Here is a 135,738-nt window from a genome sequence, read left to right as displayed (position 1 = left end):
AACAGGGTTGCCATTTCCTTTTGTCCTTGCCCGGAACATGAGAGAACAGCACGGTCCTACGGACACAAGGGCATGCTGCAGCTGGAGCTCGGATTGAAAGCCAGAAATAACTATTCGTTAAGAGAGAAATCTAATGGGGATGATACAACACTAATCTGGGTATCAGTGCTTTATTACTGGGTCTTGAGAGTAACTGGATTATTTGTTTCAATTTTCTAACTGTAATTTCACTTCACTTGAAACTAATCCTGCTCATCATGCCCACACCAGTTATTTCCAGAGGGCTTCCAGTCTGCATGCCCCCATACCAGTCCAGCAGCTTCCCCTACCCTCTAGCCCCAGAGTTGGGCACTTCCAGAGCCCCACTTCCCTGGAGCCTGCAGGGACCAGCCTCCTGCATTAGGAGGAAAGCAGCAGAACTAAGAAAGCAGCCACATTCTCCTGCGGGGGCAGGACAAAACAGCAACCGCAACACAGCCCACCTCCAGCCACCACCCCTGGCTGCTGCACGGGGAGCTCCATCTTCCCCACCTCAGAGAGCCCTTCACCCCCCCCAGAAATTAAGGACAGACTGCAACTGCCCCTCTGCTCCAGGCTCAGGGCACAGACGGCTCGGGCACCTCGACTGTGGGTTCAGAGCATGAACGCCCCAACCCTGGGCAGGGGAACCAGCTGCGCCAGGACACAACAGCTACCATCACCTCAGAAAAGCAATGAGGAAATATACCCAGGGCTGGGGTACAATTCCTGACGTGTCTCAGGAAACCCACATGTGCCAGAGCAGGGTGCCAAGCTCCAGCCCCCTCCCCCACGCTCCCTTTACTCCAGTACCTACTACTATGTACTGCTCTGCTTTTGTGCTGTGCCTCACATGGCTGCCAGGGCAGGGTGAGAAGCAGCAAGAGAATTCCTGCCTGGCACCTTCTCCAGGGGAGCAGCGCTGCACTTTGCCAAGGTGAGGTTTTTTGGCTCTGCATGATTTCAAATGTGAGGGGTCTGTTTTCTCACCACAGAAAGCAGGGAGCAGAACTTTTGTGCTGTACCTCACATGGCTGCCAGGGCACGGTGAGAAACAGCAAAACAATTCCTTCCTAGCATCTTCTCCAGGGGAGCAGCGCTGCGCTTTCCCAAGGTGATTTTTTTGTTCTGTGAATGATTCCAAGTATGAGAGGTCAAATTTCTCAGAACAGAATGCATGGAGCAGAACTTTTGTGCTGTTCCTCTCATGGCTGCCAGGGCACGGTGGGAAACAGCAAGAGAATTCCTACCTGGGATCTTCTCACCATGTCCTTGCAGCCACGTCAGGCACAGCAGAAAAGTTCGGCACCCTTCTCTCTGTGGTGAGAAACTGGACGCCTTTACATTGGCAATCATGCAGAGCCCCAAAGAGTCACCTTGGCAAAGTGCTGCACTGTCCCCCTGGAGAAGGTGCCAGGCAGGAATTCTCTTGCTGCTTCTCACCCTGCCCTGGCAGCCATGTGAGGCACAGCACTAAAGTTCTGCTCCCTGCTTTGCGTGGTGATAAAATTGACCCCAAAATTTTGCACTCATGCAGAACCAGAGCTGACCTTGACATAAGTGCAGCACTGTTCCCCCCTGGAGAAGGTGCCGGGAAGGAATTCTTTTGCTGCTTCTCACCCTGCCCTGGCAGCCATGTGAGGCACAGCACAAAAGTTCTGCTCCCTGCTTCCTGTGGTGAGCAAAACTGACCCTTCAAAGCTGCAACCGTTAAGAGCCCAAAAAAGGCACCTTGGGAAAGTGCAGCACTCCTCCCATAAAGAAGGTACCAGGACAAAATTTTCTTGCTGTTCTCACCCTGCCCTGGCAGCCATGCGAGGCACAGCACAAAAGTTCTGCTCCCTGCTTTCTGTGGTGAGAAAATGGAACCAAAGTTTTTGCACTCCTGTAGAGCCAAAAGAAAAAAATATATCTTGGGAAAGTGCAGCACAGCTCCCCTGGAGAAGGTGCCAGGCAGGAATTCTCTTGCTGCTTCTCACCCTGCCCTGGCAGCCATGTGAGGCACAGCACAAAAGTTCTGCTCCCTGCTTCCTGTGGTGAGAAAACTGACCTCTTTTCATTGGCAATCATGCACAGAAAAAAAATAATCACCTTAAAGCGCAGCGCTGCTTACCTGGAGAAGATGCCAGGCAGGAATTCTCTTGCTGCTTCTCACCCTGCCCTGGCAGCCATGTGAGGCACAGCACAAAAGTTCTGATCTCTGCTTTCTGTGGTGATAAAATTGATCCTTCAGAGTTGCAATGGTTAAAAGCCAAAAAAATCACCTTGGGAAAGTACAGCACTCCTCCCATAAAGAAGGTACCAGGAAAAAATGCTCTTGCTGTTCTCTACCCTGCACTTGCAGCCATGTGAGGAACAGCACAAAAGTTCTTCTCCCTGCTTTCTGTGATGAGAAAATGGACCCAAAGTTTTTGCACTCATGCAGAGCCAAAAGAAAAAATATATCTTGGGAAAGTGCAGCACAGCTCCCCTGGAGAAGGTGCCAGGCAGGAATTCTCTTGCTGCTTCTCACCCTGCCCGGGCAGCCATGTGAGGCACAGCACAAAAGTTCTGCTCCCCGCTTTCAGTGGTAAGAAATTTGACCCAAGCATTTTGCACTCATGCAGAACCAGAGCTCACCTCAGCAAAGTTCAGCGCTGCTCCCCTGGAGAAGGTGTCAGGCAGGAATTCTCTTGCTGCTTCTCACCCTGCCCGGGCAGCCATGTGAGGCACAAAAGAAAAGTGCTGCTCCCTGCTTTCTGTGGTGAGAACATTGACCCTTCAGAGTTGCAGTCGTTAAGAGCCAATAAAAATCATCTTGGGAAAGTGCAGCCCTGCCCCCCTGGAGAACATGCCAGAAAGGAATTCTCTTGCTGCTTCTCACCCTGCCCGGGCAGCCATGTGAGTCAGCACTAAAGTTCTGCTCCCTGCTTTCTGTGGTGAGAAAATTGACCAAAACCTTCTGCACTCATGCAGAACCAGGGCTCACCTCAGCAAAGTGCAGCACTGCTCCCCTGGAGAAGGTGCCAGGCAGGAATTCTCTTGCTGCTTCTCACCCTGCCCTGGCAGCCATGTGAGGCACAGCACAAAAGTGCTGCTCCCTGCTTTCTAAAGTTAGCAAAATTGACCGTTCACAGTTGTACTCGTGTTGAGACAAGACTTTCTTACTCAAAAGCAAAACCCAAGAAACCACGTACCCCTGGGAACCCCCTTGTCCTTCCGTGTGGCTGGTGACTTCCCATGGCTCTTCCACAAGGCAGGACAGATAACCACGAATTTGGAAGCCCTCTTTAGTTCAAGTACACTTAGTCCTCTGACAGTCACTACTTAGGGGCCAGCGGTGCTCTCACCCCTCCACAGATCTGCCTGTTAGTCCTCTAGCAGTCATTCTCCATGGAGGGACCACAAGTCCTCCACACCTACCCACCAGCTCACCAGAAATGAGTCAGACCACGCCAGAAGTGACACTGCCTGACCTGCAGGAGATCTATTAGACCACTAACGATGGTTTCAAGACAGAAAAAACACCACCATCCACCAGCACAGCAGAAAAACCACCAGAAGAAACATCATACACAAACCAAAGGCACCCATCCAAACCCCACAAAGGCAAAATAGCTGAAAAAAGGCACTCTCCACAAAAAAAAACCACCACACAGATCACAAAATAAGATAAAAATGCCATAACCCCAGGAACACAGGGCCAACAAACACAGATTCTGTCCATAACAGTAACACACTTTGACACTAACTCGCTTGACCTCTGGCATACCATAACCTTGTTGCCACCAAACCCCAGCACACTGTAGCCCTAAGGCAACACAAAATGGAACACAAAGTCCCTGGAGATCTCCGCCAGGGCCTTCAGGTGGTCCCTGACCTCAGGCATCACAACCTTAAAGTGAGATCAAGATGGAGGCACCAGGACAACACCGCCATGCGTCTTCACACCCTGGAAAAGGGCCTGAGATAAACGCTCCTGGGCAGAGAGGCTGAGGCACTCGGAGGCTTTGAGCCAGCCCTCCACCACCACAGGGCTTCAGCTCATCATTTCTGTGTCAGAGCCACCAGGCAGGGGGCCCCATCCTCCCTGAGAGACCGCTCAGGGCACCTGTACCCAGCTCCAGGGGGCTGGACACACAGCCTCGGATCCATGGGGGGAGGGGTGCTTTAATCCTGGGAGCAGGATTTCTGACAGTGCCCCTGAGGAGGAAAGCCTCCTCAGGCCTGGAAGCCTGAGAGACATCCCTGCGCTGCTCCACACGTCACCAAAAGCAGGGGCTGAGGAAGGCTGCTTTGGGGCCCGTCGAGGGAACCAGCTCCCCTGGGCTGCTCTGCGGCCACCGGCTGCCGTTGCTGTCGCGCGGGTCTCAGTGCTGCTCTGCAGTCGGCCGTCACCTCCCCGCGGGACACTCCCCAGCGCAGCACACGTCTGCACTGGCTCTCCCTGGGGACAAAGATCACAAGCGAGGGATGGGCTTGGCTTTGCCCCCAGTCCCAGGCTGCCACCAGAGAGACCTGCCACCCCCGCCCCAGCTGTGCGATGTGGGCACCACGTACAGCTGCAGCTGTGGGTCAGGGCAGCTGTGGGCAGGGGGCAAGCCCCGTGGCGGTGCCCCCGGCGCTGGCAGCAGGCAGAGCTGGGGGAGCGAGGGGCAGCCCAGGGCAGCCGGCAGCCGGCGGCGGGGCCCGGCAGGGTGCAGCACCCTCAGCAATGCCCGGCTCCTTGCGCCTCGGCCCCAGGGCTGCAGCGCAGGGCTGGCCCCAGCCGGGGCTGGGCTGGCAACAGCCAGGCAGGGCCCCTGGCACCCCGGCACGCACCTGCTCCCTGCGTGGGGCGGCCTGGTCCTTTGCAATCGACCCCGTGGCATCCAGAGAAGAGCCCTGCCCTGGGCCTGAGCCATCGCTGCAGGGATGAGGCCTTCCTCGGCGTCCGTCCCTCAAATCCCTCCCTCCGGCCCCCACGGTCCGTCCCTAAAACACTTCCCCTCGCCCCCGGTCCCTGCTGGCCCTGAAGGCTGGCCACAGCACTTGGTTTCAAGCCTGAGCTGGTCATGTCGTGGCTGTTCTGGAATGTGGTACAGTGAAAGGAGAGACTGAAATGGCAAATTTTCCCCCTCGGGGCGGTCAAATGCTGGCAGAGGTTGCCCAAGGAGGTTGTGCAGTCTCTGTCCTTGGGGATCTTCAAAGGCCAAGGGCACACAGTTCTCAGCAACCTGCTCGAGGCGAGCGTGCTGGAGCAGAGGGCTTGGCCCAGAGGACCTCCACGGGTCCCTTCCAACCCCCCCTCCTGTGTGGCTCTGTGCTTTGCTTTTCCTCCTAAAGCCCCTCAGCTCAGCCCCGATGCCCGCTGGAAAGGGTGCTGGGGCAAGGGACCATCCCAATCTCCTCCCCGAGGGTCCACCCCAGCACAAGCGCTCCCCACTCCACAAGACCCTATGGCAGACACAGTCAGGAGAGGGAAAAGATTCTTTTATTGTCAACAGCAGCTGCAGGGGCCCAGGAGTCACAGCTGTTCAGCCGGTGAAAATCAGTCGGCACCTGCAACGACAGAGTCAGAAAGCTCTGATAAGCCCCCAGAGGCAGGAAGAGGCAGGATTTGGTTCCCCCCTCTTTGGGGGACGCTGTTTCCGAGGAATTCCTCATGGCCCAGAAGGGACAGCTCTTGCTGGCCTCCACTCGAGGCCGGCTCCGGTGCCTTCTCCCCAGGGGTGATGTCCCTAGGGAGCTGTGCGTGCGCAGGGATGCTGACAGTGCCCCTGTGCCGCGCAGCAGGGCTCGACGGGGAGCCCCCGGGGAGCTGCCGTGGGGCTCATCCCAAACCCTGCTCAGCACCAGCCCTCGCCGGCCCTTGCCAGCCAGCTGGGCTGACTTAGGGCCGTGTTCAGGGCTGGGAAAGATGGGCAGCAGCGCGTGGTACGCACCTGGCCTTCCTGACGTGCTGCAGCTTCCTGCATTTTCTCAGGTTTGGGTCCACAAAATCACTTCCTCTCTTCTCCTTTTTATTTGTGCTTGGCTGTCCCTCTCCTCTGCCCAGGCTTCTTTTCTCTTCCTTTTCCTTGACTTTTCCTTCTCCTGCTGGGAGCCTGCAAACCTTTCCATCCCACAGCGTGATGAGATGGGGAAAGCCCCAAGCCCCTGCAGCGAGCTCTCAGGTCAGGCAAGGGGAGCTCTTCCTACCTGGTTTCCTGGGGCAGGCTGGTCAGTTGTGGCAGGCGTGCCAGGGACTCTGCCGTGCCCTCGGGGGTGCCTGGAGGCAAATCTGGAGGTGCCTAAACCAGAAACTTGGGAGGTAACGGGTGGCAAGTGACAGCCTGGGGTAGTGAGGGCCTGACTGCCAAATTGCTGTATGAGCTCTACAGAGGAGATGCTGGTTTGCATCGTGCACATTTTGCACAGTCCAGCCAACGCAGCCTAGACTTGATGAAGCTGCGACGGAGTAGGATTTGAGCAAAAGCCCTCTCAAGGTGGCAGCTACTCCTTTCTGTCCTTTTGTGGGTATTTTGTAGGTATGTTTTGTTTGATGAAGCAGATCACACTTAATGAAGTGCATTCCAGAAACAGCCTTTCCAGTTTTCCTTAGCACGCACCACTCTGGGGGAAGAGGAGGAACCCCAAAGGCACAAGAGAGCGGCTGCCAGGAGGAGGCCCAGCGGCTGCTTGGCCTCCTGGGAAATTACTGTCCCACCTGAGACATGTTGCCCCAGCGTCTGTGGAGCTGCCGTACCTCTGCCGCTTTGGGCCCTGCCCCTGTGTCTCCCCCATCTCCGCTGTCGATGCCCAGCAGAGAGGCGGCTGCATCCAGAAAGGCTTTTGCTGGACGCTGGGTCTCTGCTGTGCCTGCAGGGCCACTTTGCTCTTCGCACCGCAGCTCTGGAAAGCAAAAGCACGTGCAGCAGCGCGACTTCTTGGAAGTCAAGAACACCTAAGCAAAGCCCAGCCGAGCCCTACACCACTTGTCTCGTCAGCGTTGAGGTTTCTGGCATCCCAAGCCCCAGTGTCTGTGACAAGCCTCAGTCCCGCCTCCTACCTGTGCCCCGGTCCATGGGTGCTGGCACCTCCTCGGCTGATGGAGGGGAGAGGCCGGCCACCTCCTCCCCAAAGATGTCCCTGCAGTTTTCAATGAGGAACTCCACCAGCACGTTCACCTGCAGACATCAAAGCCTTGGTCTCAAGCCAGGTGCCTGCAGACGTGTCAAGCAGCCTTTCCCACTGCTGACCCTTCGCCTGCGCAGGCGGCTGCGGCTGGGGGTTGCTCTTCCAGGCACCCAGCCCACCAGCACTGGCCCAAGGGAGGAGGCAGCCAGGGACCTCGCAACAGCCAAGCTCCGATGGGCCGGGAAGGCAGCACTGGCTGCTGGGTAGGGCGTACCTTCTCGGTCACCGCCAGCATGGCCTGCAGCGGGAGCAGGTCCTCGTTGGGTGGGCTCAGCAGGTTGGGCCCGACGCAGATGGCCAGGTTGCTGCAGCTCATTCTGCTGGTGGCTGCGTTGTGGCCGATGTGCTGCAGCAGGGCCATCAGCCGCTTCAGGAGGAGGAGGTTGGCCGCAGGCAACTTGTTGGCCACCCTGAGGGAAGAGGAAGACAAGGCTGATGAAGCAGAGGGTGCCCACAGCCGTCCCTGCAGCTGGCCCCAGGCGGGTGGGAGCCAGCGGCCGTGTTGCACAGCTTTGCAGCTGCCCGAAAAGACAGCTTTCTGAGGAGCCCGTGCCTTTGCAGGCAGGTCCCAGAACTCTCCCGGTCCCTGCTCACCAGGCAGGCTGCTGCCCACACTTACGCTTTCAGCTCCTCCACCTTGGCCTGCTTGCTGGCCCTCTCCATGGCTGCCATCCAGTCCTCGTAGAGGTCGACGACGAGGAGCTTGGTGGGGATGCTTCGCAGGAAGTCCTGCAATGCCAAGGGCTGCAGGTGAGCCTTTGAACGCTGCAGGCCAGCCAGGAGCTCCTCCAGCTGCACGTCAGAAGTGCTCACCTTCAAGATGACGGCCAGCAGCAGCGCAGGCTGGCTTCCTACGTCGATGTCCTTACCGCGGTCCAGGGCCTCGCGCAGCTGCCGAAGTTCTGTCCCACCGGCAGCTCTGCGGAATATCCCCTCCGTTGCTGGTCCTTGCTGGCGCAGGACAGCCAGCAGCTCCTGCAGGAGAGGCAGGAGGCCACTTGCTTGGCTGAAGAACCAAGCGGTGGCAAGGACCAGAGCTCTGCCCCAGACGTGGTTGCCTAAGCGCCACAAAGGGTCTGGGACCAGAAGCAGGTTCTGGGGGTGCAGAGCCCAGTGCCCTGTCCCCGCAGCTGCTGGGGACACGCAGGCCCTCTCCAGAGCAGCCGGAGGGAGGGCTGGGGACCCCGTCTGTCCAGGCTGGCTTACCTGGATGGGCCGGGGCAGCGTGTTGTCCTCCCCACAGAGGGCTGCCAGGGGCTGCCCAAAGAGCACCCTGCTGCAGCTGGAGCCCGCCTGCCCTGGCGCCTGGGCAGCGGCCGGGGTGCGCCGCAGGGCGAAGGGCCAGGGCAGCCCCATCCTCCTCCTGCTGGTGCTGCTCCCGCTGCTGCTCCCTCCTGCTGCAGAGGAAAACAGAGTAAGACACCACCAATGGAGACCCCAGGCCAGCGGTCCCAGCGCCTGCCCTGCCCTGCGCTGCCCTGCCGGCAGCACGGTGCTGTGTGGTGCGGCAGGATGGGCAGGGAGGCAGCAGCTGGAACCGCGGCTGTGGCTCGGCGGTGTTGACTTAGAGGCTCTTGAGAGCCATCGTGCCACGGGGTCAGCCTGTGCCAGCCTTCGCCCTGCCCTCCTGCAAGCTGCGGGCAGCAGCAGAGGCTCCGTGTCCCCGCAGAAGCATATCCAGCAGGCACTGCCCAGCAGTTGTCCTTGTCCGTCCAGGTGACATCCTTCTGTGGGCTGCCCAACCTGCATGGCGACACTCGGGACAAGTGAGCACAGCATTGCAGGAGGTTGCCTTGCTTTCCCAAACTCACCTGGTGCGGGGCAAAGTCCCCCTGCGTTTGCAGATGGGGCCGTCGCAGGCCCTTGCTTGGGATGAGCCTGCAAGAACCAAGAATCGGGCTGTGCTTGGAGAGCAGCCCCGCAGCAGAAAGGGCCACCAGCAGCCTGAGCGCGGCAGAGCTGGGACCCTCTGCCCTCCCGGGCTCTCTTCCCCATGTGGCAGGGTTCCTCCCAGTGTCACCAGTCAGAACGTGCCGGCGTGCTGCTGGCTTCCCAAAACTCTCTGCTCCCTGAGTGGCACCATCAGACCCTCTGTCCCTCCCGCACAAGCTCACCCCAGTCCCTGCGCATCCCGGCGCAGCCAGAGGCAGGTGCAAGGCAGCCATTCTCACCTCTGCCTGTGCCTCCATCAGCCTCTCCAGGCTCCTGGCGCGCAGTGTCCTCCACTGGGCAGGAGAGAAGGAGGGGAAGAAGGTGAGCAGCCATGGCTCTGCTGCTCGGCTGCAGGAGCAGTGCTTGGGGACAGGGCCCAGAGCAGAGAGACACTCACGGCGTGGCGGCGGCTCAGCTCCCTCTCCAGGAGCTTGATGGATGTCAGATGGGTGACGCGGGCTCCCTTGCGTCCTTCTGGTGTCCTGTGCACCGGGAAGGGAGAGGGAGAGAGCTGGGTGAGCCCCAAGCCGTCTCTTGTCTCTTGTCAGGCAGCTGTGCCCGAGAGCTGCTCCCAGCCACGGGGGCACCTTCCCCAGCTGGGGGCTGTGTTCCCCCGTCCATCCAGCTTCTCCTGGAGCATCCCCCCGGCTTACCCCAGCAGCGTGGCCACCCACAGCTCCTTCAGTGCCTGGGATCTGCAGATAGAGAGGAGAGAGAGCGTCAGGCCCTGCTGCCCCCAGCCCTGGGCAAAGGTGGGTGCCTGCACAGCCCTGTGCTGTGGGGCAGGACAGAGGTGCTGTCCAAGCCCTGGGTCGCTCTGTCCTGCCTGAGCGGCTGCATTTGCCCTTCCCTTCTGGGGACCAAAAGGTGACCAGGGGATGCAGGATGGGGAAACGTCCCACATCCCTCCCTCCCTGCCACCGGGCTGCCTGCTCCCTGCCCAGCTCTGCACGCAAGGCAGAGGCCTGTGTTCATGGGATGGCGTGGGCACGGCTGGGAACCTCTGCTGCCCGACCACGACTCACCCAAAAGTGGCGATGCAGGAGCCGGTGGGCCAGGCGAGGATGACAGAGGTGCTGTCCTCATCGGTGCCTTCCTCCTCCTCCTGTCCATCCTGCCCCGCAGCCTCCTTCCCGCTGCTGAGCACCCACAGCTGGTCCAGCACCAGGCGGAGCTGTGGGCGCAGGCTGGTGCCATGTCTGCAGAGAGCAGAGGCGGGCACCGAGCTGGAGGGGGGCTCCTTGGGCTGGGTCCCCACGCGCAGAGCCCTGTCCCCCACCTGCCCTTGGGACGGACATTGGTGCCTCCAGCACCGAGGGGCCGGGGCCTGGGGCTGGTGCCAGGGTGTCCCTGGGCCGGGGCTGGGGGCAAGGATCTGGGCTCTGAGGGTCTTACCGCAACTTGGCGACCACCAGTTCCTCGTGGAGGAGCAGAAGGCGCCTCTCGCTCCTCTTGCGGCCCCGCGTCAGCCGCACGTCCGCGCTCAGCACCGGCTCGGCGTCGCTGAGAGCCTCCCTGCAGAGCAGAGAGCGGCGGGCGTGAGCAACGCCAGTGCTGCGTGGCCCAGCTGTGCCCGCGTGTCCCCGAGCCCGGGGGGAGCCCACCTGGAGCCGCAGCAGCAGCTGGCCTGGCCCATCCTGCCCGGGAGAGGAGGGCCCTGGCCGTGCAGCGAGGAGGGGGCCCAGCCGGCGACGGCGAGGCTGGGAAGCGGGGTGCTGGTGCTGTGGCAGCGCTGCTGGGCCAGAGGCTGCCTCCTGCCAGCGCCGCTGCGTGCCAGCACGGCTCTGCCCTGCTGCCTGTGGTGGCCGTGGGCTCCCCGTGACCAACGGTCTGAGCCCAACGGAAAGTGGGCGGGGCCTGCGGGGCGGGGCTGGGGCCCTCTCCAGTATGGCCGGGCCTGCCTCGCCCCGGGGAGCCCCGCGCAGGACAGGGCAGGGGGCAAGGGCCACCTCCCTGCGCCTGCGGCCAGCGCTTTGCCCTGGGGTTTGGACAGGGTCCTGCTCGATAAAAGAAGCCGTTTTTCCTAGAGATGACCGTTGTGGCCTGAGGCAGACTCCTCTTGGTGGAGGCCGGCCTAGCGGTCGGAAGGCCTCTGGCACACAGGCCGTGCCAGGCCTCAGGCCCCAAGGCGCTGGAACTGGAGCAGGCCCAGCAGGAGGAAAAAATTCCATTTTTACCAAAAGACGGGGGGACTAGCAGCAGTCAAGAGCCGCTCGTGTCCTGCCAGGCGCCACAGGGAAATGAAATGTGTGGTGAGCTTCGGCAGGAATTGTGGTGCCCCTGGAGCACCACCCTTGCTTGGGAAGGCTTTATTCCACCTGGGTGCTAAGGCTTCACCCTTGGCAATCAGGGCTGGATGAGCACCACCCAGGAGCCCCTGCCCTGTTAGCCATGACCTTCACCCAGCCGGTGGCCGACAGGGCCAGGGGCGAGTCTGTGGGGTAGGCCGTGACCATGGCAAAGAAGGGGAAAAGTAGTCAGCTTTTGATGGCCCGTGTCTCGTTTCACTGTTGACCCTAAGCAATGCCTTGCTTCAAACAGAAGTGATTCAGAGAGTTACACACCCGCCCTGTTCAGGAAAAATGCAGGAAATCAGAGACATCTAGCAAATTCTCTTGTGGCTGTTGTACACTGCAGCAAGAAGCAGCGTGGGTCCAGTGGCTAATGCTGGAAGGGGAATTCAGCACTTCTGGGAAAGGGAGATAAAGGCACTCTTGTGGGCCAGGCTGGGATTGGAGAGCCTGGGTGGGTGTCTGGGGTCCCAGCTTTCCCGCAGTGCTGACTGTGGTGCCTGCTGCTTGTTCTTCCCTGCAACGCCGGTTGCATCCACCTGCTGGGGCTGTGCTTGGGAAGGGCTCCGGGGGTGAGCAAGCCCATGGGAGAGGCCTGGGGAGAAGCTCTTCTCCAGAGATCTACCAGAAACTGTCCAGAGCATCCGAGAGGATGCTCTGTATGACAAGGGAAGGTGCCCGTTGGTCCAATGTATGAGAGCCTGCAGGGCTCCCATCAGGGTCCTTTGACCTACCCATCCTCCAGCCAGCAATCCAGGTGCTGGGGGGTCCCATGTAGGTCTCCTGAGGTACCCTTTAGCCCCGGGCAAGGTGTCGTGCCTCAGTGTGTGCTTGCAGGGCATGTTTCCTTCCTGCTGACAAGGGCGGAATTGCAGTTAAATGCCCCTGGGCGATCCCGAGCCAAGCAAACTTTTTTCTATGGGTCACACTGCTTTGCAGTCCATGTGTGTGGTTCAGCTCCTGCATGGGAGCTGAGGACACGAGGTGACCTAGCTCGGAAGCTGGCCACTCTTGCTCCAGGCAACTCCAGTTGCTTGCGTTTTCCTTCAGCTTCCCCAGCCTGATCATCTCCACTGTCACCTCCTCCCTGTCCTACAAGAAGTATCCCTATCCCAGCCATTAGGACAGTGGCACAGCACTCAGAATCCAGATCACTGGTAGAGAAGAAGGACAGAGGAAAAGAGAAGTTCTCCTTTGAAAGAAATCCTTCTTTGTCCTCCTTTAGCTACTAGTGGATGAAAAAAAGGGGGACAGAATTTCAGGCCAGCCACAGCACTGGCTTTCAAGCCTGAGCTTGTCATCTCATGGCTGTTCTGGAATGCGGTACAGTGAAAGGAGAGATAGAAATGGCAAATTTTCCCCCTCGGGGCGATCAAATGCTGGCAGAGGTTGCCCAAGGAGGTTGTGCAGTCTCTGTCCTTGGGGATCTTCAAAGGCCAAGGGCACACAGTTCTCAGCAACCTGCTCGAGGCGAGCGTGCTGGAGCAGAGGGCTTGGCCCAGAGACCTCCACGGGTCCCTTCCAACCCCACCCTCCTGTGTGGCTCTGTGCTTTGCTTTTGCCCTGGCAGAGATCTTCAGGGACTTTGTGCTCCGTTTTGTGTTGCCTTAGGGCTACGATGTGCTGTGGTTTGGGGGCAACAAGGTCAAGTATGTCAGAGGTCAAGCGAGTTAGTGTCAAAGTGTGTTACTGTTATGGACAGAATCTGTGTTTGTTGGCCCTGTGTTCCTGGGGTTATGGCATTTTTATCTTATCTTGTGATCTGTGTGGTGGGTTTTTTTTGTGGAGAGTGTCTTTTTTCAGCTATTTTGCCTTTGTGGGGTACGGATGGGTGCCTTTGGTTTGTGTATGATGTTTCTTCTCGTTGTTTTTCTGCTGTGCTGGTGGATGGTGGTGGGCTTTTCTGTCTTGAAACCATCGATACTGGTCTAATAGATCTCCTGCAGGTCAGGCAGTGTCACTTCTGGCGTGGTCTGACTCATTTCTGGTGAGCTGGTAGGTAGGTGTGGAGGACTTGTGGTCCCTCCATGGAGAATGACTGCTAGAGGACTAACAGGCAGATCTGTGGAGGGGTGAGAGGACCGCTGGCCCATAAGTAGTGACTGTCAGAGGACTAAGTGTACTTGAACTAACGTGGGCTTCCAAATTCGTGGTTATCTGTCCTGCCTTGCGGAAGAGCCATGGGAAGTCACCAGCCACACGGAAGGACAAGGGGGTTCCCAGGGGTACGTGGTTTCTTGGGTTTTGCTTTTGAGTAAGAAAGTCTTGTCTCAACATGAGTACAACTGTGAACGGTCAATTTTGCTAACTTTAGAAAGCAGGGAGCAGCACTTTTGTGCTGTGCCTCACATGGCTGCCAGGGCAGGGTGAGAAACAGCAAGAGAATTCCTGCCTGGCACCTTCTCCAGGGGAGCCGTGCTGCACTTGTCAAGGTGAGGGTTTTTTGGCTCTATATGATTGAAAATGTGAGGGGTTAATTTTCAGATCACAGAAATTAGGGAGCAGAACATTTGTGCTGTGCCTCACATGGCTGCAAGGACAGAGTGAGAAGCAGCAAGAGAATTCCTTCCTGGCACCTTCTCCAGGGGAGCCGTGCTGCACTTTACCCACAGTGAGGGTTTTTTCGGCTCTGCATGATTGCAAATGTGAGAGGTCAGTTTTCTCACCACGCAAAGCAGGGAGCAGAACTTTTGTGCTGTGCCTCACATGGCTGCCAGGGCAGGGTGAGAAGCAGCAAGAGAATTCCTGCCTGGAACCCTCTCCAGGGGAGCAGCACTGCACTTTCCCAAGCCATGTTTTTTGCTTCTGTATGAGTTCTAAAGTGCTGTGTCAATTTTCTCACCACAGAAAGCAGGGAGCAGAACCCTTGCGCTGTGCCTCACATGGCTACCATGCACGGTGGGAAGCAGCAAGAGAATTCCTTCCTGGCACCTTCTCCAGGGGAATTTCCCAGTTCCCGAGAGACTCCTGGCACCAGCTGCAAGGGGGCTCCCAGCCGAAGGGAATTGGGGTGGGAATTGGTGATGTCTCCTTTCCTTAGGCATGTTAACACTTTGGAATAACAATTGGATGTTTCGCTTCTGTTGCTCTTTTCTCATATTGCTCACAGTAACTGCTACTGGTTCCTTTTATCATATTGCATGCTATTTTCTTTTATTGTAATATAAGAAACTGCGTTTGATATATTCCATCATTTGATATATTTGATAGATTTGATTATATTTGATGTAGAGTTCAGCTTTGCTGTGTATCCAGTCAGTCAGCAAAACATAATTTGGCGTAGTCGGCATCGTATGAAGTAAAACTCTCTCTATTTAAGAAGAAAAAATGTTCCTCGACTTGCTATTTGCAGGTGGGAACCATTGCCTTATGGTGTTTGGGCCAGAGTGGTCTGGTGGTGCTGGGCAGTTGGGCCGTGCCAGGGACAGAGGGACGGGGGCAGGGGAGGGGGCGGGGGGAAGGGGTTTAGGGACGGACGGGTGGGAATGGATGAAGGTGTTTAGGGATGGAGCGGGGTGTGTGGGGGTGGGGCAAGGATGTGTGTTTGTGGGAGTGGGGGTGGGGGGGGGTGGGGGGTGGGGGGAGGTGTGTGTGTGTGTATTGATAAACCGGGGGTGGGGGCGTGGGGGGGGTTGAGGGTGTGTGTTATTTAGAGAACAGATTGGGGGGCCTGGGGGAAGGGTTTTAGGGACGGACGGGGGGTTGATGGAGGCCTTTAGGGAAGAACCGGGGGGTTGGGGGAAGGATTTTAGGGACGGGCCGAGGGTGGGGGAGGGCTGGACCAGGGTCTGGGGGAAAAGGTTTTAGGGACAGGGCGGGGAGGTGGAGGTGGGGGATGACTTCAGGAACAGCCAGGGTGGAGGAGGGGGTCAAGGGAAGTCTTTCAGGGTTGTTTGGGGGGAAGGATTTTAGGGACGGATGTGGTGTCTGGGCGGACGTTTGATGCCACCGTATAGATTCCACTGTATATACGTTTATGTCCAGGGATTCTGTTAAGGGAAGGCTGCTGGCTCGGCAAAGGGACAAGATGTCTGAGCTCCCCAGTTACCACACTGATTTGGTGTTTAGCTCTACGTTAAACACACCTGCGCACAAAGGTTAGGCCAAGCTGACTCTCTAAAGCTGTTAGAAGTGACAAATTAAGGGACCTCTCATCCAGGGAGTCAGCCTTGGGAATGATGGGGAACAAAGAATGGATGGGGAAAAGAACTCCGTTCTCTTCAGTGATGCAGAAAGAGCCTCTGGGTGAGGACGTTGTGGCCACAGGAGGAGACAAGCCGATAGAGTGCTGCGATCCGCAGAATGTTGGTTGGAAGTCGGGCAGAGGTAATTGTTGTGGGGGGAGATCGCGACCTCTGACTCAGATAGCCCCCCGAGAGAGGGCAAGGCCCCGCTTGGGGAGCATGGGGAGCTAGTAAAAAACCTCAGCAGTGCTGTCTGAGGGTGTGTGCTCATTTGTATTAAAGCAAGAAACTTGTAACCCATCCTGTGCCTGACTGAAAATGCATGTGTAATGCGCTATGAGTGTGCAAGTGCTCTGCTGTCCATAGTGCGTGCCCTCGAGTAACTGGGTGAGCACGCTCAGAGGAAACATTCCCCCGTGCTCCCAGCACTGCCATAAAGAATGCCTGCCTTCTGAAACTTGCAAGCAAGGCTTAGAGGGTTTCTCTCCATGACCGACTTTATGGCATCATTCCCACCATACTGGAGAAAGCAAATCTTTTATTGTTTGGTGGTGAAAGCAGCTTGGGCAGTGTCACTGATGTGCAGCACTTTTTAACCTCAGGTCTAAAGTGCCACCGGTCCCACCGTGGGGTACATCCTTCCTCAGGCTTTCACCAAACGGAAAGGATGCATCAAACCCACCCCACAAACACGTCCTGCACTGTTGCTAGGTAGGGCCTGGCGACCGGAAGATCTCGCGCTGTACGGAAACACAGGGCCCCCCTCCATGTAGCCAACAGCTTTAGTTTATGATGTAAGCAAACGGAAGTGACAGTGTAAAACTAGGCTATATAGTGTCACGCCGTTCAGCAATAAACGCCATTTGCCATCCACCACATTGGTGTCTGTGAGCTAATGGACCGCGCGGCCAGGGGTCGGCCGCCGTGCCGTTCCTGACCCAGGTCACCGTGTGCCTGTGAAGGCAACACTGCACTTTTTTTATCTTTCCTGGAACGTGGGGACATGACCCTGCTGGGCCATCAGTGCCACCTGCCTGGGAGCCAAGATGGTGCCTTTGCATTCCAGGCTAGGAACTTACCTTCTTTTTTTCCTTTTCAGTGACTTTAGAGCCATCCTTAGGGAGGCTGGTTAAGCTGGTTTACTGCACAGCTGGTCGCCAGTGGAGGGAAATGGTAAGCTCCGCTGTTGCCTTTGGTGTTTACTTGTTACTGTGTCGCTCATTTGAGGGATCTTCTCATGCCCCGGCAAGCAGAAGCTATCACTCCACTTTAGGCCTTGGTCTAATAGTCATGCAAAGCAACATTGAAAGTCATTCTGAGGTCTGGAACAGGCCCCAATATGCATTTTATAAAAGTGCTTCTTGGCTGCTGTTTCTCTTTGTATGGGGTTTTTTTCCCATTTCTCCAGACTGTTGAAGCTCTGAAAGGCACCGATGAGCTGCTCTCCCTCAGTTTGCTCCTTTGCCTTTGGGGAGTGCGGTTCATGTTTTCTTCATGGCTTTGCAGAGGAGAAAATCCATGAATACACCACCTTGCTTGACATGATCTTGCTGGAAAGTGGTCGAAAGCTTATTGCTGCCCCATCTTGCAAATGGCATACATTCTGGTTCTCATTTGATGGGCAGCGTGTCGGCTTGTCAGTTGACTGTAGAACAATTCAATTGCTCAAAGCAGCAATGCTGATAGGGAGAGTTTACGTACTTCCTTGCACAAAGCGGTTCTGGGCTTTTTTCCCTCTGTGTGTGTTTCTGTGCAGACATGTGCATGAAACACAGGTGTCTCTCTGTGCCACAGGTGGGACTGATGACAGCTCTTTATTTCATTTCAACTAGAATTTAAACAAAGATTGTGCCTGCAAAAGAATTAGAGCAGCTGTCCTTGTTTCCCAGAGCAAGCATCCAGGCGCTGGGGAGCAGTTGGCAGGATCAGAACCTGAGCCTGCTCTGGGTGGTAAATCCTCAGGAGAGGAAAGAGAAACCCCACTTTTTTCAATACAGGTCTAGTTCCCTTAATATTTCGAGCAGCAGAGGGGGGTGAGATGGGGCGGTGTGGTGGCAGGAGAGGGACAGGAGAGGGACAGAGGAATGAAGAGAACAGGGGTGGAGCTGGGCAGGGAGTGGAGGAAGGAAACCCCTGCTGAAGAGCCAGCAAACCATGAAGTATTCCTATGTGCTAAATTTCATCACACCAGCCTGTTTCCACAGCAAAGGCTCCAAAGTTGCCCAAAGAAGCAAGGAACAGAGCAACTGGTAGCAGTGATGGCAAACACGATGGAGTTCTTGGCCGCATGAGGAAGTAGATAACCACTGTAGGAAGTTCTGCGCCCTACCCTGATGGAAACAAATCTCTGAACCATTTACGGCAGCTATTGCGTAATTTTTCTGTCCGTCTGACTATCTATCTATCGATCAATCTTGCAGAAGACTAAGTTGCAAGAACTTGAGAAATACACCTCTGTTCCCGGTAATAATAGTAACCCTAAGACTTAACCCTAAGACTCAACCTTAAGACTTAACCCTAAGTCTTAACCCTAAGACTTAAATTTAGGACTTAACCCTAAGACTCAACACCGAGACTTCACCCTAAGACTTAACCTTAAAACATAACCCTAAGACTTACCACTAAGTATTAACCTATGACTTAACCCTGAGACTTAACCTTAAGACTTAAATTTAAAACTTAATGTTAAGACTTTACCCTAAGACTTAACACTAAGACTTAACCCTAGGACGTAACCTTAAGACTTTAATTTAAGACTTAACCTTAAGACTGAGACCTAAGACTATATGCCTAAGACTTAACCCTAAGACTCAACCTTTAAGACTTAAACCTAAGATTTAACCCTAAGACCTAACCTTAAGGCTCAAACTTAAAGATATAACGTTTAGACTTAACCCTGGGAATTAACCCTAAGACTTATCTTTAAGATTTAACCTTAAGACTCAACCTTAAGGCTCTATCCTAAGATTTAACCCTAAGATCTAACCTTAAAACTTAACCCTAAGACTTAACCCTGAGATATAACCTTTAAGACTACTTAACCCTAAGACTTAACCATAAAACTTAACCAAGACTTAACATTAAGTTTTAACCCTAGGACTCAACCTTAAGACTTAACTTTAAGACTTAACCCTAAGACTTATCCCCAAGACTTAACTCTAAGAGTTAACCCTAACACTTAAACTTAAGAATTAAACTTTTGACTTAACCCTAAGACTCATCCATAAGACTTAAACTTAAGACTTAACCTAAAGACTTAACCCTGAGTCTCAATCCATAAGATATACACTAAAGACTTAACCCTATAGACTTAACCTTAAGACTTAACCCTATGATTTATACTTATGGCTCAACCTTAAGACTTAACTTTAAGACTTAAGCCTGAGAATTAACCCTAAGACTTAACCCTAAAACTTAACCTTAAGATTTAACCTTAAGAATTAAGGTGAAGGGTTAACCTTAAAGGATGAAACTTAAGACTCAACCCTACGTCTGAACCCTATGACTTAACCCAAGACTTAACCTTAAGACATAAACTTAAGACTTAAGCCTAGGACTTAATCTTAAGACTTAACCCTGAGACTTAACCCTAAGACATAACCCTGGAACTTATCCTTGAGACTTAACTCTGAGACTTAACCCTAAGACTTATCCCTAAGACTTAATCCTAAAACTTAACCTTAAGAGTTAACCATGAGACTTAACCGTGAGACTTTACCATAAGATGTAATCCTATGACTTAACCGCAAAACTTAACCCTGAGATTTAACCTTTAAGATTTTGCCTTCAGACTTAACCCTAAGACTGAACCATAAGAGTGAACCCTAAGACTTAACCTTCAGACTTAATCTTAATACTGAACCCTAAGACTTAACCCTAAGGCTCACCGTTCAGACTTAGCCCTAAGACTTATTCATAAAGCTCAAACTTAAGACTTAATGTTAAGTCTTAACTCTGAGAGTTAACCCTAAGATTTAACCCTAAAACTTGTCCTTAAGATTTTACCTTAAGATTTAACCGTAAGTATTAACCTGAATAGTTAACCTTAAAGATTTAACCTTAAGACTTAACCTTAAGAGTTAAATTTAAAACTTAACCTTAAGACTTAACCCTTAGACTTAACACTAACACTTACATTTAAGACTTCACCTTAATATTTAACCCTAAAACTTAAACCTAAGACTTAACACTGAGACTTAAACCTGACTTAACCTTGAGACTTAACCCTTAGACTTATCCCCAGACTTAACTACAAGAATTAACCCTAAGACTTAACCTTATAAGTTAACCTTGAGAATTAACCGTGAGATTTAAAGTATAAGACTTAACCCTATGACTTAACCGTAAAACTTAAACCAAAGACTTAACCTTAAGATTTAACCTTATGACTTAACCTTAAGACTCAACCCTGAGACTTTACACTAAGACTTAAATTAAGATTTAACCTTAAGACTTAACCCTGAGACTTAAAGGTAAGATTTAACCCTAAGACTTAACACTAAGATATAACCATGGGACTTAACCCTGTGTCTTAACCCTAACAGTTAACCCTAAGACTTAGCCCTAAGACTTAACCCTAACAGTTATCCCTAAGACTTAACCCTAAACTTAACCCTAAGATTTAACCTTAAGTTTTAACCTTAATACTTAACCCTAAGACTTAACCATAAGATTTAACCTTAAGAATTAACCTTGAGACTTAACCGTGAGATTTAACCTTTAAGACTTAACCCTAAATCTTAACCCTGAGACTTAACCCTAAGAATTAACCTTAAGGCTTAACAATAAGATTTAACCCTAAGGCTTAACACTAAAACTTAACCCTACAAATTAACCCTAAGTCTTATCCATAAGACTTAACACTGAGACTTAACTCTAAGACGTAACCCTGAGACTTATCCCCAAGACTTGACCCTAAGGCTTAACCCTTAGACCTAAACTTAAGACTTAAACTTAAGACTTAACCCTAGGACTCAATCCGTAAGGCTTAAACTTAAGAATTAACCCTGAGACTTAAACTTAGGACTTAACCCTAAGACTCTAACATTAAGACTTAGCTCCAAGACTTATGCCTAGGTCTCAACAATGAGACTTCAACCTAAGACTTAACCTTATGGTGGCCAGGTTTTCCAAAACGAAAGCAAATGTACTATGGTGGAGGTGGATCCCAGGGGTCTTTCATGTAACTAGAAGTTTTTTGAAAAAGAAAAAAAAAAAAAGGAAAAGGTATGCATGCATCTCTCTTCTTAAAACAAACATCTCTACAATGTTCCCATAACCTTCAAGGAACATACCTGACACTTCCTTGACTGGGTTGTATTCACAGCAAGACTGTACCATCATAGCCTGTACCTTATCCTCTTTGGTAGCATTGTCTTCAGCCAGGTTGTCAGTCTGTTTAACAGGTACTGATTATTTGACACTCATGTTAGGCTACAAATAGGCTCTCTTTGTACCTTACATAAAGACTTGTTTAACCAATCCAGTTTTCTTCCAAGCGGACTGAAGCTATGTGTAGAAAAAAGCACACCACCAGCATTTTGAAGCTGGCCTTTAAGCTCCAGACTGGTTGAAGAAGCTAGCCACGGTACATTTAACTGGGATGCATGCAAGTAGCATTAGTTATGTTTTGCGGCATTAAAAGGACACACAAGAGTTGTGGCAGATGCTTTTGCTTGCTGAAATTCAGCTTCAGACCCAGAAGCACTAAAAGGAATCAAGCTTTTGATAATCCCTTAGCAAGGGATTTAAGAATTTTCTGTTGGTACTGGATTTTCTGTTGGTTTTTGTCTGCCCACAAGCTCTGCTCCTGGCCAGGAAAAGGAGTCCTTAACAGCAGCTATTGCCAAGTGCAGTGGAACTGCAGGTCCAACACGTACTCAGAAGCTGCTCTTTGTTGATCTTAAATGATTCCAAAACCATCCTCAGCACTCCTTTTCAAAACAATCGCCCTTTGACACCCAAAAGGAAACCTTTGGGATCAACGTGTCCCCAGGGAGGGCTCGACACAAAACCTCTGCGCAGACCTGCTGTCCTGTGATGCCTGCCAGCAGAGCTGGTGACGCAAGTGCTCCTTCCCCGTCTCCGTTGAGGATACTAAGGTTAGCAAAGCCCTCCTGTTTGTCTTGTTGACAGGCGTGCTCAGCCTGAAAGGCGGTGAGGGAGCGCTAACCGGCAGCCCTGCCAGCCAGCCTGAAGGGCAGGGGGGATGTGAAAAGCAGCTTGGGGCCGCCTGAGAACTAGCACAGGCATTTACGGAGGGAACGCGCGGGAGCAGGGTGTTCTCTCGCTTTCACTCGCTGGGAATGTGCAATCCATTCCTTCCCCTGGAATCTCTCACCTCTAAGTGAGAGACAGTCAACGTTTTAACTAATGTTTTACAAAATGCCTCTTTGTAAATACCTACACATACATACACATACACGTTCTGTTAAAGTCGCAAAGAGTATGTTTCCCAGAAAAGAAGTACCTGAATTTTGAGAAATTTTGAAGACTCTTTGATGGCCATCTGAATTGTGGACCGCATCATCTGATTTGTGGACCCCATTTTAAACTCTATTTAAGGAAAAGGAGGTATGGGAATGATACCACTACGGAAACAGACAGTTAGGCATTTCACAGGAGTCAGAAAATGGTGCGTCAGCCACAGCTGGTGACTACCAGCTCCAATATTTTGAAGATTAGGAAACTATTTCAAAAACTTGTTGACAAGTCTTTCCTAGAATTGTAATGCTCTTTCTAAGAAATCGTTCACGCAGTGCATTGCAAGCGTTGAAAAGCCCCTCATTCTTCTTCCTTGCAAAAAAAGAGAAAAAAACTGTTTACATTTCTCTTCCTCTTCATTGTACTCCTCATTGTCATCTTCACCACTGTAGATGACAGTGGTGAAGACGTATATCAGTGCAGAGCGTGTTGGTCTTAAAATATTCTCTGGAATTCTGCGTGATTATTTATGATGGGCTGGATGCAGAATCCCTTCCTGAAGACCCCGTTGCAATGGGGCATCTACAGCAAAGAACATTCTATTTATTTGGTTAGGAGGGAACTAGAACATGAAATCCAGGTTCAGACCAGCAGGCACAGTTTTTAAATCATTATCAGGCTGAAGGAACACTTAAATGGACAGATTATGCCTTTTAGGAAAACTTGTCTGTGGTGGCTGGCAAAAACACTTCTTCCAGCTACAGAAAATCTGAAAAAAGATGGACATGACCTCCTCTGCATGGACAGGGGAGGCACTGCTGATTAAAGCCTTTAGATAGCATAAAAAGCATGACTAACCCCTGATTTCTCATTTTTATAAAAAAAGGAGTAGTCTAAGGAGTTCTATAAAGGAATTGCATTTTAAAGACTGATCTTCAGTTTTTGAAAATCACAGGCCGTCTTTACACTGCAGCACAGTGAAAATGTCACAGAGGTACCTTGGTGCCAAGAACCCAGCTCATCAGAGTGGTGGGCTTCTCCTCTGCCTCATTTAACCTGCTACCTCACAGACCTTGTGCTGGCCAAGTTCCGTGGTTCCCAGTGATGATCCCAGATTGACCGGAGCCAGATCAGGAGCTTCTACCCATTAGGTCTTAGGGTTGAGTCTTAGGGTTAAGTCTTAAGGTTAGGTCTTTAGGTTAAGACTTATGGTTATGTCTCAAGGTTAAGTCTTAGAGATTAGACACATGCTGAAACTCGCCGGTATACTTTATTTATTGAGAACTAACATTAGAAAGACACGGCATAACCACAAGTCAATAATATCTACTAATGGTGGAGGAGAGGTCTGTCTTGAAGAAGGCTGGAAAACATGACCATTCAAACCATGCTGACGCAGCTGATACAGAACTGGACTGGACGAATACATCGATGACAGCAACAATGCTGTAGTCAGGCTTACATTTGAATACCTGCAATTGTAATCAGATTCTCTGTCCTCCATAAATCTGAGGAATACAGCAGTAATACCTGGAGCACAGAGAGCAGCTTAGGGTGAAATCAAACTTAGAAAGGTAACTACCAACATTTGGGAATGTGCCCAACTGCTTTCTGAGCTTCAGGTTTGGAAAAGATCAACTGCTCCTTCACCGTCCTGGCACAAAAGGCAATACGCTCTAGGACGTTGCTCTTTTTCTCTTGCCCGACACAGGCATTGTCTTTAGGAAACTAATAGGAATCACTTAAGAATGAAACTTCTTGTTCGCACGGTTTGCCAGCTGGCCACTCTCAGTCTTTCCTCTGGAGACAGCATGCAGCCCCGCCACCCCCACCCCTCTGGGGTGTAAGAATACCCTGCTCCCCCGCCCCCAAACAAAGGAAGCAGTCAAACACTGGGACTCGGACTGCTGGCAGATGGGAACCAATTACCAGTTCACACTGCAATGTGTCTCTCCGTTTACTCTAAAAGCAATACAAGCAAAAGCATAAAATAAGGAATCTCTCTGCATAGAGGAAACAGGATGGAGAACTTGACTCTCAGAAAAACCAACCCCAAGAACAAACCCAATTCAAACGTCTGAACAGCTACCACTGTTGGACTTTGAATGCCACGTCCCAGCGGGCTGAAAAATCTAAGTCTGCTTTGGGACAGATACATTCAAATCTGCCCTGTCACAACACAATTTAACAGCAGCTTTAACAAGAAAGAGACAACCGGAATGCCTCCGTAAACCAACAGCCACAAAGAAGGTGAACACACTGAAACCCCTCCCAAAGAACACAACGCGTTATGGCTACTTACCCAAGGTCTGTCTTGCCGGTAGCTTTAACTCCTCTAACAGGGACTCTCCTAACAGTTACCGATGAGTGCCTTGGAATCAGGGCATTGTCATCTGTGTATTCTGAAAACAACATCAATACAGAGAAAGCATCAGTCAGTTCGTAAGAGTGATATTAATATGTCGTGACATAGCACTTCAGGGAACCCTTTACGGATAGAAAAGCAACATTTTACACACAGCGTCATGCTTTTATCATGTCCACACACTCATGGTACCTTTCCAGAAATCTTCAGGTCTGATAGTCAAACACAAGCAGCAAAATCTTTTCCATTTGTTTTGAATCGTTTCAATGCCAACAGCAAAATGGTCTCTAAAGTCACTAAAGCAGAGTCTGCTAAAACATGAGGCTCTTTCCTGATCTAACTTTCATTGCTTTTGCTCCTGTTAGCTTACAAAACCCTAGAACATGTCTCTATAATAGCGAGCACGGAAGAGGACACCCCCACCCCGCCTCCCACCTTTTAAAACACATCCCAACCATCCATTTTGCCTTCCCACCATCTTCAAAAAGAGTCCACCATCTCTTTTTTTTCCCCCCAGTGATGTGTAAAATCCTGTTTACTTTTAGCTTCTATTAGCATTGCTTCTATTACGAGATTTCCGTGATCACGCGGCTCGGAAAACTCTGAACAAGTTGGCCATCTTCACTCAAGGTTCACTGAAGGGTCTTTCCAAGATCATGCCAACATTTAGTCAGGACTCCTGCACAAAGTTATAAAACCCACTACCATATCTCCACAGGGAGGATCTCCAAGAACCCCCTTTAGGCAGGACATCCAGGCCTAGTTCTTTCCTTCATCTTCTGAAGGTGACTTTAAGCACGTAGATGCTGTCCAATAAAAACGGAAAGTCACGGTTATGTATAAAACCCCAAAATCTGGCATACACATAAATGACACCGAAATGTATTCCTTAGCTTTGCTCTGACAACCGCTGGGGAATTTTTTGCATTTTCACGGGGAAAACACCCTTACAAAAGTTCCAGTAAGCATCTGTGTCACAACCTGTACGTCTGCCTCTACCTGCATGTCTGTCTCTACTGCTGTATATGACACGCGATCCCGTAACACCCCCAAGACCCCTAACACCGTGCTGTTAAGTCTGCTCACAGATACTCTCCTGAACCTACTTTACCTATCTGTAGGTAAACAGTGTCTTTAGGTCCAACCACTTGAAAGGCTGGAGCCAAAGTTACAGTTACCGCAGCAGGCATGTTATTCTGTTTAAGTTTTAATACATCAAAGAGGAAGAGGAAAAAATCCTATGAGTACACATTGTAAAGACAAGACTGTTGTGGGAATGTCACAGAACCACAGGAAAAAAGAAAAAAAACCCCAACCGATAAAATTTGAATGTTTAAGGAATGGAGACGGTTTCCAAGTCTTTGTATTTCTGACAAGTCATATTCCAAAGTCTTTAATCACATGCAAGCTTTGCCAGACGGTAGATTACCAAACTGAAACAGCACACTCAGTAATACAAAACCATTACCGTCTCTGAGAATCAAGCACCATTTCTCAGATTCAAAAGAACTTAGGGTTTCTCTAAGAACATTTCTAGGTATATTCACCATAACTGATCTGCCATAAAACTTCAGTACTGCCCTGACACCGTTTAACACGCAGTACCACGACAAAAATGCACCGTTTGAAAGAAATGAAGACATGATGCTCAATAGCATCTGAATGAATGTGTAGCATGGTGCAGCAAAGAAGCTGTATTAGCAAGAAATGCCAAGTATACTTTAGACAGAACACTCGTCTACAAGATGGCTTTCCAGGGTCTGCATAGATTCTCACTCACAGATACACTCTTGATCCAAAACGTTGCTACTGAGCAGTTTCTGCAGCAGCCAAGCACCGCTTTTCCAACGCGGTGGAGTAAAAGTAGCTGAAGACAAATTTCAGTCACCAAACCCACTTTTTTTTCCCCTTTAAATTAGCCACCCACTCCTTTTCTATCACGTTCAGCCTTCTCTGCCGGCTTTCAAAGAAATCTGGCAGGTCTGTGATGACAAGGCATTGTCCCACATTCCCTTATCGTTTTAGCTAGAAGGGTTCCCAGAAACCCAACCTCTTCCACGCGCGGTGTCGCACACGGACCCCGTACGCTGCTGTGCCTGGCTGCGCACACAGCCCTGACGGCAGCTGCCAGCGCACAACCACGGAAGAGCAGCTCTGAGGCCCCAGCACAAGTCACCGCTGCCGGCCGTGGCCCAACCGCCTCACTGGCCGCCTGCGCCATCGCCAGCCGGCCGGTCCCCGGTCCCCGCGCCCGCCGCCCCCACGCACCTTCCATGGTCTGGGCGTTGGTGACCTGCAGGTCGCAGTGGGTCGCCTTCAGCCTCTCGCGGCCCATGATCTGGCGCCTGAGGTCGCGCAGGGAGATGTGGGGGCCGTGAAAGGTGACCACATCGGAGTTCAGCCTGGAGGAGAACTTGTAGTGGACACACGACATGGCCGGGGCCAGGCGGTGCCCGCTCCGCGATGGCACCTCACGCAGCAGCTGGCCTCGCGGCCCCCACAGCAGGTCAGGGCCCACCGAGGGGCTGGGGCCAGCAGCGCGGGCTGAGCCCGCCGGCTCCTCCTCGCAGCCCCGGTGGGAGGACGATGGGGACAGGCCCTGGCTCGGCCTCCGCTCCCTCCTCGCACCAGCGCTGCCAGGCCAAGCTGCTCGCTATGGCAACCCAGGCGGCTCCGCATTGTGACAGAGGGGCTCAGGGGGCCACTCAGCGCCCCTGGGGGAGGGGCCTTCATCAGCCCCGCCTGGGCCGCCGGTGTCCCTGCTGTCCCCCAGCCTGTCACCGCCCCGTGCCCTGTCACCCCCCAGGGCTCCGGTGTCCCTGCTGTCCCCTCCTGTCACCTCCCAGGCTGTCATGGCCTGCTGTCCCCTCCTGTCACCCTCGATGCTGCCACTGCCTGCTGTCCCCTCCTGTCACCACGCAGGCTGTCATGGCCTGCTGTCCCCTCCTGTCACCCCCATGCTGTCCCAATCTGCTGTCCCCTCCTGTCATCCCCAGGTTTTCACGGCCTGCTGTCCCCTCCTGTCACCTCCCAGGCTGTCATGGCCTGCTGTCCCCTCCTGTCACCACCCAGGCTGTCACTGCCTGCTGTCCCCTCCGGTAACCCCCAGGCCTGTCCCTGCCTACTGTCCCCTCTGGTCACACTCCACACTGCCACTGCCTGCTGTCCCCTCCTGTCATCCCCAGGCTGTCACTACCTGGTGACATAAGCTACATAAGATAAAAAAGAAAAAAGAAAAAAACCAAAACGAAAACCTGCTTAGGTGAACACCAAAACACCCATGACTTTCTCAGACTCTTCACTACCCCACATGTGAGTCAAGGGACAGGATCTCCCAAAGGCTCTTTTGCAGGCACTTCCTGAAGACACCCCCACCCCCCACCCCACCCTGCTTTTCTACAAGTGCACAAAGAGGTGAAGAAGAGTTTCATGTTTAAGTTAAAGGAGGCAGTTTCTGAAATTAGCTTAGGTGAAAAAACCAAGGTGGTGTACTCATGGATTTTCTCCTCTGCAAAGCCATGAAGAAAACATGAACCGCACTCCCCAAAGGCAAAGGAGCAAACTGAGGGAGAGCAGCTCATCGGCGCCTTTCAGAGCTTCAGCAGTCTGGGGAAATGGGAAAAAAACCCATACAAAGAGAAACAGCAGCCAAGAAGCACTTTTATAAAATGCATATTGGGGCCTGTTCCAGACCTCAGAATGACTTTCAATATTGCTTTGCATGACTATTAGACCAAGGCCTAAAGTGGAGTGATAGCTTCTGCTTGCCGGGGCATGAGAAGATCCCTCAAATGAGCGACACAGTAACAAGTAAACACCAAAGGCAACAGCGGAGCTTACCATTTCCCTCCACTGGCGACCAGCTGTGCAGTAAACCAGCTTAACCAGCCTCCCTAAGGATGGCTCTAAAGTCACTGAAAAGGAAAAAAAGAAGGTAAGTTCCTAGCCTGGAATGCAAAGGCACCATCTTGGCTCCCAGGCAGGTGGCACTGATGGCCCAGCAGGGTCATGTCCCCACGTTCCAGGAAAGATAAAAAAAGTGCAGGACGTGTTTGTGGGGTGCGTTTGATGCATCCTTTCCGTTTGGTGAAAGCCTGAGGAAGGATGTACCCCACGGTGGGACCGGTGGCACTTTAGACCTGAGGTTAAAAAAGTGCTGCACATCAGTGACACTGCCCAAGCTGCTTTCACCACCAAACAATAAAAGATTTGCTTTCTCCAGTATGGTGGGAATGATGCCATAAAGTCGGTCATGGAGAGAAACCCTCTAAGCCTTGCTTGCAAGTTTCAGAAGGCAGGCATTCTTTATGGCAGTGCTGGGAGCACGGGGGAATGTTTCCTCTGAGCGTGCTCACCCAGTTACTCGAGGGCACGCGCTATGGACAGCAGAGCACTTGCACACTCATAGCGCATTACACATGCATTTTCAGTCAGGCACAGGATGGGTTACAAGTTTCTTGCTTTAATACAAACGAGCACACACCCTCAGACAGCACTGCTGAGGTTTTTTACTAGCTCCCCATGCTCCCCAAGCGGGGCCTTGCCCTCTCTCGGGGGGCTATCTGAGTCAGAGGTCGCGATCTCCCCCCACAACAATTACCTCTGCCCGACTTCCAACCAACATTCTGCGGATCGCAGCACTCTATCGGCTTGTCTCCTCCTGTGGCCACAACGTCCTCACCCAGAGGCTCTTTCTGCATCACTGAAGAGAACGGAGATCTTTTCCCCATCCATTCTTTATTCCCCATCCTTCCCAAGGCTGACTCCCTGGATGAGAGGTCCCTTAATTTGTCACTTCTAACAGCTTTAGAGAGTCAGCTTGGCCTAACCTTTGTGCGCAGGTGTGTTTAACGTAGAGCTAAACACCAAATCAGTGTGGTAACTGGGGAGCTCAGACATCTTGTCCCTTTGCCGAGCCAGCAGCCTTCCCTTAACAGAATCCCTGGACATAAACGTATATACAGTGGAATCTATACGGTGGCATCAAACGTCCGCCCAGACACCACATCCGTCCCTAAAATCCTTCCCCCCAAACAACCCTGAAAGACTTCCCTTGACCCCCTCCTCCACCCTGGCTGTTCCTGAAGTCATCCCCCACCTCCACCTCCCCGCCCTGTCCCTAAAACCTTTTCCCCCAGACCCTGGTCCAGCCCTCCCCCACCCTCGGCCCGTCCCTAAAATCCTTCCCCCAACCCCCCGGTTCTTCCCTAAAGGCCTCCATTAACCCCCCATCCGTCCCTAAAACCCTTCCCCCAGGCCCCCCAATCTGGTCTCTAAATAACGCACACACCCTCAACCCCCCCCACGCCCCCACCCCCGGTTTATCAATACACACACACCCACCTCCCCCCACCCCCCACCCCCCCCACACCCACTCCCACAAACACACATCCTTGCCCCACCCCCACACACCCCGCTCCATCCCTAAACACCTTCATCCATTCCCACCCGTCCGTCCCTAAACCCCTTCCCCCCACCCCCTCCCCTGCCCCCGTCCCTCTGCCCTGGCACGGCCCAACTGCCCAGCACCACCAGACCACTCTGGCCCAAACACCGTAAGGCAATGGTTCCCACCTGCCAATAGCAAGTCGAGGAACATTTTTTCTTCTTAAATAGAGAGAGTTTTACTTCATACGATGCCGACTACGCCAAATTATGTTTTGCTGACTGACTGGATACACAGCAAAGCTGAACTCTACATCAAATATAATCAAATCTATCAAATATATCAAATGATGGAATATATCAAACGCAGTTTCTTATATTACAATAAAAGAAAATAGCATGCAATATGATAAAAGGAACCAGTAGCAGTTACTGTGAGCAATATGAGAAAAGAGCAACAGAAGCGAAGCATCCAATTGTTATTCCAAAGTGTTAACATGCCTAAGGAAAGGAGACATCACCAATTCCCACCCCAATTCCCTTCGGCTGGGAGCCCCCTTGCAGCTGGTGCCAGGAGTCTCTCGGGAACTGGGAAATTCCCCTGGAGAAGGTGCCAGGAAGGAATTCTCTTGCTGCTTCCCACCGTGCATGGTAGCCATGTGAGGCACAGCGCAAGGGTACTGCTCCCTGCTTTCTGTGGTGAGAAAATTGACACAGCACTTTAGAACTCATACAGAAGCAAAAAACATGGCTTGGGAAAGTGCAGGGCTGCTCCCCTGGAGAGGGTTCCAGGCAGGAATTCTCTTGCTGCTTCTCACCCTGCCCTGGCAGCCATGTGAGGCACAGCACAAATGTGCTGCTCCCTGCTTTCTGTGCTGAGAAAACTGACCTCTTTTCAGTGGCAATAATGCACAGCCCAAAAAACTCACCTTGACAAAGTGCAGCAGTGCTCCCTGGAGAAGGTGCCAGGCAGGAATTCTCTTGCTGCTTCTCACCGTGCCCGGGCAGCCATGTGAGGCACAGCACAAGAGTTCTGCTCCCTGCTTTCTGTGGTCAGAAAACAGAACCATCACTTTTGAAATGGTGCAGAACCAAAAAAAAGTCACCTTGTCCAAGTGCAGCACAGCTCCCCTGGAGAAGGTGTGAGGAAGGAATTCTCTTGCTGCTTCTCACCCTGCCCTGGCAGCCATGTGAGGCACAGCACAAGAGTTCTGCTCCCTGCTTCCTGTGGTGAGAAAATCGACCAAAACCTTGTGCACTCATGCAGAACCAGAGCTCACCCTGTCAAAGTGCAGCACTGCTCCCCTGGAGAAGGTGCCATGAAGGAATTCTCTTGCTGTTTCTCACCGTGCCCGGGCAGCCATGTGAGGCAAAACACAAAAGTTTTGCTCCCTGCGTTCTGTGGTGAGAAAATGGACCTCTCACATTTGCAATCATGAAGAGCCAAAAAAACCCTCACTATGGGTAAGTGCAGCACGGCTCCCCTGGAGAAGGTGCCAGGAAGGAATTCTCTTGCTGCTTCTCGCCCTGCCCTGGCAGCCATGTGAGGCACAGCACAAATGTTCTGCTCCCTAATTTCTGTGATCTGAAAATTAACCCCTCACCTTTTCAATCATATAGAGCCAAAAAACCCTCACCTTGACAAGTGCAGCGCTGCTCCCCTGGAGAAGTGACAGGAAGGAATACTCTTGCTGTTTCTCACCGTGCCCTGGCAGCCATGTGAGGCACAGCACAAAAGTGCTGCTCCCTAATTTCTAAAGTTAGCAAAATTGACCGTTCACAGTTGTACTCATGTTGAGACAAGACTTCCTTACTCAAAAGCAAAACCCAAGAAACCACGTACCCCTGGGAACCCCCTTGTCCTTCTGTGTGGCTGGTGACTTCCCATGGCTCTTCCACAAGGCAGGAGAAATAACCATGAATTTGGAAGCCCACGTAAATTCAAGTACACTTAGTCCTCTGACAGTCACTACTTATGGGCCAGCGGTCCTCTCACCCCTCCACAGATCTGCCTGTTAGTCCTCTAGCAGTCATTCTCCATGGAGGGACCACAAGTCCTCCACACCTACCTACCAGCTCACCAGAAATGAGTCAGACCACGCCAGAAGTGACACTGCCTGACCTGCAGGAGATCTATTAGACCAGTATCGATGGTTTCAAGACAGAAAAGCTCACCACCATCCACCAGCACAGCAGAAAAACGAGAAGAAACATCATACACAGACCAAAGGCACCCATCCGTACCCCACAAAGGCAAAATAGCTGAAAAAAGACACTCTCCACAAAAAAAAACCCACCACACAGATCACAAGATAAGATAAAAATGCCATAACCCCAGGAACACAGGGCCAACAAACACAGATTCTGTCCATAACAGTAACACACTTTGACACTAACTCGCTTGACCTCTGACATACTTGACCTTGTTGCCCCCAAACCACAGCACATCGTAGCCCTAAGGCAAGACAAAACGGAGCACAAAGTCCCTGAAGATCTCCGCCAGGGCAAAAGCAAAGCACAGAGCCACACAGGAGGGTGGGGTTGGAAGGGACCCGTGGAGGTCCTCTGGGCCAAGCCCTCTGCTCCAGCACGCTCGCCTCGAGCAGGTTGCTGAGAACTGTGTGCCCTTGGCCTTTGAAGATCCCCAAGGACAGAGACTGCACAACCTCCTTGGGCAACCTCTGCCAGCATTTGATCGCCCCGAGGGGGAAAATTTGCCATTTCTATCTCTCCTTTCACTGTACCGCATTCCAGAACAGCCATGAGATGACAAGCTCAGGCTTGAAAGCCAGTGCTGTGGCTGGCCTGAAATTCTGTCCCCCTTTTTTTCATCCACTAGTAGCTAAAGGAGGACAAAGAAGGATTTCTTTCAAAGGAGAACGTCTCTTTTCCTCTGTCCTTCTTCTCTACCAGTGATCTGGATTCTGAGTGCTGTGCCACTGTCCTAATGGCTGGGATAGGGATACTTCTTGTAGGACAGGGAGGAGGTGACAGTGGAGATGATCAGGCTGGGGAAGCTGAAGGAAAACGCAAGCAACTGGAGTTGCCTGGAGCAAGAGTGGCCAGCTTCTGAGCTAGGTCACCTCGTGTCCTCAGCTCCCATGCAGGAGCTGAACCACACACATGGACTGCAAAGCAGTGTGACCCATAGAAAAAAGTTTGCTTGGCTCGGGATCGCCCAGGGGCATTTAACTGCAATTCCGCCCTTGTCAGCAGGAAGGAAACATGCCCTGCAAGCACACACTGAGGCACGACACCTTGCCCGGGGCTAAAGGGTACCTCAGGAGACCTACATGGGACCCCCCAGCACCTGGATTGCTGGCTGGAGGATGGGTAGGTCAAAGGACCCTGATGGGAGCCCTGCAGGCTCTCATACATTGGACCAACGGGCACCTTCCCTTGTCATACAGAGCATCCTCTCGGATGCTCTGGACAGTTTCTGGTAGATCTCTGGAGAAGAGCTTCTCCCCAGGCCTCTCCCATGGGCTTGCTCACCCCCGGAGCCCTTCCCAAGCACAGCCCCAGCAGGTGGATGCAACCGGCGTTGCAGGGAAGAACAAGCAGCAGGCACCACAGTCAGCACTGCGGGAAAGCTGGGACCCCAGACACCCACCCAGGCTCTCCAATCCCAGCCTGGCCCACAAGAGTGCCTTTATCTCCCTTTCCCAGAAGTGCTGAATTCCCCTTCCAGCATTAGCCACTGGACCCACGCTGCTTCTTGCTGCAGTGTACAACAGCCACAAGAGAATTTGCTAGATGTCTCTGATTTCCTGCATTTTTCCTGAACAGGGCGGGTGTGTAACTCTCTGAATCACTTCTGTTTGAAGCAAGGCATTGCTTAGGGTCAACAGTGAAACGAGACACGGGCCATCAAAAGCTGACTACTTTTCCCCTTCTTTGCCATGGTCACGGCCTACCCCACAGACTCGCCCCTGGCCGTGTCGGCCACCGGCTGGGTGAAGGTCATGGCTAACCGGGCAGGGGCTCCTGTGTGGCGCTCATCCAGCCCTGATTGCCAAGGGTGAAGCCTTAGCACCCAGGTGGAATAAAGCCTTCCCAAGCAAGGGTGGTGCTCCAGGGGCACCACAATTCCTGCCGAAGCTCACCACACATTTCATTTCCCTGTGGCGCCTGGCAGGACACGAGCGGCTCTTGACGGCTGCTAGTCCCCCCGTCTTTTGGTAAAAATGGAAGTTTTTCCTCCTGCTGGGCCTGCTCCAGTTCCAGCGCCTTGGGGCCTGAGGCCTGGCACGGCCTGTGTGCCAGAGGCCTTCCGACCGCTAGGCCGGCCTCCACCAAGAGGAGTCTGCCTCAGGCCACAACGGTCACCTCTAGGAAAAACGGCTTCTTTTATCGAGCAGGACCCTGTCCAAACCCCAGGGCAAAGCGCTGGCCGCAGGCGCAGGGAGGTGGCCCTTGCCCCCTGCCCTGTCCTGCGCGGGGCTCCCCGGGGCGAGGCAGGCCCGGCCATACTGGAGAGGGCCCCAGCCCCGCCCCGCAGGCCCCGCCCACTTTCCGTTGGGCTCAGACCGTTGGTCACGGGGAGCCCACGGCCACCACAGGCAGCAGGGCAGAGCCGTGCTGGCACGCAGCGGCGCTGGCAGGAGGCAGCCTCTGGCCCAGCAGCGCTGCCACAGCACCAGCACCCCGCTTCCCAGCCTCGCCGTCGCCGGCTGGGCCCCCTCCTCGCTGCACGGCCAGGGCCCTCCTCTCCCGGGCAGGATGGGCCAGGCCAGCTGCTGCTGCGGCTCCAGGTGGGCTCCCCCCGGGCTCGGGGACACGCGGGCACAGCTGGGCCACGCAGCACTGGCGTTGCTCACGCCCGCCGCTCTCTGCTCTGCAGGGAGGCTCTCAGCGACGCCGAGCCGGTGCTGAGCGCGGACGTGCGGCTGACGCGGGGCCGCAAGAGGAGCGAGAGGCGCCTTCTGCTCCTCCACGAGGAACTGGTGGTCGCCAAGTTGCGGTAAGACCCTCAGAGCCCAGATCCTTGCCCCCAGCCCCGGCCCAGGGACACCCTGGCACCAGCCCCAGGCCCCGGCCCCTCGGTGCTGGAGGCACCAATGTCCGTCCCAAGGGCAGGTGGGGGACAGGGCTCTGCGCGTGGGGACCCAGCCCAAGGAGCCCCCCTCCAGCTCAGTGCCCGCCTCTGCTCTCTGCAGACACGGCACCAGCCTGCGCCCACAGCTCCGCCTGGCGCTGGACCAGCTGTGGGTGCTCAGCAGCGGGAAGGAGGCTGCGGGGCAGGATGGACAGGAGGAGGAGGAAGGCACCGATGAGGACAGCACCTCTGTCATCCTCGCCTGGCCCACCGGCTCCTGCATCGCCACTTTTGGGTGAGTCGTGGTCGGGCAGCAGAGGTTCCCAGCCGTGCCCACGCCATCCCATGAACACAGGCCTCTGCCTTGCGTGCAGAGCTGGGCAGGGAGCAGGCAGCCCGGTGGCAGGGAGGGAGGGATGGGGGATGTTTCCCCATTCTGCATCCCCTGGTCACCTTTTGGTCCCCAGAAGGGAAAGGCAAATGCAGCCGCTCAGGCAGGACAGAGCGACCCAGGGCTTGGACAGCACCTCTGTCCTGCCCCACAGCACAGGGCTGTGCAGGCACCCACCTTTGCCCAGGGCTGGGGGCAGCAGGGCCTGACGCTCTCTCTCCTCTCTATCTGCAGATCCCAGGCACTGAAGGAGCTGTGGGTGGCCACGCTGCTGGGGTAAGCCGGGGGGATGCTCCAGGAGAAGCTGGATGGACGGGGGAACACAGCCCCCAGCTGGGGAAGGTGCCCCCGTGGCTGCGAGCAGCTCTCGGGCACAGCTGCCTGACAAGAGACAAGAGACGGCTTGGGGCTCACCCAGCTCTCTCCCTCTCCCTTCCCGGTGCACAGGACACCAGAAGGACGCAAGGGAGCCCGCGTCACCCATCTGACATCCATCAAGCTCCTGGAGAGGGAGCTGAGCCGCCGCCACGCCGTGAGTGTCTCTCTGCTCTGGGCCCTGTCCCCAAGCACTGCTCCTGCAGCCGAGCAGCAGAGCCATGGCTGCTCACCTTCTTCCCCTCCTTCTCTCCTGCCCAGTGGAGGACACTGCGCGCCAGGAGCCTGGAGAGGCTGATGGAGGCACAGGCAGAGGTGAGAATGGCTGCCTTGCACCTGCCTCTGGCTGCGCCGGGATGCGCAGGGACTGGGGTGAGCTTGTGCGGGAGGGACAGAGGGTCTGATGGTGCCACTCAGGGAGCAGAGAGTTTTGGGAAGCCAGCAGCACGCCAGCACGTTCTGACTGGTGACACTGGGAGGAACCCTGCCACATGGGGAAGAGAGCCCGGGAGGGCAGAAGGTCCCAGCTCTGCCGCGCTCAGGCTGCTGGTGGCCCTTTCTGCTGCGGGGCTGCTCTCCAAGCACAGCCCGATTCTTGGTTCTTGCAGGCTCATCCCAAGCAAGGGCCTGCGACGGCCCCATCTGCAAACGCAGGGGGACTTTGCCCCGCACCAGGTGAGTTTGGGAAAGCAAGGCAACCTCCTGCAATGCTGTGCTCACTTGTCCCGAGTGTCGCCATGCAGGTTGGGCAGCCCACGGAAGGATGTCACCTGGACGGACAAGGACAACTGCTGGGCAGTGCCTGCTGGATATGCTTCTGCGGGGACACGGAGCCTCTGCTGCTGCCCGCAGCTTGCAGGAGGGCAGGGCGAAGGCTGGCACAGGCTGACCCCGTGGCACGATGGCTCTCAAGAGCCTCTAAGTCAACACCGCCGAGCCACAGCCGCGGTTCCAGCTGCTGCCTCCCTGCCCATCCTGCCGCACCACACAGCACCGTGCTGCCGGCAGGGCAGCGCAGGGCAGGGCAGGCGCTGGGACCGCTGGCCTGGGGTCTCCATTGGTGGTGTCTTACTCTGTTTTCCTCTGCAGCAGGAGGGAGCAGCAGCGGGAGCAGCACCAGCAGGAGGAGGATGGGGCTGCCCTGGCCCTTCGCCCTGCGGCGCACCCCGGCCGCTGCCCAGGCGCCAGGGCAGGCGGGCTCCAGCTGCAGCAGGGTGCTCTTTGGGCAGCCCCTGGCAGCCCTCTGTGGGGAGGACAACACGCTGCCCCGGCCCATCCAGGTAAGCCAGCCTGGACAGACGGGGTCCCCAGCCCTCCCTCCGGCTGCTCTGGAGAGGGCCTGCGTGTCCCCAGCAGCTGCGGGGACAGGGCACTGGGCTCTGCACCCCCAGAACCTGCTTCTGGTCCCAGACCCTTTGTGGTGCTTAGGCAACCACGTCTGGGGCAGAGCTCTGGTCCTTGCCACCGCTTGGTTCTTCAGCCAAGCAAGTGGCCTCCTGCCTCTCCTGCAGGAGCTGCTGGCTGTCCTGCGCCAGCAAGGACCAGCAACGGAGGGGATATTCCGCAGAGCTGCCGGTGGGACAGAACTTCGGCAGCTGCGCGAGGCCCTGGACCGCGGCAAGGACATCGACGTAGGAAGCCAGCCTGCGCTGCTGCTGGCCGTCATCTTGAAGGTGAGCACTTCTGACGTGCAGCTGGAGGAGCTCCTGGCTGGCCTGCAGCGTTCAAAGGCTCACCTGCAGCCCTTGGCATTGCAGGACTTCCTGCGAAGCATCCCCACCAAGCTCCTCGTCGTCGACCTCTACGAGGACTGGATGGCAGCCATGGAGAGGGCCAGCAAGCAGGCCAAGGTGGAGGAGCTGAAAGCGTAAGTGTGGGCAGCAGCCTGCCTGGTGAGCAGGGACCGGGAGAGTTCTGGGACCTGCCTGCAAAGGCACGGGCTCCTCAGAAAGCTGTCTTTTCGGGCAGCTGCAAAGCTGTGCAACACGGCCGCTGGCTCCCACCTGCCTGGGGCCAGCTGCGGGGACGGCTGTGGGCACCCTCTGCTTCATCAGCCTTGTCTTCCTCTTCCCTCAGGGTGGCCGACAAGTTGCCTGCGGCCAACCTCCTCCTCCTGAAGCGGCTGATGGCCCTGCTGCAGCACATCGGCCACAACGCAGCCACCAGCAGAATGAGCTGCAGCAACCTGGCCATCTGCGTCGGGCCCAACCTGCTGAGCCCACCCAACGAGGACCTGCTCCCGCTGCAGGCCATGCTGGCGGTGACCGAGAAGGTACGCCCTACCCAGCAGCCAGTGCTGCCTTCCCGGCCCATCGGAGCTTGGCTGTTGCGAGGTCCCTGGCTGCCTCCTCCCTTGGGCCAGTGCTGGTGGGCTGGGTGCCTGGAAGAGCAACCCCCAGCCGCAGCCGCCTGCGCAGGCGAAGGGTCAGCAGTGGGAAAGGCTGCTTGACACGTCTGCAGGCACCTGGCTTGAGACCAAGGCTTTGATGTCTGCAGGTGAACGTGCTGGTGGAGTTCCTCATTGAAAACTGCGGGGACATCTTTGGGGAGGAGGTGGCCGGCCTCTCCCCTCCATCAGCCAAGGAGGTGCCAGCACCCATGGACCGGGGCACAGGTAGGAGGCGGGACTGAGGCTTGTCACAGACACTGGGGCTTGGGATGCCAGAAACCTCAACGCTGACGAGACAAGTGGTGTAGGGCTCGGCTGGGCTTTGCTTAGGTGTTCTTGACTTCCAAGAAGTCGCGCTGCTGCACGTGCTTTTGCTTTCCAGAGCTGCGGTGCGAAGAGCAAAGTGGCCCTGCAGGCACAGCAGAGACCCAGCGTCCGGCAAAAGCCTTTCTGGATGCAGACGCCTCTCTGCTGGGCATCGACAGCGGAGATGGGGGAGACACAGGGGCAGGGCCCAAAGCGGCAGAGGTACGGCAGCTCCACAGACGCTGGGGCAACATGTCTCAGGTGGGACAGTAATTTCCCAGGAGGCCAAGCAGCCGCTGGGCCTCCTCCTGGCAGCCGCTCTCTTGTGTCTTTGGGGTTCCTCCTCTCCCCCCAGAGTGGTGCGTGTTAAGGAAAACTGGAAAGGCTGTTTCTGGAATGCACTTCATTAAGTATGATCTGCTTCATCAAACAAAACATACCTACAAAATACCCACAAAAGGACAGAAAGGAGTAGCTGCCACCTTGAGAGGGCTTTTGCTCAAATCCTACTCCGTCGCAGCTTCATCAAGTCTAGGCTGCGTTGGCTGGACTGTGCAAAATGTGCACGATGCAAACCAGCATCTCCTCTGTAGAGCTCATACAGCAATTTGGCAGTCAGGCCCTCACTACCCCAGGCTGTCACTTGCCACCCGTTACCTCCCAAGTTTCTGGTTTAGGCACCTCCAGATTTGCCTCCAGGCACCCCCGAGGGCACGGCAGAGTCCCTGGCACGCCTGCCACAACTGACCAGCCTGCCCCAGGAAACCAGGTAGGAAGAGCTCCCCTTGCCTGACCTGAGAGCTCGCTGCAGGGGCTTGGGGCTTTCCCCATCTCATCACGCTGTGGGATGGAAAGGTTTGCAGGCTCCCAGCAGGAGAAGGAAAAGTCAAGGAAAAGGAAGAGAAAAGAAGCCTGGGCAGAGGAGAGGGACAGCCAAGCACAAATAAAAAGGAGAAGAGAGGAAGTGATTTTGTGGACCCAAACCTGAGAAAATGCAGGAAGCTGCAGCATGTCAGGAAGGCCAGGTGCGTACCACGCGCTGCTGCCCATCTTTCCCAGCCCTGAACATGGCCCTAAGTCAGCCCAGCTGGCTGGCAAGGGCCGGCGAGGGCTGGTGCTGAGCAGGGTTTGGGATGAGCCCCACGGCAGCTCCCCGGGGGCTCCCCGTCGAGCCCTGCTGCGCGGCACAGGGGCACTGTCAGCATCCCTGCGCACGCACAGCTCCCTAGGGACATCACCCCTGGGGAGAAGGCACCGGAGCCGGCCTCGAGTGGAGGCCAGCAAGAGCTGTCCCTTCTGGGCCATGAGGAATTCCTCGGAAACAGCGTCCCCCAAAGAGGGGGGAACCAAATCCTGCCTCTTCCTGCCTCTGGGGGCTTATCAGAGCTTTCTGACTCTGTCGTTGCAGGTGCCGACTGATTTTCACCGGCTGAACAGCTGTGACTCCTGGGCCCCTGCAGCTGCTGTTGACAATAAAAGAATCTTTTCCCTCTCCTGACTGTGTCTGCCATAGGGTCTTGTGGAGTGGGGAGCGCTTGTGCTGGGGTGGACCCTCGGGGAGGAGATTGGGATGGTCCCTTGCCCCAGCACCCTTTCCAGCGGGCATCGGGGCTGAGCTGAGGGGCTTTAGGAGGAAAAGCAAAGCACAGAGCCACACAGGAGGGGGGGTTGGAAGGGACCCGTGGAGGTCCTCTGGGCCAAGCCCTCTGCTCCAGCACGCTCGCCTCGAGCAGGTTGCTGAGAACTGTGTGCCCTTGGCCTTTGAAGATCCCCAAGGACAGAGACTGCACAACCTCCTTGGGCAACCTCTGCCAGCATTTGACCGCCCTGGGGGGAAAAATTTGCCATTTCAGTCTCTCCTTTCACTGTACCACATTCCAGAACAGCCATGACATGACAAGCTCCCTACAGCTCTGGCAAAACCAAACTGGGTGGAAATCAGAAACTGGTACTGCTGTATAAGCAGCACAGCCTTTAAACCCAAACCAAGGGTTTAATTCTAAAGGTCAGCTGTTGGAGCACCATGAGGCTCTGGTGGGACAGCTCTGGAAAGAGTTAAGCCTACGCATCTTCAAAAGTTCTGCTCACCTTGGAAGAGGCCACATATGCAGGGCTAGCGCTGCCCGTACCCTGGAAGGTTAATTTAACCCTAATTTCTAAATAGCACTGCAGATACCATTTGAAGGGCACAGCACTGTCTGCCTCTGTCTCACTAGGAGCAAACACTGACCCGCTGGCTAATTATTCAGCTGCTTTGGGGGGCGGGGGTGGGGGTGGTGGTGGTGTTAATTTGCAGTAGATTTAAAAACCACCCTCTTGCCAATTCAAGTCTGCTCCGACTTCAGTGAGAGCAGCTGGGGAGAACTGCAGTCAATGCTGACATGCTCTTCAAAGCCTTCACTGCCCCCAGCCTGCACGGTTTGCTCAGAGAGCAACAGAATTGCCCGTCAGCCAGAACAAGGAACAGAATCACTAAAGCAGCATCCCCTCATCGGCACTGTTTTTAAGTTTATCTCCTCCGTGTTTTGCTGTCTCTCCATATGGCCGTTTTGTTAATAAAGGCAGTGTCGCCAAAGGCTTGAGGTAATAAACAATTAAATTAGTAAATGAAAAAAATTGTGTGCTAGAGGGGAGAAGCCAGTATGGGAATGGGAACTGCGTGTTCTGCCCTTGCTTACACCACACCTGACCAAGAGCCTTTATACATTGCCTGAAAAATCAGTTATCTGCAGTGAATCCCAGTGACAAGACAAATAGTTACAGCTTTTTTTCTTTTTTTAAAAAACAAACAAAACTTGGTCTCTTCTGCAAGGTCAGCTCCAGTTGAATGTGACAGCAGCGCATCCCTGGGAACGCCGAAGGGGATCTGCACTGAGCCACCAGGCACCCTCCTGAAGACGAAGCAGCTGGCTGTACGACCGCTGCTGGAAACCAGGCAGCAGCGAGCTTCACCTGGAGCACAGGGCTCTGGATCAGGGAGGTCAGGGACCAGGCTGAAGGAGACAGGACCCCGCATTACGACTGTCATGAGAAGAGGAAATCCCAAGGAAGGTCTTCTGCCTCCTCCCTCGTTACAAGGCGCTGGGAAACCATTTGCGCCCTGTGGCAGCACATAACAGACCCAGCACGGGGGTTATGCAGGCAGAAAAAAGCTGCCACTGATTAAGAAAACTTACACCCTAGGCCTGTCTCTTCTTTCCTGATCACAGAGATGTGACATGCAGCTGCCTTCTGTGATGCCAAGAGATGTCAGCCTTAGCAGCCACATAAAACATCTCCGAGAAGACAGCATGACAAAGAACAAGTAGGAAATGACCTAAGAATGGTGCTTTTTCCTTTCTGCAGGGAGAGCAAACACTTCCATCAGTCCATAACAAGCCTTTGGCACTTGTCAATACGGCAAAAATCAGGCACTTAGGGAGGCAGGAAAAGAAGATGACAATGGAGCAAGGAGGAGAAACAGCCACTTTTGTCAGCAGGTTACATCAGCCCCCAGCTAAGCTGCAACAGCTCCTTCATGTTGACTCATTCCTCCAGTCTTTTTTTACCCAAGACAGACACAAATCCTCCCCTTGCTGGATCCAGAGGATTCCCTAACACGCTGGGCTGCCTGGCAGCTGGGAAAGCAATCTGACAGGGAAAAGCACACCCGACAGACACAGGATTTGACAGTGTGAGCACAGGACGACACACTGGTCCCAAGGGTCGCAGATCTGCAGACAGCCTGGCAAGCAGGGATAAGCCAACCGAGGACGCAGGTATGCAGTCCCTACACCCCTCTTCCAACCCAAAAAGCCCCGTCTCAACACACAGATTTGGCGGGTTTTTACTTATTTTCTTCTGGTGGCAGAGATACTCCCTCCGTGCTGCTCTCTGCAACTGAGAATAGAACAGACACAACTCACCCAGTAGAGAGGAGAGGGGTACAGGGAAGCTGGTGCCTGAGGGGGACTGCAAGGAATTCCTGAAGTCACTATCCCAAAGTGAAGTTCACCACAAATCATGCTGGCTTGCTCAGGTAATGATCTTGTCTCCCACAAAGCCAGCAGCAAGCTTGCCTTAACAGGAAGAGCAATTATCACTCGAGGGTTAAGAGTACCACCGGGGTGGCAGCACGGCCACCTGCATTACAGCATTTTCCTTTTCTGTTTCAAACAAGACACCAGCCTTTCGTTTGCCCTGTTGCCGCCCCTTAAATTAACCTCATTCAGTTTGTCAGGCTGTCCGTCAGTCTGCATAACATTCCCGATGCAACGCTCCTGTGAAAATTTCAGTCGATAACTCGCCCTTTCAATTGGAGACCATGATCTCTGAGCCTCACAGCCACCGTTTGCAGACTGGCCAACAAATGGGAGACAGGGAAATGACGGCTCACCCCCCTGCAGCAACCTCCAAGCAGGAATCAGAGCAGCGGCTTTGGCGCTTTAGAGGACACAAGGCTTGGGTTCAGGGACACGGGGGAATGAAGGATGCCCGTGTCACCCATCAGCTGGGCTAAGGCACAGCGCAGCCTGCTCCGCTCTCAGGTGGACACGTGCACGTCACCCTGACACCCGACTGCATCTCAGGCTTTATCTCCACAATTATTCAGTCCCCTCTGCTTCCCGTCAAGGAGCTGCCAGGCAGCGTAAGGCAGCCAAGGGCAAAACTTCAACTGGGGCAGCAAAAGAGCGGCAGAGCAGGCAGCTGCTGAGGGCCAGGGCGCAGCTCGGGCACATCTCGCCCACGCCCGCGCTGCTCCCATCAGGCAGCCTCAGCAGCACCGTGCCCGGAGTCTGTCTGAAGAGCCTTTGGTGAAGCGGCTGATGGAGCAGGTTCCCAGGACCTGCCTCCTGGCACGTCTCCATGAGAGCAGCAGCTGCCCTGAAAAGCAGAGATGCGCACCATGGGGGAACTCAGCCCCGTGGAGTCAGCAGGGGGGATCATCACACACACAGAGTCACAGAGCGGCTGGGGCTGGCGAGACCTCTGGAGATCATCTGGTCCAAGCCACTGCTCAAGCAGAGCCCGTCTTTATTGCAGGGAAAGAAACCGTCCCTGAGCCGCCTCGTATTACTGCTCTAGTGACTGATCAGCCCCAGGACTGGCAGAGATGGCGGTGAAGCACGACAGGCTTTATTGCCCAGTCCCATGGGTTAGGGCCCTGAGGCAACGGAGGGGCAGATGTACCCTGCAAGCCCCCCGGCTACACCGCGAGCTGCCCGGGGAGGAGGGAGGCATTGCACCGGGACAGCAGGACCCGAACAGCTCTGCGGGTCACTGCCTGCGACAGGCATGCAAACCCATCATTTCAACACCAGTACCAGCCATCCCTGGTGGCTTGCTCTCGCCACAGATGGAAAGCGGGTTTTCATGGTGGATTCAAAGAAAGCTGCCCTGGGAATCCCTCCCCCACTTGGAGGTTACTGTTGTCCCCCAAACAGCTGGAAAAGCAGCAAGGAGGAAATTCGCCCCCCTCCCCCTTGGCCCAGGAGGCTGAGCCTGGCCTCTCGCACGCTGCCTGATGCTTTACCCGCAGACCCAACCAAGCCCACAGAGCCAGGCCTGGGTGAACCAGCTCCACAAATCCAGCCCACCTAGCGTGGAGCAGAACAAACCTCCTCCCAACCCTGTTTTTAAGCCCCTCACAGATCCCACCTCCAGTGAGCGGCACATCCCACCCAGCGTCCGCACAGGAGCCCTCCCTGGCTGCACCAGCCCTGCCCCCCCCTGCCAGGGCAGCGACCCAACCGCCTCCTGCCACCTGCCACGCAGCTTGTCAGCTGCAGCCTCCATCAGTTCAACGGCCTTTCCCTGCGGCTGGCCTCCGGAGATGCCCTGCAACGCGACGGAGCCCACACGCTCTGTAGCTACACAACCCTTACCGTTATATTTTTGTGCAACACCACAGCTGGTTGGGCCCCCAGCAGGTGTGAAACTCACCTCACCACAGGCAGGCTGAGGACAAACTTCACACCCCAGACTCTGTCACAAACAGCAGTCTGACACAAAGCAAACGCAGACCTAATGGGGAAAGCGTCGGGAAATCCATGCCCGTCCAGGAGCAAAGGGCCACAGGGGCCTCTTGATCTCAGAGCTCCAAAGACACGACTCTCCGTTAAATACCGTCCAGAAAACAGAGGGAAAACTTGTAAAGATGATCCAGACTCATTTCTGCACAAACATCTATGCAAGCTGTCTATTTTACTGAGGGGTGCCCCAGCTAAAACTGCCCCCAGAGCCAGGCTCCTCTCGCTGCGTTGGGACGGAATATCTTGCTTTCTCTCCGAGACAGCAATATGGGAACGTTGCATGTAAAAATCAGGCCACAGGCTGCTACAGACCAGTCAATTTTCATTGGGAAATAGTCCCACAGATACTTACCATCTCTACACAGAAGGAAGCAGGGATGACAGCCTGATTGGAGAGGTGGAGAGTTTTGGACGCATCTTGTAGAACTTCAATACTGCTGGAATTTATCTCACTCAGATGCACGTAGACAACCCGTTCTTCTCCAATGCTCACTAAACAGGTATTCTGCTCCAGGAAGCAGGTAGGAAAGAAAAAAGAAAAGCAGGGGAAGTTAAAAAATATGAGACAGCTCTAAGTGTCCTCCTCGACTGGGCGATAAGTACGGCTGTTGGAAGTTTTCAGTGTTGCAAGGCTGAAACAGAAGGCCTGGGGCAAGTGCAGGCTCGGGAGTGACCCCATCTGAAAGCCACAAGCTCCCGTTCTCAGGGGACAGAGAAACCCTGGGTCCCACGCTCTCCTTTCCAGACCTCCTCCACAGTTAGCTCTCCTTTCTCTGCCTTGTGCCTGCTCCCGCTCCTTCTGCCGCTCAGCCTTGCCCCAAACCTCCCTGACCGCTGCTGCTGCACAGCGACACTTGGACAGTTACTTCTCTGACATTCCCAAAAATGCACCTCTGAAAACCAGCACAAGCCAGAAGCGAAGCAGGCTCTTCAGAGCAGAGATCGTGCAAGTTATGGCCTCTGATGTGTGCTTATGTGTATTCCTGGTATGGCATGAATAACAGGCATTAATTATTCATGACATCATTCAAGTGGTGTTTTTTCTCTTGACAGTCAGAACCAAAAGCTTTCTCCTTGCAGAACTGGCACAGACTACTGGAGGAGGAACACAGATCCCTTTGCTAAACCACCTTCCCACATCATTAAAAACAACGAGAATTTGTGCACTCTTGCGGTGGATTTCACTGGTTCCAAACACCTCAACACTTCAACAGGATCTGAATGCATAGAACTCCCAACACTGACCAGACGCCGTATGATTCACTGGAGGGCACAGAGTACGATTTAACCGAAAAAGAAACCAGCTTCCACGATGTAAAACCTTTAATGATGTCTGGCTCAAGGAAGTGGTATTGACCGCTGTCAGAATCACCAGCCCAACTCAGCCAGAAGCAGCAGCATCCAGAAATGCTCATCCCTTGGCAGGGCACTGCTGCGTGCAACTAAGAGCCAAAAACCTCACCTACCAAGGCTGGGGCCTCCAAAATAAGGAACTGAAGCCATGCACGATGATGCATGTCTGGGCGATGCTGCCCAAAGCTCCCGGGAAGGAGGAGCTGCAGGGAAGAGCTGCGCCTCGCCAGCCAGCTTAGCTTCCCGGTGACAGCGGGACAGCAGCAGCAAAGGCAGGGCAGAGCCCTTTGGGGATGAGCGGAACAACATCTGGAGGATGCCCAGGAGAGCTGCCTTCTGTCAGCCTGTGTACTAACACCACGCATCCTCACCACCAAGGAGAGGGCTTCAAAAACCCCAACCCCTTCATCTACAGGGTTCTAAAAGGGACAAGGAAAATGCCATGCAACAGCGTTACAGGCAACATGGCACAGGGAAAGGCAGCAACAAGCGATGGCAGCTCTGCCACCAGTAACGCCAGCGCTGGGATTTACCAGCTCCTTCATGCAGATGACACACGCCAGACTGGAGCTGGCACGCGTTCACCTGCAAACAAAATACCCGACAACGGAGCTGTGGAGGGACTCTGCACAACCTGGATGAAAGATCTGTACCACGTTCTGCCTGAAACGGTGGTAAAGACCAGGCATCGACACTGGGCACCCCAGCCTAAGGCAAGAACGAGCTTTGAAGTTCTACTGGAACACACTGCAGCGATTCCCAAGGTCAGACTTGCAGCCGTACGGGTAGGATCTGCCACCAGCGCAGGACACGTAACAAGACAGCCAGCTCTTCTGCCAGCCCAGAAAGCTTTGGGTGCGTCAGCTACCAGGGAACTACTGGAACTGCACTGCAACCAGAAGACAGACCTATAGAAAATGCAACGCATCTAGTCCTTTCTTTAGGCACAGCTACGCTTCTCCAGCTGAAATGCTCGCCCTTTGGGCAAAACATTGACACGTTCACGTCCAAACAGAAAAGATTAAGGTAAGGTCAACTTTCAATTTATAAATTGTTAGCCCAAGCGTAAAAGCTTTTCAAGGTACCTGTAGTTCAAAATCCAGCTGACATTTAAACAACTGGTTATTCCAGTGGGGAGAAACCCTCCTCTTTCGGGGAAGCATGCCTTCTGTTTGCAAGCAACTGTTTTGTCAAACGTGAGACTTCCCTGCAAAGCCTGCATTGCCTGGCCTTGCTGTTGACTGGTTTACATGCACATCCCCAGCAGCCAGGGTTGAGATGACCAGTGGCATCCAAGGGATTTGGCATCATCGTTTCAATTCGGTTTATAAAAAGTTTATATCCCTGCAATTGTTTTCAAAATGTCAGCCTTCCTTTCTGTTACAGAAAGCTTCACGTTCTCGGGAATCCTCTGATATCCCCTTCCGTGCTCAGAGAGAGGACAAGACATTTTAAAACAGCTGCTTCAAAAGTTAGTATCCTTTTAAATTAAAGTTTAATTAACTAAATTTGTTCTCGATTTCAGCCAGTGGAAGCCAGGACACCAGATACAACGTTCTCTTGCCTACACTTTGTTGTTGCTGCTGTATATGCCTGAATGCAAATGTCCTGTAGGAGCCTTTAGTCCAGGAATGCTTTGCCTCACCCCTTTTCAAGCTTGGTAGGGAAAAAAAAAGAAAAGAAAAAAAAGCTTGTGCTCCAGATGCAAGCAGTGTGGAGTCTCATGCGTCTTTGGCTGGGGCTTTTGGCAAAGAGATATGATGGATATTTCTCAGGCGGGATGGACCTGACTTTCACGAAAGCTTAAATCCAGCTTTACAGAAATCATCATTTCAGCACGGTCTCTTACACCGCTCTTGCTTTAGTGGTATTCAGCGATGTCCCCGTGCGCTCCCGAACAAGAGTTCTAATGAAGCAGCGGTTGCTGCTCATCTCGTAACGCAGGAGAGCGAGAGACCCAGGAATTGCTCTGGGTTTCAGACTGGGCTTGTTATCCCGCCTCACACGTCCGTAATTAAACACCATCTCAGACACTTAGATTTCCACCTAAGAGGACACCACCCTTCTCTAGGCATTAGCTGCTACTTATGCCATGAATCCCTTCTTTCCGTGTCCGCACCAGCCACGTATTGTCACGTTCTCCTTTTCCCTGGCAGAACCCCTGTACACTTTATGCCCACCAAGATGAGTCACACAAAGGCACGCATCTCGCCTAGCACTCACCAGCGGGGATCTTTCATTCCCAAACACTGAGACACTAGCCACAGTGTCCTGCCTTCCTATCGCCGGGGCTTCCAGCGTCAACGGGATCTCTACCGAGCTGTGAGGCTGGATAATCCCACACGGCACAGGGCTGGAGTACCACACAGCAGCATCCTCCTTGTGCTCCTATAAGGGACAGAATCAAAGACAACTTCAGAGTGACCTCTGAGGAAACTCCAAGCTTCTTAACATCCACCACAACGGCAATTCACCCACATTTTTAAAAATCCCTAGGAGAAAGCAGAAAGGCACAACACAAGGAGCAAGATTTGTATGGGCCTAATTAGCATCCTCACAGGGTCCAAAAGCTGCTGCACTCGCAAACGCCCACTCCGGTGCTGGCGGCCTCCTTGCAGCAGCTTTTCACAACCCTCCAAGTTCTCCTGCATGAAAGCACCCCAAAGACTAGAACCGAAACTGCTTTCTGAAGAGTTCAAACCGCTCCTGAAGTTCATATTCAGGTAGCTTCCCGTTCTCTCCAAAACTTTAGGTTTGAATATAAAACAGCAAAGGTCTTATCCAAACCCCGTTTTTTTCCTAACAAACCCCTCGATAACGACGTTTGAGGGCAGGAGGCGAACACGACGCCAAGCCTGAGGAAGGACTCCATAGCAGCCTGGAAGATCGCTGTCGTTCACAAGGGTCAGCATCCACTCGCAAGGGAACTTCAGAAAGCACCGTCCAAATGTCAGAACAGGGCTGAGCACGGGCAGTGGAGGAACGACACATCCGGGTGAAGAGATGACCAAAGGGAATTAGAGACACTGAGAGAATGTAGAAGTTGTTTACTCCCCAAACAGCATGAAACAGACACAAGGCATTTGTCTCTGCCAGATAGACATTTCCTACCTCTACGGCAATCGATCACCTCTAACTTCTTCTTACTCAACAGCCTCTTGTAAAGGAGGGGCAGCCCCAGACTCCCGTGGCAGAGGCTGCCCAGTGCCCTGCCCCAGTGCTCTCTCATCAAGCTTTGCCCCTCCCTTGCCCCAGGAGGCCGGCAAGGACCCTCCCACAGTCCCAGCAAGGCACGAGCTCTGCGGGAGCCTTCCCGCTGAGGACCAGCGCTCCCCAAAGCTCAAGGAAAACAAGACTCCCGCATCTCAGTAAAAGCAACTCCCTCCTCTCCCGTACCGCTCTCGCCCTGCCTGAAACCTCAGCCGCTTGCCCCCGCGATGGAGGGCACCAGCACCGCCTGCCTCTCGCGCTGGGTGACCAGCCTCTCCCAGCTCCTGCAGCTGCCTGGGTCCTCCACACACCAGCCCACACACCGACTCTTCCCATTCCCACTCGTTTTACAAAATTGCAGCCCAGGCACCCAGTGGGTGACTCTGCCGGGGAGAGGGAACAGCACCAGCAACTGCGTCCCTCTCGTCATTAAACTGGCACCCGCTGCGGCGCAACGGCATTGAACGACGCTGCAGCTTTTGGCTTAAGTCTGGGAACGTTCATGCTCAAGAGAACCAGAGAAACCTGAGCTCACCTGCCACACCAAGGACTAGTTTCCCCTCACCACTCCTGCCGTAAGCCCCTTTCCCATTTGCACACGCCTTCACTAACTGAGCCAGACCCCAGCTTTCAGCAGGCTGCTCGCCGCCTTCCAAACAAATGCTGCATTTTGGGCCAACCCAGCACAAGCCCACCGCTTGCAGGGAGAAGCAGGGGCAGTCCTTTGGAGATTCATTACTCCTCACGTCCCAGACAACAGGCCAATAGTGAATATAATCACTGCTCCCTTAAAAATAAAATAAACCAAAAAAAAAAAGACAGAGGCATGGCCCTGAGCACTGAGCACAGGTGCCTCTCAACATGGGCTGCTTTCAAAGCACGGCTGTGCTCACAGCGAGCTGGGCAGAACTAGCTCGTTAAGCAACATTTCTCATTTGGAGCTGAAGCCAGGACACCCCACGCCAGGCAGCGTGCTGGGCATGGGTACGCGGGGAAAGGTGGCCAGCTGCAAGGAAAGCGCCGGTACCTGGCTGTGAGAGGCACGCCAACACCTCCTGGCCAACACCATCCACGCCCACCACCAGCGCCAGCTCGTATCGCCCCACCGTGTTGGAACACAGGGTGACCTGGTAGAGGAGAAGAGCGTCAGATACTTAATCACTGCCAGAAGCCATCAGCCACGCATGGTGTCCTCTGGCTCTCACCCACGGTCAGGAAAGGGAGCGATATTTTGCCTTAGTTCTCCTGCTGGTCCACGTGTAGACCACTGTCTTTCCGAGTAACAAAACTCTTCTGGCGATATCCGATTTATTAAGTACGCCTTGCATACCAGGGCATATGTAAGCTAAATTAAAGCACAATTCATGTTCTACTTGCCACTGGGACCAATTTTTACTCTCGACTACAACAGCATAAATCCAGAGGAAATCTGTTGACTTTCACAGAATGAGTCCAGCTTTACAGTGGGAAGCCGAGGGCAAAACGTGGCCCAGCAGCAGCTGTGCAGCTCATGGCTGCTGGAGCTTTTCCAGTCCTCGCTGCAGTGGATGCAACCATTCTGCTCCACACAAGAGGAAAGATAAGACCGGGAAGAATAGCAAACTGCTTTATGCAATGACATCTTTCTTTTAACAGTCACCTTCTGTCCCCATCCTTCCTCGGCCCACTTTAAATCAAATTGCTCTAAGCAGCTCAGACACACACGCATGGCTTCTGTGCTTCACCGTAGGGTACACGATCCTTGGCTTACAACTTTGGAAACAAAACGGTGCTCCGCCCCAGAGTACCCCAGCTCACAAAAACCTAACACGAACACCGATCTCTTACTTGCGTTATGCCCAAAGCCAGCAGCACTACAGCCCTCCTGCGCACCAGTGAAGCTTCAGCTCCACCTGCTGAAGCACGTATGGCCGGGCTCGTGCCATACCTGGATACCCAGGGCTCCTTGGGAGCGGATGGTCCCCTTGCAGGGCATTATGGTGAATTCAGTTGGCTTGATGTGATGTTGGGCTCCCTTTCTCCAGGACGGGCAAGTGTTGTCTGATATCTGAGCAAAACTGGTGACGCTGCGCTGTCCTGAGCCTTCGCCAGGGATGCGAAGGTTGAAAGTCATGGGAACCAAGGAGGTGTTAGTGAGGCGACACGGCAGGGTGCGAGGAAAGCCTGGGAAGGTGAGACAAATATCAGTCAAGTCCCCGGTTATCCCGTGATTCCTGGTGTGACTCTCCTGTTAGGATAGACCGGTGCTTGTTGTTTATCTCTTTTCAGTGCGAATGAGAGGTAATGGAGAAGCTCAGGGAGGAGTGAGTTGTGACTGAAGTTGCTTTTTCCATGGATGGCACAGCTTGCTTCCTTGGCAATGGGCAGTGCCGTTGGTGCTGAAGAGCTGTCTCTACCTGTGAGGAGCTCTCTCACCTGCCCCCAAACCAGCCCCAACTCTTTCTCACTGATCAGTGTGCACCCAGACAGAGCATTTATTCTGAAAATTCAGTCTGTAAAATCCCCCATTAACTCCATGAACATTCCCCCAGTTTTCAATATATGAAAGTAGGGCATTGTCATGTAAGGAAAAGAAAGGATGAGACCGGGCACTACAACATGATGCATTGCACTCTAATGCAGTTTCTCTAGGCAGGACCCTTAAGGCATCTCCTGTTTCTGGGCAACCAGACTGAGCACATGACAACTCGGCCCACCTCACTGCAGGCAAACCTGATGCTTCCTTAGAAATGAGCAGGAACTGTGTCTCACCTTACCTAACAAACGGGGACATCACATCCACACTGCCTTTGATTACTGCCCACAAAGCCTGACATCACTCCAGCTCTGACACTTGCTTTCCACAACGGAAAACCAGTGGTACAACCACACTGGGTGAGGGGGTGGCTGTTCTGCAGAGGCAGGACACCAGCCCGCAGCTTGGTCTGGAGCGGACACCAGCTCTGCCAGAAGACACCTCCCATGCCCTGCTTACCAAGTGCTATTTGAATAAAGACAGGGAGGAAAACCACCTGCAGACACAGCAGATAGTTTCTCTGTGCCCAGCAGCAGTGACCATTGCCCACCGCCAGCAATTACTCCGGCAGGGAGGCGGGGGTGGGGCACAGAAAGGACATGCACCGACTGACCCACTGCACAGCCCCAAATGGGACCGAAGTCACCAGATGCAGACAACAGCCAGCAGCACAGTGACAAGAAGCAAAAATACAATAGCTGCCTTCAGCTGAAAAGGCCTTGTTAATGAAATCAGATTAAAGTAGGATGAACCTCCTATTACACAACCGCATTTCTGCCGGTGCGTTTCTTGTGGGTCTATTTATTCAAAAGGAAGCAGAGAAGTGGCCGAGTGGTGATGCAGGGAGAGGGGGAAGTGGCTCGGGGAAAGTATTGAGATTTCCTAGAAAGTCCACGAACCGCATGAAACCACAGAGGCATCCTGGGCACAGAATGATCATGGCCCTTCAATCAATCCCCAATTGATTTCACATGTAAACTTTAGATCATCTCAGTACAAAGCCTTTTCTCTGAGACTCGAGATGGAGAATCAGAATCTGCATTTCAGTGGAGATGCTCTGGGTGCTCAGCCACCGGCTCCGTCAGTGGAGCAGTGCTTCGGCTGGGGAAGGAGAAGGAGCCCACATCTCTGGAGACATCACTGCCCAAACCAATGCCGAGCTACTGCCTGGGCTTATTACCGGGCAGGTGATAACGAGGAGCCCTCACAGCACAAATTAACAGCTCACACTAAAGGTCAAGTGGGTAAGTGGTGTCCTCGCCTTGCAACAGGAACGTTCACCCTGAGCAGCCACAGGCTAGCGTGTGGCTCCAACTCCCTTCTCCTGCAGCCCCATCCCCTGGGCCCTTCTGGGACAAGGGCTTTCACCATCATTCTGCCGCCAAGGATTGGGAGGTTGGGGCTGAGCAGGCTCTGAGGGCACCAGGAAAATCCTGACTTTCTATTCCTTTGGTCCTGTTTGATCTCACGGCAGCAAAATACCACCTGAGCAAGCGGCAGCCCTGGTTCTAACACCCTGAAGGCTGCTGTGGAGGAACACAAGTGACAGACGCTCCCAAAGCGCTTCATTTCAGTAAGGCACAGACCTCCCCACCAGCGGTCCAAGCCCAGGGCACACTCACCAAAGGAGACGTCGCCGAATGGAGGGAAGGTACATGGAAAGGGAAAGTCGGTCCGATGACACAGCCCCTGTAAGGACAAAGGCAGAGGAGGAACTGGCTTGGTTAAAAAGAACTGCAAAGTGTTCGGCTTTCGTTACCACCGGGACGGATAGAAGCTGGTCTCAGCAGCACGGTGGGTTTCAAATCAACCCGTCACCCCTGCGCTCGGCACAGCATCCCTGTGCACAGGGGCAGCCAAAGCAATGTGGTCAGCAGGTGGCAGCTGCTGAGGTGGCTCAGGGCACCAGGGCAGGCAGGGTACACCCCCAGGTTGCTGCTGGCCCAGTGAAGGACCCTGAACAAGTGATGGCTCTGTGCCTCAGTTTCCCCATCTGTCGTGTGACGGGCAGAGCTGTCCATGCAGAAGCAGGTTCATTGTAACTAGCCCTCTCAGCCACAGGTTCCCTGCTTTGGTATCTCTTTGCTGGAACTGGCCTTTCCACGGGCTAGATGGACATCTTCCTCAGACCCTATTCCACACTACCATTATGCGTGCAGGATTTTGAGGCACGAATCCACAGGAGCCCCAGACATCTACTGAGAAACGCAGCACAAGTTCTACACAGTGGATGGCGGAATCTTGGAGGAAAGTATCAGCTTGTCACCAGTGCACCGGCTGACACATCCAAGAGCAAGACTATTTGCACCACCAAACATGAGTGTCCTGAAGCCACCACACCAGCCCGCCCATCCCTAAATTCAGAGAGGTTCCAAACTCCCAAACTCACCAACATCCACTGAAATCAGCACTTGAAGCTGCACAACATTCATTAATTTCATGGTTGATGCCAATCAATGCCAGCTCTGCCTCTTGGTGAAAAAAACAAATACAGATCAAGGAGCACAGTGACCCGTGCCTCCTAGTTTTATTCACAGGACTGCCACCGGGTCTCTCGTACACATGAACAGACCCCAGCCTCCCGCAGGAGGGACCTGCACTCACCCGTGGTGTCCCAGTTCCAGCATCCCTTTCTAAAGAGCAAAAGAACAAGCGTTCAGGACCTCGTCAGGTCTGTTTCCAAGCAAAGAGTGATCACCTATGGTTTGGGCATCTTCTGACTGCACGATCAAAAAGCACTCAAAATCTGACTTTCAGGAGTTTCAATCCCATGCTAATTCTCGATTCCTGGAGCTGAATCCGTTCCTGAGAACAAGTTAGGTAGCAAATCCCTTCTGGCAATGAGGTTCCCTCTCCAAGGACCTCACGTAATCAGACTTAACCTGCCAAGCCCCAGCATCCTACTCTGGATGGAGCAAAGGGAGCAGACATGCTTTCCGTAATAGCACTTGCCAAAAGACAATAGAAAACTGCCTCCAAACCAGCCACAACTGGGTCTCACACTGGGAAACTGCCAAGGGTGAGCCTTGCAGCGAGGGGGGAAATAACTGCCGTTTCTGCTGAGCACACAGGAGCTGTGCTCAAGGAAGTCAGACCTGAAGGACTGCCCAGAGGGCTCGGCCAAGCAGCCAGCCCAGAGCCCTGTGCGCTACAGCCGGTAACAGCGCAGCTTGCAAGAGAACGGGGGAAGAGGGCAGTCTTTATGGCAACAGCCACATCTTCCAATAGTGCTTCTGAAGGGAGATCGGGGTCCTCGCAGAGCAGGAAGGAGCACAAGGTAGGAGAGGAACCACCTGCACTCCCACCGCTGTTCCTTCCTCTGCAGCCCCATGTCCCACCAGCCAGCTCATCTCCACTCAAAAGAACTGGGAGTTTTTCCCTCCCTGGAGAACTAAATCCAGTGCACAACCCCCCCTGAAGAGGGAGGCTCGGCTTGCCCCGGTGGGTGGGCATCTCAAAAGCATTTGAAACAAACAGCTTGAGTTGTGGGGCTGGAGAATGAGAGATAAGGGCTGGACAGGGGTCCTTGGAACAAAGGCAAGACAGAAAGCAAGGAGGCAGATGCCATCTCGAGGAGAGGAGTCTGCAGTGGGAATTACTGTGGAGGCACCCCCCAGGCTCCTGTAACCCTCCTCACCTGACGGTCAAGGTCACGGGCTCAGGGGACCCATCCACACTGAACCGGAATCCTTCTGTGAACTGCCCCAGGGCGGTGGAACTGAAGGAGATCTGGATGACTTGGAGGACATCTGGTAAAACGATGCCCTCCTGGGGGAGAAAGGAGAAGCAGGAGCCCAGAGCGGTCGCTGGAAGGACCAACTTGGAGGGGGCATCAATGACTCCTTTGTTAAACAGGATCACCTGCAGCAGCAAGAAAGCAAAATGGAAATACATGAGGAATCTTCTTTCCTTACAGAAGGCTGACTTGTTTTCTAATTAAACTTCTACAAAAGGCAGAAGATGCTGTGTGCTGCTGCTTGGCTGAAGCCAAAGAAAACACAACAGGACAGTTTCTGCCTTTGGGTTTTTGCATGCAAAAAACCCCAGTGATAACTTCACATAAACAGAGTCACTCTGGGTTTATTCCACTGACACAGAGCAGTCCGCTTGGACTTGCAGGGCTGAGGATGTGCTCAGCATCACCAAGGCGATGCAGACCTGCCCCAAAGAGCAGCAAAGGGCGGTCGCAGCATTACAGCGAATCGTCACCTAACTGCTCCCGCTCCAGATGAGCCCAGTCCTGCCAAGGGCAAAACACATTCAGCTCCCGTTACAGCCAGCAAGTTTACTGGATGTAGAAAATACCTTGGGACAGCCCCATAACCAGCTTCAGCAGCACTCCCCGACTCTGCTAGGGTACGTCAGTGAGGCGCATTTTGTTCTTTTCTTTGATCTGAGAGTCTCTTTGTCTTTGCTCAACCAGACATGTCAAGAAAGGATGAGAGTGAGGGGCATAGCAGCTCCACCTGCTCTAAAGAATCTCTTTCATAAATATTCACAGCCATCATCTACTAATTTACCATTATTTACTGTTCCAACAAGCTACACAATCCTGCAGCATTTGCTGAGATTCAGCAAGAAATGCCCACACCTGCCTGTGAGTATCAGCACACTGGTGGTCACCAAACCTACCCAAAGCAAAGCTCTACAGTTTCCGAAGGCTGCAGGTGAAATCCGGCCATTTCTGTGGACTTATCTACCTGCTTGGCAGTTATTTTCCCTAAGTTTTGTCCTCGCAAAACCTGTCAGAAAAACTGAGACAGAAGCAGAGGTACAGCCCTTATTTTTTTAATTTTGCAGCTGCTGTTGAAAACATTCCTGTATTCAAATTCTGCACTGGTAACTTGGAAACTACTCATATGTTTTACACCTTAATTACAAATTGCACTTAGGGATCCTACACTGAAGTTTACCTCCAGTCTGGCTACTTAATACAGCACTTGGAGTACCATCTACTTATTCACATTTTCTCCAGTAATGAAACCAACACATTGATATATATAGAATCAATAAAGAATCAGCATTAAAAAATGCATACATACAGTGCACAATATTCTGGCAAGAAAACACCTTAACGTGTCCTTCCCTGCAACAGTCAAGCTTTTGAAAGTGTCTGGCACCATGTACTGCCTCATTTTCTACCGCCTCCAGTTGCTGTATCTTGGGGGTTTTTTTGGTTGTTTTTTTTTGAGAAAACTTGCCACCATCGGCGGGGGGAGGCAAATACCCAGAAAGCTCCTTTGCTTCATTTCCAGAACTGCCCTGCTCTGTTCATAGAGCCAGAGGGGCACCAGGTCTGAAGGGTGGCAGGAGGCTGCTCAGCAGGGACAGCGCTCCCGGTGCCTGCGCGGGCAGCTCTGCACGGGGAGGCTGCCCGGCTTCCCTCCGGCGCCAGGATCCAGCAAGTTGCGCTTCACTGAAAGGTGTTTGCAACGGACTCGAGTCGGAACACAACACCTTTGTTCCAGCTGCTTTTTAACTGCCAGGGTACCAGGGCGCAGTGCATCTAGGGCTGAAACAAAAGCCTCTGGATCCTGACCTTTTTGACCCGGTGTTGCTATCATGTGTCAAGGGCTGGATTTTCTGCATGAAGCCTCCCAGCTGGTCTCAAAGGGAGGTTGCCAAAACGCAGGGATCGGGGCTTTGTGGACAACATACACACCTTTCAGACCCCATCAAAACTATCCAGATTCTGCAAAAACTCCCACATTTAACTTACATCAAATAATGCGTGCACATAACTGCCTGTGTTGCCAGAAATCCAGCAGGTGCACAAAGCTCACTGCTGCCCCAGGGGCCATCAGGATCCACCCCAACCCCAGCAAGCCCCACTGCTCACCTCGTAGCTGGGGGCTGATGCAACAAAAACCTTCCCGATGTCCAGCTGGTCAAAGCTGAAGCGCAGCTGGGGCCCTATGCCGCTCCCTTTGATGCGCAGGGGCAGCCTGGTCTCACGGCCTGGGGAGAGGTTGCCATGTCAGTACAGAATTCCTTCGGTTCGCCTGGATTTTCCAGGCAGCCTCAGAGCCAGTCCCCGACTCCGGGCTGGGTGGCACCAGCACTAGATGCTCCGCGAGAAGATACGGGACCCTTCTCTTCCCTCAGCACATCAACTTTGCGGCTGGTTTCTAACTTCTGACGGAGCCCTTGGGCTGGTTTGTAACTTAGCGATCAGTTTGCACCCTCAGAAAGTGATGCTGCATATAAAACATGATTTCTGAATTCCTTCCCATGCACTTAAACGAGCTTTGAAATCCATTCAGAGAAGGCACAAAGCTCACAAAACAGAGCCGGAGAGAAAAATCTGCTGTCTGTATCGCTGCAATCGGAGACGACCGCACGGGAGCTGAGAAGTATGAGCCCAAGCAAGGCAGAGCAGCCTGCTGACAGCGATACCCCAGCAGCCTGCTGACAGCGACACGCGCACCCGAGCGCTGCCTCAAGCAGGCAGAGCATCTCAGCCACCACCTGCGCCTAACGTAGGGCTCCGTACCGGGGTGCTCCAGGGCTCACCGCCTGCAGCAGCGCCTTGTTAAGACGGGGCTTTACGGTCTCCAGAGAGCAGCACTCACCTGTTCCCACCATCAAACCAAGAGCTCAGCTTTGTAAAGACGCCCCACCTGAAGCATACTGAGCAGTTACGGAAAACCAGCCTCCTCGCTACTGAAACCAGATAAGCTCTAAGTGTACTGCTAACACACATATCCCTTGCTGCAAAGGCAACTGAGACCACAAGGCTTACAGCTGAACTCCAGGATGCTGAGTTTCTTCCTTAAGTCTGCTAAGATGGCATAGTGCAGGATCTTTCAGTCTGAAGCCTTTCCTGAACCACTGGAGCAGCCTAAAGTGCCTGAATTCTAGCTCAGGTTTTGGCTTAGGTCCCCCTGCTGTTATAGATTTGCTAATAAGTTAAGATTGATTGACTTTATTTGATTGATTATTTTGATTTTATAAAATCAATCATGTAATAGAAATATAAGAGGATAAGAAAATATATTTTAATGAAACTTATAGTTATAGTAAAAAGCGGCTATAAAAACCCCTCTGTACAGCCCCGTACCAAGGCCGGAGGAATTGGTCAGAATCACCTAGTAGGAATGTTTAGAACTTAGATAACAGACTTAAGATTTGAGATGATTGTTTATATGTAACCTAGGAGGATGTACTAAAATGTCAAAATGAGAATTTATGTGAACTGGGAAGAGTCGAGTGAAGCAACCCATAGTTGCCGGCCAAGAAACAGTTACCTCAAGTGGCAGGTAATTCCGGCAGGGGGAGATTGAGACCACCGACTCACATACCACCTACCCAAATCGTACCCCAGACCCATTTCCGGACCTTTCTAACCTTTACTGCGCAGAATCGGGTACAAGAGGAGAGTATGTTAATGATTTATGGGAAATCTTACGATTATGCATGGATATTTAATGAATATGTATGAGTGAGTTCTATACAAGGTGTATGATTTTGAACCATGGTGTGCGTCGATCGTGAGGGGACTCACTCACGCACCCGGCCGTCCATAAAGAAATGTCTGCTTATCTACATCACATTGGTGTCGGTAAGTTCTTCATTCCGAGATTTCGGTAACAGTTTTGGCGACCCAGATGGGACCTCGCTGAAGGAGACCGGAGGAGTCGGGGACCTGATCGGTTCCAGCCGGCACCGAGGATTTCTCGGGGATACCCATTGATCCCCGATCCGTAAGGCTCTTCACGACGTTCCCTGGATTTTGGTAAGACACTTCTTCTTGTAATTGTAGTAAGTGGGTAGGAGTCCCACTATAATAAGCGTATGGTAAGGAGTGGGTTGGAGACCCACCAGTGGGTTTGAGTCTCACTGAGTAAGTCTGCCTGTCAGACGCGGTGAGAGCTGCGCAGGGTTGGACTATAAGGATCCTTGTGGAAGAGGAAGCCTAGGCGCCTGCCCGTAAGACATAAGCGAAAGCTATTGCAGGGTTGGACAAAAGTGGAAACAAGAGAACCTACATGCTCTAGTGTTCTCTAAGGTAGTGCCTCTAACAAGAAGTTAGGAGGGGTTTTTCTTCTGATACAGAATTGTTTATTGTGTCTGTGTATCGAGAAGAAAATTAAGAAGTGTATAATATTGTGTTTTATGTCTTTGTTTAAAGTAACAATTGTGGAAAAGTGTGAGTGTGGCTGTAAGGGTGAGACGTGCAATTAAGCACGAAAGCGAGTGTGGAGCGTGGAGCGTGGATCCGCGGATCGGGGAGACAGAGTTGAATAATTGTGTATTGTACTGTGAGTGATTATACCATGGCATCTAAGTTAACTCGGTTGTTTAAAAGTAAAAGCATGCGTAATCTTGCTGTAAATGATAAAATCCCGAAAAACTCTCCATTGGGATGTTCATTGGCACATTGGGGAGATTTATATGAGGATTTGCCAAAAAGCCAGATGATTGAGTATTGTAATAATTGGTGGCCTCTGTATACATTGGAAAATCAGGAAAAGTGGCCCATAAATGGAACACTGAATTATAATACTATTCTGCAGTTAATGTTATACTGTAAAAGGGAAGGGAAATGGAGTGAAATGCCATATGTGGATTTGTTCTTTTACCTGAGACAGAGAAAAGACTGGCAGGATGAATGCAAGTTAACTGATGGAGATAATTTTGTGATGGCTGTAACTGCTGATAACAAGAAAGTAAAAAGGTGTTGCTCAACTTGTGAGATCGGGAAAGGTTGTTTAAAGAAAAAGATTGTCACTGAGAGTGATGATGGACCAGAATTAGATATATCCCCTCTTAGGAGAGAAAGGAATCAGGGTCGAGAATCTAGGGCACGAGAACAGGCGATTGAACCGGATAGCAGTGGAACAGGAGATGTGGAAGAGAGATTATCGGAGATTGTAATTCATACTCCTGTTTCACGGAGAACTCGGCAACAGACACAGACTATAGCTCCCCTGCGACAGGGAGTTGGTAGTGATGGACCGGTCTATGTGAAAGTACCTTTTACAGCTATGGATTTGATGACTTGGAAGCAGGCAGCAGGAAATTATAGAGAAGATCCTGAAAAAGTGGGCAAGGTGGCAGATACTAAAACTAGAACACAGAATCCAGACTGGAATGATTTACAGGTGATCCTGGATAATGTGTTAGATGATACAGAGAAGCAAACGGTATCAAAAGCTGGTAAAGCTCAGGCAGAGTTGGATGTGATGAGTGGAATTACAGGTGGAACAATAGAACAGAATTTTCCATCTGGGGATCCGCAGTGGGATCCAAATAATGTAACACATAGAGAAAGACTGAGACGGTATCAGAAATGGGTTTTATATGGGATTAGACATGCCATGCCTAAATCTCTGAATTGGTCTAAATTATATGAAGTAAGACAAGATAAAAATGAATCTCCCTCAGCATTTTGGGAACGATTAAAGGAAGCTGCCAGAAAACATACTGATTTGAGAGTGGAAACAGAGGCAGCACAAATGCAACTGGCTTTGATTTTTATGGGGCAATCGGCACCAGATATAAGGAAAAAACTCCAGAAACTGGAGGGAGAGAATTCAAGGAGTTTGAATACAATGCTGGAAGTCGCATGGAGGGTATATAACAACAGAGAAAGAGAAGAAAGAAAATCAAGGAGAACAGATTTATTGGCAGTAATGACAGGAACGGTAGACAGAGGAAGGGGCAGAGGAAGAGGACGAGGATTTAATGGGAGGGGAGGTTGTATGCACTGTGGCCATCGGAAATTTAATACCCCCTTAGGAGTAAATCAGTGTGCTTTGTGTAGAGAGGAAGGACATTGGAAAAAGGATTGCCCTAGAAACAAGAGTGTTTCTCACGACCTTGCCAAGATAATGATTTTAGACGACTGAAGGGGACCGGAGGGAACCCAGCTGAACCTCTGGTTAAAATTTAGCTGGGAGATAAAGAAGTTAAATTTTTAGTAGATACAGGAGCGACATTTTCGGTATTAAATACATGTAAAGGAAAAATAGGAACAAAACCAGCCAATATAATAGGAGCAACAGGGAAAGAAGAGAACCAGGCCATTCCTACAACACCTAGATTTGAAATTTGGAAATAAGATAATTACACATGAATTTTTGTATGTACCAGAATGTCCGATACCCTTGTTAGGAAGAGATTTGTTGTCTAAATTAAATGCACAAATTGTTTTTGATGAAGGAGAACTTTTCTTGAAAATACCCGAGTCAAAAACGGGAGAAATCTTGATGATACACGAAAGAGTAAAGGAACAAGAAATTCCACCGGAGGTGGATTTGGCAGTGATCCCTACTGTATGGGAAACAGATATTCCTGGTAAATCGAAACTAGCAGAGCCTGTTAAAATAGATTTGAAGGAAGGCGCAGGAACAGTGAGAATTAAACAATATCCAATCAAATCAGAAGTGAGACAGGAATTGAAGAAATTGAGTGATAAATTTTTGGAGTATAACATTTTGGAAGAATGTGAATCTGAGTATAAGACTCCTATTTTACCAGTCAGAAAACCCTCGGGTGAATATAGGCTGGTACAAGATTTGAGAGCAGTAAATCAACTAGTTAAGGACATTTATCCTGTAGTAGCAAACCCTTATACACTGTTAACAGCATTAAGGGACACTTATCAATGGTTTACAGTGCTTGATTTAAAAGATGCTTTCTTTTGTATACCTTTGGAAAAAGAAAGCAGAAAACTGTTTGCTTTTGAATGGGAAAATCCTCAAACCGGGCGAAAGATGCAGTTGACATGGACTAGATTACCCCAAGGATTTAAAAACAGTCCAACTATCTTTGGAAATCAATTAGCAAAGGAACTTGAAATGTGGAAACAGGATAAATCAAGAGCTGGGCATTTACTTTTACAATATGTGGATGACATATTGATTGCTACAGAAGAAAGACTTACCTGTATACAGGTGACTATCGACCTCTTGAATTTCCTGGGACTAAATGGATACAAAGTGTCCAGGAAGAAAGCCCAGACAGCCTGCCAGACTGTGATATATCTGGGCTTTGAGATTTCAGAAGGACAACGACAATTAGGAAAAGATCGCAAAGAAGCTATTTGTGGTATACCTGAGCCGAGAAATATTCATGAACTCAGAGCATTTTTGGGAATGAGAGGGTGGTGTCGCCTTTGGATCATGAACTATGGGCTAATAGCTAAACCGCTGTACGAGGCCCAAAAGAACTCTCCCTTTGCATGGGGCCCACAACAACAAAAGGCTTTTGTAGAGTTGAAACGTGGCTTAATGTCTGCACCTGCCCTGGGACTGCTGGATCCAACCAAAGATTTCCAGTTGTTTGTTCATGAAAGGCAACACCTTGCACTGGGCGTGTTAACCCAGAGGATAGGAAGCTGGAAACGACCAGTCGGATATTTCTCTAAACAACTGGACACAGTGAGTAGAGGGTGGCCAAACTGCCTTTGAGCAGTGGCAGCAACAGTGATGCTCATACAAGAAGCTCGGAAATTGACTTTGGGAAGAACAATAACAGTCTATGTCCCACACATGGTGATAACTGTCCTAGAACAGAAGGGGGGACACTGGCTGTCTCCCAGCCAAATGATGAAGTACCAGGTGGTATTGACTGAACAAGATGATGTGATTCTAAAGACAACTAACCTGGTAAATCCTGCAGTATTTTTAAGTTCCATACAGGAAGAAGGACGACTGGAACATGATTGCTTGGCTGCCATCGAGTATGTTTATTCCAGTCATGAAGATCTGAAGGATGTACCACTGGAGCGACCAGACTGGGAACTGTATAGTGATGGAAGCAGCTTCATGGAACAAGGAGTCCGATACGCCGGATATGCGGTAACAACAGAGACTACAGTTACAGAAGCAGGAGCATTGGCGAGTACCATATCAGCCCAAAAGGCGGAACTCATCGCTTTAATTCGAGCCTTAGAGATAAGCAAAGACAAGAAAGTAAATATCTGGACTGATTCAAAATATGCCTTTGGGGTAGTGCATGTCCATGGAGCTTTGTGGAAAGAGAGGGGGTTATTGTCCTCTCAAGGATCAAACATTAAGCATCAAAGAGAAATTTTATGATTATTGCAAGCAGTTCAAAGGCCAGATCAAGTAGCAATCATGCACTGTAAGGCACACCAGATTGGGAATACAAAAATAATAGCTGGGAATAATTTAGCTGATAGAACAGCAAAAAAGGTAGCAAAGAAACAAGCATTGCAAATGGCAATAATTCCTTCTAAAACAGTAACCCTTCCTAGGGAAAACCCGAGATATTCAGAGGAAGATGACAAATTGAGTCCGTTATTAAATGCTAAGAAAAACTTAGCGGGATGGTGGGTAACTCCTAATGGACAGGTAGTAATTCCACCTCTTGTGATGAGAGAGAGAATTCAAACGAGACATCAGGAATGTCACTGGGGAGCAGAAGCCTTAGTAACATCTTTACGAAAGCAAGTAATATCAGTTAAGATGTTGGGAATAGCTAAAATGGTAACTGCAAAGTGTGAAGTATGTTTGAAAAATAATCCAATGATTAAGAAAAAGGTTCAAATGGGTAGACTGAAATCTGGTGTAGAACCTGGAGATGATTGGCAAGTAGAATTTTCAGAGCTGCCTAGACAAAATGGGTACCGGTACATCCTGGTAGGGGTTGATACTTTTACAGGATGGCCAGAAGCCCTTCCCTGTCGCACTACACAAGCAAAAGAAGTGGTGAAGTGGTTATTACAAGAAATAATTCTGAGATTTGGAGTTCCTATTGGAATTTCTTCTGACAGAGGTCCACACTTTGTTGCTGAAGTAGTCCAAAGTGTTAGCAAAGCATTGGGTATTAATTGTGACCTACATTTATCTTGGAGACCCCAATCTAGTGGGAAAGTGGAAAGGATGAATCAAACTTTGAAACCACAAATAAGTAAAATTTGTCAAGAAACCAGTCTAAAGTGGCCTCAGGCGCTTCCATTGGCATTATTACGTATCAGGGTACAGCCAAAGAGTGGAACCTCACTCAGTCCTTATGAATTATTATATGGAAAACCATATGAGTCTCCAGAACCAAATCCAAACGTACATGTAAAAGGAAAGCAGGATGTATATAACTATTTGCTTTCTCTAGGAAAAACTCCGGCTGCAATTCGGAGTGCAGTAATTTGGAATAGACCTTTATCCCTGGAAAATTCAGTGCATGATTTCCAACCAGGAGATTATGTCTATGTGAAGACCTGGACCTCTGAACCTTTACAGGAACGCTGGAAAGCACCTTTCCAAGTACTGTTAACCACTTTTACGGCTATCAAGATAGCAGAATCGGATGCTTGGATCCATTATACTCGAGTGAAGAAAGCACCTATTCCATGGAAGATTATCAACCGTGACCCAAAGACTTTAAATTTGACTTTGAAAAATGTCTAATTTTTCATATCAGGTTATGATCGTTCTTTGGATTCCATTTGGGTTGGTAGTGTTGGCAGGATCATGGGCTGACTTGGTGGACAGGAATGAAAGACAAATAGAGACAGAACAAGTGATTGAAATTCCCAAACAAACGGCTGAGGAAAATTTGATGGTAGGATTGATTAAAGGATTTGCCAATTTACAAAATGTTATGCAGATCACTGCTTGTTTACCAATACCGAGGGCAGTAGGTGAATCTATTCCATGGGGAATCTTAACCATGAATCTGACCAAATTAGAATATGAAAATGAGACAATGGATTGTAAACAAGAACCTAGGGAAACTTGGGAATTGCAAAAGGTTAAAGTTGGGGAAGAATCACCAGTATATTCAACCATTTGGGAATGTAAAGGATGATTTGTAGCTAAACCGGGATTATATGGAGATTTAGGGAACAAGGGATGGTGTTACTAGCCTAAAATGGCTACAACAAACACCAGTGTATGGATAACCGAGACAAAATGTGAGAAAAAGAATCGAACCCTACAGGAAAAGGAAATAGTTTGGGATTCGGTTTGGTCTATGACCTTATATTCCCATTTTCAGTATATGGCAAAAACTCCTTGGTGTTTTACCTGGGATGGAAAAGTGTTTTCAGTATTACCCTGGGTCAATGATAGATCAACTTCATTGGGAGAAAAGGAGAATAAAATAGTGCCATGGTGGAAATGTGAAAAAGTGTATGATTGTAGCAATGCAGACTTAATAATTCAAAGAATCCCTCCTTTGGCTGCCGCTTTAAAATATGGTTGTTTTTGTCGAGGTCTTAAGAATACTCTCAATCTATCTAGCGCCTATATACCCAGAAGAGGAATTATGTTTAGTTGTAGAAAATCTACTATTCAAAGTCCAGGACATTTAATTTGGGCATTGAGTGATGGAACCTGGACAACTCATCTACCATTAGATGGTAAAGTGAAACAAATAACTTTAGGCATGCCAACATTGTGTCCGATTTGGAAGAAATCACCGTTTAGAGGATCTCTAGAAAATTTAGAACTGAAACGAACAAAGAGATCTGAGACAAATGATGGTACTTGGAATGAACCATCTACAGGAGTGAAAATTGGCTGGGCAATTGAATCACTTTTAAATCCTATAGCATCATATAGAAACAGAGCATGGCTTTATAAGTTAACTGGTCAAGTGGAAAAATTAGCAAACGTTACCAAAAAGGGGTTTAAGGAATTGAATATACAATTACAGGCGACCTCTAGAATGACTTTACAAAATAGAATGGCACTAGATATGCTCCTACTTAAAGAACATGGAGTATGTGGATATCTCAAAGATAAACTGGACCACTGTTGCATCCCCATTTCAAATGTCACACAAGATGTGGAACATGATTTGGATTTATTAGATAAAATTGAAAAAGAAACAGAATCAATTCAAGAAGATATGTCAGAAGACTGGTTAGGGAAAATTTTTAACAAATTAGGAAGGAACTTGAGCTCTTGGATACAATCCCTAATCAAAACTTTGTTTCTGTTACTGATTGTCTTTTTGATGATCATGTTGGTATATGCATGTTTGAAGAAGCAGTTTACCAATAGAATTGCAATCAATCGTATGATCATGAGAGAAGTACCAACCAGTCCACCAAGGTATAGCCCACCACCAAAATATGTTGAAACAAATGATATGTAAATAATGTGAAAGTATTGAAATAATGATTTTCAACACTTTCAAAGGGGGGAAATGTTATAGATTTGCTAATAAGTTAAGATTGATTGACTTTATTTGATTTATTATTTGATTTTATAAAATCAATCATGTAATAGAAATATAAGAGGATGGGGAAATGTTATAGATTTGCTAATAAGTTAAGATTGACTTTATTTGATTGATTATTTGATTTTATAAAATCAATCATGTAATAGAAATATAAGAGGATAAGAAAATATATTTTAATGAAACTTATAGTTATAGTAAAAAGCGGCTATAAAAAACCCTCTGTACAGCCCCGTACCAAGGCTGGAGGAATTGGTCAGAATCACCTAGTAGGAATGGTTAGGACTTAGATAACAGACTTAAGATTTGAGATGATTGTTTATATGTAACCTAGGAGGATGTACTAAAATGTCAAAATGAGAATTTATGTGAACTGGGAAGAGTCGAGTGAAGCAACCCATAGTTGCCGGCCAAGAAACAGTTACCTCAAGTGGCAGGTAATTCCGGCAGGGGGAGATTGAGACCACCGACTCACATACCACCTACCCAAATCGTACCCCAGACCCATTTCCGGACCTTTCTAACCTTTACTGCGCAGAATCGGGTACGAGAGGAGAGTATGTTAATGATTTATGGGAAATCTTACGATTATGCATGGATATTTAATGAATATGTATGAATGAGTTCTATACAAGGTGTATGATTTTGAACCATGGTGTGCGTCGATCGTGAGGGGACTCACTCACGCACCCGGCCGTCCATAAAGAAATGTCTGCTTATCTACATCACATTGGTGTCGGTAAGTTCTTCATTCCGAGATTTCGGTAACACTGCCATCCCATTCTACTCTTGTACGGAAAGCGAGTAGCACAAGGAGCAGAAGATAGCCCCAGAAGTTGTACACAACCGTCACTGTGGCTTTTGTGCAAAACTATTCCTCTATCCTTTGAGCTCCTTTTGTGTGACACCCACCATTAACTAAAGCTTAGGGACTGAAAGTTGATTTCTTTTTTTATAAAAGTCTGCTGCTTAGTCATTCCAGAATGTCCAAACCAACTTCTTACTGCAAAGAGCAGCCCACGTGTGACTAGATCACAACTCGGAAAAAACCCTCCTGGAACAGCCTTTTCAGTGATCCCTGACTTTGGGCTTGCAACCGTGGCACGGGGATGTTTGATCACGTCCAAAGCCAGAAAGGAAGAGCTAGGGAGCTTTTGCTGAATTCAGTGGTTTTTCAGTGGATCCAGCCGCAGCCCAGCTGACAGCAGAGATGAGTTACACTTCACAGCTCAGGCACGCATCAGAGGGCTGTGTACTTCTATTGCACAGACACCCGAAAAGAGGCAGTACTGGGTGCTCGCTGTTCAGAAGATTTTTCCATCTTGCATCACATGTGGCCTAATTTTCATTAAAAACTTGATGTTCTAAACCATCAAAGCTCTTAGGAAATGACAAAGACTTCCAAGGGACAAGTTTTGCCCATAATCATGGGTGAGGCATGCCCCACGGCCACTATCATCAAAAAAAATCAGTGGCCATTCTTTCCCTTCTGCAGCAGGCCCTCAGCCTCTCCTGGAAGGTCTGCGGAAGCTATCCTTTCTTCTGCCCCACCATTGATGCTGGAACTTTAGGAAACCCTGGGAGTTTTATGCTCTCTCCTTCCAGGTGAACCTCAGAGAGTGCTCTCCTGAAAGGAGGAGGAGCAGAGTAAAATACAGACCATTCAGGACAGCCGAGAGAAAAAGAAAGAAAAAAGAGAGTATGTCCCGCTCCTCGCTAGCAGCTGGGGCTTCCAGGAGCACCCAGCCGCTGGCCAAGGCCTGGGTACCCCGGGCTGGGACCGTGTGATGCCCCCACCACAGCATGTCCCAGAGCACATGGACCAGGGCATGGAGGGGCCGCAGCCTCCTTGTCCTCAGTCCCAAAGCCACACCTGGTTCTGTGGAGTGAGAATTCGGATCTCAGTCGGGTTAACACCTTGGCACATCATGGAGGGATTACAACTCGGCATTCAAAGAAACAGGGGTGTGGGTGGCCCAACAGCACAGAACTGTTTCCCAAGTCCCTAACTTCTGCTGCTTTCTGGCACTCATTTTTTTGCCCACGGAACGTCCCCAGGTTTTGAGGTTGGTTTTGAACGTGATTCTCAACCAACCACATCAACACAGAGATCCAGTTTTACACGATGTAGGACACGGCAAGTGAAGGAGGGATCAGCACTTAGGATTTTGCTTCTCCCTGCAAAAGCGGCTTAGAAATGGGTTTTGGAAGAAATCAGATGTAACCCAGTACATTTCCATATCCAGAAAAAAACAACAAAAAAAGAATTTTAGGTGATTGAGCCCCCCCACCACGTGCTTCCTTCCAGCACTCAAGAGCCATGGCTTTATTTGCATGAATAACTAAGAAAGTTCATTTTGAGCTTAAACAAAACAAATTTCAAACCACTTCTTAACCGCTGGCTTTGCAAGTTGCACAGTGCTGATGAGTTCTGTAAATCACCTGATCCAGAAGCGTTCGGCTAAGCAATTTATGGAGGCAACTGCAAAAACACACATGGAGGCCAGCCACTTCCCCGTGGGGCTCGAGATCCAACTGCAATTTCACAGTGCTGCACTAGGGCAAAGCTTCTAAATATTCCCTGCAAGGGGCACACGCTGTCTGCAAATCGTCCTCCAAAGGGATCTGTGACTGGCATGCAAATGCACGAGGAAGGCAGTCACACTGCTCAGAGTCGTCAAGAAGCAAAATTAATGACTCCCTAGTTAAAGATCACGGGTTTCTTCTTTAAACTCTTTTTGCACCCTGGGACAGTCTCCACCCTGACGATACAGCAGCTCAGCTCTGTTTTGTGAGGGATGGGGGGTAGGTGACCTCCTTGAGGTCCTCTCCCAAGGGGCCCATGGAAGAGTTCAGATCTCCTGAGGGACCACGAGGGTTTTTCCAGAGCAGGCTCCTCTTTCTAAACACCGATCGCTTGCCCAGCTCTGTTTCCTGTAACTCCCAGGTTGCATGTAAGTAATTTTCCTATTTCTCTGCCACAACAACAACAAAAGCTCTCCAGGCACAACCCCTGGAGATCCCTGCAGCAAAGTGATGGACAGCCCCACCACCACAGCAAAAATCCCAGGGCCAGGAGCACAGCGCTGAGCCAGGATTCCCTTGGGAGCAACTTTTTAAATCAACCCTTTCCTTCCACAGCTCTAACAACTGCAGCTGGCGGCCAGGAAGGCGGTTTGTTAACACGAGCCCTGGTTAATTACTGTAGGTGGCATTTGCCAAGTAAACCCTGCGCAATTACCGTATCAATAAAAAGCTGTTTCATGGCCTTTGTATCTGTCAGCTTGGAGCAGTAAGGAATGGCTCGAAGCAGCTGGGTTAGTGATCTCAGCACCCTCCAGAACGGGAGCCTGGCTGCTGGGGACCACGGGCCTCGCACCTCCTTCCTCTTAGATGGGGAAAACCAGAGCGTTCCCTGGATGGAAATCTGACAGGGACCTCCCACTCCTGAAAAACACCTCAAGCAGCACCACACGGACGGAGAGGAAGGACAAGGTAACCTGAACCACGGAGCTTGCTGCAAGCATTCCCTGCCCCGTGCCAGCACAGCAAGGCCATCACCTCTGTAAGGGCAAAGGCGGCATAACTCGGTGGGTCAGTGATAACCGCTCCCAGAAAAAGACCTGACAGCACTTCTGTCAGCCGGGAGGAGCATAAAGCTTGTCTAGCAGGCTGCTCGCACTCTGACTTCTGGGGAGGGTGCTCACCCTGCTGAGGACAGCGAGCCCTGTAACACGCGACCCAGATGAAGCATAGACTTGAGCCACGAGGTGATGATTCCCACGCAGGGACAGCAGCACACGTGTGGTACGTTCACAGACACCCTGCGCTCAGCAGGGCTCAGCCACTACGGTCTGGCAGCGCCTGGAGAGCGGGAGGTGACCCAGGGGCAGGGAGCACGTTTCACTCAGCTCCTACCGCCTCAGGAGCCCGATGGTGCATCCACGTAATAAAGGCTCATCCTGGAGGTCTACAGGGGCTTAGTGCTCGTCCACCAAAGCTCTTCTGCTGTGTACCTCTCTGCCTTTACAAACACCTTGCAGCACAACGAATGCATGGTATGAAAGCTCGCTGCTTTGGCTGCTCTGGGATCAGCGGTCGGAGCCAGGCGCGCTAAGCCCTGGCTCTGCACAGACCAGCTGGGAGCCACAGGGACAGCAGGAAGGTGCTGGCACTGCCCTGCTGACCACCGGCTCTTCCTAGGAATTCCGTGGGAACCAACTGGGCTGGAAGAGTATTTGTGCCTCGCCTTTGCTGTGGGTAGCAGGAGGAGGAGAAAGGAGCTGTACCTGAGATGTCGCAGCAGACTGTTGATACACTCTGGCTTCTCGGGGTCTGAAGATCACGTAAATTTCAACTGAAGAATTTGGCCAGACATCTCCCTCCTAAGACAGGAGACAACAAACCATTTACCTTCAAACGTTACATTTCTTGTTTTCAACCACAGCCCTGTAAGCCTTTATTTAGAGCATCAATGACGAGCAAGGAGCAAACAACACTTACAAAATGTGTAAGACTTTGGAAGCAGCTGTGAAAAAAATTAAGTCCCTTACCTTAACTAGCACCCGGTAAAGGCTTGCCTTTTTTTTTTAATTAGGGCTATAATAAAGGAACTAAACTGGCTGGCTTCGGCATACCAAGGATCTCTTCAGAAGTGCCAGCTGACCTAAAGAAAAGATACGGTTTCCCTCCAAACCTTCCCTTATATCCCTGTGTCACTACAGCCATGTGAACACGTCTTCTCAGATCAGAAGAGATTTAGCAAGTCAAATGGATTTTTCCATTCTTAGTTACAAAGACAGAAAGAAAGAAAACCATGCCTGCCTTCATCATTGCAGAAGAGATCTGTAAACCAGCTCACAAACAAAGGCAAGGTCCCGTCAGGGCTGGCTACCCCGGCCAGGGCTCACTGTCCAAGCCTCCCTCTGCTTGCAGGCAACAACTGGCAGAAGAGGAATATCAGGGCTTTGCAATCTGCTCCAGCTGCCTGCAGGTCTCCACAGGGGGTATGAGACATTGCCCATGACACAAAGCCCTAGTTGTCCTGGCCTCCTCCCGTTCCTGCATCACCGCTGCTGTCGGAAGCGGAACCGGAGCTGGGTCAGTGCCCACGTGGCATTTCTCTGACACTAGAATGTGATCCTGGCTCAAAATAACCCAAACCGAACACCAAAATGGTGAACTTCCGCTGCACAAAAAAAATCCAGCTTCAGCAAGAACCTGGGAGAACCCTGCAAGCGTAAATCTTCAAACAGCGAGGGAGTGGCGATGGGTCCCTGCAGGTGTTATTCCCAGCGGCCGAGGCCCCAGCGGGATGATTTGCCCAACACCACCGAGACCACGGTGATCGCTGCAGTGTTGCTGGCATCTCTCTGTACGCTGTATAACTCACCAGATGTCCTGCCATGCTCCAGGAAGCCAGTCAGTGGTGCAATAAGATCCTGGTAAGGGACATATCTCCCTACATCCAGGGTGCTGCTGGATCCCAAGGCACAGTCAGATGAGACTGCTCTAAGGCATCAGAGGAGACAAGCCTACGGACGAGCAACACAACCCATCCATTCATATGCACCCGCACAGCTCTCTGCAACAATCCTAACGCAGCATTATTGATGGAGCCTTGCACTCATATCCTCACTCCCAAGAAAACCTGCACCAGCAGTTAACAGACTCAAACCTCTTGAGCTTCTGACATGAAATCACCATTCTCCAGGATTCAACGTATTTGGACAGAAACTTCAGGCAGTACGTCCACAATCAGCTTCCCTGTATTGTCAGTGAAGCTGCACGCCAGACTGTTTGACTCAAAGGGAGAGGGCAAGAAGAAATCATCAGTTACACATTATTCTACTATTCTGTGGCTAAAAAAAAATTGTGAAGGACATGACTGTTTTGGGAAACCTTTGTCATTTCTCCCTTCATTACTGCTGTATGTCAGACCATAAAACTGGAAAATATTGTGACCTATTTCTCCTGGGAAATGAAAATAGGCTGTTGGAAAGGTTCCTCACATTCCTGCTACCCCACGGGGAAGAAAGAATTGCTGGTTAAAAGGATACACTTCACTACTCACCCTTGCGGGCTACTGCTACATAGGCGTACCAGCCCTAGGACACGGCAGGAGCCAGCGGTCTGCCGCGGCTAGCATATTCTCCGTAAGATGGCAGTTGAGTCAGATCATGGAAAACTACCGTGGATGCTTGCCAGGGCAGAAATGCAACTATGCAGTGCTGTGAACACGATACTGCAACACTTCTGGCTTAATGTCAGCCTCAGGCAGGCTGCAGCTGGCAGGTGGCATAAAATACAGACGGTGGATGTATGATGATCCAGCACAAAAACTCCTGCTGTTGTGCCCTGGCTTTGCTACAGCATATGCCAACGTGATACCCGAGGGGACGGCACACCATGACTCACCGCTACAGAAGTGACCTCAATAAGGAGACCAACCATAAATAGATGCAGATCCTATTTCCCCTCCCTCAGCCCCTAAATAATGCGAATCTCCTCAACCTCCACCAGCCTGAAAAGGAAAAAGCTGGTCTTGGAAAGCGGGGCACCACCAACTGTCGGCCTGCTTTGTTTGGTGGAGGGAGAAGGTGATCCATGGAAAGGAAATCACTGCTCAAAGCACACCAAAACCCCCAAAGGCAGAGCTGGCAACACAAGTACTGAAGTGACTCCCCAAAGTGCATCCTGTTAGTTCAGGGCACTCAGGGAAAAGGCAGCGCCAAAGCCAGTATCTGCCCCTTCCCATCAATAACCGAACCCACAGCGAGCGGAGGGATGGACCATAGCTCCCACTGGAGATGGCGCCTTCTGCCAAAAACCAAAGTGCTCTGCAGTCCCCTCTCATTTGGATGGGGACCAGCTGGGCACCTCAGCTGAGGTGGACGTTTGCAGGAACAAATATAGCTGTTATCTCCTGGCCCAACCTCTGCACCAACAGCAGTAGCACTTGCGTAACCTGCACATCTTGAAGACCACCTCCATCGGCTCAGAGCTGACACGTGGCACTGAGGAGTCGCTACCAGGCAATGACAAGACAGTGATGACTTGTCAAGGTAAGAGCAATGATTACAAATCCTTTTCCTCCCTTTCCTCTGGTTTCCATTTCCAAGGAGTCAGCTCCCACGTGTCTGTACTGTGACTTACAGCTAAGCTGTGGTGGGGAAGGTGCAGCAAAAAGCAAGGACTTTGTCCTTTGACAGCCACCTGGGCTTCTACCACAGATGCTTCTGCTGACATACCATGTGTCTTTGCAAAAATAAATCAACTTTGAGATGCACTCAGGAAGTCAGAGTTACAGAACAGCTTGTTTCCCACAGGCTTGGACGGCTGCTCAAAACGTTCATGGTCACAGGCTGACTGCAAAACCGCTCCTCCTCTTTTCTCTTATTATTTTCATCAGCAAGTTAACCTTATACAGGCTGAAACAGCCTGCTGCAGCTTCCACTGAGAGCAACCCCTGGCAGCTAACGGCCCGCTTACACAGCAAAGCTGCTGCACAAACCCTGCAAAGCCACCCTGCCCAGAGAGCCTTTCCAAGGCTATCGTCCCTCCAGCGGCCTCCTAACCTCCAGCCACTTGTTCCAAGGGTTTGATTCTTTCTATAGGGTGCTCCCAGGCACCACAGGTGATAGGTGAGAAGAGCAGCCGCCGCTTTTGGCCAGAAGGTCCGAGGCAGCAAGGTCCCAGCTCTGGTGGGGCCCCTCCAGCAGATTTACACGGCGCTGCAAGAAGGGTCTCTGTCCACGCTACAAGTTACGGGACTCTCACCGGGGAGAAGGTTGTGGAAGTCAGCAGCAGTGGATTTTTAGATTTTACATTTGATAGGAAAAAAGACTAACATTTGATGTGAAGACACCCGTACGCCAGGGGGGAAGACAGACATCAGCAAAACTATGAATGTGAAACCCATTGGTCCATAAATCATGGAATTAATGGAAATCTAAAGACTGATAATGCTGAACCAGCCAGGAGGGGAACGACTCCTGTAGTATCCCACTTACACCCAGTCCTAAGCAAACTGTAACATCAACACAGCCATTCAGGAAAGGTTTCCACTCAAGACTTGAGGCCAGGCTACACTCTGGGTCCGTACAGCGCTACACGGAGCACCAGGACTCAGCGGGCAGCCAGGCTGCTGGACCTCACCCTAATGCACTTCAGGAGCCCAAGAGCAGGTTAAGCTTGTTATGGAGACCTAGCCCAGTTGTAATGAAGCAGGAGCCCTGCGACATGCTCCAAAACCAGCTGGCACAGCTCAGGCAATCGGCTCCCGCTCTCTGCAATACCCCCGCTGCTCTGACACAGGCTCTTGGTCCCATCATGCTGCTCTCAGCTGCAGTGGTGTGAAACTGCAGCTGTGCTCACATGGGGGGCTCTCAGCCTCATTCGGGCTATAGGAGTAACCAAGAAGAGAACAAGATCCCCTTCCTTAAAAAAAAAAAATAATAGTTTCACCTACTATAAAAGAAAGAAGAGGCTCGGATTATTCTAGCGTTTGCAACAGGATGAGAAGGGATTTTGCATTGCTCAGGCAGCAGGCATTCTTCATCTCAGACCATGCAAATACTCAGTCAGGGCTCTGTTTCGTTGAAGGACATGAGGTTTTGATTGCGCAAACACAAAAGCAAAAAGTTTTCTCCAAGTCTGCAGTGAAACTCAAAAAGTTCGTTTAAAGCTGCCAGCCTTGCGTGCAGGCTCACAGACGATGCTGGGAGGGAGAGTCACACATGGTATAAATCCAGATTATATGAAGGGATTGGTCTTTCCGTGATTAAACGGGCTGAACTTGGCCTCCTTTCCATAGAGGACCTTTTCATTCTTCAATAGGTGAACTAATGCCCATGGTTAATCCCCATACGCTACGTGTAAGGCCTGCCCTTATATATAATAATCAGTACCCCTGAACACTGTAAGGACACTTATGAAGTGCCCTTAATTTACAGCCCTTGCAGCAGAGCTCAGCTTTAGGCAGGCTCTCGCCGCCTGCCAGGAGCTCACTGTTTAGAAACGCTTTTTGCAACAACCTCTCCCAGCCTCACTAGAAACCTCATGTCTTCCCTCTCGGCACATCAAGACGCTGACGCGGGTATCTGCCAAGTGACCTCATTCAGGGAGGAGGAGGAGGAGGAAGAGAGGTTCTCAGCTATCGCTTACCACCGGCTCAATGGCAAAAATATCACTGGAGAAAAGCATAGAGTCTTCTCGCACCTTTGCCCTCTGGTTCTGGAAGGCACGGGAGAGAAGGGAAAGGCGTTCTTGGAGCGTGGGGTCCATTGCACGCTGCTTGAGAAAAGAATCCCTCTCATTCTCCTCCTGCTTCTGCAGCCTGAGACAGCCCCTGCAGCCATGGGGAGACACAAACCAAGCAGATCATTTAATAAACAACATATTTGCAGAGACTGTCGCGTAAGCGCAGGAGCAGCCACGCACTGGGGGAGGAACAGCAGGAGCAGCTCAGCAAGGGGCTGACCCCAAGCCACGGGGTCCCAAGCAGATCAGGTTATCACTTGTTCGCTGGCACGGCAGGTAGTTTTACGCCACACTCACGAGCTAAGAGGAGGTTTTTGAAAGCTAGCAGCCCTCAGGAGAGCCTCCTGGCTCAAAGCTACTGCCACGACTAATGGACAACCCACCAACACCCTCAGATGGCTTTTCCTCCCGTAGAGGTGCTCTGGGGAGATGGATGAAGATGAAGGAGCACACACTGCAGTGCTTCGCTGGCAAGGGGAGAGCAGCTGGGATTCAGCTGCAGGTTACCAGCATCACTCTTTTTTACCTTCCCTTTTGGACTGGCAGGGATAAGCAAACTAGATCTGCTCCACTGCCTACACTGCCATCCAGCAGAGGATCCCAGAGCATTTGAAAAGCCAACTCACGGACTTTCAGGCATTGCATCACTTCAGTGAAATTAATGGGTTTATATGCATGAAGACAGAGGCCCCGAGAGGTGAAGGGACTTTGCCTAGCATCACCCAATAACGAAGGCAGGACCAGCATCTCTGAATGCAAACCCTTACATCCAGCCTTGAACCACTGCAACATTTTTCTCTTTTTGGCCTTCTCCACAGAGCTTTGACACAGGTCACCTCTCCCTCACTTGGTAGTTGTAGCAGCAATCATTCTAGTGTTTAAAGCTCGCAACCGAGAGGTGAGAAGGGAGCACTGCTGCAGAGCACTTGCTTCCCAGCTGGCACGTGGATGTGCCCCCTTCACGCTCCAGTCCCCTGGCCACCAAGGACCAGCAGGTGACTACTCGAGGGCGATGAGGGGAAGGCTCCATACACAGCACATCAGGGCAACGTGGTATAAACAGGACCGCAATCACCACCCAGCTAAATTCCAATGCATTTAGAAAGGAAACACAGCCATGGACATTACTAGCAGCACGCAGACAGAGCCTCGGGCAAATGCTGTCACCAGTGCCAAAAATACTTTCTTTGGCTTGCTCCCTGTGGAGTGTCATGAGAAATGTTTTTCCACGGCTGACCTACAGCGCTGTGCATGAGGGGGGCTTTCAGGCACCGAGATGAGCAACCCTCAACTAAGCCTTCATCAACAGACAATAATTCCATTGTTGAATCCCAGAAAGTCCTGCAGGAGGGAGACAGAGCAAACCCCTGGGTAGACCTTGTGATGATCCAGGTCTTTTGGGGTGACAGCCAAGCGCAGGGTGCTGAACTGCCTCCTCCCATTGGAAAGGTCCTCTCTGCTCTGACATCTCAAAAGCTTCTGCTACAGCAGCACAGAGGCCTCGGAGCTATGACCACCCCTAAGACTGCAAGTAAGGAAGAACAAAGCACTCTGCTCAGAGTATAGAACACGAGCTGGCATAAGATCAAGTGCCATTGGAAAAAAATGGGTTGAAGTTAACTGTGGGGAAACCTGGTTGCTTCTGAGGGGAGAGAGGATCACTCAGGGTCCCATCTGAGATAGGCAGGTGGGAAGAGATGCTAAAAGAATGGCGCAGGGACGTACTAAGAGAAGGTCATGAGACTTTTTCTGTTAACACACTGATCTTGCACAGAAGTCACACACTGCGCAATTAAAAACAGAGAAGAGTGGAAAACTAGTTTTGGCCTTCAAGGCATTTCTGACCTAATTACACTGAACTTTATTTGCTCAGAAGCCCTCAAAAAGTTCTCCAGCTGAAGGCAGTTTCCTGACCAGCTCTGGGTTCAGACTAACTCCTATACACCTACAGCCATTCAGCTCTGAGAAGGCACACAAGGACTCCCTAAATCACCCCAGCTTCTAAGTGTCTTTTCCAGTGCATCCCCTTGGGCTAGAAGTGTTTCCCTGCTGCCCCAAATGGAATTTCAAAGCTTCAGAGACACCCTGTGGAGAGCCTGCCCCACCTCTCAGCACCACGAAGACACAGGTGCTGACGCCCAAAGGCACTTCCAAGTCCTGTGCTGCCCTGCCTTCCCCGCAGAACCCTCCACCTCCGAACTCTCCGAGCCCCGGAGAAGGGGCAGGGATACCTCGCTGTGCTGGAAGCCGGGACAGCGCAAGGCAATTCAGCATCCTACAGCCGGATGGCCTCAACGTTCGGGGCCAGCAAAGCACCCTGCCCTGCGCACTACTGGACAAGAAGGCTGAAGAAGGTTGCCATCTTATCAAAGCTGGAGGGGAAGAAACTGCAGTGAATATCACAACAGGTACGCTGCCTGCAGCTGTTAGGTGCTACCGCTCAACGCAGTCCCAGGTAAGGAGTGCCGACACCTTCCTCAGCCTCACAGACCCTCTGCGAGCCCAGGGACCTGGCCTCACTGACTTAGGGCTCCCACAGATGGGAATTTGCTCTCCGAGGAAATGCAGCCTTTCCTCCCCAAAACATGAGCTGGAACATGGATGGAACCGGAATGGGAAGCACTGAGCTCCATTACCCTGAAGCCCAGGGGGGGACACCCTGGTGTCGTGGATGGTTTACTTGTCCTACGCCATTCAAAAAAGCACCAACATCCCTCTGAGGCCGTACGTTAGTTTTACCCTTGGGCAGCGTGTCTTACTGAAATGAATCTTCCCAATGAACCTCAGCTTCTCCTGATCCTCCCCTTCTTGACTAACAAAAGCCTTCCACTGGAGTGGGCTATGACTTTACTCCGATTGTGGATGACCACGGATCTGTGGTTTGACAGCGTGATGTAGGTCTTCCCAGCTGTCAAGGAGTTCCTGTCTAGCCTGATGTTGACATCTTCAACTACTGCAAAATGAACTCCACGAAAACTATCATGATCTCGCTGTCTAAACCCATGGCCAGGTGGGTCTTGAAATAATGGGTATAGTTCTGATCTTAAAAACCAGGCTGAAGCCTTTGAAATTTCTGCCCTTCTCCGAAGTACAGAGCAGCTTCTATACGAAGACTGAACAGGATTCCTCAACCTAGAAACCACACAGGAGATAGGTAGGTTTGTAGAAGTATGAATGGCCTGGGAAAAAGTGAACAAGGAAAAAATTGTCACAATTTGTTGTAAAACAGGAACCCGAGGGCCTGAAATGGTATTAGTTAAAATGAGAGAAAAGTAGTTCTAGTACTTTTCCTAGGAATATTCCTTCCTTTGGAACGTACTGCCATAGGTGCCTACAGGCGCTCATCGCTATAAATCCACAAAGCAACTGGACAAAGGCTTGGAAGGTAAAACCATCAGAAGCGATTAAACAAAGATGTGAATAAAGCCTCCAGCACAGAAAAATGCTGCCTCCAAGGCCCACGAGGGAGAAAGCATATGCACTGCCTGCTTCTACACGCTTTGCTAAGCATCCCCTACTGCTGCTCTCCTGGAGAGCACTTACACTCCCGGCTGCAGGCACCGAGGACGCTTCTGAAGGCTGGAGGGCTTTGCCGGAGCACCTTCTACCACAGAGAGAAGGATCTGGCATCGTGCTGACTGTGTAAACCCACAAACCTCCCGGTACAGACGAGAGCGTGCAGACGCCAGCGAGTCAGGAGGGAGCAGCAGGTCTTTCTGCCAGGCAGATAAACCGACACAGCAGAGCTGTCAGGGTTGGCCCAGGGCAGCTGCAGGCTTCACGGCCTGGGTGCCAAATTAGATGTGACATTTATTTAAGACTCTTGATGGTTTACTATATAAGTCTGGAGGAAAAGAAAAAAACAACAACAAAACAATCTCTGTACTGTACCAGCAATGTAGCCCTAGGTATTTCACTTGATGGGGTAATGTCCGTGGGTCTGTGCTTTGGGACGCTTTGCTGCCATGAAAGCACATTTACTGAATCCAGACGTACCTGCCCTATCGTTACTTACACAACACAATGATCTTATTACAGGCTGTCAGCTCTCTCATTCTTACAGGCTTTTGACGTATTTCCCAGAGACAGCAGGACACAGCTCACTCTGCAACCTGAACAAAGCAACACCTGAACTTGAAATTAAAAGAGAGGCTTCTTACACAGCAGTAGAGCAGGTGCTTTGGGCTGTGCACTCCTGAGCGATGCTCTCTGAGACAGCGGGAACACCACCGTGTTTTATTCCAGCATCCATCTGCATGGCTATGGCCACCGGTATCTCAGCACATCATGGTAACTTTTAACTATCTGAAAGTAAGAAACCCAGCACTGGGTCATCCTCTGGGGGGCCTGTTGTGCAGGAGGAGAGGGAATTTACAGAAGAGCTAAAATATCTTTCCGAATATTAAGCAAACCCTTGAACAAGATTTCAAAACAAATTTCAGGTTTTATGAAGAATGCGTTCCCAGCATTCAACAGCCAGTACCTTCCTCCATCGATTACTGCTCTAAATATTAGGAAGCTGGTAGCCAGATGGATTAGACTGAAGAGAAACAAAATAGCACTCTGCTGCCTTTCGTCCTCACCGTAATATTCTCCCTCTATCCCTGTAACTCCCTCCTCGCTGAATTTGGATTTTAAACCTTTCTAGGAGTGCATGACAGTCAGGTTCAGAATATTTGGGTAACAGGGAAAGCAAGTTTAAGTTAATTTGCCCAGTTTGTCAGAAAACTATGCCTGGCTCTCACCTCTTCTAAAAGAGACAGGTCCTGCTGCTTTTTCACTGAAAATACAAGCAAGCAACGAAAGCCGAGCTCTTCACTCAGAAGTGTCATTGTACCTCCACATCGACCCTTTGAGCAGTTCTTTTGCTCCTGCTACTATCACGATACCCAACTGCCTCACCATCACCAGCATATTCTGGTTTTTCAAACAGCATGCAAAGGTCTGCTGGTACCACTTCACCACCGGAGAAGGGAGTCACTTCACCAGGCTAACGATCTCTGGAAAGCGAGAGGAGTCCCCTGCGGCTGGATCCAGCCCTCCCCACCATATGCTTTTGGCTGCACCTCCCACAGAGCTACCTCGGTCAGAGCCAGGAGCGCTGCTCTGAGCTGTTTTGCTGTCAGGAAGCTAATGGCATCACCTACAAAGTGTGCTGGGTCTCTGACAAAGGCCACCTGTCAGTCCCCACGCTCGTATTTCCAGCACTAGAGCAAAACACAGGGCAGCGACAGTCATTTTTAAGTGCTTCTCGGAGGCAGTGCTCATGAGCTACCTTCAGACATCATTAAAACCATCGTGCTAGTTACTCCAGCCCTAGGAGCAGCTTGTTTATAAACCTCACCATTAAATAACTGCTGCCAGCACAGGGGTTTCTACAGGACCATTGCCCAGGCTACAACAAAGCTCAGGGCACCCTAATCATCACTGCTGCCACAGCTGATGCTGTCAACAGCTAAAGCCCCCAGCAAAGCCCCCTCTGAGCCCATGCAGCCCATCGCAAGGAAAGGATCTGCTACCCCAGAGCACTGCAAGCCACCGTGAGACAACAGATGGGCAGGAAAAGGGAGATGGAGAGCAATGACCAGCCACAGCGTCTACGGGACAGGTCGCAGGCTCTTCAGACGGCTCTCCTGCACTTAGGAGTCACCTTGCTTTCCACCAGGCTCCTTGTTGTGCATCCTCCTGTAATGGAGCACCCAAAGGATTCCCCATTACCTCCTCCGCACTGTGCTTAGGAAGGGCTGTTGGCTTTCTTACGGGATGAAATACTCCAGCGCAGGAATATCTGGGAGCCAGCACAGAGCCTTTGTGCTGCCCAGTGTGAAGGAGCCTCGCAGAATGGACTGAAAGGACAACGAAACTGTTGGATAACACAAGACAGCGCTGCCGCATATCCAGGATGCCGTGGGCTATATATAATCACTATTGGTACTACAGCCATGATACGCTGGGGTTGCTGATCACTGAAACACTGCTTTTGGCCCACGGGGAAAGACAGGGCAGGAACCTTCCTTCTGATTGCCTGGCAAAGACATGCTTAATACGCCACTTCATAAATCAATCACCCTTCAAGCTACTCTTCTGCTTCTCAGCGAACGCTGATTGATCCACCAGGAAAGGAGACTAATGAATGGTCAGTTCTGCCCCGAAACGCATCCAGGGTTCATGGCACCTAAGAACATACTAGTGATTTCCACTGATGATAGAAGAGACAAGCTGCAGTCCAGGATGCCCTGCAAAGAGATGAAAACTACATTCTCCCAGAAATCCTTCACAGGCTAAGAACGGGATAGGCGGCGTCACATGGAAGTCTGCTTCTGGGGATGAACAAAAGAGCCAAAAGGAGACTTTTAACTCCAAATAACCCTCCGAGCACCCACCCCCAAGCCGTGCTCATGCAGTCAACGCCACGGGTTGCTTTAGCAGCTTTTTTGTCAGAAGGGGTGTTACATAGTTTGGGAGATATAAAGCCATGACTAACAAAAAAAAAACCGATCAAGCAAATGAAGCACAAACTTAATTCCTCTTCTTCTACCCTCAAAGCGACAGACCATCGGCTTTGAAACAGAAGGCCCTAGAGAGGGGTGAAGGCCATACTCTGTTTGCAAGAAATTTAACAACCTTATCTAAAACAGTATATATAAAGAAAAATCATTGTTACAGGCAGTTGTGGAAAAGGGGAACAAAGACAGGAAACAGTTGTTAACTGTTAGCTGATCTGACATAAAGGAACACTTTGGAGAGCAATTATACTCACCCATCAATCTAATTGATTTGAACCATAAAAGCCTATATAACCAATTATTTGTATAACGTATTAGTTACCAATCCTCAGTCCGCTGCAGCACTGCTACGATTAAGATGCAAAGTCAACATATAATTGCACAAACTCCTATTTACACCTTTTTTTGCCTACAGTATATGCCACCCTGCACTCGCTTTGAAGCAGACGTACAAGAACATAAAAGTCCAACAGAAACTAGCCAATCCTGCTGGGAATTCTCACAAGTGAAGGAAGAAAAGCACAACATGCACCCACGACCTGAGGCAAGCAGAAAGGAAAATCCCTTTGCAAAGTTCTTAAATGCCTGGCAGTCCAAGGAAAAGCTGGAGCAGCCTCTTGTAATAACCACGGCGTCAGAGCCTGGCTTACACCTTAGGATAACACAGGAAACAAGATCTTTAAAAACTCACCAAACAAAACAAGTTTGTCTGCATCTGCTAGCACTAAACACAAACGGAAATAATTACATCAGTTCACGCACTACAGTAAAGCTTTGGAGCCAAGAGAGGCTGCTGCTTAGGGAAGCAGAAGGTTTCCCCACCTCCCAGCACTGGTAAGAAGCCACTACCAGCCTGCCTGGTGTTGAAGGATCGGAGAATTGCGCGGCGATGAAGAGCTACAGACCTGACCAGCAGTGGCACACAGCGGTGGCCACCAGAAGCTATGGGGCTGTTGCCGTGAATTTAGCTCGATAGGAACCGAACACACTGCGACATCAGAGCCGCTGTGAACGCTCACACCAGACCAAGGTTAAAACCAGAAATGGTTTTGGCATTCCCACCCTGGTACCCTGCACGACACAGGCACAGCTCCGGTCAAGATGCAGCGAGGCAGAGGGTTTGCTCAGGCAAGTCCTGAGCCTCCTCCGCTCCGGCTGGAGTCAGCACAAACCGCGAGGGCTCAGCAACCTGAGTGATCTCAGGAACGTGAAACGCAACACAGCAAGGGCTGAACCTCAGCTAAACCCTGCTGCCTATCCACATCCATCCGTGGGTTTGCAGAGAGAAAAGACAAAGAAAAAGGCTTGATCTAGAGGCTAAGCCAATAGGATTTTCATTTTGTTTTCAAACAAGTTCCTGGAAGCTACTGATGGCAGTGCCAGCCTGGCAAGATGACAGGACCTTCGGTAGAAAGGGGGTTCTTAAAGGAAAGAGAAGAGAGGCATGCAGAGGTGGTTGTCTTCTCCAAAGTCTGCACAAAACCACAGACTAATATCACAGCAAGGTAATGTTTTACTCTTGCGAGTAGCTGAGATGCCCAGAGGTGATGGCACATCCGTGCTGCCGTTACTCGTTCAGCCTCAAACATCAATAAACACGTAGGGCTGGGATTTAATGAGCTTCCTGCGTGTGTACAGTGGCCACTAACACACCGCCAAGCCCTTGCAGAGGTGGCCTCATTTACCAACGTAAGCTGATCCAGCTAAGCCCAGCATCAATTTCAGCTGAAGAAAGGGATTCAGCACCCCAACACACCGACATTCCCGGCTGGGAACCCCATGCTGATCTGTGCAGGAGCTGAGCAGTCAGCAACGCCCCTGACAATTCCCCTCGGCCCATTTGCAACGCGATGCAGCCCCTACCACAGTTTCCCACCGCGGCCGAGATGCACAGGCTGTGCTTGCCCTGCTGCCAGCCGAGCACACCCGGTTCTGTAGTTACCGTCATCTTCACCAAACCCAAATGGCTCTAACACACCACACCAAACTCTCTGTCGTGCCACAGGTGACTGAAGAGCTCCACATCAGCTCCCTAATTAATCGTGTTTCATATGCCTTGATTTTTCCTGTGATCTCATGCCTCATTTTCCCCCATTTGTGATGAAACCTCGGTGCTTTCTCAAGCTGGCGGTTATCACTCACAGCTCCAGAGGCTGCTGCAGCACAGAGAAGCTGCCTGTGGTTAGACCGAGAAGGGCAGAGGCATCTCAGGGCAGTGGCTCAGGCCGTCCTGCGTAGGGCAGAAGACCCAGATCCTCTTCTGACATCCCCTGCCACCCTGAGCATTGCTGCCGCACTAAATACAGTGATCCCCAGCCAGTTCTTCCAGATCTACCCAAGAAATTCTTTTGTTATTATTTTTTATGCTTACGTTGCCCTAAGGAGATCTTGTCTATCGTGCAAGTGTTGGTGCTGGCTTAGAGGAAGGGGAAGATCTGAGGCCAGCTCATCACGCTTACTGACCAACCCAAACCACACATCCCAGTAGCTCTCCGGTGCTCAGTACCAAACCCCCCTGCAGCAGCCCCCCGCGTGCGGGCAGCCTAAGCAGCAGCTGCTGGCCAGCCTTCGGGACTGGGGGGCTGGCGGGAGCCTGCCAGGGAGGAGACGGCTCCGGCAGGGCTTGCTTCTCCACGCTGCAGGCTGGAATCACCACCCCTGACGCGTTTGACAAACACACAGATGTGGTGCTTCGGGACACGGGTGGGCTTGGCAATCCGGGGTTAAGTTGGACTTGGTCATCTTCAAGGTCTTTTCCAACCTCCATCATTCTATGATTCTACGAGGCTGCTGGCATTTGCCCCACGCCTAGCAAGCAGCAATGGGGAGGAAACGGTGCTGGGGACCCCCTGCTTCCAGGGCCAGGCAGCAAAGCTCAGCGGCGGGGGAACAAGGCAGCCAGACCCCTCCCTGACCCAGGGCAAGGCAAGCTCCGCTCCACATCCAGCTCCCAGCGTGCTGCACTGAAGAAGCCTATTTAGCTGCTCCCTCCTGCCATATAGGAATAACCTGAATCTGGCACAGAGCAAGTTTTGCTGCCCAGGGCTCAGGAGGGGAGACATGACTTCACCCACTTCCTACGGGGACAGGAACTGAGCCAGCGCAGGAAAACTCACTCTGATTAACAACCACGGAGCCAGAATCAGACCCTGCTCGCACTTTCTACCTGCCCTTGAAGTAAGCAATTGAGGAGCCGAGGCTGAACTCCCCCATCTGTGCCCTGGGCGTGCAGAACCACAAAGGATGCTCTGAGCCTGGGTCTGCCATCCACAGCAAACAAGCCAAGATTTGCTTTAGCACAGCTCCTGCTCAGCAGCTGTCAGCCCTCCTGCAAGCTGTGTGGGAAGTTGAGGGAAAACAGGGTATTCATCTGCCAAACACCTAGACGGTTCCTCAGCAGGCTTTTAGCACAAGGCTGGAGGCTTCCAGCAGGACTAAAACCACCGAGAACTACTCCTGAGCCACACACGTTACCTCTCTTCTGGGGAAACCGCTTTTTGGGGCTCTGAACCAAGGGGAGACAGAAGAGTAATGGAATAGGCAGTTCTGCTTGAGGGCTGCCTCCTCTTGGGTGTGCTGTCTCCTAAAATACTCCTATGGGTATGGGTTCTGATCTCCCCCCTCAAAGAGGGTGAGATCCTGCCCCAGGCTTTTGCTTCTGCATTAGACTCACAGAGCTACTGAAAGAGAGCCATCCGCATCACTACTTTTATTACTGACAGCAATAAAAGCATCTCAATACATAGCGTCCGTCGGCCACGCACAAGCTCAGTGGTGCTTTGCTAATTACTGAAGTTTTCTGTGCTGACAAAGAGATGCCAAGGGATGCAGCAACCGATGGGGAAAAACTGCACAGAGGAATTTCAATACCGCACCACAGATCCCCTGGGCTAGAAGCGTGTTGTAGCGCCTTGCCACAAGGGCCAGTGGGCACTGGAGGCACCCACATACAGGCACAGGATCTGGTCCTACACCTTGAAGACCACCCATCATACTATACTAGTACTCGTTGGAGACAGGAGCCTAATGTGAGTCAGCATTTAGGGAGCTCTGAGTAGAGAAGCAATTCTCCTTCCACAACTCCAAGCATCTCGCCGGCACCTCCTGTCTCTGGCAGCCTTCTTCACCTGCATGGAGCACCTGCCGTAGACGTTATTGTTTTGGATGGCATTGGACTGGTGGATTTGCTTTGCACCTCTGGCACACCTCTGGGAACCCGTCATGCATCTCCTCAGCCACGTGTCCCTGAGCAAAGCTCACCTTCCCACACCAAGCTGGTGCTACGCTGCCAGGCTGCAATAAATGTTGTTACTGCAGCAAACTGGGTTTGGTGTACAATCAGCAGCACTCAGGGCAAGCAGCTTGGGCATCATCTCACTTGAGCAGGACTTGACAGCTGAAAGAATATCGAAACTTTATGAATACTGGATTGGTTGAGACTAGGACTTACCTCCATAAACTTATTTTCCCACATCCACACGGTCCACACAGGGTGGGCTGAACGTCATCTGGGAAAGGCCAAGTGACCGACAGGACTTTCAGTGGTATTGAAACCTTTTCCAAAGCTGTACGAGTGCTTCGCACGCAGGTTTCAGAAACCCTTTCAAGTACCATAATCTGATGTTAAGGTGCTGGACAGGGATATGCTGGAGCCCAGAACATCCCAAGTCACCCTCATTTCAGTACGAGCTGGGATTTTTCACACCCAGACACATGTACACAGGCGAAAAGGAGGAGTTTAGGCATGTAAAGCACTGAAGGACAAGTTTTCATTGTAAATCATTACGCTCATAGCAGCAAACATTTTCTCCACACTCATCCATAAATTTGTAGCAACAGAACCGCCACCACACACACAGTCTATCCAGGGGACAGTACCTGTGCTCCTAACCAGCCCAAAAGACACACAATTTAAATCAACCAAATCATACGCTAAGGGAAAAATTGTGACTTGTTCACATGGAAGAGCTCCATGCTTGCTTAAGCAATGCTAGGGACAGATCTGACCCAGCTTCAGCAGAAATTTAAGCAATGTTCACCTGATCCTGCGTAAGTCACCCTAAGAAGGGTGTGATCCATTGAGAACGACTGCTGCCTGCGAGCAAGTCAGTACTGATACACAGCCAAGCGAGGGAAACGCCTCCCAACACCTTAAACTGCTGTTTTGCTCTTAGCACTTCTGTTTCTTAATAAACACTCTGTTGGTGGCTCTGAAAGAGCAACCCGGCTGCTTTCTGTACGCGCGTCACAGGGAGCCTGCCGTGGTGCCGGACACATGAGCCAGGGCTCGCCACGCGAGGTCAGGGAACGCTGTCTGGTGCTCTGCACTACTCCTGCAATAAACTCTGCACCACACCTCGAAAGACTGATTGATTACACGTTTCTGCTTCACTTTAGCCATTCATCTCAGCAGCCTTTCACTTACCTGTACGCTTCAAAGCTAGAGAGATAATCCCTTCATTATCCCCTTGCTCTCCTTCGCAATTCGTAGTTTATTTCAAAATAACTGCAACATTGTACTGGCAGGCAGGAATGAAATCCTGGGTTCATCTCCCAGGGAGCTGCACGTGTTCCTGGGAAAACACCCATCTCAGAGCCAGCAGAGAGTTTATCCCCGTGGCCTACCCACACAAATCACTTTTGCAAAGATTGACTATGGGGGAACCAGCTGTTTCAGTAAGAACAAGACTCTCAGGTTTTTCAAAGCGAGCCACGAAGATCCTGGCCCTAATTATTCGCTCACTCTGTTCCGTCACAAAGTATAAACCCTACGGCCCTAATCTCCACTGTCACTGCTCATCTGCCCCAGAGAAATTCTAGCCCTCTGAATTTTATCCTATAGATTCTGTATAGGCATACAAATAAGGCACGTTTTTGTGCTTCCCTAGCTGATATTTCAGTCACCCGTCCTAGAAACTGTTACCCAAAACAATAAGCTCCTCTGAGTGAGCATCAACCATTCTCCGTGAATATGTCAATAACTGGAAAACATTAGACAAAGCTGAAATAAGTCGTGAGGCTACATAAGTGTTTGGAAGATACAGGAGCACTTGTAACTTCCACAAACCCAAGACAACTAAAATGCTCTTTGCCGGGCTAAAGCAGCACACAGTATCCCCTCGGTTAGGACACCACACTTCCAAGGACCAACGCTGAGGAACAGGGACAAACCAAACCTCCCTCTCAGGCGAGAGGAAACACACGCCAAGTGCCTTCACGCAACTGAGGAAGCGCCTCGTTCGGCACCACAACATACCCCTGCTGAGCCAAGGCCGACAGAAGCATTCTAACATGGCGCCTTTTCCTAAAGATATTCCCCACTTACTCTTCAGTGAAGCGTAAAGCTGATGGTGTTTCTGTGGCCTGACCTCAGCTTCTCCTAGCCTAATATAAATGTTACACCTATCTCGGGAGGCAGCGAGCTCTTCCTGCCAAATCCCAAGAGCCCTCAAGTCCTGGCTGCATTAGTCCTGATGTCGTGAGCTGTGGGAGAAGGCAAAAAGAAAGAACAAGGCTCTGCGGCAAAACAACGTAGAAGCAGTGCAGGGGACAGATGTGTAAGAGACAGCGGCATTGGAGCGAGTCTGACAGAGGCACGCATTCCCACGTCGCGCTTCAAACATAGCACCGCCAAGGAATGAAGCTTCACACGTGCATATGCACACCGTAACGGAGAATCAAGGTTCCTCCCGCCTCCGACTCAGCAACTCCCAGCAAAACCGGATTCCAAAAAACCTCATTCCTGCTTGAGGGGATGCACTTTAAAAGCCCCCTAAACACCAACTATTTGTCACTTTTCTTTGAGGCAAAGCCGGGACAGGGGAGATACACCTGGAGAGGCAATTAAGGTGACCGGGACAACAGGGAATGATGGCAGATGGCAGTCATGGGGGGTGCTGGGTGGAGAGCACCCAGCCGACACCAGCATCCCCCAGGGAGAGACCGGCACACAGCCACACAGAACGAGGGCACACGCAGCCTTTGCCCCTTACCTGCTCACTTAAGCACCGAAACATACAGAGGTTTTGAAAGAAAAGGTTTTAGAAGTAGTCTGCAAAGCAAGCTTAACATTTTTCTGCTTTGAAAGGTCTCTGTTTTGAAGGACGCAGAGACTGGGCACCATGCAGTGCCCAGACCTTACCTGTGTCATAGTGAACTGTCAGGGGCCTGGAATAATCACCAGTCTTCTCTGGGTGGAAGTCCACCGTTACTTGCATGGCATCGCCAATCCCAAGAGTCCCAGCAGAGGCATCAACAGAGAAAGGGCTGCAACACGGAGAGGCACATCAGGATTATTGTGGGACCTTTGGGGACTACGTTCCTTCTGCCGTCCAGCTCACTCCAGCTCACCTGTATTAGCAAGGGGCCAAGAAACCACAGTCAGCAGCAGAAAAAGAGAACATACAGGGCCAGGAACTGAGCCACCGACCCAACTCCTGAAGAGCTCCAGCCCTCAGAAGATCCTAAGCGATAAAATGACCTCGTCTCCCCCATACCCTGCATCCAGTTTTCTGCAGCAAGGCTCAAGAGTCTGACTGCTAGCGATACGATCGCAGGAGGGTTTTTGAAGGGCACGGAGATGGCAAGAGTTATTTGCATGCACAACTTGACACTGAGTTCCTCAGGAATCCGTCTTTTCCTGCCACCTATAAACCTCAAGAGATGCAAATGTCAAGGCAATACCTGTCCCAGTGAGATTACAGCCTGGAAATCAGACAGGGAGAACAGAAGTTTATTCTTGAATGACCGGAGAATAATTAGACTTTAATGGCAGAATTAATCTATCTTTCTTTTTTTTTTTTTTTACCTTGAAAGCATCCTGGGTTTGCCTCAGAAAGGGCACATTTTATCAGCATTTCAATGAAAGCTGTTCTAAGCAAAGAAAAATCTGTACGAGTGCAAAGGCAGATTAGAGTGATACAGAAACAAGAAAACAAGACACAAAAGGAGTATCCCATTTACAGCCTGAACAATTAAATCTCTAGCTAAATGAAGCACCGCTAGCAGGAGCATATCAAGGCACCTTCAACAGGAGGTTTTCTGCGTATTCACAAGCAATGCAGTCTGGGGCTCTGGGTTGTAATCCAGGCTTGGTAACTGTTTGCTTGGCCTACTAGAGAAATTCTGTGCAATGTGTGGGAAATAGTATGAAAATGTGTCGGTGTACTTTAGATTTAACAAGAGCAATTATGATTTGTCGCCAGGTAAACAGCTCTCAGCTGACAGACACATAATTCAGTCCTTTAATGCTCAGGGAAAAGTCAGATGCAACATGTTTCTGCATAACAGCAGCTGGGCTTTGCGGCTCTTGTACAGCCTCACTTAGAAAGCAAAAGTTATTGGATTTAGTGCTTTGCTGGTGGTCAATTTGTCACCTTAAAAATATTTTCTGCAGAGTTTTACAGTGATTGGGGAGTGCAGCCCACAGAAATAATGAGAAAAAATGGAGCCATGCGCAAGCTTCGCTTCGCTCATGGAAGCAGTGACAGCTGATGAAACTGCTGGAGTTCCTGCTCGTTAAGGAGACACTGATGCAATTGGAGGCCTGACCTGCTCCCATCACGACTAGCAAGAACATCGCCAGTGACTAACGGGGAAGCATTGGGCCCGCAATGTTCACGTGCTGGACCTGAGGCTTTTGAGAGGGAGGAGGAAAGCCAAGGCGCCGCCAGCCTCAGAACCGGGCTGCTCTACATGGCCCTGCACCTGCGCTGGGGGTTGTGCCTGGTTATACTGGGCAGGGCTCTGCTGGTGCTTGGCGGGGATCACTGCCTGCTGTGGGAAAGGCACAGAAAAATTCCCCCCCACCTCTTTTAGTTTGTTGTTTTTACCAGAAACATTGCCAGAACAGAAAAGCTGCCGGTTAAGGGCCACACTTCAGCACTACCTCCCATCCCATGCCCTTCCTACTCCATCCCCATGTCTGCATACCCCTGCCCTCAGATAGCTGGGATGGGAATGACACTCCTGAGGATGACTTCAGGGGATGCCCGAGAAAGTAGATACCTTCACATCTTCAAATTACCAGAGAAGAGGATCCCACCGAGGTCAGGACTCATTCTCAGGACGGAGAAACAGAGCACAAGTCAGACACCGCACCTCCTGCCTCCCACCCCACGCTGTACCCACAGGACAACTTGGTTCCTGATGTAGCAGGAGCTTGGTATCCCTCACGTAGACCTGCTTCTCCAAGACCCAGAGGGATGTAAGGTCCGTGCTTCACCTGAACTCTGAACTTCAGTCCACATCACTAAGCTGTTCCCTGCAGCCTACAGATAAGAGATGCTAAGGAAACGTCCCTGACACACTAATAGCCACACGGAAACCACTGCCAACAGATGAAGCTGGCAGGCTAAACTTTGGCCTTTTAGCCATTAATTGTGAGCTGTTCTTTACGGTAATTCTTGTCCTGTTAGATCTACCCTTGTAATGAATAACTACTGCTCCTGACAAAACAGGAAAGATAAGGTTTGGAGGTTTATTAATAGCTCTTCTTCTGACATGCTTTTCAACTACGTCCATTTGTACGTTTGCTTTGTTGTACAACATCTAAACTTTCACAGGTCCAGATCTCCCAACGGTGCCTTGCAATCCCCAGCTTGTATAAACTCATCTAGCCGCACCAATCTGAGGGAGACCTTCCCAGCAGAACCTGCTGAGATCTTGCCCGTAATTGCCCTTCAGAAAGGGAACAACACCAGATTAGTAAGCAATTTCATTGTGATCTGCCTTGGCGTTTACATCTTGCTTGCTTTCACCAGGCATCAGCTCCCCAAGCTGGGCAAAAGTTAAATCCCATGAGGATACCACGGGCAAAATACTCCTGACAATTTAGCAACCAACTGACAAGTGAACAACGCTGACAGTTCTGTGGCTCAGGCTTTCCCTACTACCGCGCTGCCTTTCCTCCTGGAACCATACGTTTAGTCAGTGCAGCGTGCAACGAGGCTGCAACATACTTCGTCCCATGGTATGTTTCTCTTCTACAACCAAAACCCCTTTACTCCTCTGGTGCCTTAATTTGCATTATAAAATCATCTGAGTTTGTGAGAATTGATTTCATTAAAAGCTGCCTCCAACCCCAAGACCGACAGTAAAATTACTGGTGATTGAATTGCCCCCTCTGTCAACTAAGACCTATTGCAGGAAAAAAACCCCAAAGATCACTTAATCTTGGCATACATAATGTTTTGGTAATGGTATAAAAGCCAAAGTCGAGCACTGTAACCACTCCAGTAAACACAGTCTGTTAGGTCAAAGCATCCAAGACTCCATCTCCATACTGAAAAAATCCTGCACAGAGCCAGCATCTCACAAGCTCTCTCTTTCCCTCTTTCCCTGCACGTAGGCTCTGTTGTCACATCCCTGTACATCCCATGGTAACTCTCCAGCCCCACACCTCCATGTAGTATAATGGGTACTGCAGGGAGGGATGCAAGGCGGCTCCTGGCACTGTGCCATGTAGGATCATTTCCTGAGCTTCCAGAGCTTGGTGGGACATTCCTAAATGGACCTTCTCAGACAGATCCTCTCTAACCCATAGCACAGCACAGCACAGTGTAACGTCAGGAAAAGGCAGTGCTGCACTGAGATCTGCTTCCAGGCACCATTTTCAACTGAAATGTACTGGAATGACATTTATCTCCGTGAATGCCGTGGAGAAGAAACTCACTACCCAGCCTTAACAATGAGAACGGCAGGAAAAGACTTTTTATATTTATACTATTGTTATTTTTTTTTATTACTACACTATGCAGTGAACAGCTGGGTATGGGCATGCAGGGGGAGGACAGGCACAGAGCCAAGCTGCATAATGGGGAGTGCTTTGGTGTCAGGGTTCCCACACACACACACACACACCCCCTTTACGAAAGAGGAGTCAAAACGTGTCCATGTTTTCTGGTAGATACCACGGCAAGGGAGAGTTCTGAACAAGCAACAGCAGAAGGATGCTGAATTGGCTCCGTGGATTCATTTGAGAGCTCTGCCGTGGAGTAAAATACACCACACAAGTCCTTAGATAAAGTTGTAAGAGGCAAGGAATGTCCTTATGAAGTGACCCGCTGCAAGAGCAGAGCTCGCAGTACTGACCGAGAGGAAAGGTTAGCATTGGAGATGGGCTGAAAAATGCACTGAAGGTGAAAGCTGGTAGGTTACACTTGATGCCAAGGGAATTTTGAGAAAGGAGGCAGAGAGAAGTGATACGAGCGGCGCATTGGACTAGGAAACTGTGGCGCCTGCAGCTGCCTTGCAAAGGGGCAAGAGCCTGAATTCGCCCAGGCCAGAAGACAGAAGTTGCAGCAACTAAGAAGTCTCAGTTGTGCAGAGAGAGAATGAAGGACACAGAGGCCAGCTGATGGTCCGCAAACTTTGATCTCTCATTCCCTTCTACTCCACTAAGCCTCCTCCCCCTCTCACGTGCACGCATGCTTACACATAGCGGCACACAAAACTATTACGTGATATTGATGTTGGCTTTAACACAACACTACATCCGTACTCAGCAAAAGTTAAGCACACACTAAAGCTGCTTCAGTTCTCCACTAAATAGGAAGAGACTAAAACAGTCCTGAATGTAAGTCTGTAAGGCTGGCACTCCTACCACCTATGCCATAACTCTTAAATACTGCGTCTCGTATCTACACATTAAGCTCTCCAGGACAGGAAACATCACGCATTAATGTCCAAAGCACAGGTTTAAGTGTTTGTGATGCTGAACAATCATTACGGGAGTCATTCAAAAGAATGCAATGACATTAAACTAAAAACTTCCCCTGTCGTTAATAATGATGCAGCCTTGGTCACAGCCTCTAACGCAGGGAAATTAATCCCCTGACATGAGGAGGAAAACGGTCTCTCCCGCGAAAGCCTCTGTAAGTAGAGTTGTTCAAAGACAATTAACAGCTAATGACCTACTCGCCTGTGGAGCAGTGTATTGGTGAGACTCTCCAGCCAACTTGTCATGCCAGCTGGGAGGCCAGTTCTTTTCTGCTGGGGCTGCTGGAGCCACTGAGCTCACCTGGGACCTCGGGGCAGGCACCTGAGCAACTTCTCACAGCACAAGCAGCAGGGAACCCACTGTCACCCAGCGCAGTCCCCAGCACTGGCTGGAGAAACCACTCCTGGCACACCATGGCCTCATCGCGCAGGGAGAACGTGGTTGTTCTGCTCCCAGGCTGCAAGGGGACGTGGTGACCTGGTCAAGAGTGGGGAGCACTCGGATTTTGAGTGGAGGATACAAGCTTGGGGGAGTACAGTCGAGATACTGGAGGGCTGGGCTGCTATTCAGGGGACACAGCAGAACCGCATGCAGCCGAGGGATGGAAAATGCAAAAACCTGTATTTGGGATGGAAGAATCCCTGGCAGTGCAGGCTGGTGGGCACGAAAGCCTTTCTACAGAAGAGGAGCTTAGGGGCTGGAGCACAGCACATACAGGGAGATGCTGGGATAAATGGCTTTGCACAGCCTTGAGAAGGAAAGACGAAGGCTGGTATCACTTGGTCTTACTTTTCGTGTTGAGTGCACACCTGATCAAACTTTGACACTGGTCTTGCTTTGAGCACTGTGTTTGCTCACATGATCTCCAGAGGTCTCTTCCAAAGTTATTCTAGGATTTTATCTTCTCCAGCAGCCCAATTCCATTTCACGTGTTCCCCAAATTTCTCATATTATTTCTTATACATCTGTGCATATATATAGGCAGATGGTAGACAGACAGGCATTAGAGGAACTCAACCTTTAAGAAAGTTCCCAATGAGGAATTCATTATGACATTTCGCTGAACACTTAAAGCAAAAAAAAATAAAAGAGCAGAAAGACAGGAACCTCAGAGTATTTAAAAAAGAAATCTGAATGAAAGTGGGGGCGACCTAATTAGAATAAAACGCTGCTTATATTCAAAGATCATCAGTTTGAAATTTCAGACTGGCTTTCAAAAGTTCATAACGAAATGGAAGAGATGACTGATGCCTTTGGCTGACATGGGAAATCTTACCAGCTTTTGATCTCTGCGCACACGCAATCCAGTTATTCAGAATTGTACTTTCTTGTGTAGTTTGAAATAAAGCTTTCGTAACGCTTCCCATCCCTTTGTTGCAAGTCAGGACTGAAACATTCAATTGGTGAAGTTCAGCATAAAATCCATATCAAGCAGGATTCAACGTACGCCGTATCACGCGATAGAACAGTTGGCAAGGACATTGCCAAGAGATGCTACACACGACTGGGTACTTGTTTTGGTGGTGACAAGTAGATCTGGAAATCCCAGAGGGAAGCTGTACAGGGATTTACAAGTTCCTGCCTATGTATTTCCACAGTGAAAAGAAGCAGCCTGCTTGAACAGCATCCTGGAAGCCTGCTTCAACAGCCTTGCCAGGCTTTGGTAGAAGCCTCTTGGACCTTCGCATTTCCCAGGAGAAAGAGCAAAGAGCCTTCTCTTGACCCCTGTTTTCCTGGGGAAGAAACCGAAGCAACTCAGGTGCACTAAGGCAGATGGCACGTCTTTGCTGCATTCTGGACCTCAGCTCCTACACCAAAACCTCTGGGACCAAGCAACACGGAGCTAACTACCAGCCAGCTGAAGTGGTTTCCTTGCAGGTGCAGTTTCCAAAACGCATTACCCTCTCCAGTTCAGCAAACTGGAAAACCAGTGACTGTCTTCTCAGACCAAGAGGAACAGTACAGGCTGTCCACGACACAGCACACATCAGGCGCTTGACCAGGAGACTGCCGAAATGCCACGTGCTTGTGGCCTCCCAGGGAATGGGTATATTTGGCCAATAGGGCCACACAACCATTTCAGAAGGTACTGAAGATCAAGGGGGTTGCTGGTAGCTACCACAGCATGCTAGAGCACTTTCCAGGAGATCTGAGAGAGACAAAGCTCTAGAAAAGGCTCCCAACCCACGCACCAGGCATTTGCTGCACCTTTTGCCTGTGCGCCCATCGGCATTCTGCTTTGGGGCTAAAGTGCAGGTTTGAAGCCGCTGCCAGCTCATCTCCACTTAAGAGCTCATTCTAATGAAGAATAGTGGATCCCAGGGACCAGATCAAACCTACTGGAAAACCAGGTTCTGGACCCCACAGGGTTTTTGTCAGGGTCTCAATACCAGTTGCTTTGATCTATCATCTCTGATTGCACTTGCTACTATAGACAAACTGCTGGTAAAGCTGATGATAAATTCTTAAATGTCTCTTCCACCAGCTCAGAGCTTGCCCATTTCTTAACACTGCCTTTGGTCCTCAGGAACTGAGCTCCTAGAGCTGTCGTCTGCCACGCAGGATCTTACACAGCCCGAGGGCAGTCCAGCTGCCTTCCTACATTTGCTCGTTCAATCTAACAGAATCAGTCTTGCACGACTGTGCACTGAAGACACCGTTGCACTATAAAACTCCACTCTGCAGCTTGCAGAGTTTTAGCAGAGGCTGCGCCATGCTTCAAACACTATAATCAACAGCAAACCCCACGTGCCCTGCCCATTTCCAGCCACGGCAGCAGTACAGCAGCTCACACGCTCTGGCTCCTTTTTGTCGCTGTTTACCAACTGCATTATCACACAACAGTGTTTTGCACAAAAAGAGATGAGCTCCCTACCTCTGAGGGCTGATGCAGTAGCGGGCCGCCCCGTTACCGATGTTGCGAACCAGCAGTGTTTTCTGGGTGCTGTACTTGACTGGACAGGCTGAGAAGTTCACCTGGTCGGGGAAGTCCAGGATAGCTCGGGCACCTATAGCTCGGAGAGGCACAGCAAACTTCTCCCCTTTCTGTGATGCAGATGAGCTCGTGGAAATAATCCTGCGGGGAAAGAAACAATCTCGGCACAATGCTTTTAGTACTTTCCCCACGGCAGAAGGAAAACTGCTGTTTTCTATGGCTGTAGCAGTATCATTCAGTAACGCAACAGTACTTTTTACCTTCATGAGCTTTCATTCCAGTAGCATGACTTGCACAGGGTCGTTAACTTGCAAAGGAGAAACAACCCCATTGATTCACCTGCTTTTGCAGCAAGCTGGCAGCACCACAATTATCTGATGCTTTGATTCTGAGACACCAGAACAGTCTCTTCATGCAAGGGATCACAGCACTAACGCAACCTGCTTCGATCGCCACTGCAGACTATTGGAAGCACCACTGAGAACCCAGCTGTGCCACAGCACTAACTCCAGTGCCAGCAACGCGGCGACCTCGTTGAAGCTTGGCAGGGGATGCTCAGGTACACTTTCAAAAGGACTTCACCACATGCATAGTCAATGGTCAGTCTTCGGTGAAATACTTCACAAGCTGGACACGGTAATTGCGGCAGCGTCAGGGCAGTGCAGGGTACGGCTGTATTTCCTGCCCCTTCTCACAGCGTTATAGGGCCAAGGCTGGGGACACGCACCCTTCAAAAGCCACCTGATCCATCTCCCCACACCAGAGCTGGCTCAGCTCCAGACCCAAACTGTTTTTGCGAGAGGTTTCACAAGTACCTAGAAGTGCTAACAGTTCCACCCCTGCCCTCAGCACCCTATGCCACCTCTGCGCTAGAATTAAAGGGTGTTAGTTCTTCCTGTGTCTGAACTCCGTTTCCCTTTACATCTCACCCAGCCTCAGGGGGCACAGGAGACAGCTCTGGCTGATGCCGTAATCACACCCCTCTGTAAGGTCTGTTCTAGAGGAGTAAGTGACGGCGTGCCTGGTTAGCACACCCACCCCAGGCAGGCGGCATCGGGAGCTGCACACGAGGGACACTCAGACACCCCACCAGAGCAAAGCCGGCTGTGCAGTCCCAGCCACTGCCTTCTGCAGAACAGAGCCAGGCAATCCCCCCCGCGCCCCGGCTGTCTGGCGTTTAGCAGCAGGAAGGCAAATCAAATTACCAAAATCATGTTACTGTAGAGATGAGCAGAGCAGTCTCCAGATGTATGGCGTGGCATCGCTGCGCTGGAACTATCACCTTGCCCCCACTGAAATCAGTGGTAAATCTGCTGCCATAGGGCCAGGAGCCATTACCCCCAGCAGCGCTCTTATGGATGAGCTGATAAAAACTCTGCTTCTCGTCACTCACTGGCTGCCCTGATTTTTTCCTCAGTGCTTTTAATTAATTTGATATTTTTATCACTGTTGAAGCAGCAAGCGCTTTAGGATTTTAATGATTTAGGAATTGCATACAGCAGCAAACTCCCTTCAGCAGAACCGATCCAGACTCCCCCACAGCTGGGATTTCCTGCTCCTGTCCCCATCCCCTCCTGGAAGGGCCCTAAGGCAGCCAGCCCAGGCACAGACACGCACCTATTGCTCTAACGCAAGCGCTGACAGCCAGCGCCTCACCCACCACCCAGCACCTCGCCTACGACCTGCTCAGCTGGGGTTTAAGCTTGTCAATACAGATGCTGCCCCATCCAAGACAAAAAGAATAATCTCCTTTTCTAGACATCTCAAATATTCACCCTAGAAACTGCAGAAGGGCTTTTGCTTTTCCTATTTGGAAGGTAAAATACTAGGAAGGGAACTGCAGCAAGCAACCTGCATGATTTAATACCGCATTTCAGGAAAGCGTTTCATCTTCAGCAAGTCGTTCTGAGTTAGCAATTTTGTACTCAATCTTGCAGCCTAAGCCCTCTAAAATAAAAGCTATGGGCAGCCCATATGAATTTAAAGCACCTATTATCTGGCTACTTCACGTCCTGCACTGTTTCGATCCTCAGAAACTCATTAGCAAATGAAGAATGTTATTTGCTTTTGTTGTTGTTGTTCTTTTGGCCACACTACTGTAACAAAGGCATTGCAAAGCCAATTGAAAGCTACCTGCCTTATTAAGTCTTGGCATGCCATATTTACTTAGCTCCCTCTTCCAGGTGCCAGGTAGGCAGAGGAGGATGCAAGTTCAGATCAGCAGGAGGATAAAGAAAAAAGGAACTTCAACAACTGGAGCTACTTGGAGCAAGTAAAAGGAAGTAATTGTCAAGGTGTTGTCATTGCTAAGGAGCAAATGGATCAACAGCAATGCAATTAAGAGCCCAAGAAATAAATCCCCCCCAAAAGCAAGCACAGGCAGCCTTCCCAGCTCCGTTGCTGGTGAGGGGCGCTGGGACCACCTGCACAGCAATGCACAAGGGATTTCTCCAGGGACCTGAGGGCAAGGCTAAAGCAACAAGGATTTGGTTTCACAGAGACAACCACGACCCTGAGAGAGAAAGATGCCTCTCGCCATTCATGCAGATGCACATTATGCTCCAAGCCCCCTCTCCAGGGACACCGTGGGACATGGCATCCCGTGCAAGGCTTGACTCAGCACTTCAGAGCGGGCTGACCCTTCAGCCACGCTCTACCACCCCACCAACGTGGGACCTTGCACCAGGCTGAATGCAGCGCCAGCCCAAACAGGGGGAAACCCAAGGCAAGAGGGGTGCTAGGCAGAAGCTGGCTGTTTGTGCCACTGTGAACCCATGGTCCCTTAAGCTTTTGAAAGCTGAATTGCCCTCCCTTGGGGGCAACAGGTTGCAAAGTCTCTACTGCAGCACTGCCTCGTGTTACCAGGGCACTAACCCTGCTACGCACTTGCTTGCAGCCTAGGGGCACAGTTGAGACCAGTTCAAAATGTTGTTCTGCTTCGCAACTGCAAACCCTTAGCAGACTGTTTAAGACCAGGTTTCTAAATAAACGTGCCTGGATGACAGAGGGGTTGCATCCCATCTATGCTTTAAAGTTTGCTGTGTTTAGACACAGCTTCAGGCTATAGGTTTTCATGAAAACACGACTTCATCCTGCATACAACTCCCCTCTCAGTTTCACGGAAGATACAGACAGTTGTACGATGGCTCCCCTTCTCGTGCTCCCCTGTGACAAGCAGTAAATTACAAGCTCTGGCCTTCCAGGTATCACCACTGGCGTCTGAACTGGCACCCACTGAGACTGAAGCAGCTGCTCGTCTTGGGTGTTGTTTCAGGCTCTTTGTAAACTCAGGCTAACAGTAATTACTGTCGCAGCAATATCAAGCCTAACTGCCCAGAACCCCAAACTCAGATGTCAGTTTCCCTGCATAACCTATCCCAAATGCTTCACTGAATTCCTTGCAGCAGCCAACTTGCACAGAAAAGATCCTTGTAGCATGAGGTAACACAGCAAGCCAAGCAGGGAAAGCTCCTGCTGAAACCCTGATATAAAAAAAGGCTGGAAAATAAGGGCCGTGACAACAGAGGAGAGACCAGAGGATGAAGATCCGTTCGCAGCAGAGGGGGTGCCCCTGCGCCTGCCCCCCTCAGCCGCCGGTTCGCAGGAGTCTTTGAAATGAGTCACTTGGCTTCAGGTTCCTGTGGCGCCGCGCCATTTGCCTTGGTCTTCTGCCCCTTTCCTCCTCACAAGAGTCATCTTAAAAGTATTCTTGGAATAGCTTCTGTGCACAACAAAACATCTAGCAGGGCTGGGCTGAATTTTAAAGGACTTCATTTCAGTCATGCAATAACTCACCGTCCTGTCATATTTCAGAGTAATCAATGTGCATTAATTCAGTCTCCACTGAGCATCAGCAATGAATTTCACAAACCTCACAGACTGAACTTGCACTGCCTGAAAACAGTGCACTGCTACAGTGAAAAGAGCAAGAGGACAACACAGAATAAGCTCTGCTATGGTTTTATGTGCTTCTTGCTTCCTTCTTCCTTTACAATAAACTACTAATAAGCCTGAAGGACGCACAAATGGAAGTATTTCTGTCTGTTGTTTATCTGCCGGTCAGTGCCACAATGGTTTCCAGTTCAGCAGAGGCCGTCAGACCATAACGCAAGAACACACGGGAACAGGGGCTGGCACGAGAACACCCACGCTGTACAATGGAGCCATAAAACAGAAACGTGCAAATCAGAAGCAGCAAGAGTAACAAACTGGAAATGTTGCCCAGCAGAAAAATTAGCAGTTCATTTATAACACGAGTGCCAATAAACCAAGAGGCGCGTCAGCTATTCCTTTTCTGACAGTCTGACCACGTGGCACATTCCCAAATGACTGCGAGACAGTAGGAAACTGCTCATTTTCCAAGAAAGGGCTACGTGGCATTTCAGCCACTAACAACTCACATGGCCCTATTACTTAGGGCTGAGGCACAATTTTACTCCTTTCAATCAGGAGTGACTTCACTGAAGTCAGACTTACTCCAGGGAAGAACAGATTCAAAGCAAGAGAATGACACAAACCGGCTCCTCATCAGGAAGACCCAGACCCCACTTCACTGGGTTACCCACAGTCCCTGTGGATCATGCAGTATCAGAGATGTAGGAGTTATTCAAAGGCAGCACTCCTGAGCCTTCCACAACTAACACACAGATACTCTGCAGGCAAGCAACTGCAAGCCCAGCACAGGTGGCTTTACAGAACCATCTCCCAAAGCCTGCCTCTTGGCTAAGGGCTTTTCAAGGTGCTCTGCACATCCTGACCATGCTACTGATGCATTTCTAGCTGAGCGACAGCACTCCGGCACTTTCCTGACTCACACTCCATCAAGTACGAGACAAAAAGTTCGATTTATACAACATTCTGGTTCTGCTGTAGAGTCCCCATGTGCTCCTCACCAAGCAGCCCACATCCCTCTCCCAATGCCCTGCAAGGAGCACAAAACCCAGGTCGGCAGAAACCGCCAGGGTGTCGCTCAAGCTGTGCAGAGGACCTCGCTGGCACAGCTCCCTAATGCCACACACTCACCAGTTCAAGGGCAAGACAAGGGACAAAGTACTGGACATGAGTGTTCCTGGGAGTTACCTCACCCTACTTCTATTTGGGGTGATGTTCATGTGTTGCTCTGCTGCTTCTCTGTAGTTGAAGAGCAGCTCTTTGCCCTTCATGGGAACCGATTTACTTCCATCCCAAAAATGAATGCTCATGAATACTAGTCAATCACATTTTAAAGGAAGCAGTGTCCCCTGCAAAGCCTACCTCGGTGAGGTTAAGCTCTTATGTCACTTGGGCAGTATGGAGAACTGCCCTAAGCCAACATCATTTTAACCTTCCATATGAATGACGTAAAACAATTTCTCAGTCCCTCCGCAAAGCAACAGATCATTTCACAAGCATGGGGAGCCAGGCACCACAGGGCATTTCCTCTCTAGTTTGCTACAGCCATGCTGTTTGAGGATAGGACAGGGTGTTCAACTACATCTAAGCAGCAAACAGAAGATGAGAGAACAGCTGTGCCCAAAGAGAGCCTGCACCTCTGGCCTGGCACAGAAACACCAGCTGGCTCAGAGCGACCCCCTCACCTTGCATCACCCACAAAGTCACGCAAAGAACTGTGCCAAGAGGCAGCAGAGTGCTGGTGTAAAGAGTCAGCCTGTCTGTCTGTGTTCCCCTGCAGGGCTTCCTCCCTTCCATGCCAGGTACTAAACCCTTTTGCGTTAACAAGCCTCCAGGTAACACCGCCGCCCCTTCACATCACGGCACAGTGCCAGACTTGCCAGGGCCACAGCACCGATGTTCCAACCTCCGAGCAAAAGCATGGCACACGGGGCAGGGAATAGGTGCCAGCTGACACAGCAACCACAGCCCCATGCACGCAGGCACAGCCACACCAGCGTGACTGCCCAAAGGCTCCAGGCTAACACTCTGCCTGCAGATGCTACCTGCCCCTTCACTCCTGTGTGCGCTCCAGATGCCTCAGTCCTCTGCAGCACACCAGCCTCCTGCTGGTTAAAGACATCTGGAGCTCAGCGTGTCTGGGCCAGGCTGCCTCCCTGCCACGAGCACAGCGCATCTTCTCCCCTAGAATCACAGCTGGAGCACAGGTGGGCAAGTATCCTCAGGGGCAGCACAGCGGCAAGGCTGGAACACAGAGGGTATGAAAAAGCATCACCTTCGCTCCAGCCCAGGGTGAGGCAGGGAACTGGTTGCCAGACGGGAAAGGGGAAAGCTCTCTGGATCTAGCCATTCCCCTAGCGTTTTCCATCATAATTAAGCCCCTAACATCGAGTAGAGAGGTGCGATGGCTAAACACCTTACCAGCACCCCTCCCTGCCATTTCCCTACTGTCCCACGTGCGCCTTCCCCTGAAAACGCCCAGGAAAGCACAGGGAGGGAACGCACAGCTCGTCAGTCCCTGCTGCGGTGGCATCGCATGGTGCTGCCAGCCAGGATGTGACCAGCTGCAGGCTGCCTGACCACAGCCTAGAGCAAACCTCGCAGCACGGCATGGGCTATGACCGGTGTGCAAGAAAAGTGCCGGCTTCAGACAGAACGTTCCGCCGTCTCACTACTGCGGCCAACACGCCATGCATTCAAGAAGCAACTCCAGTTTTCAAAGGTGGTGGTCCTCACTCTGATCAGGCTCAGCTTTGGGTCCTCCAAACAACAGGTTTGTATTTATGCAAACAGGCTTTTGTATTTATAATTATCAGAGCAAACCCGTAATTATGCAGCAATAGTCAGATACTAGAAACCAACACCATGAGAGGCCACCCCACCACACAGTGCACTCTTATCCCTGAAGCCAACAGACATGGCATTAAACGTTCCAGCACCAAAGGATAATCACAGTCTGAAGCATAGAAGAGCCTCCAGCCTATGACAGCATCATCTTCACCACAGGAAAAGTTTCCCCCAGCTGCAGATCCAGTGCAATGCCACCGAAACCAGGACAGTGCCTCAAAACCCACAGCAGATGCCCTGTTCTGAACCCAGCCCCGCAGGTTCACCTCCCACTGAAGGCACACACCTCTCGGGACCTCCAGTCTCACCTTGTTCTCATCAGGGGAGAAAACGATGCGGAAAGTCGCAAGCATGCCAGGCAGTACCTTGCGGCACACAGCATGGTGGCTGATCAGCTTGAAATAAGGTGAGCTCTCCAAGACGACCTTCACCAGCCCAGGAACCTGCAGAAAAGAGAGGAAAGTATGATCTTGCAGCTTGTGGAAACAGGAGGAGAAGAGGCCTGGTGATACCACCTTCACAAAGCACTTTTAGCTCTGGAGGTACATGCACGTAACACATAAGAGTGAACATTAATCCCTTCTGCCTGGGCAAAACAGCTCGAGGCCAGAGGCAGCAGGGCGATGAAGGAAGGGCCAAGCAGGGAAGACACCAGCAGCACGGCGGTATAATATCTGAATCAAGTCACCCGTGTATTCAATAAGCCCAGAGAATCTGCTGGCTTCTGCCCGTACACATCCAGGCAGACATGCCCCTAGAAGGGGCATGTATTATCTGAACGCCAAACAGTACGTGTTAATCCTGGCGGAAGGAAGAAATTCACTTTAACGTGCTGGGTTTGAGCGGGGCAGTCAAGCTGCGGTGCTACAGTCATGTAGGCAGACCAGCAAGAGGGGACCACAGATACTGTGGCCTTACTGGGAATAAAAGCAGCAAATGAAGAGCAAAAGGAGGAACCACAGGAAGACAAAGAGACAACCCCAGAAACAGAGAGATGGCTGGGAAAATCCAAAGGGAGCTGGAAAGAAGCAAGGGAGAAGCACAATATGCTACAAGGAAAGGCTGATGCAGAGGATGAGAGCCAGCAACCTGGCCAAGTGATGGAAAGCCAGGCGACCCCCCAGGCTGTGCCTATCAACTAGGGGCTTCAAAGGCATTTTCTGCCCCGAGATACATGACTGGCACTGCCTGGTGGTGGTTTCATTATTAAAAGCCAACCTCTGCTCTCCGGAGGCTCCTGCTGCCTGTGACTGTAGCCAGGCAGCTGCCAGCGCGGGCAAGCCAGATCCCTGGGGACCCCTGCCCACCCCCAGCAGTCCCTGCAGGCACCCTGCTGCACGGTTCTGCCCTCTGGGGCACCACCAGCACACAGACAGCACACAGGCATTTTCCTAGCACATAGAGAGCAACCCCTGAGCGCCAAATCTCAAAGTCTGAAGCAGGTGATTTGGACTGGTGGGCAGCTTCACGGATCAACAACAACCCCACATGAGGCTTGGAAAAAATGGAGGCTCACTCTGCGCCACCCACCCGAGCCTGGTAACCCGTGGCCAAGGCAGTCCTGAACTCTCCAAACGCCCTTGGAACCCAGCAATGTCCTGGGGCAGCGAGTTCCAGGAGCCAACTTCACAGTGCAGACAAGCATTTTGGTCACCATGTCCCTTAGAAGGGGAGCACGTGTGGCTCAGACCTTCAGCAAAAGCCACCCAGAACATCTGAGGGTGCTGAGGAACAGCCTGAAAATAGAAAAGCAATTTTTACAACACAGGTAAGAGCAGGAAGTATATAGTACAGCACTTCTGTAGTTGCATGATTACAGAGCCTCTATGCGGAACATATTTTGCTGTCAGCTGGATTTTTATGGGGCAGACAACTTCAGGCTACCATGCAGTGTAACTCAGTATGATTCAGAGGAATGTGGGAAACTGGCACGAAAAACTTGAGACGGAGCACAACGTTGCTTTTCTCCAGGACATCGCCAAAAGCCAACCAATTTAGAATATAACACCCTCGCAGGATTATCCTCTCTGTCTTTCTGTATTTAAAACATACCAAAGATTTTCCTGGAGCTTATCTTACTTTTACACCCATGCTCTCCAGTGGTTGAGCTCTAACTAGCTTCAAAACGACATTGTTTTGGGAAAAAAACCACAGTTCACACATTGCCTCCCCCTTCACAGGGCACGTAAATCCCAAGGTGCAGCTTTACACAGTACAAGTTTATTATCATTTACTGGGAATGGCAGAAATGTTAATGCAGATGATCTTTTCCACTTGAGGAAGCATGAATAGAGCAAATTAACTGTTTGCCTGTTGGCTGGTACTTGGCAAAGATAAACATTTTGAAGTGCTGCATGGATAATGGAGCAGGTGAAGCCAAAGACTCAGTGGGAATGAAGCAGAGAGTAGGAAGAGAGAAAGTGAGGACTGAGGCACATTTTAATCAGGGACGAGGATACCTACAGCAAAGACGGCCCAAAATTCAGCGCAGATCACACCAGTGGCATCCCCCGGGTGCAGGCACACATGCTGCATCTTATCAATGTTCCCAAGTTAAATGCCAGACCAGGAATGGTGCAGTACTCTCCCGGAATAACTGAGGGAGCACACCCGCATCCTTCCTTGCCAAAGGGTCTTCCATTTTCACCCATATCCCTGTCACAACCTGTTATCTCAGGAGATACTTGGACTTGCTGTTCTTCCACCTGCAATATGCCTCGACAGCTTTTTTTTGTTGTCCACCTGTTTGCCCTCCCCAACAGGGAAATTTGGAAAGGAGGCGACTTCACCGTCTCTTGTGCACACTTCCATCTTCCCATCCCACCCTGCCCTCACGCATACCCCTTCCTCTTCATTACAGAAGAGTATCCTTAATTACACCCCTCTTTCTGACCTGTCTCTACTGCCCGTGCACTTACTGCTATGTATCAAGAGAAACCCCTGCGTGTATGAAAGTGCGCAGGGAGAGAACACCGAGCTCAGCTCCTTTCCTCCCTCCTGCCTTTTCCCACCAGCTTGCCCTTGGCACATGCCTCATTCCAGCAAACGTTTCCCCAGCTGAAGTTCAAAAGGTCCCAATTTCCCTCCTGACAGTGGAACAAAACTGCTGACATTTTTCAACTTTTCCATTCTCAACTTTCTTGGGAAGTCTCAAAATGATCGTTTTTTTCAAGTAAAGGTGGAGACCTTTGAGGGCACTTTACTCCAAACAGGCCGTGGCTCTCCAAAGGGGAAGCAGAGCATCACGTTGTCTCAGGAAAACCTGAGCAGAACCCAATTAAGCTTAGCAGGAGCCTGAAGGGGCACCTAAAGGCCTCCCGCTGCTGCTGCTAAATCAGCCTGCTTCCACTGCTGTTTCAAAACACCTTTCCTGAAGCGCTGTTACCACTAATTATAACTTACTCCAGCATAAAGTGGAGAAGACCCCACCCCGAGCTCTGACAGCCCGTTCAGCTCTCTGTGCAGCTCACCCAGAGGCAGAGGTGCCCTGTGGAAACTGAGATTAACCACGGAGCCACCAGGACGCGGTGCACACTCGAGGGAAAGCACGAGGGCAGGGAAGAACTGTACAGCCCCCAACATTCCCACCCGTGCAGGGCTTCCACGGGGAAAGGTGCTGACCAGAAAAGCTCCTTTCAGCTAGGTACCACCAACACACAGCCAAAACCAGGGGGAGAAACCTCAGCATGGCAAGATTTCCACCGTCTTGCAAAATAAAGGCGGTGAGACGTTTTATTCTGGATGCGCTGTGCTGCAGCAGGCGACTGGCTGTGCTGTGCACCGCGCGGATGACACTGCTCTCCAGTTCCAGCACAGGGTTAAACTTCCACATCCCAGCACTTACCTTGTCCACGTTCCTCAGAATCAGTGGCACTTCATAGACCTCATCGGGGACGTAGCTCTGAAATACCACCTCTGATGGGAAAGGCCGGAACAAGCTCTGTTCCAGGGCAACTGCCGAGAACTGGAGATGCAAAAGAGAGCAGAGAGTTTCAGCCGCGGGGAGAAAGACTCATCGGTGAGAGAATACAACACTGGCCTCCAGCGAAGGACAGTCCCTTGGTGAGTACGCCTGCCCAGCTCACGCTAGGGGAACAGAAGCTCACCCACCTGTGTTCTGAGCAGATCAAAAGTTTCTGGGCCACACTAGAGCAGGCTCAAGCGAGCAGCTCTTTTGGCAGGTGTTTCTCCAGGTCTCCTTCTCCAACAGGCAAGGCAGCACTTACCTCCGGCAGAGCCCTGGGCTAACATGGTCACACAGCTCCAGAGCACTCACTGCAAGAGCTGTAAGCACTCGTGGAGCAAGGGAAAGCCAAGAATTTACAGGAGACCCCATGGGAAACAATTTGGGGATCATCTTTACATTGAGACACAGAGACCGAGCCCAACACATCCTCAAATCTCTTTTTTGACACACAGCCCAGAAACCAGGAAGAAGAGAAGACAGGCCAGAAAGGAACACCGCCGTTAAGAAAGCGACAGATGAGGTGGTAAGTTCCAGGTACTTTCCCAGCATCACTGGGCAATCTGAGTAAAGCTGGACTTGGCATCTCCTTTTCCCACGAGCTTTAAATGGATGCTTCATTATATTCTATTATTGCCATTTTCTTTAATACCACTACAGCAGCAGGTCTGAAAACATACAGAAACAGCAAATGCTTACAGCGCCGAGGCGTTACTTTGAGAAAACTCCTCCCTGCTCTGCCTCCCCCCTTCCAGCTGAACTCTTCACACTCACAAGACACAGGCACGTCTCCTGCTTCTCCACAGGAGTCAGGGCCGTGCTGAAGCCAGCGGCCACAGCACACGGCCAGTTCTGTGTGCGCTCGTCCGAGGCGTTCCCAACCTCACGCGCTGTCTAGGGCAATCCTTAACCAATTTGCTACAGGTCTCTCGCTGGCAGTTTTCCACTCAACAGCCTACCTCAGTCATCTACCCCTTTGGAACGTGTGTTATACTAAGCAGATCTGTAAGAAAAGCAGCTTTAAACACACGTGTAAATAAACATTGATCCAGATAAAGCACACCCACTCCCCTCTGCCCAGGGCCATTCCCCTGTGTACCTGGCAGCCTGAAAAATCTAACACCCTGTACGGGTCCCACTCGTTGTTCCAACCCAAAGCATTCATGCAATTGCTTTAGCTACACCTTGAGTAGTTACCGTAGGCCCTCAGCCCTCAAAGGCCAACGCTGCCACCACTGAGGGCATCCTATGACCCCAAGTGTTCGACAGAGACTACACCAAACCAAGGGCTGGCTATTTCAGCAGGAAGGTGGGAAATTGCAAGCTTGCATCCTTGTGGCCCGCCCCAGCCTTCCCCCAGTATCATGCTTTAGCCGCAGTAGCTCATCTCCAGCAAAAGCCACCAACTTCAACAGAGGTTGTTTATATGGGCTTAGCGCAGGTCAGGACTTCAACATCTCACTGGGGAAAAATGTTTTACCTTTCCCCCAGCAGAAGGAACTCCACACCAGCAGCAGTCTGAAACAACAACAGGACTTAGTCACCAAGGCATTTAGATAAGCTGGAGGCAAGCCTGTCACAAGCACGCGCTCTCTTCAAACGTCACATCAAACAGCAAGGAAAAGGGCAAGAAAAGGCTACCTTACCATGGGAGGCTTCGCTCATGTCTAGAATCTGGATAATCTGGGGTCGCCGCATCTCCCGAGTGCTGGCCAGCCTCTGCTTGGTGGTAAGAGACATCTCCTTCAGGAGGGCAGAGGGAGTCAGCTGAAATGCAAAACACCAGCAAGAGCTACAGAACTGCCTTTATTCAGAAAGGCTTTTCTTCTTCAAGAGCCACCGATGAATAATTTGTGATCATAGCCGCTAGGATAGTCCTGGAAGTCCCATAACTACCTGTTGAAATATTTACCATTAGTAAATTAATGATAGAGAGCGCAATACACATGCTCCAAACAAGTAGCTTTGTCCCGTTAGCTTCTCCTTCGTGATTTGATGTGACATGTTGGGGGTTTTGCTCTTCGGGCATTTGTTTCCTTTCCAGTTTGGCCGGAGTGAGCCAGTGACCTTTGAAAAAGGTTGGGAGGAGTTACCAGAAATCCCTTAACTCCACCCTTGCACAACGCTCACAACCACCACACATGTGGAGATGTCACTGCTGGGTGAGTCAGGAAAGCAGAAAAGCAGTGTTGTGCCAAGACTGAGGTGGAGAGGAATGGCTCCAAGTTTTAGTTATCTCTTTTGAATTAGCACTTGTTTTCTCTGTTTGGGCCTCCGAGACCCCTCCACAGAAGTATGCAAAGGTATCTCCTCGACAGAGCTTCAGCACCAGGTCATCTTCAGCCAAGTGAGCTCTGGTCAGCAAAGGGCTGTCTGAGGATGGGGAGGAGGAATTGCCCTGACTCCGCTGCTGTCTGCAGCGCTGGATCTGTGCTCCACACGGGATACGGGACAGAACAACTGTTTTGGAACCCGTTCCATCTGGGACCAGCCATACCTCTCGAAACCTTCAGGCAGAGTTTGAGCAGCCCACCACGTGCCCAGCTGCCTGGAGGGCAGGTATGGTCAGCGCAGCGCTGGCAAGCATCCCGAGGTGACAAAACGTTACTGCCCACACAAAGGGGGCGGAGAGAAGCACACGCTCACGCTTCAGCTATTCCGGTGCAATGCCCGGTACGTTCATTTAAATGGCTCCAGTGGCACATCCAGACACAACTCTGGACTTCCCCTGAAGCAGCACACAGTCCATCCCCTACCGCACCATGGTCACCACCTCCGACAGAAGCATGGCAGCAGAGAGACGGGGAGGTGGTGTCCAGCTTCACAGTGCTGCCAGACAACAGGAGGGGCAGGTAGAGGAAGGACGCGGGGGCAGTTTCCAGCCTTACACAGCTCCTACCTGGCCGCAGCAGGTACTTACAGTTGCAGGCTTCTCTGTCCCTCTGGCTAGCTTCGGCTTACGAGGCACTACCACTTGGCTCGGGAATCTACCAGCCATCCTGGAGGACCCCGTGAACCAGCGGGGCTTTCCAGTGGCCATGCCTCAGTTGACCTGCAAGGAACAGCAACGGGACTTGGAAAACCCAGCATCCCCTTCCATGGCAGACCCAAAGGAGACAGCTGTGTCTCCGGGCTGTGGCTCCTTCATAACTGGAGAGCAGCCGGCATCCCCACCCTGTTTCATAACTAGACCGTATTTCAGTGGCAGAGTTAAGACTGATAGAAGTAAAAGCCCAGAACAAACACTCCAAAACAGCCTTTTGCTGTGGGCGCAGTCCCACAAGCCACAAACACACATCAAAGACTGCGGCCACTTCTCATCTTCTCCCCCTCTTCCATGTATTTTGGAACTATTTGCTGGAATTATTATCCAAATCTCTATTAATACCCAAACTGTCCTTTATTACTCTTTAAAAGTTTTTTGGTGGGAACAATGTCACTTCACTGCTTCATTTTGCAAAAACAGCTGACCCGATGTGACTTTGTGCCTGACCCTACTAAGTGCTCAGACTATTATGAACAACCTTAAACCCAGGGATCGCTGCTGCCCCAAGCATCAAAATCAGACTGCTCTCCTACTTTGCAAACCAAACGCCCATCCTTTGTGCAAGGAGGTTGGTGATGTTTTTAACTAAGGGACCATAGAGTTCAACACTCTGATTAACAACTATGGTTTCTCAAAGCTAATTTGGTTAGGTTACAAAACTTATCCAGCAAATATGACTCCTTCCAGGCATGAAATTACCATGCCCAAGAGCCTTTCTCCATGGAGAATGAGGGCCTTATTTTTTTCACTTACTAACACCCAAACTCTAGGCTCCCTACAGGCATGAAAAGCTGTAGCAGCAGAAATAAAAGCATGAAACCATTGAAGTCGCATGAGCAATTAGCTCAAATAGAAATACAACAGATGTGACAGCTTGGCCACTTCAGGCTATCCTAATGGCAGTTCCTCTCAAGCATCCTTATCCTGCAGGCAGCATGGCTTGACAGGTCCATGGGCCATCCTTCTTCTATCACCAGCCTGCTGACAACCTCCCCATCTGTCTCTCAAAAAGTGGGTGTGCAAGAAAGGGAAAGAAAACACCCCCAGAAAGTGGGTCTCAAGCACCGACAAAAGTCAAAGGTGAGTATGTACAGCATTTACTAAGCACTACTTTGGACGAGAAACCGTTTCCCCTCCCTTTCTGGCTAACTGGACCAAGGAACAGATGGATGTCCCCACCTCTTTTTTTTTCTGGGACTTGAAAGACCAGTGGCCTCAAACCCAGCTCTACCCTAAAATTATTTTACATCCTGACAATAAGTAAAAAATCACAGATCCTACCCCCTCCTGCTTCCTCCTGTTCCACATCATTTTTCTTCATGTGGACTTGCTGTACACAGCTAGACACCATTCTATGCAAAGACCACCATTCCCTTCCCCTCAAGTTTGACCCACATCCTGCAAACGAGGCAATACTTTCAGCTCATTACTCCCGAAACAGCTACAGCATTGCGCATGTTCACGGTACCAGGCCCTTCATAGTTTCAGGGAACAACAGGGTTGCCATTTCCTTTTGTCCTTGCCCGGAACATGAGAGAACAGCACGGTCCTACGGACACAAGGGCATGCTGCAGCTGGAGCTCGGATTGAAAGCCAGAAATAACTATTCGTTAAGAGAGAAATCTAATGGGGATGATACAACACTAATCTGGGTATCAGTGCTTTATTACTGGGTCTTGAGAGTAACTGGATTATTTGTTTCAATTTTCTAACTGTAATTTCACTTCACTTGAAACTAATCCTGCTCATCATGCCCACACCAGTTATTTCCAGAGGGCTTCCAGTCTGCATGCCCCCATACCAGTCCAGCAGCTTCCCCTACCCTCTAGCCCCAGAGTTAGGCACTTCCACAGCCCCACTTCCCTGGAGCCTGCAGGGACCAGCCTCCTGCATTAGGAGGAAAGCAGCAGAACTAAGAAAGCAGCCACATTCTCCTGCGGGGGCAGGACAAAACAGCAACCGCAACACAGCCCACCTCCAGCCACCACCCCTGGCTGCTGCATGGGGAGCTCCATCTTCCCCACCTCAGAGAGCCCTTCACCCCCCCCCGAAATTAAGGACAGACTGCAACTGCCCCTCTGCTCCAGGCTCAGGGCACAGACGGCTCGGGCACCTCGACTGTGGGTTCAGAGCATGAACGCCCCAACCCTGGGCAGGGGAACCAGCTGCGCCAGGACACAACAGCTACCATCACCTCAGAAAAGCAATGAGGAAATATACCCAGGGCTGGGGTACAATTCCTGACGTGTCTCAGGAAACCCACATGTGCCAGAGCAGGGTGCCAAGCTCCAGCCCCCTCCCCCACGCTCCCTTTACTCCAGTACCTACTACTATGTACTGCTCTGCTTTTGTGCTATGCCTCACATGGCTGCCAGGGCAGGGTGAGAAGCAGCAAGAGAATTCCTGCCTGGCACCTTCTCCAGGGGAGCAGCGCTGCACTTTGCCAAGGTGAGGTTTTTTGGCTCTGCATGATTTCAAATGTGAGGGGTCTGTTTTCTCACCACAGAAAGCAGGGAGCAGAACTTTTGTGCTGTACCTCACATGGCTGCCAGGGCACGGTGAGAAACAGCAAAACAATTCCTTCCTAGCATCTTCTCCAGGGGAGCAGCGCTGCGCTTTCCCAAAGTGATTTTTTTGTTCTGTGAATGATTCCAAGTATGAGAGGTCAAATTTCTCAGAACAGAATGCATGGAGCAGAACTTTTGTGCTGTTCCTCTCATGGCTGCCAGGGCACGGTGGGAAACAGCAAGAGAATTCCTGCCTGGGATCTTCTCACCATGTCCTTGCAGCCACGTCAGGCACAGCAGAAAAGTTCGGCACCCTTCTCTCTGTGGTGAGAAACTGGACGCCTTTACATTGGCAATCATGCAGAGCCCCAAAGAGCCACCTTGGCAAAGTGCTGCACTGTCCCCCTGGAGAAGGTGCCAGGCAGGAATTCTCTTGCTGCTTCTCACCCTGCCCTGGCAGCCATGTGAGGCACAGCAGAAAAGTGCTGCTCCCTGCTTTGCGTGGTGATAAAATTGACCCCAAAATTTTGCACTCATGCAGAACCAGAGCTGACCTTGACATAAGTGCAGCACTGTTCCCCCCTGGAGAAGGTGCCGGGAAGGAATTCTTTTGCTGCTTCTCACCCTGCCCTGGCAGCCATGTGAGGCACAGCACAAAAGTTCTGCTCCCTGCTTCCTGTGGTGAGCAAAACTGACCCTTCAAAGCTGCAACCGTTAAGAGCCCAAAAAAGGCACCTTGGGAAAGTGCAGCACTCCTCCCATAAAGAAGGTACCAGGACAAAATTTTCTTGCTGTTCTCACCCTGCCCTGGCAGCCATGCGAGGCACAGCACAAAAGTTCTGCTCCCTGCTTTCTGTGGTGAGAAAATGGAACCAAAGTTTTTGCACTCCTGTAGAGCCAAAAGAAAAAAATATATCTTGGGAAAGTGCAGCACTGTCCCCCTGGAGAAGGTGCCAGGCAGGAATTCTCTTGCTGCTTCTCGCCCTGCCCTGGCAGCCATGTGAGGCACAGCACAAAAGAGCTGCTCCCTGCTTTCTGTGGTGAGAAAACTGACCTCTTTTCATTGGCAATCATGCACAGAAAAAAAATAATCACCTTAAAGCGCAGCGCTGCTTACCTGGAGAAGATGCCAGGCAGGAATTCTCTTGCTGCTTCTCACCCTGCCCTGGCAGCCATGTGAGGCACAGCACAAAAGTTCTGATCTCTGCTTTCTGTGGTGATAAAATTGATCCTTCAGAGTTGCAATGGTTAAAAGCCCAAAAAATCACCTTGGGAAAGTACAGCACTCCTCCCATAAAGAAGGTACCAGGAAAAAATTCTCTTGCTGTTCTCTACCCTGCACTTGCAGCCATGTGAGGAACAGCACAAAAGTTCTTCTCCCTGCTTTCTGTGATGAGAAAATGGACCCAAAGTTTTTGCACTCATGCAGAGCCAAAAGAAAAAATATATCTTGGGAAAGTGCAGCACAGCTCCCCTGGAGAAGGTGCCAGGCAGGAATTCTCTTGCTGCTTCTCACCCTGCCCTGGCAGCCATGTGAGGTGCCAGGCAGGAATTCTCTTGCTGCTTCTCACCCTGCCCTGGCAGCCATGTGAGGCACAGCACAAAAGTTCTGCTCCCCGCTTTCAGTGGTAAGAAATTTGACCCAAGCATTTTGCACTCATGCAGAACCAGAGCTCACCTCAGCAAAGTGCAGCGCTGCTCCCCTGGAGAAGGTGTCAGGCAGGAATTCTGTTGCTGCTTCTCACCCTGCCCGGGCAGCCATGTGAGGCACAGCAGAAAAGTGCTGCTCCCTGCTTTCTGTGGTGAGAACATTGACCCTTCAGAGTTGCAGTCGTTAAGAGCCAATAAAAATCATCTTGGGAAAGTGCAGCCCTGCCCCCCTGGAGAACATGCCAGAAAGGAATTCTCTTGCTGCTTCTCACCCTGCCCGGGCAGCCATGTGAGTCAGCACTAAAGTTCTGCTCCCTGCTTTCTGTGGTGAGAACATTGACCAAAACCTTCTGCACTCATGCAGAACCAGGGCTCACCTCAGCAAAGTGCAGCACTGCTCCCCTGGAGAAGGTGCCAGGCAGGAATTCTCTTGCTGCTTCTCACCCTGCCCTGGCAGCCATGTGAGGCACAGCACAAAAGTGCTGCTCCCTGCTTTCTAAAGTCAGCAAAATTGACCGTTCACAGTTGTACTCGTGTTGAGACAAGACTTTCTTACTCAAAAGCAAAACCCAAGAAACCACGTACCCCTGGGAACCCCCTTGTCCTTCCGTGTGGCTGGTGACTTCCCATGGCTCTTCCACAAGGCAGGACAGATAACCACAAATTTGGAAGCCCGCGTTAGTTCAAGTACACTTAGTCCTCTGACAGTCACTACTTATGGGCCAGCGGTCCTCTCACCCCTCCACAGATCTGCCTGTTAGTCCTCTAGCAGTCATTCCCCATGGAGGGACCACAAGTCCTCCACACCTACCCACCAGCTCACCAGAAATGAGTCAGACCACGCCAGAAGTGACACTGCCTGACCTGCAGGAGATCTATTAGACCACTAACGATGGTTTCAAGACAGAAAAGCCCACCACCATCCACCAGCACAGCAGAAAAACCACCAGAAGAAACTTCGTACACAAACCAAAGGCACCCATCCGTACTGTACAAAGGAAAAAAAAGCTGAAAAAGGCACTCTCCACAAAAAAACCCACCACACAGATCACAAGATAAGATAAAAATGCCATAACCCCAGGAACACAGGGCCAACAAACACAGATTCTGTCCATAACAATAACACACTTTGACACTAACTCGCTTGACCTCTGGCATACCATAACCTTGTTGCTGCCAAACCCCAGCACACTGTAGCCCTAAGGCAACACAAAATGGAACACAAAGTCCCTGGAGATCTCCGCCAGGGCTTTCAGGTGCTCCCTGACCTCAAGTATCACAACCTTCAAGAGAGAACAAGATGGAGGCACCAGGACAACACCGCCATGCGCCTTCACACCCTGGAAAAGGGCCTGAGATAAACGCTCCTGGGCAGAGAGGCTGAGGCACTCGGAGGCTTTGAGCCAGCCCTCCACCACCACAGGGCTTCAGCTCATCATTTCTGTGTCAGAGCCACCAGGCAGGTGGCCCCATCCTCCCTGAGAGACCGCTCAGGGCACCTGTACCCAGCTCCAGGGGGCTGGACACACAGCCTCGGATCCATGGGGGGAGGGGTGCTTTAATCCTGGGAGCAGGATTTCTGACAGTGCCCCTGAGGAGGAAAGCCTCCTCAGGCCTGGAAGCCTGAGAGACATCCCTGCGCTGCTCCACACGTCACCAAAAGCAGGGGCTGAGGAAGGCTGCTTTGGGGCCCGTCGAGGGAACCAGCTCCCCTGGGCTGCTCTGCGGCCACCGGCTGCCGTTGCTGTCGCGCGGGTCTCAGTGCTGCTCTGCAGTCGGCCGTCACCTCCCCGCGGGACACTCCCCAGCGCAGCACACGTCTGCACTGGCTCTCCCTGGGGACAAAGATCACAAGCGAGGGATGGGCTTGGCTTTGCCCCCAGTCCCAGGCTGCCACCAGAGAGACCTGCCACCCCCGCCCCAGCTGTGCGATGTGGGCACCACGTGCAGCTGCAGCTGTGGGTCAGGGCAGCTGTGGGCAGGGGGCAAGCCCCGTGGCGGTGCCCCCGGCGCTGGCAGCAGGCAGAGCTGGGGGAGCGAGGGGCAGCCCAGGGCAGCCGGCAGCCGGCGGCGGGGCCCGGCAGGGTGCAGCACCCTCAGCAATGCCCGGCTCCTTGCGCCTCGGCCCCAGGGCTGCAGCGCAGGGCTGGCCCCAGCCGGGGCTGGGCTGGGAACAGCCAGGCAGGGCCCCTGGCACCCCGGCACGCACCTGCTCCCTGCGTGGGGCGGCCTGGTCCTTTGCAATCGACCCCGTGGCACCCAGAGAAGAGCCCTGCCCTGGGCCTGAGCCATCGCTGCAGGGATGAGGCCTTCCTCGGCGTCCGTCCCTCAAATCCCTCCCTCCGGCCCCTCACGGACCGTCCCTAAAACACTTCCCCTCGCCCCCGGTCCCTGCTGGCCCTGAAGGCTGGCCACAGCACTTGGTTTCAAGCCTGAGCTGGTCATGTCATGGCTGTTCTGGAATGTGGTACAGTGAAAGGAGAGACTGAAATGGCAAATTTTCCCCCTCGGGGCGATCAAATGCTGGCAGAGGTTGCCCAAGGAGGTTGTGCAGTCTCTGTCCTTGGGGATCTTCAAAGGCCAAGGGCACACAGTTCTCAGCAACCTGCTCGAGGTGAGCGTGCTGGAGCAGAGGGCTTGGCCCAGAGACCTCCACGGGTCCCTTCCAACCCCCCCTCCTGTGTGGCTCTGTGCTTTGCTTTTCCTCCTAAAGCCCCTCAGCTCAGCCCCGATGCCCGCTGGAAAGGGTGCTGGGGCAAGGGACCATCCCAATCTCCTCCCCGAGGGTCCACCCCAGCACAAGCGCTCCCCACTCCACAAGACCCTATGGCAGACACAGTCAGGAGAGGGAAAAGATTCTTTTATTGTCAACAGCAGCTGCAGGGGCCCAGGAGTCACAGCTGTTCAGCCGGTGAAAATCAGTCGGCACCTGCAACGACAGAGTCAGAAAGCTCTGATAAGCCCCCAGAGGCAGGAAGAGGCAGGATTTGGTTCCCCCCTCTTTGGGGGACGCTGTTTCCGAGGAATTCCTCATGGCCCAGAAGGGACAGCTCTTGCTGGCCTCCACTCGAGGCCGGCTCCGGTGCCTTCTCCCCAGGGGTGATGTCCCTAGGGAGCTGTGCGTGCGCAGGGATGCTGACAGTGCCCCTGTGCCGCGCAGCAGGGCTCGACGGGGAGCCCCCGGGGAGCTGCCGTGGGGCTCATCCCAAACCCTGCTCAGCACCAGCCCTCGCCGGCCCTTGCCAGCCAGCTGGGCTGACTTAGGGCCGTGTTCAGGGCTGGGAAAGATGGGCAGCAGCGCGTGGTACGCACCTGGCCTTCCTGACGTGCTGCAGCTTCCTGCATTTTCTCAGGTTTGGGTCCACAAAATCACTTCCTCTCTTCTCCTTTTTATTTGTGCTTGGCTGTCCCTCTCCTCTGCCCAGGCTTCTTTTCTCTTCCTTTTCCTTGACTTTTCCTTCTCCTGCTGGGAGCCTGCAAACCTTTCCATCCCACAGCGTGATGAGATGGGGAAAGCCCCAAGCCCCTGCAGCGAGCTCTCAGGTCAGGCAAGGGGAGCTCTTCCTACCTGGTTTCCTGGGGCAGGCTGGTCAGTTGTGGCAGGCGTGCCAGGGACTCTGCCGTGCCCTCGGGGGTGCCTGGAGGCAAATCTGGAGGTGCCTAAACCAGAAACTTGGGAGGTAACGGGTGGCAAGTGACAGCCTGGGGTAGTGAGGGCCTGACTGCCAAATTGCTGTATGAGCTCTACAGAGGAGATGCTGGTTTGCATCGTGCACATTTTGCACAGTCCAGCCAACGCAGCCTAGATGATGAAGCTGCGACGGAGTAGGATTTGAGCAAAAGCCCTCTCAAGGTGGCAGCTACTCCTTTCTGTCCTTTTGTGGGTATTTTGTAGGTATGTTTTGTTTGATGAAGCAGATCACACTTAATGAAGTGCATTCCAGAAACAGCCTTTCCAGTTTTCCTTAACACGCACCACTCTGGGGGAAGAGGAGGAACCCCAAAGGCACAAGAGAGCGGCTGCCAGGAGGAGGCCCAGCGGCTGCTTGGCCTCCTGGGAAATTACTGTCCCACCTGAGACATGTTGCCCCAGCGTCTGTGGAGCTGCCGTACCTCTGCCGCTTTGGGCCCTGCCCCTGTGTCTCCCCCATCTCCGCTGTCGATGCCCAGCAGAGAGGCGGCTGCATCCAGAAAGGCTTTTGCCGGATGCTGGGTCTCTGCTGTGCCTGCAGGGCCACTTTGCTCTTCGCACCGCAGCTCTGGAAAGCAAAAGCACGTGCAGCAGCGCGACTTCTTGGAAGTCAAGAACACCTAAGCAAAGCCCAGCCGAGCCCTACACCACTTGTCTCGTCAGCGTTGAGGTTTCTGGCATCCCAAGCCCCAGTGTCTGTGACAAGCCTCAGTCCCGCCTCCTACCTGTGCCCCGGTCCATGGGTGCTGGCACCTCCTCGGCTGATGGAGGGGAGAGGCCGGCCACCTCCTCCCCAAAGATGTCCCCGCAGTTTTCAATGAGGAACTCCACCAGCACGTTCACCTGCAGACATCAAAGCCTTGGTCTCAAGCCAGGTGCCTGCAGACGTGTCAAGCAGCCTTTCCCACTGCTGACCCTTCGCCTGCGCAGGCGGCTGCAGCTGGGGGTTGCTCTTCCAGGCACCCAGCCCACCAGCACTGGCCCAAGGGAGGAGGCAGCCAGGGACCTCGCAACAGCCAAGCTCCGATGGGCCGGGAAGGCAGCACTGGCTGCTGGGTAGGGCGTACCTTCTCGGTCACCGCCAGCATGGCCTGCAGCGGGAGCAGGTCCTCGTTGGGTGGGCTCAGCAGGTTGGGCCCGACGCAGATGGCCAGTTTGCTGCAGCTCATTCTGCTGGTGGCTGCGTTGTGGCCGATGTGCTGCAGCAGGGCCATCAGCCGCTTCAGGAGGAGGAGGTTGGCCGCAGGCAACTTGTTGGCCACCCTGAGGGAAGAGGAAGACAAGGCTGATGAAGCAGAGGGTGCCCACAGCCGTCCCTGCAGCTGGCCCCAGGCGGGTGGGAGCCAGCGGCCGTGTTGCACAGCTTTGCAGCTGCCCGAAAAGACAGCTTTCTGAGGAGCCCGTGCCTTTGCAGGCAGGTCCCAGAACTCTCCCGGTCCCTGCTCACCAGGCAGGCTGCTGCCCACACTTACGCTTTCAGCTCCTCCACCTTGGCCTGCTTGCTGGCCCTCTCCATGGCTGCCATCCAGTCCTCGTAGAGGTCGACGACGAGGAGCTTGGTGGGGATGCTTCGCAGGAAGTCCTGCAATGCCAAGGGCTGCAGGTGAGCCTTTGAACGCTGCAGGCCAGCCAGGAGCTCCTCCAGCTGCACGTCAGAAGTGCTCACCTTCAAGATAACGGCCAGCAGCAGCGCAGGCTGGCTTCCTACGTCGATGTCCTTGCCGCGGTCCAGGGCCTCGCGCAGCTGCCGAAGTTCTGTCCCACCGGCAGCTCTGCGGAATATCCCCTCCGTTGCTGGTCCTTGCTGGCGCAGGACAGCCAGCAGCTCCTGCAGGAGAGGCAGGAGGCCACTTGCTTGGCTGAAGAACCAAGCGGTGGCAAGGACCAGAGCTCTGCCCCAGACGTGGTTGCCTAAGCACCACAAAGGGTCTGGGACCAGAAGCAGGTTCTGGGGGTGCAGAGCCCAGTGCCCTGTCCCCGCAGCTGCTGGGGACACGCAGGCCCTCTCCAGAGCAGCCGGAGGGAGGGCTGGGGACCCCGTCTGTCCAGGCTGGCTTACCTGGATGGGCCGGGGCAGCGTGTTGTCCTCCCCACAGAGGGCTGCCAGGGGCTGCCCAAAGAGCACCCTGCTGCAGCTGGAGCCCGCCTGCCCTGGCGCCTGGGCAGCGGCCGGGGTGCGCCGCAGGGCGAAGGGCCAGGGCAGCCCCATCCTCCTCCTGCTGGTGCTGCTCCCGCTGCTGCTCCCTCCTGCTGCAGAGGAAAACAGAGTAAGACACCACCAATGGAGACCCCAGGCCAGCGGTCCCAGCGCCTGCCCTGCCCTGCGCTGCCCTGCCGGCAGCACGGTGCTGTGTGGTGCGGCAGGATGGGCAGGGAGGCAGCAGCTGGAACCGCGGCTGTGGCTCGGCGGTGTTGACTTAGAGGCTCTTGAGAGCCATCGTGCCACGGGGTCAGCCTGTGCCAGCCTTCGCCCTGCCCTCCTGCAAGCTGCGGGCAGCAGCAGAGGCTCCGTGTCCCCGCAGAAGCATATCCAGCAGGGACTGCCCAGCAGTTGTCCTTGTCCGTCCAGGTGACATCCTTCCGTGGGCTGCCCAACCTGCATGGCGACACTCGGGACAAGTGAGCACAGCATTGCAGGAGGTTGCCTTGCTTTCCCAAACTCACCTGGTGCGGGGCAAAGTCCCCCTGCGTTTGCAGATGGGGCCGTCGCAGGCCCTTGCTTGGGATGAGCCTGCAAGAACCAAGAATCGGGCTGTGCTTGGAGAGCAGCCCCGCAGCAGAAAGGGCCACCAGCAGCCTGAGCGCGGCAGAGCTGGGACCTTCTGCCCTCCCGGGCTCTCTTCCCCATGTGGCAGGGTTCCTCCCAGTGTCACCAGTCAGAACGTGCTGGCGTGCTGCTGGCTTCCCAAAACTCTCTGCTCCCTGAGTGGCACCATCAGACCCTCTGTCCCTCCCGCACAAGCTCACCCCAGTCCCTGCGCATCCCGGCGCAGCCAGAGGCAGGTGCAAGGCAGCCATTCTCACCTCTGCCTGTGCCTCCATCAGCCTCTCCAGGCTCCTGGCGCGCAGTGTCCTCCACTGGGCAGGAGAGAAGGAGGGGAAGAAGGTGAGCAGCCATGGCTCTGCTGCTCGGCTGCAGGAGCAGTGCTTGGGGACAGGGCCCAGAGCAGAGAGACACTCACGGCATGGCGGCGGCTCAGCTCCCTCTCCAGGAGCTTGATGGATGTCAGATGGGTGACGCGGGCTCCCTTGCATCCTTCTGGTGTCCTGTGCACCGGGAAGGGAGAGGGAGAGAGCTGGGTGAGCCCCAAGCCGTCTCTTGTCTCTTGTCAGGCAGCTGTGCCCGAGAGCTGCTCGCAGCCACGGGGGCACCTTCCCCAGCTGGGGGCTGTGTTCCCCCGTCCATCCAGCTTCTCCTGGAGCATCCCCCCGGCTTACCCCAGCAGCGTGGCCACCCACAGCTCCTTCAGTGCCTGGGATCTGCAGATAGAGAGGAGAGAGAGCGTCAGGCCCTGCTGCCCCCAGCCCTGGGCAAAGGTGGGTGCCTGCACAGCCCTGTGCTGTGGGGCAGGATAGAGGTGCTGTCCAAGCCCTGGGTCGCTCTGTCCTGCCTGAGCGGCTGCATTTGCCTTTCCCTTCTGGGGACCAAAAGGTGACCAGGGGATGCAGAATGGGGAAACATCCCACATCCCTCCCTCCCTGCCACCGGGCTGCCTGCTCCCTGCCCAGCTCTGCATGCAAGGCAGAGGCCTGTGTTCATGGGATGGCGTGGGCACGGCTGGGAACCTCTGCTGCCCGACCACGACTCACCCAAAAGTGGCGATGCAGGAGCCGGTGGGCCAGGCGAGGATGACAGAGGTGCTGTCCTCATCGGTGCCTTCCTCCTCCTCCTGTCCATCCTGCCCCGCAGCCTCCTTCCCGCTGCTGAGCACCCACAGCTGGTCCAGCGCCAGGCGGAGCTGTGGGCGCAGGCTGGTGCCATGTCTGCAGAGAGCAGAGGCGGGCACTGAGCTGGAGGGGGGCTCCTTGGGCTGGGTCCCCACGCGCAGAGCCCTGTCCCCCACCTGCCCTTGGGACGGACATTGGTGCCTCCAGCACCGAGGGGCCGGGGCCTGGGGCTGGTGCCAGGGTGTCCCTGGGCCGGGGCTGGGGGCAAGGATCTGGGCTCTGAGGGTCTTACCGCAACTTGGCGACCACCAGTTCCTCGTGGAGGAGCAGAAGGCGCCTCTCGCTCCTCTTGCGGCCCCGCGTCAGCCGCACGTCCGCGCTCAGCACCGGCTCGGCGTCGCTGAGAGCCTCCCTGCAGAGCAGAGAGCGGCGGGCGTGAGCAATGCCAGTGCTGCGTGGCCCAGCTGTGCCCGCGTGTCCCCGAGCCCGGGGGGAGCCCACCTGGAGCCGCAGGAGCAGCTGGCCTGGCCCATCCTGCCCGGGAGAGGAGGGCCCTGGCCGTGCAGCGAGGAGGGGGCCCAGCCGGCGACGGCGAGGCTGGGAAGCGGGGTGCTGGTGCTGTGGCAGCGCTGCTGGGCCAGAGGCTGCCTCCTGCCAGCGCCGCTGCGTGCCAGCACGGCTCTGCCCTGCTGCCTGTGGTGGCCGTGGGCTCCCCGTGACCAACGGTCTGAGCCCAACGGAAAGTGGGCGGGGCCTGCGGGGCGGGGCTGGGGCCCTCTCCAGTATGGCCGGGCCTGCCTCGCCCCGGGGAGCCCCGAGCAGGACAGGGCAGGGGGCAAGGGCCACCTCCCTGCGCCTGCGGCCAGCGCTTTGCCCTGGGGTTTGGACAGGGTCCTGCTCGATAAAAGAAGCTGTTTTTCCTAGAGGTGACCGTTGTGGCCTGAGGCAGACTCCTCTTGGTGGAGGCCGGCCTAGCGGTCGGAAGGCCTCTGGCACACAGGCCGTGCCAGGCCTCAGGCCCCAAGGCGCTGGAACTGGAGCAGGCCCAGCAGGAGGAAAAACTTCCATTTTTACCAAAAGACGGGGGGACTAGCAGCCGTCAAGAGCCGCTCGTGTCCTGCCAGGCGCCACAGGGAAATGAAACGTGTGGTGAGCTTCGGCAGGAATTGTGGTGCCCCTGGAGCACCACCCTTGCTTGGGAAGGCTTTATTCCACCTGGGTGCTAAGGCTTCACCCTTGGCAATCAGGGCTGGATGAGCGCCACACAGGAGCCCCTGCCCTGTTAGCCATGACCTTCACCCAGCCGGTGGCCGACACGGCCAGGGGCGAGTCTGTGGGGTAGGCCGTGACCATGGCAAAGAAGGGGAAAAGTAGTCAGCTTTTGATGGCCCGTGTCTCGTTTCACTGTTGACCCTAAGCAATGCCTTGCTTCAAACAGAAGTGATTCAGAGAGTTACACACCCGCCCTGTTCAGGAAAAATGCAGGAAATCAGAGACATCTAGCAAATTCTCTTGTGGCTGTTGTACACTGCAGCAAGAAGCAGCGTGGGTCCAGTGGCTAATGCTGGAAGGGGAATTCAGCACTTCTGGGAAAGGGAGATAAAGGCACTCTTGTGGGCCAGGCTGGGATTGGAGAGCCTGGGTGGGTGTCTGGGGTCCCAGCTTTCCCGCAGTGCTGACTGTGGTGCCTGCTGCTTGTTCTTCCCTGCAACGCCGGTTGCATCCACCTGCTGGGGCTGTGCTTGGGAAGGGCTCCGGGGGTGAGCAAGCCCATGGGAGAGGCCTGGGGAGAAGCTCTTCTCCAGAGATCTACCAGAAACTGTCCAGAGCATCCGAGAGGATGCTCTGTATGACAAGGGAAGGTGCCCGTTGGTCCAATGTACGAGAGCCTGCAGGGCTCCCATCAGGGTCCTTTGACCTACCCATCCTCCAGCCAGCAATCCAGGTGCTGGGGGGTCCCATGTAGGTCTCCTGAGGTACCCTTTAGCCCCGGGCAAGGTGTCGTGCCTCAGTGTGTGCTTGCAGGGCATGTTTCCTTCCTGCTGACAAGGGTGGAATTGCAGTTAAATGCCCCTGGGCGATCCCGAGCCAAGCAAACTTTTTTCTATGGGTCACACTGCTTTGCAGTCCATGTGTGTGGTTCAGCTCCTGCATGGGAGCTGAGGACACGAGGTGACCTAGCTCGGAAGCTGGCCACTCTTGCTCCAGGCAACTCCAGTTGCTTGCGTTTTCCTTCAGCTTCCCCAGCCTGATCATCTCCACTGTCACCTCCTCCCTGTCCTACAAGAAGTATCCCTATCCCAGCCATTAGGACAGTGGCACAGCACTCAGAATCCAGATCACTGGTAGAGAAGAAGGACAGAGGAAAAGAGACGTTCTCCTTTGAAAGAAATCCTTCTTTGTCCTCCTTTAGCTACTAGTGGATGAAAAAAAGGGGGACAGAATTTCAGGCCAGCCACAGCACTGGCTTTCAAGCCTGAGCTTGTCATCTCATGGCTGTTCTGGAATGTGGTACAGTGAAAGGAGAGATAGAAATGGCAAATTTTCCCCCTCGGGGCGATCAAATGCTGGCAGAGGTTGCCCAAGGAGGTTGTGCAGTCTCTGTCCTTGGGGATCTTCAAAGGCCAAGGGCACACAGTTCTCAGCAACCTGCTCGAGGCGAGCGTGCTGGAGCAGAGGGCTTGGCCCAGAGGACCTCCACGGGTCCCTTCCAACCCCACCCTCCTGTGTGGCTCTGTGCTTTGCTTTTGCCCTGGCGGAGATCTTCAGGGACTTTGTGCTCCGTTTTGTCTTGCCTTAGGGGTACGATGTGCTGTGGTTTGGGGGCAACAAGGTCAAGTATGTCAGAGGTCAAGCGAGTTAGTGTCAAAGTGTGTTACTGTTATGGACAGAATCTGTGTTTGTTGGCCCTGTGTTCCTGGGGTTATGGCATTTTTATCTTATCTTGTGATCTGTGTGGTGGGGTTTTTTTGTGGAGAGTGCCTTTTTTCAGCTATTTTGCCTTTGTGGGGTTTGGATGGGTGCCTTTGGTTTGTGTATGATGTTTCTTCTGGTTGTTTTTCTGCTGTGCTGGTGGATGGTGGTGGGCTTTTCTGTCTTGAAACCATCGTTAGTGGTCTAATAGATCTCCTGCAGGTCAGGCAGTGTCACTTCTGGCGTGGTCTGACTCATTTCTGGTGAGCTGGTAGGTAGGTGTGGAGGACTTGTGGTCCCTCCAAGGAGAATGACTGCTAGAGGACTAACAGGCAGATCTGTGGAGGGGTGAGAGGACCGCTGGCCCATAAGTAGTGACTGTCAGAGGACTAAGTGTACTTGAATTTACGTGGGCTTCCAAATTCGTGGTTATTTCTCCTGCCTTGCAGAAAAGCCATGGGAAGTCACCAGCCACACGAAAGGACAAGGGGGTTCCCAAGGCTACGTGGCTTCTTGGGTTTTGCTTTTGAGTAAGAAAGTCTTGTCTCAACATGAGTACAACTGTGAACGGTCAATTTTGCTAACTTTAGAAATTAGGGAGCAGCACTTTTGTGCTGTGCCTCACATGGCTGCCAGGGCAGGGCGAGAAGCAGCAAGAGAATTCCTTCCTGGCACCTTCTCCAGGGGAGCCGTGCTGCACTTACCCATAGTGAGGGTTTTTTTGGCTCTTCATGATTGCAAATGTGAGAGGTCCATTTTCTCACCACAGAACGCAGGGAGCAAAACTTTTGTGTTTCGCCTCACATGGCTGCCAGGGCACGGTGAGAAACAGCAAGAGAATTCCTTCATGGCACCTTCTCCAGGGGAGCAGTGCTGCACTTTGACAGGGTGAGCTCTGGTTCTGCATGAGTGCACAAAGTTTTGGTCGATTTTCTCACCACAGGAAGCAGGGAGCAGAACTCTTGTGCTGTGCCTCACATGGCTGCCAGGGCAGGGTGAGAAGCAGCAAGAGAATTCCTTCCTCACACCTTCTCCAGGGGAGCTGTGCTGCACTTGGACAAGGTGACTTTTTTTTGGTTCTGCACCATTTCAAAAGTGATGGTTCTGTTTTCTGACCACAGAAAGCAGGGAGCAGAAATTTTCTTTTGTGCCTCACATGGCTGCCCGGGCACGGTGAGAAGCAGCAAGAGAATTCCTGCCTGGCACCTTCTCCAGGGAGCAGCGCTGCACTTTGTCAAGGTGAGTTTTTTGGGCTGTGCATTATTGCCACTGAAAAGAGGTCAGTTTTCTCAGCACAGAAAGCAGGGAGCAGCACATTTGTGCTGTGCCTCACATGGCTGCCAGGGCAGGGTGAGAAGCAGCAAGAGAATTCCTGCCTGGAACCCTCTCCAGGGGAGCAGCACTGCACTTTCCCAAGCCATGTTTTTTGCTTCTGTATGAGTTCTAAAGTGCTGTGTCAATTTTCTCACCACAGAAAGCAGGGAGCAGTACCCTTGCGCTGTGCCTCACATGGCTACCATGCACGGTGGGAAGCAGCAAGAGAATTCCTTCCTGGCACCTTCTCCAGGGGAATTTCCCAGTTCCCGAGAGACTCCTGGCACCAGCTGCAAGGGGGCTCCCAGCCGAAGGGAATTGGGGTGGGAATTGGTGATGTCTCCTTTCCTTAGGCATGTTAACACTTTGGAATAACAATTGGATGCTTCGCTTCTGTTGCTCTTTTCTCATATTGCTCACAGTAACTGCTACTGGTTCCTTTTATCATATTGCATGCTATTTTCTTTTATTGTAATATAAGAAACTGCGTTTGATATATTCCATCATTTGATATATTTGATAGATTTGATTATATTTGATGTAGAGTTCAGCTTTGCTGTGTATCCAGTCAGTCAGCAAAACATAATTTGGCGTAGTCGGCATCGTATGAAGTAAAACTCTATTTAAGAAGAAAAAATGTTCCTCGACTTGCTATTGGCAGGTGGGAACCATTGCCTTACGGTGTTTGGGCCAGAGTGGTCTGGTGGTGCTGGGCAGTTGGGCCGTGCCAGGGACAGAGGGACGGGGGCAGGGGAGGGGGCGGGGGGAAGGGGTTTAGGGACGGACGGGTGGGAATGGATGAAGGTGTTTAGGGATGGAGCGGGGTGTGTGGGGGTGGGGCAAGGATGTGTGTTTGTGGGAGTGGGTGGGTGGGGGGTGGGGGGTGGGGGGAGGTGGGTGTGTGTGTATTGATAAACCGGGGGTGGGGGCGTGGGGGGGGTTGAGGGTGTGTGTTATTTAGAGACCAGATTGGGGGGCCTGGGGGAAGGGTTTTAGGGACGGACGGGGGGTTGATGGAGGCCTTTAGGGAAGAACCGGGGGGTTGGGGGAAGGATTTTAGGGACGGGCCGAGGGTGGGGGAGGGCTGGACCAGGGTCTGGGGGAAAAGGTTTTAGGGACAGGGCGGGGAGGTGGAGGTGGGGGATGATTTCAGGAACAGCCAGGGTGGAGGAGGGGGTCAAGGGAAGTCTTTCAGGGTTGTTTGGGGGGAAGGATTTTAGGGACGGATGTGGTGTCTGGGCGGACGTTTGATGCCACCGTATAGATTCCACTGTATATACGTTTATGTCCAGGGATTCTGTTAAGGGAAGGCTGCTGGCTCGGCAAAGGGACAAGATGTCTGAGCTCCCCAGTTACCACACTGATTTGGTGTTTAGCTCTACGTTAAACACACCTGCGCACAAAGGTTAGGCCAAGCTGACTCTCTAAAGCTGTTAGAAGTGACAAATTAAGGGACCTCTCATCCAGGGAGTCAGCCTTGGGAAGGATGGGGAACAAAGAATGGATGGGGAAAAGATCTCCGTTCTCTTCAGTGATGCAGAAAGAGCCTCTGGGTGAGGACGTTGTGGCCACAGGAGGAGACAAGCCGATAGAGTGCTGCGATCCGCAGAATGTTGGTTGGAAGTCGGGCAGAGGTAATTGTTGTGGGGGGAGATCGCGACCTCTGACTCAGATACCCCCCGAGAGAGGGCAAGGCCCCGCTTGGGGAGCATGGGGAGCTAGTAAAAAACCTCAGCAGTGCTGTCTGAGGGTGTGTGCTCATTTGTATTAAAGCAAGAAACTTGTAACCCATCCTGTGCCTGACTGAAAATGCATGTGTAATGCGCTATGAGTGTGCAAGTGCTCTGCTGTCCATAGCGCGTGCCCTCGAGTAACTGGGTGAGCACGCTCAGAGGAAACATTCCCCCGTGCTCCCAGCACTGCCATAAAGAATGCCGGCCTTCTGAAACTTGCAAGCAAGGCTTAGAGGGTTTCTCTCCATGACCGACTTTATGGCATCATTCCCACCATACTGGAGAAAGCAAATCTTTTATTGTTTGGTGGTGAAAGCAGCTTGGGCAGTGTCACTGATGTGCAGCACTTTTTTAACCTCAGGTCTAAAGTGCCACCGGTCCCACCGTGGGGTACATCCTTCCTCAGGCTTTCACCAAACGGAAAGGATGCATCAAACCCACCCCACAAACACGTCCTGCCCTTTTTTTATCTTTCCTGGAACGTGGGGACATGACCCTGCTGGGCCATCAGTGCCACCTGCCTGGGAGCCAAGATGGTGCCTTTGCATTCCAGGCTAGGAACTTACCTTCTTTTTTTCCTTTTCAGTGACTTTAGAGCCATCCTTAGGGAGGCTGGTTAAGCTGGTTTACTGCACAGCTGGTCGCCAGTGGAGGGAAATGGTAAGCTCCGCTGTTGCCTTTGGTGTTTACTTGTTACTGTGTCGCTCATTTGAGGGATCTTCTCATGCCCCGGCAAGCAGAAGCTATCACTCCACTTTAGGCCTTGGTCTAATAGTCATGCAAAGCAACATTGAAAGTCATTCTGAGGTCTGGAACAGGCCCCAATATGCATTTTATAAAAGTGCTTCTTGGCTGCTGTTTCTCTTTGTATGGGGTTTTTTCCCATTTCCCCAGACTGCTGAAGCTCTGAAAGGCGCCGATGAGCTGCTCTCCCTCAGTTTGCTCCTTTGCCTTTGGGGAGTGCGGTTCATGTTTTCTTCATGGCTTTGCAGAGGAGAAAATCCATGAGTACACCACCTTGGTTTTTTCACCTAAGCTAATTTCAGAAACTGCCTCCTTTAACTTAAACATGAAACTCTTCTTCACCTCTTTGTGCACTTGTAGAAAAGCAGGGTGGGGTGGGGGGTGGGGGTGTCTTCAGGAAGTGCCTGCAAAAGAGCCTTTGGGAGATCCTGTCCCTTGACTCACATGTGGGGTAGTGAAGAGTCTGAGAAAGTCATGGGTGTTTTGGTGTTCACCTAAGCAGGTTTTCGTTTTGGTTTTTTTCTTTTTTCTTTTTTATCTTATGTAGCTTATGTCACCAGGTAGTGACAGCCTGGGGATGACAGGAGGGGACAGCAGGCAGTGGCAGTGTGGAGTGTGACCAGAGGGGACAGTAGGCAGGGACAGGCCTGGGGGTTACCGGAGGGGACAGCAGGCAGTGACAGCCTGGGTGGTGACAGGAGGGGACAGCAGGCCATGACAGCCTGGGAGGTGACAGGAGGGGACAGCAGGCCGTGAAAACCTGGGGATGACAGGAGGGGACAGCAGATTGGGACAGCATGGGGGTGACAGGAGGGGACAGCAGGCCATGACAGCCTGCGTGGTGACAGGAGGGGACAGCAGGCAGTGGCAGCATCGAGGGTGACAGGAGGGGACAGCAGGCCGTGACAGCCTGGGGGGTGACAGGGCACGGGGCGGTGACAGGCTGGGGGACAGCAGGGACACCGGCGGCCCAGGCGGGGCTGATGAAGGCCCCTCCCCCAGGGGCGCTGAGTGGCCCCCTGAGCCCCTCTGTCACAATGCGGAGCCGCCTGGGTTGCCATAGCGAGCAGCTTGGCCTGGCAGCGCTGGTGCGAGGAGGGAGCGGAGGCCGAGCCAGGGCCTGTCCCCATCGTCCTCCCACCGGGGCTGCGAGGAGGAGCCGGCGGGCTCAGCCCGCGCTGCTGGCCCCAGCCCCTCGGTGGGCCCTGACCTGCTGTGGGGGCCGCGAGGCCAGCTGCTGCGTGAGGTGCCATCGCGGAGCGGGCACCGCCTGGCCCCGGCCATGTCGTGTGTCCACTACAAGTTCTCCTCCAGGCTGAACTCCGATGTGGTCACCTTTCACGGCCCCCACATCTCCCTGCGCGACCTCAGGCGCCAGATCATGGGCCGCGAGAGGCTGAAGGCGACCCACTGCGACCTGCAGGTCACCAACGCCCAGACCATGGAAGGTGCGTGGGGGCGGCGGGCGCGGGGACCGGGGACCGGCCGGCTGGCGATGGCGCAGGCGGCCAGTGAGGCGGTTGGGCCACGGCCGGCAGCGGTGACTTGTGCTGGGGCCTCAGAGCTGCTCTTCCGTGGTTGTGCGCTGGCAGCTGCCGTCAGGGCTGTGTGCGCAGCCAGGCACAGCAGCGTACGGGGCCCGTGTGCGACACCGCGCGTGGAAGAGGTTGGGTTTCTGGGAACCCTTCTAGCTAAAACGATAAGGGAATGTGGGACAATGCCTTGTCATCACAGACCTGCCAGATTTCTTTGAAAGCCGGCAGAGAAGGCTGAACGTGATAGAAAAGGAGTGGGTGGCTAATTTAAAGGGGAAAAAAAAGTGGGTTTGGTGACTGAAATTTGTCTTCAGCTACTTTTACTCCACCGCGTTGGAAAAGCGGTGCTTGGCTGCTGCAGAAACTGCTCAGTAGCAACGTTTTGGATCAAGAGTGTATCTGTGAGTGAGAATCTATGCAGACCCTGGAAAGCCATCTTGTAGACGAGTGTTCTGTCTAAAGTATACTTGGCATTTCTTGCTAATACAGCTTCTTTGCTGCACCATGCTACACATTCATTCAGATGCTATTGAGCATCATGTCTTCATTTCTTTCAAACGGTGCATTTTTGTCGTGGTACTGCGTGTTAAACGGTGTCAGGGCAGTACTGAAGTTTTATGGCAGATCAGTTATGGTGAATATACCTAGAAATGTTCTTAGAGAAACCCTAAGTTCTTTTGAATCTGAGAAATGGTGCTTGATTCTCAGAGACGGTAATGGTTTTGTATTACTGAGTGTGCTGTTTCAGTTTGGTAATCTACCGTCTGGCAAAGCTTGCATGTGATTAAAGACTTTGGAATATGACTTGTCAGAAATACAAAGACTTGGAAACCGTCTCCATTCCTTAAACATTCAAATTTTATCGGTTGGGGTTTTTTTTCTTTTTTCCTGTGGTTCTGTGACATTCCCACAACAGTCTTGTCGTTACAATGTGTACTCATAGGATTTTTTCCTCTCCCTGTTTGATGTATTAAAACTTAAACAGAATAACATGCCTGCTGCGGTAACTGTAACTTTGGCCCCAGCCTTTCAAGTGGTTGGACCTAAACACGCTGTTTACCTACAGACAGGTAAAGTAGGTTCAGGAGAGTATCTGTGAGGAGACTTAACAGCACGGTGTTAGGGGTCTTGGGGGTGTTACGGGATCGCGTGTCATATACAGCAGTAGAGACAGACACGCAGGTAGAGGCAGACGTACAGGTTGTGACACAGATGCTTACTGGAACTTTTGTAAGGGTGTTTTCCCCGTGAAAATGCAAAAAATTCCCCAGCGGTTGTCAGAGCAAAGCTAAGGAATACATTTCGGTGTCATTTATGTGTATGCCAGATTTTGGGGTTTTATACATAACCGTGACTTTCCGTTTTTATTGGACAGCATCTACGTGCTTAAAGTCACCTTCAGAAGATGAAGGAAAGAACTAGGCCTGGATGTCCTGCCTAAAGGGGGTTCTTGGAGATCCTCCCTGTGGAGATATGGTAGTGGGTTTTATAACTTTGTGCAGGAGTCCTGACTAAATGTTGGCATGATCTTGGAAAGACCCTTCAGTGAACCTTGAGTGAAGATGGCCAACTTGTTCAGAGTTTTCCGAGCCGCGTGATCACGGAAATCTCGTAATAGAAGCAATGCTAATAGAAGCTAAAAGTAAACAGGATTTTACACATCACTGGGGGGAAAAAAAAGAGATGGTGGACTCTTTTTGAAGATGGTGGGAAGGCAAAATGGATGGTTGGGATGTGTTTTAAAAGGTGGGAGGCGGGGTGGGGGTGTCCTCTTCCGTGCTCGCTATTATAGAGACATGTTCTAGGGTTTTGTAAGCTAACAGGAGCAAAAGCAATGAAAGTTAGATCAGGAAAGAGCCTCATGTTTTAGCAGACTCTGCTTTAGTGACTTTAGAGACCATTTTGCTGTTGGCATTGAAACGATTCAAAACAAATGGAAAAGATTTTGCTGCTTGTGTTTGACTATCAGACCTGAAGATTTCTGGAAAGGTACCGTGAGTGTGTGGACATGATAAAAGCATGACGCTGTGTGTAAAATGTTGCTTTTCTATCCGTAAAGGGTTCCCTGAAGTGCTATGTCACGACATATTAATATCACTCTTACGAACTGACTGATGCTTTCTCTGTATTGATGTTGTTTTCAGAATACACAGATGACAATGCCCTGATTCCAAGGCACTCATCGGTAACTGTTAGGAGAGTCCCTGTCAGAGGAGTTAAAGCTACCGGCAAGACAGACCTTGGGTAAGTAGCCATAACGCGTTGTGTTCTTTGGGAGGGGTTTCAGTGTGTTCACCTTCTTTGTGGCTGTTGGTTTACGGAGGCATTCCGGTTGTCTCTTTCTTGTTAAAGCTGCTGTTAAATTGTGTTGTGACAGGGCAGATTTGAATGTATCTGTCCCAAAGCAGACTTAGATTTTTCAGCCCGCTGGGACGTGGCATTCAAAGTCCCACAGTGGTAGCTGTTCAGACGTTTGAATTGGGTTTGTTCTTGGGGTTGGTTTTTCTGAGAGTCAAGTTCTCCATCCTGTTTCCTCTATGCAGAGAGATTCCTTATTTTATGCTTTTGCTTGTATTGCTTTTAGAGTAAACGGAGAGACACATTGCAGTGTGAACTGGTAATTGGTTCCCATCTGCCAGCAGTCCGAGTCCCAGTGTTTGACTGCTTCCTTTGTTTGGGGGCGGGGGGGCAGGGTATTCTTACACCCCAGAGGGGTGGGGGTGGCGGGGCTGCATGCTGTCTCCAGAGGAAAGACTGAGAGTGGCCAGCTGGCAAACCGTGCGAACAAGAAGTTTCATTCTTAAGTGATTCCTATTAGTTTCCTAAAGACAATGCCTGTGTCGGGCAAGAGAAAGAGAGCAACGTCCTAGAGCGTATTGCCTTTTGTGCCAGGACGGTGAAGGAGCAGTTGATCTTTTCCAAACCTGAAGCTCAGAAAGCAGTTGGGCACATTCCCAAATGTTGGTAGTTACCTTTCTAAGTTTGATTTCACCCTAAGCTGCTCTCTGTGCTCCAGGTATTACTGCTGTATTCCTCAGATTTATGGAGGACAGAGAATCTGATTACAATTGCAGATATTCAAATGTAAGCCTGACTACAGCATTGTTGCTGTCATCGATGTATTCGTCCAGTCCAGTTCTGTATCAGCTGCGTCAGCATGGTTTGAATGGTCATGTTTTCCAGCCTTCTTCAAGACAGACCTCTCCTCCACCATTAGTAGATATTATTGACTTGTGGTTTTGCCGTGTCTTTCTAATGTTAGTTCTCAATAAATAAAGTATACCGGCGAGTTTCAGCGTGTCTCAAAGAAACAGTACAGCAGCATCCTAGTACCCATGAAGCATCTGCAAGCAAACCCCCCTGAATTTATGTGGCTCTCCTGTAAGCTTTGGGCATATTAGTGCTTTCAGGCACTACCAAGAGTTTCTGGATGCCACAGCGCTGTGCTGCTAAGCATGGCCTTGTTTGGGGGGTTAATTTAGATCGGGATGCTTAGTGCTGTCTTGTCAATATAGCCTCCATTTCTGGTTGGATGACACCCTCTCCTGGTGTTGGAATGCTGCCCTAAAATGAGAGGCTAGGTGCCACTAGCATCAAAGATCCAAGAAGCACCTGCACGTGGGGATAAGGGATGAATGCCGCTGCTCTGCTAAAGTTGCAAATGGATCAGGCAGGTCAGCTTTCTATTCCTTCAGCTGGAACCATTGTGGAAACAACTGGTAGAGTTGTTAATGTTTGGGAATGGTGAATGCATGCTGTCATGGTGGAGAGGCCTTCAGGAATGCGTTAGTCACCTTGTAGTATCTTCCTCAAGGCAAGTGGATGAAGAAACCATGGTGTGGTAATCTAAAGCTTTTCCTCGTGCTTCCTCATCTTCAGGAGGTACGTGGCTGTACTTGCGAGCCTGGTGGTGGTGTAGCAGTGGCAGGAAGTATGAGCCTTTCTATTTGTGCAGGACTTGCACAGCAGCCTTTGGGTTGCCTCTGCTCGTGGGACGCTTTGGATGAGGTATGAATTGTTTGTTAACTAGATGGGCGGTTGCATGTTTGATTCATGAGTAGCATGCAGGTACAGACCAACGAGTATGTGGAATCTCGGCAAGGGCTTGTGTGTCATAAGTGTTCCCTAAAATATTGTAGCATGTTCAAGATGATCTTAAAGGAAGTTCTGGTAATCAAGACTTTTTTTCTTATTTTTTTAACACAGGCCTCCTCGATCTCAGAAAATCCTAGGAACTGCTTTCAGGTGATGTTTCTACTGCTATTTGTAGTCACTTTAGGCTAAGTATGGTAGGTACCTGAACACAGTGCTTGGGCTTCCACCAAGAAACACTTTTCTACAGACAACTGTTCTCGTTTTGTCAGAGGAGTGTAGAAACCAAAGTGCTCTATCTGGTACCTATTTGTGGTAGTGGGGCTATACAGATTGCCTGAAGGTGCCTTCGTATTTGGATGGCTGACTATTTAAGAACAGAAAAATGTAGCACAGTCTTCACAGTTTTGGTACTTAGAGAGCAGAAAGAAAATATCTGAGGACTTCTTCTTGCACTGCTGTATTCTGTATCTTAGAGTCATTGGGGGCAAAGAAGGAATGGGATTTTGGGTTTTATTTCAATTGCACTGAATGCACCAGGAGAGCACACTTTATGTATAGAAATAAATTTCCGTATTCATAAGACTGCCAGTACACAATGTTTTGATGTTCAGGTTTTATAAACTGTTTTCCCTGCTTTATGTTGGTTACGAGTGCTTTATTTTAAGTTCTGATCATCTTTCTTTCTTCTTCTAGAAGTCGAACTGGGCCAGCGAGTAGAACATCAAAAGAGGTATGTAAAAACACAAGCTGAAACTTTTTTCTACATGCTGCACCTAAGTCTAAGAAATGTAGCCTTGTACTAATTTTTTAATATATATAAAAATATATAAAATATATATGGTTTATATATAATATTTATAATATATATCTCTCAAACATATTTTCCAGTGAAACATAGTGTATGCTGTAAATCCAATGTATTTGATTCAGCATAGTGAAAACTGAGCAATGCCAACATTTGCGCGGTTCTAATGTGAATAATGGTATTTGTGCCTAGTAACGCATTGCATTTCGTACTGAATA

The 135,738-nt window shown here is 51.8% G+C and overlaps 1 protein-coding gene and 1 pseudogene across 1 annotated transcript; one reads left to right on the top strand and one right to left on the bottom strand.

Annotated features, from left to right (window-relative positions):
* Positions 1-42,841: 42,841 nt before the first annotated feature.
* LOC130157034 (hydrocephalus-inducing protein homolog) lies at positions 42,842-110,649 on the bottom strand (annotated as a pseudogene).
* A 19,704-nt stretch (positions 110,650-130,353) lies between these two features.
* LOC130157256 (E3 ubiquitin-protein ligase RBBP6-like) lies at positions 130,354-135,466 on the top strand. The gene is made up of 3 exons (XM_056356666.1): positions 130,354-130,533; positions 132,765-132,864; positions 135,409-135,466. Exons 1-3 carry the CDS (start codon positions 130,368-130,370, stop codon positions 135,464-135,466), a joined length of 324 nt encoding a protein of 107 aa, XP_056212641.1. The 5' UTR covers positions 130,354-130,367.
* The last annotated feature ends 272 nt before the right edge of the window (positions 135,467-135,738 follow it).

Source organism: Falco biarmicus, chromosome 11 (assembly GCF_023638135.1).
Source record: "Falco biarmicus isolate bFalBia1 chromosome 11, bFalBia1.pri, whole genome shotgun sequence".
Classification (NCBI taxonomy): domain Eukaryota; kingdom Metazoa; phylum Chordata; class Aves; order Falconiformes; family Falconidae; genus Falco; species Falco biarmicus.
The sequence above is the reverse complement of the archived record's forward strand: the minus strand, read 5'-3'. Positions and strand labels throughout refer to the sequence as shown.

Coding starts and splice junctions, on each gene's coding strand:
- LOC130157256 (XM_056356666.1), top strand. CDS start 130,368: ATGTCGTGTGTCCACTACAAGTTCTCCTCCAGGCTGAACTCCGATGTG. Junction 130,534..132,764: donor CAACGCCCAGACCATGGAAG/GTGCGTGGGGGC, acceptor TGTTGTTTTCAG/AATACACAGATGACAATGCC. Junction 132,865..135,408: donor ACCGGCAAGACAGACCTTGG/GTAAGTAGCCAT, acceptor TTCTTCTTCTAG/AAGTCGAACTGGGCCAGCGA.